This window comes from Alosa sapidissima, chromosome 12 (assembly GCF_018492685.1).
Source record: "Alosa sapidissima isolate fAloSap1 chromosome 12, fAloSap1.pri, whole genome shotgun sequence".
Lineage (NCBI taxonomy): Eukaryota > Metazoa > Chordata > Actinopteri > Clupeiformes > Clupeidae > Alosa > Alosa sapidissima.
The window spans coordinates 12,459,292-12,587,228 of record NC_055968.1 but is presented as its reverse complement, the minus strand read 5'-3'; the positions used below and the strand labels follow the sequence as shown (position 1 = coordinate 12,587,228).

Genomic DNA, 127,937 nt, shown 5'->3' with positions numbered 1-127,937 from the left:
CTACACTTTGTGAATGTGTTAATATTCGTTCTCTAGTTTAAAGAACATTTTGAGCATAAGAGTCCGTTTGTGCAGCTTGTTTTTGAGCAGGATCTTAAAATAATATTTAAAAATTAATAGAAAGACACTACTGTGATGACATTTTGCACTCAGAGTAGGTGAGTTCAGCTGTAGCCTATAGGCCTACTACTGGTGAGTTTGTTATATTTACTTGTACTGTAGCCTATTCAACACTATGCAGTTTGTTGCTGTGTGCTATTATGTAGTATTAAACGCTCTTAGGCTATGACCGCTATGTTCTATGACCGCTATGTTCTATGACCGCTATGTTCTTGCACTATTTTTTCCCATGATTATATTGTTTCAGTTATCCAAAGGGCTCGTAGGATGTCCTTCATTATATGGCAAATTTGTACAATAACAAATGCTAATAAAAGAAAAGTGAGGTACCCCCCTGTCAATGTTCATGCCCCCAAGCCCCCCCCCCCCCCCCCCCCCACACACACACACACCACCCACCCTTTGCTCTCTGGCGCCGTGCCTGACACACACAAACACACACACTCAACTGGAGTTAATATGGCCGGTGAAGACAAATACATTGATGAAAATGAAATCCACATGAAGTATATGATACAAGTGTATGTAACCTGAATCAATCAATTTAAAAGAAAGAGAACACATCACAAGTCTCCAACAGTGACCACAACTTCCTCCTGCTTAAGGATGAGTAAGGGTGAAACTAAAACATGGAGATAAAGAGGAGGAAAGAGAGACAGACACAGAGGAGACTAAGGGAGAGATGGAGAGAAGGGAGCGGGCGAGGGAGGGAAAGATGGATGGATAGAGTGTTCCAGCACAGGGCATTTCAGACAGAGTCGCCACATCCATCATGAGGACAGCTGAGGGCTAAGATGGGTTAGAGCTGCTACCTTTGGACACAGGCAGAGTGTGTGTGTGTGTGTGTGTGTGTGTGTGTGTTTAAGAGATATACAGAAGGAGAGAGAGAGAGAGAGATAGTATGTGCCTGTGTGTGTGAGTGTGGGTGTGTGTGTGTGTGTGTGTGTGTCTTTGCTTGCATAACTTCAACTTGCTGTCCAGTTCTAACCCAAAAGACACAAGGTTTAAAATGCCTTTTTTCTCCTGAGTACACACTGTAATGTATTAGCATAATGTTTCAGTGAAAAGGTGTATCTTTTTAAGATTCAAGGAGTGCTTGCAAATCCATGATAATACAAGACACCAACTCAGCCACACACACACAGTCTACAGAAAGCAGTGATCACTCAGCTTGAATCTACATAGCTGCTCTTTCAACACGCCCTTGATTCTCCATTAAAAACAGCTGTCTAATCAGTCACTGAGTTCTACCCAGGGAGCAGTGAGCATTGGTGCACTGCTGTGCCATGTGTGTGTGTGTGTGTGTGTGTGTGTGTGAGAGTGAGAGAGAGAGAGGGTGACAGAGCCACTGTGGAGCGAGCTGCAGCCTACCAATGAAAGAGAGCTGTCATTATGACAAGCCTACACGGCTCCCCTCAATCCCTGCTTAGGGTCATGCTTTAAACAGCAGAGAGATTCTGTCTACAACACAAAGTGTGTGTGTGTGTGTGTGTGTGTGTGTGTGTGTGTGTTGCATATGATCCTCTTTTACTCTCAAATGAAAAAAGGAATAAACATGGGGGGGGGGGATCGTTTTGTTGACAGCTTTACAAATGTATTTGCTTTTCAAGAGTGCGTGACAGGGGTTGTAAGAAAATGTGCAATTTCTGCATTTGACAGAGCGACTTAACCTGCATTTGACTCCAGAAGAATTTGCAACATGAGCACATCCTGTTACGCACCCGCAAGAGCTTACTCTTCTTCTCCCATGTCAGGTTGCTCTAGTTCTTTTCATGCAGGGTGTATGTGTGTGTATATCTATATGTGCTTATTAACCATTTATAAACCTGTTATAAACAAGTAAATAATTAATCCAATTCCTCATTTTGCTTGTGTGCAATTTTCTCCATTGCCTTCCTGTCTCCATCTCTATATCTTTTGTTTTCAACTTCTTCATAACCTCCCTATATCCCATCTCTTCTGCCTGTTGCCCTTCTCTCTCTCTCTCTCTCCAGGCGTCAGTAAAGGGCGCGCTCAGTGCTTTGTTGTTTGGATGGTGGCTAGTGGAGTGGTGTGCGAGGCAGAGCTGAAGGCCATTAAGAATTCATTGGAGTTAAATGGCCGAGGCAGGAGAGAGTGCTATGAGAAGATTGCCCATCTCAAAGGCCATCACTTATGTGTGTGTGTGTGTGTGGGGGGGGGGGGGGGGGTTGTCTGGAGGTGTGGGAGGGAGTGGAGTGAATTTGTGTGTGTGTGTGTGTGTGTACTGTATGTGTGTCTGAGAGAGAGAGAGAGAGAGAGAGAGAAAAGGGATTGAGTGTGAAGGTGTATGGATGGGAGGATACGTGAGAGAGATATAAAGAGAGAGAGAGAGAGAGAGAGAGAGAGAGAGAGAGAGTGTGTGTGCTTAGCTCTGCTCACAGAAAACCACCTAATTATGAAAAGAGCAGGGACTCAGTCTTGGTTATATGAATGGATTGATCCACAATAAACTCTGACAGCGTCTAATGTAAATGCTGTGGTGCATTAGAGGCATAACGCTGTGGTGTGGTGCTCATCATTACCAGTAGGGGGAGTCCACAAGCCTGAAGCAACCATGGGGGTGAGTGAGGGGAGGGGGAAAACCCTTCACTTTTACCATCTTCATAAGATAAGACATAAACAGGTCATAAACATGACATAACTTGTCAAATGTTATTAACAATTTCATGACAGAGCTGACAGACTGATAGGGTGATAATACCCTACCAGTGTCAGTAACTGTCATGACAGCTCAAAAAGTTGTCATCACATAACAGTTCATAACAGTGAGTTGAAAATATTAAAATGGCATCTGTATCAGCATCTGAGTGATGTGGTTATGCTATTCTAATGAAGAAAACTACTACTCAGGTGTGGGGTGTATACACACAACCTTCCACACAGTATATCATAGCTGTCTCCACCTAGGCAAGTGTCAGAGATGGGAAACCTGGCTTCAGAAAGAAACAGTTTCCTTGTTTCAACCGTTCAGTAACGGCTCAACTCTTCAGGTAGGTAGATGAGCTAATTAGTGAAATCACTTGTTTTAGGTGCATGGGTAGAACCAAAGTGTGGTGGGACTTTTACCTTCTGAAGCCAGGTTTCCCATCTCTGATGAGTGTAATGCATCAGGGTGAGATTAGCCCAAAAGTGTACGCACAATGAGTTACGTTCTGCAGGAGCACGCTCTTCCCTTGTCCTTATCAGCCTGCAGTGCAGTGCAGGTGAGCGGGGATGAGGATGGGTGGCAGTGGTGGATGGCGGCCCAGCGTCATTAATAAATGAGTATCCTGTAACAGTCTGGCCACTGGACAGGATTTTTAAGGACATGCTCCTGGGCCCGAACCTAACGACTCTAAGACATCTGAGCACCCCCCCCCTCTCTCTCTCTCTCTCCTCCACCCATCCCTTATCACTCCCCTCAGCAGGCTCCCTGAGGTCAAGTGAATCGGACGACATTGGGGCGTGACGCACCATGCACTAGAGTGGGACATATGCGAAGGGAGCTCGGTGTGCTCTGCAGTACTGCAGTACATTAATGTTTTTATTATTACTATTTATCACTATTATTTTGCCAGCGCGGCTCTCCTAAGCTCTCCACGGCTTTTCTGATGCATTTTTAATACTTTATTTGGTCGGATTTTGGCCTGAAGAACTGGCATCGTGTCGGCTATAACAAACAGCCACGTCGGGTCCCCCAGCCCCCCGAAATAATGGCCGTCATTACAGGGGAGCGGACACTGGGCACTGTCTATAAGGCTATTACCAGTCGGTGGTGGGAGTCAATTATTCAGCGGCGGTCTACAGGGAGGGAGAGCGGCTCTGCCTGCTGCACCACTTACAACATGCCTAAGTAGGCCAAAGAGACAAGAGAGAGGTGTGTGTGTGTGTGTGGGGGGGGGGGGGGGGTAAATATATATTTATAGGAGGTGCTGCTGCCCGGACAGAGCTGAGGGATGGAGCAGACTACATCTGCATTAAGTCAGTAGTCACACAGTAGACGCCACGGGGGATGCCAGAGTTCCCCCTCATCTGTACTATACCTGAGTTGCCAAACAGCTTGGAAGTGGGTCACTACTGGGTTCTGTAATGAAACAGGAGGATTTGTGTGTGAGCGTGTGTGTGTGTGTGTGTGTGTGTGTTTTGTCTTGGAGTTGTTGTTGGCTCCGAGTTCTCGATGCCACCCATAAATCTGCACAATTATCACTCCAGCTGCGACTGTTTAGGCTGTAATGAACTGTTACCACAATTACAGCTATTGGTGCCGTTGCTAGAATCAACAGTGGTGCTATTATGGTAATAGAGCAACACCACTCTTTGGTGTGATCCGCAGATATCCTACCAGCAGAACAGGCACAACCACCATATTCCTTGAGTTCCATGCCTGCTACCTCAAAAGATGAGTTTGAAATTCTCAACTTTCTGACCACCCTTACTGAGGACGGGGGTTTTCAGCGCCCCCTTGTGGCTAACGCACAATAGTTAGCGTCTATTCCCTGTCTTCCCATGATGCCTGGAAGGCAGTAGTCAGCCCCTTTTGCTGCGCTGCACAAGACATTGGCAATCTATGCTGACAGGCAAATGCTTGCTTAATAGGCTACCACCAAACACAGTGATTCACCAACTGACCCCTTCACCCTGCCCGCATCGGGGCCAATGCAAATAAACCTGGCCCCTACTTACTGTCATTCATATGGATAAACAACTTCTCTCTGGGATCCGTCAGCAGTGTGGGGAAACTGCCACCATCTGAGGAGGCTGGCAAATGAAGCGTGATCCCCATCTTTGCCTTCCGACTGACACCTTCACTCTGAGGCTGGGTCTGTAATAAGGGCGTGCTGAGTTGAGAATTTTCAAACTATTTGCAAGAGCACAGGAATGCAAAACCTTTTTTTCCCCACGTACAGCCTGTGTGTGTGTGTGTGTGTGTGTGTGTGTGTGTGTGTGTGCATGTGTATGTGTGCTCCTTATGAATAGGAAAACTAGGTCTCGTCCTGAATATGGATGCGAGGGGTGACATGAGTCGAGAGAGAGAGAGAAATATACCGCGCACCAAAATAGACGCCATGCTAAGATGCTAATTAAAACATCATTGCCACTCTCGGTCTGCTAGCATGAATTAGCATTAGTGGGCCTGGGTTGTCCCGAGTGCAAAATTCACCCTGACACTAATGCGTGCTTCTGTCCGCTGCGGCGTGCTAACGTGCCGAGCAGAACCACTGGTCTTTGGGAAAACAGGATTATGAAGGCAAGATGAAGTGAGAGGAGGGGGGGGGGGGGGGTCATATTTCAGGATTCAGTTTTTATAGAATAGTGTTGAAATTGAAGACCTGACCAAAGCAATCTGTGGAAGTTATTAAGCGGGTGTTATTAAAAGTTGAGGGGACCCAGTAAGAAGCTCACAAAGAGGGCGATCTAAGTGCCACAAAGAGGATCAGGGCTCTACTGCACAGAGTCCGTGGATTATCTAGGGGGAGAGGGAGGGAGCGAGGAGAGAGAGGAGTGGGGGAAAGGGGGAGAAAGAGAGAAAGTGAGAGGGAGAGAAAAAAGGGGGGGGTGAGAGAGGGGAGGTGAAAGAGAAAGGGAAGACCCCAGGATGGAAAGACAGTAAAGAACATGAGCAGAGGTATAGATAGAGAGGGGGAGGACACAGAAAGAGAGAGAGGGAGGACAGAGAGAGAAAGAGAGAGAGAAACAGATGTGAGTGCTGGAGAAGGCGGTGGAGATGAGGCTGATGTTTATCGCTGTTGACGGTGAGCCCCTCCAAACGGGTCAGATAAATAAAGTTGGAGGCTTTAACCTCCTTCAGGCGCTGCTCTCCCGCTCGCTTGTAGCCACTAAAGCAGAGGGACCGTCCGCAGAGATAAGGGCTGAATATAGCAGCCCCGAATTAATCCTGTTTCCCAAGCACAACACGCTAGTCACATGAAAGGGAAGGAATCTCACAATAGCCCAAAAGTTGTGCTAATGTAAACACACTGGGTGGGTGGATGGCTGAATTCACATGAGGCGCTGAAATGCCACCCAATGGAGTTTCAATAGGAAGAGTTTGCAGGTCATGTTATATGGGTCTGCAAGTATGAGTTCTCAACAAAAGTGCGCCAAAATAATGTGAGAAACATTTCCAGAAAAGCAACCAAAAGACCATGTTTGATAAATTCAATCGACATCTAGAAAGGTTTATCGGCAATGGTTTTTGTTGACTGAACTACTACAATCCCATAACACTATCAATTGCATGAAATAGAAAACTACATCACAAGGATACAACCACTAACCAGAGTTTTCTCTCTTCAGTAGCAACACTTACAATCTGTTGCTATGTGGGTGTTGGATGTACCCACTTGACACACACACTCTCTCTCACACACACACTCTCTCTCTCTCTCTCTCACACACACACACACACACACTCCTTCAGTCATTTGTCCTCTGTGTGCACTCTTTTTACTCTCTCTCTCTCTTGTGTGGTGGATGCAGATGATAAAGCGTAAGGGATCCATCATTGTGCGGCTTCCTGTGAAGGCGAGAGTGGGAGTGTAAACATCGGGTACACAATGTCTCTCCCGCCTGTTGGAAATCACATCTGCGCTCGGCCGGGCGGCTAGCTGCCTACGTGACCGGAACTGAGGCGCAGAGAGCAAGGCCGTTGGAGTGGAGAAAACAGTCTGTTCATTGATCACTTAGAAGCAGGGACATGCAGGAGCAATGGAGAGCAAGAGAGAGAAAAGAAAGTCTGAGAGAGAGAGAGAGAGAGAGAGAGAGAGAGAGAGAGAGAGAGAGAGAGAAAGGCTGAGAGAAAGAGAGAGAGAGAGGCTTACTGCTTTGAATAATTTGGCAGTTTGCCCATAGATATAGATATTTGCAACCAGTTATAGAGGGCTCTGTTCTGAATCGGACGAGAGATATAAGCACAGATGTGACAGTGGGGAGAGGTGTTCCTCTCAGTGATTTTCTTTTGATATCCTTCATTTCTCTTCTCTTAATGCCTCTTTACTCTTGGTCCCATGAAGAGAAGACACATTAAGAGGTGAGAATCAGGCATGGTTGAAATATGTGTGCTGCAAGTACACATTTCAAATTGATCACTGCCATTGAACAGGTTCCATGAGGCTTTTTATGGCCCTCTGGCATTACAGGTGACTCCAGTTTATCATGCTGTAAAGAGAAGAGAGGCGACCGCAGCGTCACAATCAATCATTCTCATCAGCTGATGGACCTGTCCATCCTTTCTTTTGTCTTCCAGTTTCCATAAATGCATTTCACTCCCGTAACCACACCGCCCCTCACCCCCCACCCTCGTTCATTTTCCCTCTCCCTCCAAACCTCTAGGACAATGCAGTGGTCCTCTCCTAACCTGCAGGGTAAGGTTAGGTTATTGACCCTGGCACCCCCCTGCCCGCACGTAATGAAAAACAATTGTCCTGCTATGATGAGACCAGGACAGACAATCAGCTGGGATCAATGGAGGGGTCAGGGGAGAATATTACCTCCCCAAGACCTCCCCAAGACCTGCACCCCCACCACACACACACACACACACACACACACACACACGCAGCAGGCATCAACCAGACGAACAGCACTTTCTATTACTGGACATAACAAATGAGGTGGGGGCAGGGGTGGGGAAGGGGTCAGAAATGAGGCTGAAATATGGTCAGCTTGTGGTGGTTGTGATAGGGGTGGGGGGAGACACCATCAAGTATGTGGCACTGTCGTGACCACCCCACCCATGAAACGAGATTAAATTAGACTTCAGTGCTGGATTTCCCCCACTGAAGATAACAGCAAAGCATGCCATCCACTCTATCAAAGCTAGTCCACCACCGGGCAATCGCTACAGAGGGGTAGTAATCTACTGAGTGAGCATGTCTAGAGAGGCCTTAAACAGTGTCCACATACACAGGTTGTTTCAGTGACCAGAGTAGTAACTCTTCAACTCCATGGGCCTCATTACAGAAAAATATCCTAAGTGCTTGTCCTATATTAACTTAAAGGGATATTCCACCATTTGGGAAATTACTAATTTTCCACCTCCCCTTGAGTTAAACAATTGATTTTTACCTTTCTCCAGTTCATCCAGCCGTTCTCCGAGTCTGGCGATACCAGTTTTAGCTCCTCCCTAGCATAGATCATTGAATCTGACTAGACAATTAGCTTCTCGCCTGCTAGCATCACGTTTAAAAGTGACTAAGATTTCCAGGAATTTTCCTATTTAAAACTTGTCTCCTCTCAAGTTAGAAAGTGTAATAAGACCAACGGAAAATGAAACGTGGCGATTTTCTAGGCTGATTTGACATGGAACTATCCTCTCATTCCAGCGTAATAATCAAGGGGCACCATGAGCACAGCAGCACAATGGTATCATGCAGCACCTGAAAATAGTCCCTGTAGGCTAACTTCCAGCAACAAGGTTGAGCTGCAGCAGACGAATCGGTTAGTGACTGGATTATTACGCCTGAATGAGAGTATAGTTCCATTTTCCAAGGATTGAAGGTGGGACACCACGACAATTGTGGTAAAATAATTCCGTGGAAAAATAATTCTGTGGAAATGCATGGATTCCAGTTGCTTCCAGTTATATTATATTTTGAATCTGATCCTTTATCATACCTGTTCATTCGTACTCGTCGCTCGACTTATCGTGACTAAATTCAAGATGGCGGCGAACGGTAAACTTCCTGAAGGTACTGTCTGTAAATCGTCTTGTAAATAAACCACCAGTGCTTTTTCAAAGTTCTCAATGTCTCGTTTTAAATGTCAAGGCCCTCGGAAGTCTACCAATGAAGTATGGAGCTACTTTGAGCCTCGTAAATGGTGTAAAACAGTGATTTATTTGCATGGCTAGGCCGATGCCCGAGGCACCCCCATCGAAAAACTGTTGGTAGCATTGGCTAACTAGCGCCAGATTTCTGAGTGCAGGGGACAAGCTGAGATGAGCTATGAGACATACGTTTACACTCGGTATCATGTTTCAACACACTTTAGGTCAATATCACACCGGAATTCTCCTTTAAGTTAAGATAGGATTTTTTCCTAAATGCAGTTAGGAAACATGCTTCTGTAATACCAAAAATCCTAAATGCCATCCTAAACTGAGATAAGATATGATTTCATAGTTAGGAAATTTCTGTCAAAGATTCTAGAGCTCTGTTCTAGAATTTTTGGTTTCTGTAATGAGGCCCTGAGGCTACATCATACCATTCCGTTTATGATCACAAAGGTGGCTAGGCAACATCATGATGCCATAGAACACAGGGTAAACTGGAATTTTTGTTCACTTTTGCTTGAGTTTGTGTAGATGTTGGTTGGTTTCAGATTTTTCGATATTGAAATTCAAACTGTGATTTTTGACGATCTGATTTTAATGTGGTTCTGGTTTTTAGCCTGCTGCCTGGCAGCACGGCAGGATGAAGGCAAACAAATTAAGAGATACGTCAAAAGATATGGACTGGTGGAACTAAAAAGAGAACTGAGGGCGTTGGGTGTTAATATTGATGAGGACGTGGATGGGACTAAAAAGAAAATCAAAAAGAAACTACAAAAGCTCCTCATAAAGGAGCTGAAGAAGATCGAGGACAACAAAAACGGACTGGAAAATAGAGCTTATAACGACTACACTATGCCCATGGATACCCCTGAATATGTCCTATCTGCTCTCAATGAACTGGAGGCTTTGATAGTTTACATTGATGATGACGTGGATGAAGCTCAAAGGAAATAAAAAAGGAAGAAGGAACTACAAAGTTTCCTAATAAATGAGCTAAAGGAAGTCGAGCACGGCAAAACTGACCTGGACAACAAAGTTTACAAAGAGACATCAACTATGCCGATGGAGATCCCTGAAGCATCAGAGAGAAATGAAGGAGAAGCCGTGCTGGACATTCTCCTATATAAAGTGGACTCGACTCTGGGTGAGTAGAATACCTGCTCACATTGGGTGTGAGAAATAGCCTTGCATCACCAGAACCCAACTTGAGCAATAAGGGGGCTATGTAAAAAGTGAGCTCACATTTAAAACATCAAAATGGTTCAATAAAATGCTTCTCCAATTTATTTCGCCACAGAAGGACGAATGAAAAGGAAGAGAAAGGGAGAGCATGGAGGCCAGACGCTGGAGACAGGAAAGAAGAGGCTGAGCGGGAAGCCTGTTTCTGGAGTACCCTACAGATTCACAAACGCTCCGTCCCTGGGAGGAGGTTTTGTGTGGTAGGACACAGCAGCAGACGGGACAGACGAGGGCAAGGACCATCATCAACAATTAATAAACCAGAAGCCAGACTAGAGTACATACCGGTATACAGTAATTTCCTGTGTATTAGCTGCATTGTGTATAAACCGCAGGACAGTGTTTTATGCAAGTTAAAAAAAAATAAATAAAAAAAAACATATGAATACCCTATTAGCTGTCCCCGTGTATTAACCTCATAGCTGAAGATTTTTTGCAAGAGCAATGTATAAGCCTAATAGTTCATTATTCGGCTAATAGTTGGGAAATAATGGTCACATTGAAGCTAACATTGTAGAGGAGACTAGCTAGGAGTAGGATATGACTGAGTGTGCTTGTATGACAGCATGTGTGTGTACCGCTGCCTCACCTGGGGTACCTGCGCAGCATGAGGAAGCGTAGGCGCTCCTCCTCCTGGCCTCCTCCAAGGAGCATGGCGGCCGGTGACGTCTCTGGACTCTGCTCCAGACGGAAGCACAGGGACTGCATCCGCACCAGCAGGTGCGAGCACTCCTGTCCCACAGACACCCACTGCATCCCATCAGGGAAACACTCTGGGCCAGATGTACGTAGCCTATTTTGCGAACGTAGCGTTATCAGTGCCATGGACAAACCGCAGATAGCGATCGCTGTGATACCCAAGTTTACGACGTACTTTTCAAACTTTCAATTCATTTCATAAAGGAATCTGCCAAGTAATCTGCGCCTTCCTCTGCCCCCTACCGCAATTTACGAATGTCCACAATTGAACAGCATAGCCTATACCTACTGTACAAGCGCAGTTGATGACAACATTAAAAAGAATCAAAGATCATGAAATAATACCATACATGATAAGAGGTCAACAACGAGAGTTGTAGATGTCAACCAGGGTGGGGAGGGGGCGGCCAACCAGTTTCTGTGCAGTCTTCACTACCCTCTGCAGCCTATTCCTCTCTGCTTCAGTGCAGCTGGTAAACCACACCGTGATGTTGTATGTCAGCAGGCTCTCAATGCAGGCTCTGTAGAAAGTCTCCAGCAGCTTACTGTCCAGTGTGTTCTTCCTGAGCACCCTCAGAAAGTGGAGTCGCTCCTGGGCCTTCTTGGTGACTGCGTCAAAAAATACGGAATGGTGGAACTAAAAAAAGAACTGAGGGCTTTGGGAGTTAATATTGATGAGGACGTGGATGAGACAGTCAGTTTTGGTAGTTATTTTGAATTTAGGACAGGGTCTAAGTTAGGATTCCTAAGTTAGGAAATTCTTGAGTTAGGATGGTTCTGTAATAGCCAAATTCCTATCTTAAGTTAAAATAGGATTTTTTTCCTAAATGCAGTCTGGAAACATGCTTCTGTAATATCAAAAATCCTAAATGCGATCCTAAACTGAGATAGGATAGGATTTCATAGTTAGGAAGTTTCTGTAATGAGGCCCCAGCTCCTTTGGCTCTGACTGCTGGGGACACTGTGGGGATGAGGGCAGGGTGTGTGTGTGTGTGTTGGGCTTGACGGAGGGAGTGGTGTGAGGGTCTGGCTGGCGTGTGTGTCTGTGTGTGTGTGTGTGTGTGTGTGTGTATGTGTTGGCCTAGATGGATGGAGTGGTGTGGCTGTCTAGTCTGTGTGTGTGTGTATGTTGGGCTGGATGGGGTGACCTCGGGTGCTGACTATGAGGCATCACTCATCTCACACACACACTCCCCGCTGCCAGCTCTCCGACCAAGAGCCATGTCTGACTCAGCCTCTCCCGGCTTTGTGTGTCTGCCCCTCTCTCTCTCTCTCTCTCTCTCTCTCTCTCTCTCTCTCTCTCTCTCTCTCTCTCTCTGACGCACACACATTCCTTTCTCTCTGACGCACACACATTCTTTCTCCATCCTACATCCTTTCCCCAATCCCTACTCCATCACTCACTCACTCTCTCACACACACACACACACGCACGCACGCACGCACGCACACGGCTCCACACGCACACAGCTCTCTTCTGATGTCTGACTCACATACACTTACAAACACACTCACTCATCCACTCTCACTTATTTGCCCAAGCCTCACATATTCACACCGTTCACATGCTGAGAATCTCTTGGTGAGCAATTTGGGCCCATATTCACATCATATATTTATACGTACACGTACAGTACATTCAGATCCTGTCAACATGAAACCTCAAACTAAATTTGAGTCTCAGAAACAGACAAACCTATAGGCCTATGGTAAATACAAACAAGAGTTCACCAGAAATTGAGAGACAAAACACAGAAATTGCATCTGTTTTCTGTGGTTCTGTCATCGTATAGTAGGTGATGAGTAGAGATGAACCTGATGAGTAATCAGACTCATATAACAGCACTTATCATTGCTTTGCCCTTCACATTTGAAAAGATGGTAAACGAATGGTGGAAACCATGGCAACGAGGCCACACTTACACAGACAGTATTGAGTGAGGGCTGTTCGTGATCGGTAAGGGACTTCATAAACAGACACAACACCTTCACACCGACAGCTCTCACTTTCAAATGTAAAAACACCAGTGCTACATGTCACTCTATACACAGCAAGATAGTTCCACATTTACAGTCTTTGGTCTGATGAATGTTAACATACAGTATGGACAAGCAGAGAAAGACTTTTTGAGCAAGAGTCTACAGCAGCAGGGAAAGCAGTCAGATTGGCTTGAGGACAATGGGAAGAAAATAAGTAAGGGAGAGAGAGAGAGAGAGAGAGAGAGAACGCGCGCAGTCGACTTTCTCTTCAATTACACGGCCTTTGATTTTGGAAATGATCAACATCTCTCCAAAGGAACTGTGCTACGCTTTACTGGAACAGGAAACTGATAGCCCCCAACTCCACCCCAGTCCAAAACATTCACCCATGCCACATCTCAGACACTCATCGATTCGTGATAGATTTGAAAACAAATCAATGGCCCATTTACTTGTCATGTTTAGCCATGGCGCAACGGGCAACCTCAAGAGCCTTCGACAAGCAACTTCAAGTGCCTTCAAATTGATCACACCAACGATCAATGATGAACTCAGCGATCCCTTTGTCTCCATCGAGGGGCCTTCGGATATCAATCCTGCCCTCTGCAGAAAGCCATGGCTACTCTCTCTGTCTCGTCCTCAGACTGTATTTCTGTATTTCTTGACTCTCTCAGGGCATTAGTCAGCTTATTTCCTGGCTGGAGCTTTATTACTGTCCTCGTTCCAGCGATGTCTGTCTGCGTTCTTCGGAATGATCTGCGTCTGGTCTATAACACCAGGGTCGGTGTCGCATTCGTGAACTTGTTACATTTACTTCACCATGCGCCATTTCCTCCACATAAGTACACTGCAGCAGCATCCGTCAGGAATGCTAGTCAGCACTGTGCATATTCCATACCCTGCTCTGTAGTGCATTTAAACTAACTCTAGGCGACATCTAATCTGTAAACTGAGTGCAAAATTCACCTACGCTGTACATCTTTTCTGTATGCACATTTCTATCCTATATAACATAAAAAGAGTAGGCCTACACCTCTGCCTTCAGTCTGAAGTGGAGTCTGAGATGCTTTAGTCATTTCGCTGTGTTCATCTGTTGTGTAATGTTTTAAGGTAAGGTCAGTGGTCTGTTTAAACATTGTGATGTAAAATCTGCAGGGTATGGTGTGGGTAAGTGATAGAAATAGAAATCTGCTGATTATCTACTATGTGAGCTGCATGGCGCTTCTGTAGAATAGTCAGCATACAACAGCCCATCTGTTTAGTGTATAGCATTCAAAGTAGCCTACTTACAGACCGAGAGCTGCAAGAATATGTACTTTGCAGTGCCGGTGTTAAGTGTTTAAGTCAGTCATGCCTCTGTGGTGTTTCTGTAAAGTAGTTTAGTGTGGTGTGGAGTAGTGTGTGGTGTATATTAGTGTGTGGTGTGTGTATGGTCTGCATCCAGTTGGCCCAGTTCTCTTAGCGGAGCATGGTAATTAGCGGCAAGGGGATTTCAGAGGCTCTCCAGCAGCAGGAGGTCAGCGCGCGCCTCATCCTGCCCATTAATGAGGCCTGCTTAACGCCCGAATTAAAAACTAAATAAATGTCGAGACGTAGTTTCCTGCTCCTGCCTCCTCAGGCCGAAAGGCGCTGCATAAATCAGCCACAAGCTGTAGATTAAATTTCCTCCGCATGTAAGTGCGGACTAAATTATTGTGAGTCGACGCAAGCTGAATTTTTAATCAAGCCGATGAAATGTATCACCGCGTGGCGGCATGTTTAATGCAGGCCATGTTTAGGCTCCGCATTTTCGCAAACGTCAGACCCGCTGCTTTCCTCTTCTTTTTTTGTCTTCATGCAATGTCAAATTGCAGTGTCAACATCACAATGCACGACACTAAACACAAGCAGAAGTTGTCAAAAGGTTAATGTGAAATTATTCAAATGTATTCCCCCGTGTTAATCCTTGCCCATTTCACATACAACTTTAACAACCCACATTGGATTCACTGAGCCCAGGCTGCAGCAATACATCAACCAGCTACTTCCTCTTCATATTCAACCCTGAGTCACAAAAAAAACAGACAAGTAAACAAAGAAAGAGAGGGAAGAAAAAATAAGGTTACTGAATAAAGATCAGGCGGTTATTATTGAGCTCAGAACCTGGGCATGACTGGCTGATGATTATTATTCGATGCACAGCAGCCGACACCGCAATGATGAAGTGACTGAGGATAAAATCTATACATGGAGTCAGACTCAGAGACTGCCTGAGCGGCAAACAGAGAGGAGGGGGGGCGGGTTCACAGATTTGGGGAAGTGGGGTAGAAGAAGCATACAACACACGCACGCACGCACACACGCACGCACACACACGCCACTGTTTAGATAATGCAAAGAGCGGAGTACTGCATGCTGGCACGGGTCCAAGCACACCCACTGTTTCTTCAAATTATCAGCATCAATTTCCCTCCAGTTTGAAACTGTGATAAGTAGATAAGCGCAATGTTTATGAGGACCACAGAAGGGAGCATCTTGTTTATTTATTCATCTTTAATTTTCTCCCACCCCAGAGCCTATTACAGGCCGCCTGCAAATCTAGCTCCCGATGGCAGAGGGAAGATTGATATCGCCGATGCAATGAAAGCCCACGACTGTTCTTGACTCCCGACTAAACTGAGTAATGTGTATTCTGCACCAAGCTCTCTATTTTTTTTTCTTAATCAGGAAGAAGCTAACATGACTACGTCTTATTGGAGTTGCATCACTTAGGTGTAGCCAGACGGCGTCATTGAAATTCTTACACCCAGTATAAGAAGCAGAGTTGTTTTTCAGTTAGTAGACCGGTACGCCTTTTTCCAATTTAAAGCAACATCTCAGTGGACACAGCAACACAACTGCTGTGCATCACTCAGAAACCCTGAGCACTGACCCAGCACTCCGCCTTTCACAAAATGGAGCCACCAAAGCTTAACCAACAGAGAAACCATCGGGAGAAGGGAAGGCTGGAGATTACCCTTTGAGCCACAGATCTTCTGAGAAAAGGCTGCTGTTATAGAGTAAACAGAAAAGCGCTAGAGAGAGAGAGAGAGAGAGAGAGAGAAAGAGAAAGAGCGAGAGAGAGGGAAAATAGAAGCTCTGGGAGCTTGAGCTTGTTTTTTGTGTCGGAACTGAAGTGAAGCCGTGATGCCTAGAGTGAGTTGATGTGTTCTAGTAAGCGGGAGAATGTGTGTGTGTGTGTGGGGGGGGGGGGGGGCATCGGAGTCTTGACCGGTGAGCCTGGGTGTAAACATGGTTGAGCAACCGTGTTTGGCAGTGATGGACGGCAGGGTCTGAGTGGCTCAACCACGCTCACCATGCCTCCAGCCGGAATGTTCCGCAGTTCCGCACCGTGCTCCGCTGGCCAAGTGTGCTGGAAGAGAGGAGAAAAAAATGAACTCAAAATAAAAACAGGTGCTGTTTGGTGGGGTTTTCTCTGCCAGCTTCACAATGAAAAACCTCTCAACATTTACACACACACACACACAGACAAACACACACAGACACACACAGAGACACACACACACAGTCTCTCTTTATTAACTCATTCCCACTTCATTTTCAATAAAATTATTTTAAAGCAACACTATCTCTCCCTTTCTCTCATTTCAGTTTAATCCCCATTGCACATTTATACATTTCAAATTCACATCAACGTACTTCAGAGAGAGGGCATTTTTAAATGATGTCATTAACCAATGAATTGGACAGTCAGTGACTGGCAATGCAAACCTGTCCCACTGCAATTAAAGAGCACAGAAAAATCTGGCAGGCAACACTGCCAAAAGCTCCAACTTTATCCACATCATTAAACTCACAAATAATGTATTCTCCCAGTAATCATTTGCCAGAATAAATAATTCCAGCTCTTATCTGTAGTTGAATACCCCGATATTTCCATTTGAAGCCCCATGGTCAGATACAGGAGATAAGAATTCAAGGCATTTTGAGAAACTCATGAACCATGCAACCATGCATGTTGGATATCTCTGCTAACCTATTTATCAGCTAGAGAGATTATATATGGCAACAAAGTAGCATGAGCAATATCTGATTAAACACTGTAACCAACACAAAGAGGTATGGAGAAGCTCTGTTGAAAATCAGCTAAAATATAGAAGACAGAGGAAAGAGGTCTCATAATAGGCAGATAAATGCTGTAAAACATATCCAACCAGATCGGTTATACCAGTGGTTTTACAGAAATATGCATCTTTGAACTGGCTCCAGCACACATCGCCTGGTAGAACATCAAGCCTGAAGTACATGGGTGCAGCTCCTACAGGAAAACCGGCTCGTCATGAGTTTCACTCAACTAATGCAGAATTCATTGATTTTCTTGGTGTGTAAATAAATAATCTGCTGAACTGGACATAATATCAGACTGAGAACAGCACTGAATGACTCGTTCAGTTGCCTTTCCTCTTTGATCAAATTGTGTTAAAAAATGTGTGTTACTAGTCCATCTTTTCCCACAAGGTAACAGTCAGAACATAATTATGTTAAGGATATGTCAAAGGATAACCACTATGCATGGCTATGCAGTCTGCATTGATTTCAACGCATGAGATGATTTGCAAGAACACTGCCTCAAGCTGCAAGCTGCAAAAAAAAAAGACAGAAAAAACAAGGGGAGGAAAAAACGACAAAATTCTCTTTTCTACCTTTAGAGCTGGCTTTCTAGGGAGAGATGAGTCTATTTATACTGTTCTAACTGGGTCAAACTTCTGCCCTTGGGGCAAGCGCCAGGCTTTTTAATTACCTAGGTAACACAAGAAGAGGCAAACTGCACTGTAACAACAGAGAAGGACCCGTCACATGAAGACCAATGAGAGAGACAGAGAGGAGAGAAGCAGAAAGGCAGAGAAAGAGAATTAGGAAAAGACAGACAGTGAGATGCAGTGAGAGAAGAAAAGATTAGGGGAGAGAGAGAGAGAGGGAGAGAGAGAGAGAGAGAAAGAGAGAGAGAGACAAAACCCTCTCTACCTCCTTGGAGTGGGATAACAGGATCTGTCAAATACACAGAAATGCTTGCTCAGCCTCCATGTCTTTTGGCAAGGGATAGAAGCTCATGCACAGGTCAGGTCACCTTACCCATCCAGTAAACACCCCCCAAACACCAGCTAACACACAGAAAGCCTGATAATCACCTCACCGTCGACAAAACACGGGGCAGAGGAAGGGGAACTGCTGTACACCACCACAAGTAGGCCACCGCTAGCAATTTCTGTTAAGGGCCGTCTGTCAGTGCAGGGCCATTGGAGTCATATTAAAGGTACTTTTTAGAGATTATGATCAATTTCTAAACAGATACCCTAGCTGTCCATTCTGTGACTACACTGTTAAAACCCGGTTGTCGTCTACAGCTGTGGCTCTGTGAACCAGAAACACACAAAGTGGAGCAAGCCTGTGGCACCCAAACCATAACAAAACTCGCCAATGTTCCGTGCCAATCACGGAAGAAGGGGGAGGAGGGAGGGGGCAAATGTGTGTGTGTGTGTGTGTGTTGGCGGGGTGGGGGGTGTTGCTGTCTGATGTTTTGTTTTGTGCTTTGTTCACATATCAACAGATGGGACATCAGAACTTGACGACAATTGATAGTCTAGGGAGTCTAGCTTATTCTCTTATGACTGTGAATGGGTATTTACTCATGTAAGTGGACAAAAGTAATGCAGTAAGTATAATAGAGAAAGCTCAAAACTCTAGCAAACCTGACACTTTTAAAGTTTCAAATGCTGGTCAGCAGCAAACTTATAATGGGTTCGTAACCCTCCTGATTAGCAGTAAAGAGTTCCATTATAGTGCTGGTTGCCTCTCCAGCCATGGTAGAAAACCAACTGCGAGTGTGTTTTCACAAAAGTCATTTAAAACAGAAAAATAATGGATCTATTCAGAATAATGGCATAAAGACCTATCAAAAGTACCACTTCTCCTGTTTGCTGATACTTTCACAGTATCCCAGGTGTTGTGTAGGTGCAGCTCAAACGCGCTCACCTGAGGGGGGGGGATCAGAGGTCAGAAGCAAATTGCATTGTGGGTAAACAGCTCCACCCACACACTGGCCCAAAACCCAATTCCATCATCCCACGTGCATTGCTGCAGTGCTTTTTGTTGTGCAAATTATATTGAGCACCACATTTTCCAACAGACATACAAATCCACAGAAAAACATTTACTCACACACATTCATGCACACACACACACACACACACACACAAAACGGCTCCATCCTTGAGCGCTACTCCTACCTGGCAGCTCACAGTGTGGCGCCTTCCATCGACTCCGTGGTAACCGCCAGTGGGCGGGAGTGAACACAAACACCGCTGTCTACTCAGGGGGGGTGGTGGGGTGGCCATGCGGTCTAAACATCAGAAGTCTGCCATGGTGGAGGATCCATTTCCCCTCCTCTTCCTCCTGCTCGGCGGTCCCACGCCATTCCCTCCTCTGCCTCTAATCAGACACAAGTGGTTCCAGGTTGGGGGGGCCAGTGCATGGGCAGGACAAGTTTGTCACAATTAACCGTGGAAGTGCTGAAACAGAGGACAGCAGCACTCTCAAATGAATGGAGATCACCATGTTCTCCTCAGGAACAAGGCAGGGGAGCTATTCATCCTGGTACCTTAAAGGAGAGTTAAAGCATTTTTTCATTTTTCATCCCTATTGTTAGATGTCTTTTGGTACTACTAAGGACAAAAAATAACAAAAATCTGTTTGGTAGTGAGCTAGCTAGCCTGCTAATGCTGGTAATGTCTAAGCACCTACAGTACAACACACATTCACTACTCACAAAAAGTTAGGGATGGCTTTCAGGAGAAATGTAATGTTTCAGTACAGAAAGTACTGAAACGTTAAAAAGTTGGACGTGCGCATTCAAACGTTTAGAGAAGGTCACTTGAGTTCACCTGTAAAGGTTATAGTGGATTTTAGGTTCATCCTGAAATTTCACCTGAAAGCCAAATATCCCTGACTTTTTGTGAGTAGTGTATATGGGGGCAGATGGCTAACATCTCATTAAATATGTGGGAATGGAAATGGGATCTGAAATAACCTGTCTAGAACAGCAGCTATACAGTAGTACTTCAACAGTGGAGGGTGACATGCTCTTCACAGGTAGTCTGACCAGTGGCCAGTTAGCGACATGAGAGGATGACCTATAATTTTGAAATTGAAAGTGACTGTGGTAAACGGTAGTAGCAGGCTTGGAATTTCACCATTCTGGGGGCAAGGCCACTTGGCCTTCAGTTGGGCATATTTGGTGGGGGGCACAAAGGCCACATGTCAGGGCACCAAGGCCAAAGTAAACTATACAGTAGTAGGCTATAAAAATGATCAGTTTTATTTAGCCTATTCACTGCAGTAGACCTGCATCACTGTATGAAACATTACAAAAACATCAAATATGACATATTACATAGAACTGTAAATCATCTGATCATCTAATATTTACAGGTATCTAGGCTATATATAACATTTATTTTATATTTGGCCTGTTATAAAATCATGTATTGAACAATTTAACCACAGCTCAGCTTTAAGAAACTCAAATAGCCTAGATGCATGCTTAGCATTTTGTGCTCATTAGGCTAAGGCTACTTTCACAAACTCAGTCAGCTGTCCTCTGATTTACCAATATCTAGGCGATATTTGTAACATTTGTTTTGTATTTGGTTATGAAATCATGTGGAACAATTTAAACACATAGTAAAACGTAAAGCGCAAATTTGGAGACATCCATGCATGTCGAAATTTACTGCAAATTCAAAACTGGATTACTCTGGAACGGCTAACTGTACAGGGGACTGCTTACACCTTTGTGTTCAGTAAGGTATGCTGTTTATTCTGATATTGGTTTGTTGTGTGTTAAAAGAAGGGTTCGTGAAGTATTCCACCGAGATGAATGGATTGGGAGATCATGGGACGCAAAACCTTCAGTAGAATGTATGATTAAATTGAATTATATTATTTACTTTTCTCGCGAACCGTTCAACTCAGCAGTTATCGGGTAACATCGTTTAAAAGCTGAGAAAAAGCTCTTTCATGTGATACTTGTGATGTCTGTGTGATGAACAGGCTACTTCGCGAGTAGTTCAACTGAGATGAATGGGTGAATTTGGACGCACTTTCTTTCTTGCGCTGTCACTGTCTCCACTGAGTAAAAGACTAAATTAATTTGCGCTGTGAATGCTAAGATTATTTTGACAGGCCACAGGCTAAATAAAAATCGCTATTGGTAGGATGCAAAGCAGAATATTGAAAGAAGGGGGCACCAAGGCCACCGTGGCCTGTAAACCTCTGATTTTCAAATGGGCCTCACGGCCAACGCAAGAGGCAACGACGGCCATGGCCGTCGTGGCCGCCATGAAATTCCTAGTAGCAACACCTGCAAACTTAAAAAAAACTGCAGTCAGAAGAATGTGTAAATGTAAGTACAGCAAAGGTAGGCCTGCATACAGTTTCCTGACTGCCGATGCAGTTTATCAAGGTTAGGAATCCCTAATCAATGGGATTGGTAAGGCTGGACCAATGATTTCAAAATGAACGCAGTCTATGCGCCCATTACGATGCTAGAGTTGGAAACATTTCCCAATCATGAGAGAGAGGCCAGACTCTCTTCAAGAAGTGAAACAAGTAGGGAGTTTAATATAACAGGCTACAGTATTTCACAGGCCTGGAGTCAGAAAAGTGACATCCACTTTGGGGAGACATAAGAGACGACTGAATGCCTTAGGGCCTAATGTAATGTTTTAACACCCCTTTGAAAGATATCATTAGTTCTGTGTCAGTGTTTAGAGTCCCAGGGTAGAGGACCTGATCCGGGATCACTTCTTTCCATTAACTCTGCAGTAGAATATGCTTCACATCGACAGAAGTGGCCTGATCCCTGTACAGCAGTCTTACTTTAATTCCTCTGCTTTGTGTGTGCAGCTACGATGTTGTCTCTACATGGCGCCTGCCCTAGTCGGCTTATTTCAAAGCCCATTTCAAACCCCATGTGTCTGACACTCTAATGCCTTCCGACACTGGGGAATACCTTCAGACAATTTCATTGCGAGATTTCATTACAAACTATAGGCGAGGAAATAGGCTTTTCATACCCCATCTATTTCCCCTATTGAGTTCCGAGAGACCATGGACACGTGGCTCTTCTCCTCCTCAACAGTAGGATGGAGAGGAGGATGGAGGATGTAGGATGGTCTTCTCCACCTGATCCCTTGTTCTTCCATCCCTCCGTTTTTTTTTTTTTCTGTTTCTTTTTTTGTTGTTAATTGGCTTGGAAATTGACGGTGAGGAGACGGTGCGGCAGCCTGATGCTTCTTGTGCAATCTCACATCTGGTAATGAGTTTCTTATGCTCAAGTCCCAGCGGAGGAGTCAGGGCAGGGAAAAGTGTGGCTACTGCAATACTACAGAGAGAGAGAGAGAGAGAGAGAGAGAGAGAGAGAGAGAGAGAGAGAGAGAGAGCGAGAGGATGGAGAGAAAGAGGAAAGGGAGAGAAAGAGAGAATAGGAAGAGAGGGAGGGAAGAAAGGTGAATGAGTAAAAGAGGAAAAAACAAAAGAGAGAAGAGGAGAAAAGCAATGGAAGGGAGGGGCTAAGGAGCCAGGCACGTAAGGAGCTAGACAGGGAGAAGGTTGGTCAGGCTCCCTGCTCCTCAAGCAGACGCTGCAGCACCAGCACCAGCAGGAGAGAAGGGAGAGGGAGAGCGCTCACATGACCACAGGAGGACTGCAGCTCCGACCCCACACAGGTCTGCCTCCACTGCACATCACCAAGGGAAATACTGCAGTTTCGCACACACACTCACACACAGAGCTTGTTCCTTATACGTGCAAATAAGAAAGCACACACAGAAACACATAGTGCTCAAAGGCTACAAAGGGTACTTACAGTAAAATATTTATTTCCCTGATGTTCAACACAGCAAAATATTGCTATTGAGTTATAGAAATGACCTCCCTCCACTCTCAATGATACTTTCAAAAATAAAAACAAAACACAGAGACCATGTCAAAAATATGCTGAAGGTCCTAAAGTCAAAATATTTAAAATCAGCAGTGAAATTGAAATCAATGTGCGTTGCCTTTAAGTACCCTTTTGTCATGTTCTTGACCTGGACCCTTTGGAGAAGTTCACATGCACACAATGGGGGGTGCAAACCCTGACCTACATACACAGAGAGAGAGAGAGAGAGAGAGAGAGAGAGAGAGAGAGAGAGAGAGAGAGAACTCTTCTCATCTTCCCTCCTTACTAACAGAGGTACCACAGTGTTGGCAAAAAAAAGCCTCCAACACGCTGTACTGACACACCACTTTCTTCTGCTCCCTCGACTTCTGCACTTGATAGAGAAACACTCAAATTCATCTGGTCCTCGAGGCTGGAGCGAGTCAGACTGGGTTTGAAGAGTGCGCTGCTTGCGTCACTGCCCGGAACCTATAGCACACACATTAAAGGAAGTGCCTGGGCCCTTTGATGAATAATGCACATCATAATGCTACCCACTGTATGGGGCCATTATGCTAATCAGACGATTACGGCTAATCACATCCACATTTAGAGCGGTTTCATTATTAACGCGATAATATTGCGCTGCGAAATGCGGTCAACATTACGCGAGAGCATCCCGACTCATTTTACACTCTAATGAAACAGGCTTACACTTACGCCTCATCCATCTAACACGTACGCACACACACACACACACGCATGCGCACACACACACGCACACACACACACACACACACAGCTGAACAGTAAATCAGAGTACACACACACACAGTAACAGCTGTGCTATGTCATCACTGAAATGAGAGATTGTCACATTACACATCACATAAGGATATTAGTGTGAATTTCAAGGCTTAGTCCCTGTGGCCATGCCTGGTTATGCATCTCAGGCTGAAGACCAGATCCAGGTTTATATATCAGCCTTCTGATATAGGTTTCCTAACATGCAGAATCCAGAGCACTAACATCCTGCACTGCTAAGCTAACCGGAGGAGACCTTAAGATACATTCACATGTACGTACATGTAATCTCCCAACAGGAAAAAGGCTAAAGGCAAGTCTGACAGATCAGTGGAGAAACAGAGGAGGAAGAAGACAGATGATTAGTGGGAAAATACAATGCTACTGGTGACCACTGCCGAGTGTTACTATTGATGGTAAAGTCCAGTGTATGGTTCTGCTCTCCTGAGTGTCACTTGCTGGGGAGGGCCTGAGAGAGGACTGGCGTGGGGGACAGCACTCCCCCTAACTGGCCTGGGGGCCCAGGGGCCAGGGGAGAGGGAGCCTGGGGAAGTGGCAGGAAGATACCACCACCACCACCGCCAGAGACGATAGACAATTTCCCCTCCTTCTCTTTGGCCTTCTCGGCACTCTCTCGCTCCTTCACGCTGTTTAGCAGCTGGCGGACGCTCTTGGAGAAGACGGCCCGCGGGTCAGTGGCGGGCAGCGCCGGACAGTCGCAGCTGGCCCTCAGCTCCAGAGCCTGTGGGTGACATGGGAGAAGACAGATAACCTTTCACCTTTGACCTCTCACCTGAGGCAGACAGATTTACATGTGCTCTATTACCCAACACAAACCTTCACATCAATGTACATTTGTGTATTTGTGTGAAATGTATGTAAGATGTAATTTCGCAAGCACATTATGACACATTTTATCTTCCACTCTCCTTAAAATTACATGCAACGCAAAAGCGCAATTTAATTTTTCCCATAGATAAAATGTCGTCTTCCCATCAAAATTTGCCCACGTTGAAAGCACTGTTGCTCCTTAATCTGCTCGTAAATTGTGTTTCATCCTAATGCATAATGTGGCTGTACATTGAAGTTGCTTTCACCCTTCCATTTCAACATTAAGGCATGTCGGCCTTGAAGCCGCTTATCAGCCTGTCTAATGTGTAGCCCAAGGTAGTCATGCACGCGTGCAGAATGCAGATGCTCCTCCACTCAGGTAAAAAGGTGATGCATTTTAGCGGCTAGCGAGCTGCCTGGAGGATGAACCCAGTCCTTTGGTATTGGTGTTACCGGCATCGTGCTTTTGCCAGCTGTGCTGCATGGAGGAGTCATTGAACACCCTCCGTATATTAGAATCAGCAGGTTAGACAGCACGGGGCTGTCATGACCACTCCCCCTTCTCTCATCTATTCTCAAAACGTCTCCCTTTAGACCTCTTCTTTCACATGCTTTGTGAGTGTGAATGGCTTAATGTGGGTCACTGAGGTCAGGTCTGTGGTTATATTCACTGACCTCCACGGACCTATCCCACCTGATTGACATTCATGACAGGGGACTGAGGCAATAGATAGAAATGGTGAGACAGAGAGAGAGAAAGAGAGAGAGAGAGAGAGAGAGAGAGAGAGAGAGAGAGAGAGAGAGAGAGAGAGAGAAAGAGAGAGATAGAGAAAGAGAGAGAGAGAGAGAGAGAGAGAGAGAGAGAGAGATGATGTGAAAGGATTTTCTTCGACAGACGTTTCTGATTTTGTCCAGCATGTAATGAGACCAAAGAAGCGAGTGTGTGTTTGAAGATGAGGTCATCAGGGTCGTTTCCATGGCACAGAAATACACCGCCTAAGTAAACAGCTCTTTATTAAAGCTGCTCTCATTCAACTAGTATTACAACAGCCATCCAGACAGGAGACATATACAGCTATTTCACTTCAACCTGGCCACACTAAAAAACACATACACACAGAGACAGACCTTACACACATACACACAGTAACACAAGCTCATATACACAAACATACACATACACACAGAGATCCATAGATCCAGAGAGAGAGAAAGAGAGAGAGACTGGCACACACAAACACAGACAGACAAACACACAACTATGTGTGTCATCAGGTAATCTGAGGTAAACAGCACATCCTGAGATTATGGAGGATATTGAGATTCATTTTTGTATATTTTGTTTTTAAAGGTCCAATATTTAGCAAATAATGGAAAATAAACTGTAACCATTCCAAAAATGATCACCATATGTTGTCAGAGAGTAAGGAAACACGATGAATTGAAGTAATGGCTTATTTGACAACATTACTCTAACCCGTCAGACTGTAACTTTCCAAGGCGTGAGGCACAACCGCATTCGCCTTTCCTCCTCCTCCTCCTCCTCCTCCTCCTCCCCCTTGCCCTTCCTCTGCCCACCAGCACACACACACACACACACATCAATTCCACTCCAGCACACCGCAGGCCGCCACTCACTGCTGCTGTTCGGCCTCAGCCTCGGCCTTAAAAGCCATTTGCACGTCGATACGTGTGAGGATTTTTCCAGAGAGATCCATCCAGCTGACGCAAAGGCCTGAAACACCACGCACACAGAGGTCGAGGAAGATGGTCTGAGCCAAAGTCAAAAAGGCCCCCCGTGGGGAAGGGGTGAAAAACGTCTCTTCCTGTTGGCTTTCAAACTGGATATTTAACAGGCGAGGTGAGGGTGTGTGTATGGGTGTGTATGTGTATGTGTATGTGTGTGGCGAATGATGGCTGTGCACTAGCCATGTTAATTGGCACCGCTAAACAGAGGCATGCTCTGGGTTAAAGAGGCTCTCAGAAATTAGACAGCGAAAGTGGTTCACATTGGAATTAGAAAAGTTGTCCTAAGGGTGTATGCTGATAACTGAGAAAGGCAGATACACAGGCAGTAACAAACAGACAAACACACACACACACACACACACCAGGGCAGTCACACACACAGACACACAGTTGATGAACAATTAGTTCTTTCGCCATCTGTTCCCCCTGCGTTTGATGCACCTAACTGCCAGCAAGGAGGCAGGATTCCTTTCTGCAGCTTAAAGTTCATGTTCAAGGTTAAGTGAGCCCCTGTGTGTGACAAATACACACAAACACAACTACACACACACACATACTCAACCACAGAGACACACACATACACACACACGCATAAATGACAGCTACTTTGGAGCGTGGCCATGTTCTTTACTGCTGCCCTTCAGTCCTGATGAGTTTAAGTTCTGGTGATCTTTTCTACCATAGAGACAAAATGCTACCTTTAACTAAATGGTATGTGCTGCAGCGAAGGGAAATATGCCAGAGGCATCCAAAGATACGACGCCATAACAAAACGGTGTAAAGGCAGAGGGGGCCTGTGGTGTTGTACTCACAATCACAGTAAAAAGCTTCATGCAGAACGTAAAAACAAAATAGACTAGAGAAGGAAGTGAGACCAAAGAGAAGGAGTGAGAGGAGGGAAAGAGAGAAGGGGGGGGGGAGTGGAGGAGGGAACAAAAGTGAAGAATATTGCTGCTGTGGAGATCAATCGGCAAACCACTAATGCAAGAACTCTTTATTACATTACAGCCAGATCTGTGAGGCCGAGAAAGCGCAAATGTTTAGCCTAATTAGCACTAGCTGGAAGATGATTCCATCTGAGGTAATGTCTTCTTCAACTAGAGTGTGCGCAAGCAGCTCTGGATGATGCAATCACAGCGCTGCACGCGCTTAGCAGGAAACCAAAAAAGATTGCATTGGAGGAGTGCTTAGCGCAGTCTCCTGACACAGATACCATTAGGCCGTCTGGTCTGGTAGCCGATGCTGGGGGCTACTGAGCACACGTTCCGTTGAGAGGGGTGTGTTGGGGGGAGAGGGGGAAGGGGGGGTGTGTGTCTCAGGACTGCCGACGCCAATAGGGGCCAAACGTGTCTCACTCTCGTCCCTCTTGACTAGCCAACTTCCTCTCCGGCGTCGAGTCCGCTGCGCGGCTAATGGCTTAATCGGTCTTCCGTGACGGCCAATGCAAATGTCCTGTGAATTATTGAGGAGATGCGGCTGTTTATAACGAGCAGGGTTGCCCATTGTTGGTCACTAGGAGCCTGGGCGACTGGACGTGCAGCCTGTGGCTCCACACTCTCTCTCTCTCCCAGAAGACCCTCCCTACCTACATTCTAGCCTCCAGCTTCTCTCTTTACAATGCACTTCCTGACTCTACAGCTGCTTCATTGTACCCTGACAACTTACCTGAAAGGAACGGACAGTATGTGTGTGTTCATTTGTATGTGTGCCAGTTTCTGTCTGAGAAAGTGAGTATGTGTTTGAGTGTATGTGTATGTGTATGTTGTGTGTGTGTGTGTGTGTGTGTGTGTATACACCACTCTGCCTTCACTGCCACAGGTCTCCATTAGCAGTAAAACCGAGCGGTCTCCTGGCATCTCGTTACGCTAAGCCTGCCTCTGCAGCGCTAACTTAACAGCTGCTCTTTAAAGCACCACCGTCTCCCGTCCTCCCGTTAACCGCTCTCCGGCTCTAACCCGCAGTCAAAACAACTTCCGACCCACAGTCCCACCAGCTCACCGCTCGCCTAGCCCAGCCCAGACAAGCTGTGCTGCCAACGTCTAGACGAGCATCCCCGCCAGACTCAGGGTGTGTGCATGCGTGGGTGTGCGCGCGTGTGCGTGTGTGTGTGTGTGTGTGTGTGTGTGGGGGGGAGGGTTGAGTTGGTTGCTGTTCCAGAGGATGTAGGGTTAATGAGCTGCAGCAGCAGGCCTGTGTGGAGTGGGGAGCAGTGTGTGTATGTGTGTGTGTGTGTGTGTGTGTGTGTGTGTGTGTGTACCTGAGGGATGAGGCGGTCCAGTTGGTTGACCCGGTTCCGGTGGGACGGGTGGGTGGAGAGCCACTCGGGCACGGTGGGCTCGCCCCGCAGCTGATCCGAGATCTCCATCTGCTGCCAGAACACTGGCCCGGCCCGCACGTCCGCACACGCCTACGGGAGAGAGAGAGAGAGAGAGAGAGAGAGAGAAGAGAGAGAGAGAGAGAGAGAGAGAGAGAGAGAGAGAGATGTAGATGAGGGATGGAGGAGGCAGAGAAAGAAAGAAAGAAAGAAAGAAAAGAAAAAAGGAGAGAAAAATATGAGGGATGGAAAAATGAGAACATGAAGGAGGAAAGGGAAACAATGATGGAGAGAACAGTGAAATATGGAGAGAGAGAGAGAGAGAGAGAGAGAGAGAGAGAGAGAGAGAGAGAGAGAGAGAGAGAGAGAGAGAGAGAGAGAGAGAGAGAGAGAGAGAGAGAGAGAGAGAGAGAGAGCGCAAGGCAGACAGATGGGCATCCTGAAAGAGAGTAGCCAGTGGGAGATCCATATAGGAATACGTTCACCTGAGCTGACACCCTAAAATGGATGATGCACTTACGTCGCCATATTTCATGTAGTCTACTGGGGTCATACGGGAGTCTCTCTGCATGTAAACAGGCCATAAGCAAAGCAGTGGTACACATTTATGGCAAATGGCTCCTTTAGTCACAGGTTTGAGTGCTCTTCAGTATCCAGGACAACAGCCTACATCTCATGCACCCCCGCAGGCAGTTTACATCTCACACGGCACAGGACTGTTCCAGTACCCTGAATTAGGCCAAGCACTCCCAATTACACTGGGCTTCCACCAAAACGGGTCACATTCCACTGTGCCACTTACCACTGCAGGTCTCCAGAACCGTTGTCTAGGTAACCGCCTCTGTCCTTCACTCAGCTCCACATGTGATGTGGGCCTCTCTGAGCATGTGTTACAGCAGAAGCTCTCTTTCTTTCTTTCTCTCTCTCTCTTGCATTCTCTCTATCCCTCTCACACACACTGACTGACTGACTGACTGAGGGCATCTCTCTCTCTCTCTCTCCACCAGACACATCTGAAAACACTGACCCGCTTCTCCCCACTGAATCTCCATCAGCTCAAGCCAAACGGAGGAAGAGCACCAGGCAGCAGGAGCTTTGAAAGCGCTTGTCAACATTGCCACCTAGTGGCACCTCGGGAAAATGATCACCAATGTCAATGGAACAGAATGGCAGAATGAGGCACTTCAGCAGTGTTATCTCATTAATGTATGTGTTCGATGTATGTCTTTGTCTAATTTTTTTTCACTATTCGTCCTCTATGCATCCATGTCCCTTAAGCTTGTTAATGAAATGTAATGGACATAATCTCACATTGTCTTGATCTAACACAGGGATTCCAAGTCTTGCACCATCTCCCCTCCCTCCTAACATTGCTTGTTTTCCATCTTCCCCTGACAAGGCAGTCTGACCCTTGCTGTCCATGAGCCTTTTAATAACAATCATTTCAACCAGGTTTGTGTAGAATGTGGTTTATGCACAGAAGGCTATTTAGCCAGCTCATATATTTACAGTGGAACATCAGCTGTGTTGTAACTGCATCTTCTGCATATATTCTACTCCCATTGTGTTCACTCGGACACTGAAAGTCGTACTTACGTTATGCCCAACAGGGCAACTCTTTATTCAACTTTTATTTGACACACACATAAATCCTTCAGCATCTTAACTTGCTCATTCACTGAGTGCAACACCCAACTGGGTCCGTGCAAACAAAAGGTACACTAAAAGAATAACCGCTACAACACAGGTGATGCTCCACTGGAAATATATATGAGCTGCCTAAGAGACTTTCTAGGCCTAAACCCCATTAGACTGGACAAACTGCTTTCATTGTGCAACAGTCACTCTTGTCATACACAGAGCAGACACACAGAGGACCGCAACACAGGTGTGCTTCTTCAAACAATAGCACACAATGGACCCACAATGCTATAGAGTCATCACTGTGAGGAATTACAATTGAGTCTAATTCACTGTGCCACAGGGACGTTTGCCAGCTGAAAGCAAAAGGTGGCCCTGAGAGACAAAGGCCCTGTGTCGGAGTGCCACAGGAGACACAGGAAACCGCTAGTTGAGACAGCATCAGCATCACCGTGGTGACAGTGGCGGCGGCAGCACCTTGGCAGCCAGCTGCAGTCCGACCTGGTCCGCCTCCGCCTCCAGCTTCCTGCTGTACGGCCGATCAAACATGAACTGGAGCAAACACACACACAAACAGACGTATGAGAAGGACACATGGAGAAAGACATCACCCAGAGAGATGAGAGCCAAGAGAATGGCAGAGAGATAACAAATGGAATAGACTTTTACAAAGTGTTCCATTTCAAAAACTCAGTTCCTGAAAAAAATTGGCACACAACCATTTTTCTGCTTCATTTGAAAGCCTGTCTTCACTGAGATATTGCCTACGCTACCTAATTTTCTAAAAAACAAGAATATGTGACAGCGAAGCAGTTCTTCTTAAAGAGGAAACCTGCCAGCCTGAAAAGCCTGGGAAGAATAGTTCGCTTTGTAACGGCGAGCCGAGGGCTTTATTATTCGTAACGTTGAGACGCTCTTTGCCGTGGAGAAATCGGCGGACTGTGCAGTAACTCAATTTTACTGAGCGCTTGATGTATGTCAAACACCCCGAGATCGATACCAGAGAGTGTTAGTGACTGCAGGTTTAACACAAAAACAATAATAGAACGCCTGTACTGTCTGACGCACTAGACAGCTATTTTGCACTAAATGCTAAACGCAACCCATAACTAGATAAACATCCCACAATCCCTTTCTGACTGAAGGTGGCGTAGATTCTGAGGTCATGCCAGATTTCTTTCATCCTCTACCATTTTTAAAAGATGCAAAAGCTGATAATGACCAAAGATTTTCAAGCGCTCTAAAATCTTTGATTGTGACTATCCACATGCCTGGGCCGTATCATAGGCTCTAAAATCTTTGATTGTGACTATCCACATGCCTGGGCCATATCATAGGTAGTGGGGCCATTTGCAGGAAGTACATTAGAGGGTTCAAGAGTCCCCTGATCCCATTATTGCCTCCTGCTCCAGATTGACCCCCATGCAACAGGGGCAGCTAGATTAAAGCCCGACGCTCACACATTCCTTACTCTATCATAATTAGCAAAAGTGCATGGTCATCTCCTTTTGGACATTTACATCCCTCATGCATTAGAAACCAGGGGCCTCATGTACAAAGACTTGCATGGATTTCATACTAAAACATTGCGTACGTGCAAACCTGAAAAGTAGCGTACGCACAAAAAAATCCTGATGTATGAAACTGCGTACGCAGCATTCCACGCAGCCTTTCTTTGTACATCCCAATTAACATGAAATTAAGCAGACCTCTGCTAAGACAAAATGGCTTATCCCGCAATATTAATAACAATGAAAACTCATTTGTGGATCCATTCATACTTGAACCTGCTCCAAAGTTTAATAATTGCAATCATCAAATTAATAAAAAAAAAGTTTATCTCCAGCGAATGCGAGGTAGAAGTGTTTATCCGACGAAATGGCAAGAATCTTACGTCTTTCTCATCTGTAATTAATAACAAAAGGCAAAAAGTAGCACTATAGGGTCAGAGACCGTGGCAGAATTATTGGTCAGTCTGCATGTAGGTGACAGGGTTCGCATAACTGGGTTTGATGCATTTGAACCATTACAACACAACTGCATTAATTAAAAAAACATGAAATCAATCGTGTCCAAGTAGGCTACCACGCATCGCGCACTCGAGGTGGAATAAACAAAGTTGATCCAGGCCACATCGCCACAACATTACAATTTCTGGATCATATCCCTATATTTGCACACGTGTGACAATAATAATGTGAATGCTTACTCGAAGTATCCTATGCAGTCAATCACACGCTTATTAGTCAGCCTATCTATTCTATGTGTAGGCTATAGGTTTCACATTCCATTCTATTCTATGTGTAGGCTATAGGTTTCACAAGTCTACAGTTGTTATTATAGATAGGTTGTTGCATATAACTTAGTAGAATTTGAGCATGTTGCATGTCCATTTATATAGAAACATTGACCTACTTTCGAAGTGTTATCATTTTTAATAACCCACGTTTCACAATATACTGTGCAAATAAAGGCCTAGACTCGCGATCAGCTAATGTTGTTGCGCTGCATTGCCTCTAAGTGTCGCCAACTGATGATACACATTGGAAATGTGCGTACGCCAGACATGACGCCAGACATGCGTGGAGGACCGCACACTCACGTTCAAGTCAGTCTTCGTACATCCGGACGTGAGCGTGAGAAGTGGCGTACGCAGAATTTTTGTGCTTACGCAAGCTTTGTACATGAGGCCCCTGGTCATTTTAGGGGAAGAGAAAGTGGGCTTGTGAGATGGTCATCCATAAAAGGGAATACGGCAATGAGTGATCAGATTAATACTTCTTTAAGAAGTGAGTGCGTGCTCAGTGAAAACAGACAGCTCAGCACATGCACGCACAGAGACGCACATACACAAACATACACTGATACACACACACTGTTGCCTGGTTTCCAGAGGGGAGGCCCAATGGACCTCACCTGCACAAGCTTGCCCTGGATCCAATGGCCCAGCGCAGCCAGGCTGTCCCGTGGACACACGGCCCAGATGGCAGTCAGCAGGATCAGGGACAGGAAGTCCACCACATGGGACATGCTGGCCTGCTCCGCCTGGGACCGAGAGAGACAGAGAGAAGATGGACAATTAATTCAAATACATTTTGTATAAATAGTCATGTGTTTCAGAGACACAGATAATATTTATTGTACTCTACCTTTTAAATTGATTTAAATGATTCGAGAATTGTTGAGAACATTTTTTTAAAAAGCATTAAACTGTTTACCATGTTGTAAGTCACTTTCGCTTTGGTTAAAACCAAACAACAAAAGAAAAGAAAGAAAGAAAAAGAAGGAAAGAAAAAGAAAGAAAAAAACAGAGAGAATATGTTGTACAAACATGTATTACCGGTATATAAAATGATAAATTCATAAAATAAACACATTTTGTTAAAACACCCTATTTGTCACATAGTTGTAGCCATGCTATTAAAGCTATTTTTTTATTTCAGAGTGAGAGAAGGGGGGAGGGGCGGTGCAGAGCGAAAATAAGAGGTAGAAAATGAAAGGGGGTGAGAAGGATATATTTCAAGAGTATTGCTATAGTCAGATGCAATCTCGCCTGTCCTACTAACCCCAGACTTGCTTCTCTACACACTTCAAGGAACAGGAGTTTCAAAATCCCAAAGGCTATGTTTCCATCTTTGAAAAGTGCTTCATCAAAACCAAAATATTACATAAATCATTAGGGACCATGGCTGTTCCTAATTAGCCCTGGACCATAGTCATATATTCTCCGCTAAACATAACAACAGGTAAGTTACAAACCCCTCTCCTCAGAGAAAGCCATACACAACATGAAAGTGCTTGAACAAACATCAGTGTAAGCCATTTGCCATTATTTTAGATAATGCAGAGCAGACACACAGATATCACTTTCAATCTACTCTAGTCGGCCTGGTGGTGAAATCTATACTGGATGTATATAAGTATATATACTCTTTTGATCCCGTGAGGGAAATTTGGTCTCTGCATTTATCCCAATCCGTGAATTAGTGAAACACACTCAGCACACAGTGAGCACACAGTGAACACACAGTGAGGTGAAGCACACACTAATCCCAGCGCAGTGAGCTGCCTGCAACATCAGCGGCGCTCGGGGAGCAGTGAGGGGTTAGGTGCCTTGCTCAAGGGCACTTCAGCCGTGCCTACTGGTTGGGGTTCAAACCGGCAACTAGTGATGGGCAAATGAAGCTTTGGTGAACGACTAAACCACAGCAACACTAATGAAAAAATCCACATGGCTGCCACATGTAGATTTTTCAACATAAAAGTCCTTACCCAAACCAGTATAGGTAACCAAAAATATTGGTTTGCTAAGGACTTTTATGTTGAAAAATGTATGTGTGGCGGCCATCTTTTTGCTTTTCAGCTAGTGTCGTTAGGTTCACACTGCTGTGGTTCAGTGGTTCACCAAAGCTTCATTTGCCCATCACTACCGGCAACCCTCCGGTTACAAGTCCGAAGCGCTAACCAGTAGGCCACGGCTGCCCAAATGCTGAATCCTGTGACTGTCAGCCTTGATTCAACTACAGATAAAAACGTCAGCTTCTTCATAAAACCCTAAACCTGCAGCGTCATTCAGCTGCACAGCAATTTTAAACACCATGTGACATTAATGTCTGTGCACTCCATACATCAATGACACTGAGTATTAGAGGAGAATGTTGGACATACAGAGTAGAGCCCGACCGATAAATTGGTGTGCCGATATTATCTGCCGATATTAGCTATTTGCCAATCCATCGGTATCTGCGTTAATGACAGCCGATAATTATTTTTAAATTAAGTAAAGGACAGCCAAATAGTGATCCTTTATCTAAATTTCCAGTATTGTCTTTCCAGCCTAATGTTACGTCCAACAGTAAAAATAATGTTAACCTCCCCTATGCTAACTTGATTGTTGGTGTATTTGTGAAACATAAATGCGGTTATACCATGTAACTTAAAAACAGCACTATAATTTTCTCTTCCGGCTGTTATCCAATACATTTTCTGACATGTAGCTAAGGTTCTTAGCCACAATGATAGCGTTAGCTAATAGCCGTTGTTCGTCTCAGATGACCATTCATCAGGATTTCTAGCCCTCTGTCTAGACCTACAGTAGGTAGAGTGTCCTCCTTTTTGGCCATTTGGTGCACCACAGCAAACAATGTTTTTAAGTAGCGATTATACAAGTGCTCCATAGCAAATCAGGTTTATAATGATCAATGATAAAAAAAAAACAACTCGTTCTTTGTGGTCCACATAAGGGGCTTACAGGTAGGAGGCGGCATGCACTACACTCGCTACTAAGTTTCGCTGGGTTGAGTGAATGGGACAAAAATGTGGGACTGGGACTAACACCCCCCCTTATATGTTTTGTTATGTCACTATGCCTGCGTAGAGAAAATTGCCTCTCGGGGATAAATTCAGTTTTTTGAATTGAATTAAATTAAAATAGACCCAACTAGCCTCTGTAGCTGCTTGGCATATAAGGATTCTGGGTTCAGCTGTGGCACAGGAATGCCTAAAATAAATGCCTAAAATAAATGTGAAGGGGAATCACTTTGCGACTTCTGACTACATGCAGCCTGACTCACGTCCTCATTTCCATAAACAGCGACAGTGGCGGAGTGCTACCCTGCTAGGAGAGAAGGGGAACGGGCGGGGGTGGTGGGGGTTGACGCACATACACCTGCCGTAAGGTGTACAGGATGAAAAGCAGACAGACACGAGTGGCCCTGGAGCAGACGTGTGCTACTGCAGCCTCCACCCTGAACAACATCAGCGATCTCTGACCCCCCACCCGCCACAGCACCAGGGCCCCTCGGTTTCACACCCAATGTCACCGCACTTACTGATGCAATGACTCTGCAATTAATGAAACCCTTCAAATTCACAAGCAGTGTGCATATGCTACCCCTTCTACCAACCCTGTCTAAAATGCTGGTGTCGTCTTCATTTTAATTCAAGCTAGCCTCCGACAGGAAGGCTGACGCGAGGCATCAGCCGAGATTAAACAGTTTTAAATGACCGCATAAAAGATGCGCTGATGCTCGTGTGAGGATCCAGGGAGTGCCATGGAAACAGGGTGGCCATCCCATCATTAGAGGGAAACGCCTGCCAAATGGAAGACTACAGAAAATGCATGACATCTCAGTTCAGCTGAGGATGCGTGTACTCCCTGAGAGGATTGCTCAGAGCACACAGCACTTCAAGACTCAAGATACTTCAAGACATAAAAACAGTGAATAAACAAAGCGGCCTTGGACAGAGAGAACTCAGAGCAATCTTAAAAGCAGATGCCCCTGCCTTTCTGAGGTGAATTACATAATGAGTCACCAACAGGATTGTGGGAAATGACTGAAAGACATTTTTTCCTGGTCTTATGAAACAACAATACAGCAATATATATAATTATTACTGCACTGGAGGACACGTAGACATACTCTTTGTGAAGGCATTTTATAAGGCACTTAAAATTGGAGTACATGTAGGAATTCAGGAATTCAGGCAACTGACCTTTAATAGGTTACATTTCCATTATTTTGTTATTTCTAAATCTCAAAATGACAAAATTCTCACTATAAATCAGGCAAAATTTCAGAAAGCTCTAGAGAGATGACCCGTGATCCCTGAAAGTCATCATGCACATGCCCCATTAACCGGCAAACCGCCAAGACAATTTACCACATTAGACTCCGAGACTACAGTTTCAGCACAATTAGAGGAACTACTTGGCACAATTACTGCACAATAACATGTGCCTAAGAGTGGACAATCACACTGTAACTGAAACCTTCACTATAGTATGTGAAGCATCAGTACTAATTCACAATACAAATGTCTCTATTCCACTGCCAAAAGACAGATGGACCATAGTTTCAATTTCATGACCCTCTGAGACCCAGTAAAGGCTGACATTAAGCAGGCTGGACACGGCACTAAAGATCACTGAAGTGAATTAAATCTGATGAGGACTCATTATTATTTCCTGGGCCAGTGCCTCTGCAGCAGCATTTTTCTGTCCCCAGCTCAGAAAACTGGATGTGACGGTGATGTTTCAGATGAGTTAGCTTACTTAAAAATGTTGTATTGCCATGCTTCCTTGCTTCTGTCAGAGACTGAAAACATAGGACTGTGTATGCAAGTTTTCAACTATTGCCTCATAATCTATGCTAAATATGCCTTTAGCAGAGACGTGCATGCAAATGGGTCACAGACATCCTGAGATGACTGCAAACTACTGGCTAAGCAAATGAGAGGAAGATCGAGGAGTAAATTGGTTATGAAGGGGTAGAGAGAAGATTTGTAGATTTGCAGGATGCGGAGATACTATCTCAAACACCAATGGCACTCAGCTTGTGCATATCTGCAACAACTAAAGGAAAACACTTTAGAGACACTGAGGCGCACGACTGGATGACCGTACGTCATGGCCGTATCCGCAGAAGTACACTCAGGCCTTTAGGTTAGTCATTGTAATATTTTAGGACACGACTTTTAAACACAAATGTACAAGTATGTTGAAAACAAATTACGCAATATCGAGGTCTGCAAAAGTTATTGTCGATAGTTTCATTTATCGTGCGGCAAGTTGATAGTGTAATTATAGTCATAGGTCTAGACATGACTTTACATAATGAATTGTTTAGTCCCAGTATGTAGTTCCACTTACAGAGTGTCCGATGAGGGCATGGGCCATCTCATGTCCCAGAATAAAGGTCAGCTGATGAATGTCTGCCACTGCCTCCAGCATCCCCGTGAAGATGAACACCTTCCCGTTCTGTTTCACACATATCACAATACTGACTATTTGAGACATGTCATTTCAATCAGTGAGTATCCATGATTGGCTAAACTATTCGTCACACTCTGAATTGTACAAAGATTCCTTATCAACCCTGTTTCCTCAACTTCAATGGATGAACCATGTGTTACCATTTTGATTATATAAAATCAAATTGTAAATTCCATTCTCTAATCAGTGAACAAAATGTAATGTTCTAAAGTGGCATGTCTGTAGGTCCTACCGGTAGCACAAAGGCATTCATGGTGGGACTGTCCACCACGTGGACGCTCCAGGGTACAGTGGAGATCTCAGCAATGTCCTGGTTCCTTTCAGCCAGGTGTTGCACCACCCGTTCCACCACCTGGTGCCTGGGGTCTTTTGGGGAGATGATGATGTCCTTAAACTCCTCCATGTGCTGATGGGCAGAGGGGAGGTTAGAGGAGAAGAGTTAAGGTGGGGAAAAGAGATGAGGGTACAAAAGTGAGGTACATTTAAGATTAATCTGAAGATTCTTTGGCCTGAAATTTCCCACAGTCTGACGACGCCACGACATAATAATACAGACAAACTAATAGAGAAATTGAAATATCTAGATCAGTGACAAACCAAACAAAGAATAATGTAATTCATATGTACACAACGTTTGAGTACCATGACTGCATGATATGATACCATGTCTGCCCCGATATGATTTCACCTGTTCTGCAGTCAAGTTGGCCAGCTCCAAGAAGTTCTCCCTGCTGAACACAAGCAGTCTGGTGCGTCCCGTCACCGGTGACTCATCCAGGTGTGTGAGCAGGAAGATCGCCATGACAACCAGCAGTCCTGCTGCTCCGGCTGCCAGGTGCCACCTTCGTCGCCATGCCGTCTCACGCAGAAGCTGCTGCTTGTTGGGAGAAAGTGCTATCCACCACTTCCTGAGGCTCCTGAAAGAGTAGTGTGATCACAGTATTGACATCTCTGTGGGACCTGATGCAAATCCACAAAATCCCTAATCTTGGTATTCACAATAAGTGCTCTTGTTCAGATGCTGTGTAGGAGTGAGAAGATCCTTTGACAATTAAAATCCTTCACAACCTATATTGAGAGCCACAAACAAGATGCCAATGATTTCTAACAGTCACAAAAACAAACAACATAACCCTTTACTCGAGTGTGGTCTTACCTGCCTAGTATAATGGCCAGGAGCTTTTGAATTGGCTTTAACACAAGCCACAGAAGCGGAGCAGGTAAAGCTTGTAGACGCCCAGAGGTATGGAAAAACTGTTTCCGTAAGGTGACGGTAGAGACGATGTTGAAATTCCCTTTTAACCGATGGCTGCCAAAAGTGTTGAGGCTTGTCCTTGCGTTGAGACACTGGTTCGGGCTTGTCAGCTCTCTTGAAGGTTGACAGGTTTTGTTTTTCTTTCCAAACACCCGAATGCTCCGAGATCCGTGAACACTCTCTAAACACGGGGTAGGCCTACAGCATTTCTGTAGCTCGCCTCTACCAACACAATACCATCTAAGCGATTTAAGAATAAAAGCTTGGCTGTTGGTTGGAAGAGAACGCAAAAAGTTCTGTCTTACGAAACGCACGCACATTAACTCCATTCTAGTTTTCCGGACAACTGAAATGTAGCCTTGGACAAATAGGCCTACCACAAAGCTAGTTTCTTCAAAATTATCTAAGAACGTTATCCCTTTAACAGACCTTTGGTATGTGCTCTGGGGAAAGAAATGTATCTGGTGAATTTACCTTAGCGCCACGAGAGGAGACTAGTATTGCAGCCTAAGCTCAAGGTGATATAGTTCCAATAACATATTTAAACAAAACATTTCCATCTTCAAAAAATGTATGCACGGAAACATTCTCCTTGATACGGTAATCGAGTCTTCACTTACGGACTGATACGGACATTGCCTTGATTAGCACAGCAAGACAAGTCAGGATAGACTCCGACGCAATCTCATACAACTTCTCCTAACATTCAGGTTAGCAAGCTAGGTAGGTGCCCCGCGGTCCATTAGAATTACCAGTTCTAGACATCCTCGTCAAAAACTACTCCTTAAAATGAGCAAAAGTCATACCTACTGTGCGCGGTCATTTCCACTGTGACCTTATCAAAACTTATCTGGCAAACTGTCTAAAGCTGCTCCAGCATGAATATTAGTGTGTCCACAAAAACATTCCGCTGTAATCAAGGTCAAACACATTGGTTCCGCATTTTTTACTAAAGTTCCCTCTGCCTTTCGCCCTAACATTTTGAAGAGAAATATGCAGACACCGGCAAATTGCCATGAACTATTCCAGTTTTATTTCATACAGTGTACAGAATACATTATTTCAGTTTAACTATACTATCTATTATATTTGTTATAAACCACATTGGTGATGTCACTTAAAATTGCATACATATTATGCTACGGCATAGCTATCCAGTTTAAAATGTAAAATATTCATCCGAATCATTGCGTTGAGGGACAAAAAAAAAATAATACTGTTATATACTTCACTTAGCTGCTATATGAAAATCTGATCTGGAGACTGGTCGCACATTAATGAAGTACGGTGAAGTTGTTCACAAGCTTCAATATAGCGTTTCACTGACAGAACCTGTTGATCAAGATGTCACTGTATTGCATTGGTTGCCATAGTCTGGGAGATTTGGGTCTGATCCTTCCTCTAACACTTCCTCAGCATAGGAAATGTCATCATCTTTGACTTGCCGGGGGGATGAGAGGGTATAGACATGATCCTGCATCACTGGTTCATCCAAGAAAACAGCAGCACTGCTGCTATCGTCTCCACCATCATTTCCCTCACTTCCACTGGTAAACTGAGTGATAAAAAGAGTCTCAATCTGTACCAAGAACGTATTGACTTCAACCACTGGTAAGAGCTCCAGATAGGTCTTCATTGATGCAAGCATCTGAGGGAAGATCACATAGCCAACATGAGGACTCCACACCATGAAACAATCCACAGGACAAAGTCTTACAACTTATTTGACAGCATATATGCGCTGTCAAATAATGAAGTGTCTGTGAGTAGCCATCAAGTATACACCTTGTTTAAGCCGACATCTGAAATTCTCAGTCGTTTACCTTTTCTAAGCAAGTGAGCTGAGAGTCTCTGTGGAAGATCCTGTCTAAAGGTACACTCCTACAAACAAAGAAAAATTACGATTAAGTACAATAACATGCATACAATTGATTTTGTGCTCCAAAAGGTCCAAATATAATAAATCCTATGTAAAGAATGCATACATATCTTGGAGAAGAATGTAAAAAAAAAAAAAAAAATTACACTATGTACACTATGCAGGTTTAGGTATTTTTGGCGAACATAGAGCTCCCTCTAGAGTTGCGATATATTTATATTTTACTCTGCTGTTGTAAATAGCAAACTTCTCCTGACTTATCCCCCCAGTACACAATGAAAATGCTTTTGATGTGGAATCTCCAAGAGCTATATCTACTGACAAGGTAATGTTTCACGATTCTCGCGAGATTTGTCGGGCCGCTGTTCTTGAAGTTGCATGGCTGGTTTTCTCGGTAGCAACCTGTTCTTGCACTGAAATAGTTTTTTTTATTTTACCTTGTCTACATTACACTTTACTCTCCTATTTGTCTATATTATTTATGTTGGTCTCTAGACCTTACTCTTGCACTGTTGGACTAATGTTGGACTACTTTTTGCACCTCCACCATGACACTCACTCTCTTGAGCACCTTGCCAGGCACACATAACTAAGGACTATGGTTGGACTACTGTTTGCACCTTCACCATGACACTCACTCCCTTTAGCACCTCACCAGTCCCGGCCCTGTCACTACAAGCGTCTTATGCTTGATCACCCTCAAGCACATTGGACTTTCTTAATTTAACTTATATAGTGTATTTAGTATTGTTAGTTTTCTTATCTGTCTTATCTTCTACTGTCTTTATTGTACAGTGGAGTTTAGTTATATGTTTATCCTTATACTTATGTTTACCATTTCTGCTGTAAGTGCATGTTGTGTGTTATTTCTGTATGCTACTGAGACCCTTGAATTTCCCCTTGAGGATCAATAAAGTATCTATCTATCTCTCTATCTATCTCTCTATCTATCTATCTATCTATCTATCTATCTATCTATCTATCTATCTATCTATCTAAATCTACGGTATTTAATTTTCATAGAACATTCAACCTAAACTAAACTATCAATTACAAATGATTATAGTTTCAATGTCCTGCCATGTTTTGACCCATCCCTCCCTCCGTAGTCGGCCACAGACTGACCCGGGTGTTTGCCTGTACTTCTGCACGACCCATTCGGCTCTCCTAATCACCTCCTCCCAGTTCGGCCTCTCAGAGGAGTGCTGCAGCTCAAACCTGTACGGCAGCCCTGAAACACACAAAGATACACAGCAGTTATATAAACATGCATGAAAATGTTGTTGTAAGATACATACAGTGCAAACAAGACCCAGCTGACAAATTCTATTTTGTCAGCTGCACTCAAACTACCGAGCATATCATCAATGGAGGCCTTAATACTCAATACCAGGGCTCTACAGTACGCACATTTCACACATGCGAGTAAAAATGAGGCCGTGCGAGTGCAAAAAAATATTTAGGCGCACTGGTGCGAATGACTTCTAACCATGTCAATGTTTCTCTACAAAATACACCGCAACATCGAGAAACATTACTGGTGCAAACCATAGAATCACGTCGCGAATGCAGCATAAAAACTACACCTCCCATCAACGTTAGCAGTTTCGCGTTGTGACTCGCTAGTAGTCGCTTCTATCAAATCCAAGAGCGCGCAGAAAAAGGGGAAAGTTAGACTAGCCAGCCAAGATGCAAAGATTGAAGAAATTAGTTCTTCTATCCACCGAATTCATTGGATATAAGAGGAACAGGATGAGATTCTGAGAATGCAGTGAGAGAAGGAAAGGTAACCTAACATGCCTTTTAGCCCAGTTGATGTATTGGCTGCAATATGCAAAATATAGCTGTTGCGAACGAACCGGCACAAAAGTACCCTCCCGTAATACTCCCATTTTATTCAAAGATAGAACGCTACTGACAACTCCAGGCTTCCACGCATGTATGTTTGTTTACACCGAATACAAGCTGAAGTGCAAAACGAAAGTAGGCCTAACGTTTGCCAACTGCCCCCATCAATGCAGATATTTCAAATAAAAACTAAAAGTATAAAACATATATCATTGATCAATTAGATTGTTGGGTTTTGTGGAAGAGAAAATGGACTGTTTTAGTAGTAGTAGTCTTATTAGGCAGTATGCAGTCAGATAGGTCACCATGGGCATATTTGGATTAGCTATAGATGGATTCACAAATAAATAAATTAGCCTACATTTGGCAGGATACTTGATATACAGGCTAAATGCAAATATGGCAATGTATTATATTATTTCACATTAACAAAATGTAGGAAAATAGAACAGACTGAAAATAAAGTAGGCACTGATCTTTAAAATCCTGTTTCCTGTAGCCTAAATGTTGTCAGTCATTCTTAATATTCGCAATTGGTGCACTGGCATGTTTAACTGTTAGCTGCAGTATAATGTTAGATTATGTGTAAGTTAAGTACAGAACTGACTGTGCTCCCAAATTTTTGTCTGTGCTCCTAATTTTTTTAACTTGGGCGCACAAGTGCTCCTGAAAATTTTTTTTAGTGTAGAGCCCTGAATACTAATGTAAACTATTTTTTTGGAAGCAGCGTGGGCTCATGTTCGGACACTGTTCACCAATCAGGGAATGTCAAAGGAGATTGGTCTTTTTTGGTAAACTACACATTGACAGGAGAGGCAAACAAGACATTTTGCAGTGAACATGTATTTGAACTAGATGTACCGCATAGCGGTACAAAATATGACCGCCGCTCAGTCCTGTACATCCGTTCCGCGAAAATAAATCACACTTCAATTTGTCTCCATATTTTACTCCATCCCCCACTCTTGAAACTTTTGTGTATGCTTGTTTGGCATGCCTGAGTGTGTGTGCGGCTGCACAGAAAGTACCCTACTGGTGCTGAAAAGGTGAATAGATTGTAGAATAGCCAAAGAAGATGTAGAATTGTTATAAAACCTTTAAAATCTCTAAACAATCACAAGTAGGGCAGTTCATCACAGTTCATCCATTGCAACTGGATTGATGAAAGGTCACTTACACCTGTAGGCTACATTGTATTTGGGAAAAGCAAAAGGTATCAGCATAATGTTATTTATTTATTTATTTATTTATTTTTTATGTATTTTTAAACAAAAACATCTCTGTCAGTTCCATGCCGTTTTCAACAGCTAGCCTAGTCTGAAACGAAATGCTGTTTTACATCTAACCAGTGGTGCAAATAACTGACATGTCCAAATGGGCCTTGATGAAATGCGTCGCTAGACTGTTCATACACATTTTAACGGGCCAAAGTTGAAGAGCTTTTGTCCGTTATTGTTAGTGCAAATATAGGCTGATTCATGTTCCCTTGCATTGTTTAACTGAGGTCCATGGCTAGTCTGGCTTTCATCAGACCAAGCTCAATCTTTTAAGAAATCAAAAAATAAATAGCGGGCAGATCAGGCTGGGTTCACCCAGCCTAGTCTATAGGCACCCGATATTGTTTAATTTTCCGATTGAGATATACACGCTCTGGCTATTCTAAATGCAAAAATGCAACAGGGAGTTATGACAAAACGGTAACTAACAAACTAGATCCTAATAGAAAGCTGTTAGCTTCCCTAAGCTACAGGTAGGATTATAAGGTAGGCCTATTTACAACATAAATTGTCAATAGGCTATGCTGGCGACACAAATAAAATCTCCTTTGGAAACCAATGGCTTACGCCTTACAGTATCAAGCGGACTTAAACTGTCATATCGTGGCGAAAAGTTGTAATAACATTCACGCAGCTCCATGAGTCAAGGAAAGCGCGAATGAAGTAGCCACTTCTAAATGGGACCCACTACACAGTAGCTTAAGGTGTTTTGCTAAAGCAGCCATAATGAAATGAAGGGGTCATTGTTTGGATACTTCACACACACGTGCTTTTTAATTTCACAGACTACAACTACCAAGCTGTAATCAAAGCACATCGACTCCCCTCTCACACCCTGCACGCACTTAAAACAAAATAAACAGGCGTCTCAGTCTCACGCATGTATAGGCAAAACTGTATCAGACCGGTGTAACGTTGGTAAATCTTCCATTGCACAGAATGATTTTGTAGCACGTGCAATAAATGACAGTCGAAAGATACAAACAGTGCTGCTATGCTTGGTATAACCGCATTTATAGTTTTCTACAAATGCAATAAATCAAATGCCTCCATCACTCAACCAACGCTAACGGTAACATTACCTAGGTCCTTATTGATATTACAAGATTAACGTACCTGCAGTAAAAACCAAGCATGTCCGATAAACATCCTCAGATTTATTTCGGCTTCAAGAAGAAATGGGAATTACACTTCATGTGAACATCGTCCTATCCTTATTAGATGTTCGCTGCGGTAAATTACAGTCCTTGTATGAAGCGTCCATTGTTTTTTCCAACCCACTTTTAACTTCCAACAAAATTACGTCTCACTGCAACGATGCGCCATCTAGTGGACAAACGACTACTTCTCGCCAATACTGAAAATGCAGCCATGATGATGATGATGAATATTTATTTTGGCTTTCTTTTAATCCTACTGATTTTCATTTTTTACCGGGGGGGGGGGGGGGGAATCACAAATGAGTGATTATGAGCCAGGTTGATGTGGGCCCTTGAGACCAACATACCATAAAAGATTCACAGAGAACTGTGTCTGCCCTACCCTCCTTTCAGGGGGTCCAGTCCAGCGGGGGGGCTGCAGATGAAAACGAAAAATGACGGTTCCATGCTATCCATGTGGGGGTACATGCCCACCAAGTTTTGTGTACCCCGGTCTTTCAGTGTCCCGGGAATCCTTGTTGGTGTACGTCACTAAATGTACACATAAATTATTTTATTGTAAGGCCCCCCATGAATGAAAGTACACAAAACTTGGCATGCATTCAGAGGGTGTCATAATGATCCTACACGTTTAATTTCGTGCAGTTTTGACCTTGTCAGCCAGAGATATTGAGATGAAAACACCTAATTTTTTGCTTTTTAATTTTTAACTAGGTGGCGCTATACATGAAATAAGTGGTAATGGGATGGGTTGACATGCCCCCTTAAGACCAACATACAAAAAAAAGGTGGACCTCCTAGGCCCTACGGTTCTCGAGATATTCACAGAAAACTGTCTCCGGCCACCTACAGGCCAGTTGGTGTATAGTAACATAAATTAATTTATTGTGTGGCCCCCCATGAACGGAATTCCACAAAACTTGGCGTGCATACAGAGGGTGTCATAATGATCCTACACTTCCAATTTCGTGCAGTTTTGACTATGTTAGGTCACAGATACCTTCAATTACACCACCTCATTTTTACTTTTTTGTGTTTAACTAGGTGGCGCTATACATGAAATGAGTGGTTATGGAATGGGTTGACATGGCCCCTTGAGATCAACATACAAAAAAAAAATGGTCCTCCTAAACCCTACGGTTTTCGAGATATTCACAGAAAACTGTGTCTGCCCTACCCTCCTTTCGGGGGGTCCAATTCAGCGGGGGGGCTACAGATCAAAACGAAAAACGATGGTTCCATGCTATCCATGTGGGGTTACATGTCCACCAAGTTTCGTGTACCCCGGTCTTTCAGTGTCCCGGGAATCATTGACGGAAATTTGGGCATGCGAAAAAGAAAAAAAAAAGAGAAAAAAAAAGAAGAAAAAAAAAAAAAAAAAAAAAATATATGACTAAACCTATATGACGTGTGTCATAGGTGTCATAATGAGGTGGATACGGTGACTGATGTGACATATACATACTCTGAGTGCCTGCTGGTCCCTCCTCTTCGCTCACCACCAGGCAGGTGGTCTGGGACACCGGGGAGGAGTTGGTGGGGTTATACGGGCTCACGATCATCCCGATGAACGGCGCTCCTCCACGGGAGAAGTAGCTCTGACAGCACACAGGACAGACCAGAAACAAATGAAAAGCCAGCACCTCCTTTACCTTTATACGCTAAGTCTCTTACTGAACATGATCCTCCTGTCAGCCTGACAAGTAGAGAAGACATGCTGCAGAGAGACCAGAAGCCAAGAGTTGAAAGCAGTGAAAAAGTTGAACAGAGGGGGACAGTGATGCATGGAGGGAGCAGAGGGTAGGTGGATCATCATCACCTGGAATGAGCCAGCGCTTTCAGATCTCTTTGCTTTGATCTCTTAAAAGGGCTTAGGGATGTGCTGTTTTTTTTTTTCAACCTTCACTCAAGTTAGAATGACATACACAGCTTCAAAAGATCAGAAAATGATACCACGGGTCTCATTTAACCTTGCCCTAAGGCATTTTGTAGAGCAAATCTATATTTGATAAGAGGCTAAAATATGCATTTTCAATTCCAAGTATTTTTTTTTTTTGTTCACACAAACGTGATGCCTCCTGGTATTAAAAACTGGAGGGATATCTGAGAGAAAAAAAAGTATGAAAGGATAATGTGTGTACCTGGAATTTGGCCTGGGTATCAATGTCCCGCACTGAGGGGTTGGGGTCGAACGCTGGGTGGGAGTGGTACCAGCCCACCACGCTGTGTCCCTTAGCTGCCAGCAGCTCAGAGGCCTGGGTCTGGGAGACGGGGTCCATCTCACACTGCATACCCGTGCTCAGACTGTTACAGGGCTCAGCAGCACGGATCTGCAAAACACACACACACACACACACAGAATTAATCATGTTGATTAAGTTAGTTTTTTCATCTTTTATTAAAAATATGTCAGAGGTTCAATTCCCTAAGAACAGGCGTTGTACCAATCTGTATGCATCCAGTGTGCTGTACTTCAACAGGCCGGATGAAGCCATATGACTTCATCACAATGCAAATGTAAGACTGATAGTGCTGCCAGGCTGGGTACCGCCTACAGCCTGTGGCTGGGATCCAAGTAGTCCACCTCTCCCACTACTCACCTTCAACACTTTATCCTCCTCGAGGTACGCCCCACCGAGCAGACCAATCACCTCCCCCATAGACACATGAGCATGCTGGGTAAAGGACAAACGAACAGAAGTTCGACATCAATCTTAACAAAATAATGGGAATAACGCACTCATTTTCCATTTCCTCAACAACTATGACTGACTGTGTATGCATACCATATCCATGACAACCAGGGCTTCAGCACTGACAATCACCTGGAATGGTTCCTTTGGAAGAAAAGAAAAGATTGGAAATTAGCATGTATGAATTAAGGATGTAACAATACATTAGGAAGTGTTTATCTTTTTTTTTTTTTGCTTATTTAAATCTTAACAAAACCCTTAAGCACTGGAGTAATCAATGTTAATACACAGAACCACACAATGACTCAATTTATTGTAAACTTGGCAGCTCTGCAAAGACAAATACTCATGGAAGACAAATATAATCAAACCTGTTTCTCCTCTCCAAAAACTTTGCATGGGATAAGCTGGAAAGGATCAATGGACCTACAAGAAAAAAATGAGAGTGTGGCAATCAAAAATGCCATCCATTCCATCCATATTTGTTAAAATAATCATACCCAAAGCCTGAAATCAAGAAGACATGCATGGCAATAACATCTGGATCTAGTACTCATTCCAATGTGGAGATGAGAAAATATTTTGGAGAACGTTTTACTTTAAACAGGGCAGACACACACACACACACACACTCACCCCTTGAGCCTGGCCTGCTTAAAAGGTCTGGGCTGCCTCTTCTTCAGCTCCTCTCTTCTAAGGGCAAGCTCCTCAGCGCTCAGGTGCTGGTGCGAATTAGCACACACACACACACACACACACACACACACACACACACACACACACACACACACACAAATATTAAAGTCAGCATGTGAATAAAATAGGGCTGAAACGATTCATCGAGTTACTCGAATAACTCGATTACAAAAATTACTCGAGGCAAAAACCCTGCCTCGAAGCCTCGTTAAATTCCTATGACGCGCACTATACGCGCAGGGATCTGATTGTTCCACACGGACCGTTGTTCAGGAAGCACACCACTAGCGCGTGAATCGTGATACATTCTGAGTCAAGATGTCCATAAATGGCAGAGAATGTCTAAAGTTTAAGTAAAGTTTTGGGATCATTACATACTCAAAAAGGAAAAGAACAAGCATCTGAACCGAAAACATCCACTCCATGCTGTTTCACCAAGCGTCAATAAAGTAGGCTATCTATCAATCTATCTAGCCTATCTATCTACGTAGCCTAGGCTTAGCCTACATTGATGTTGGCTGATTTTAATCACATACTGTATTTGTAGCGATGTCGTGATATAATGTTTAGCTTTGATGTTTTTAAATAGTAAACTTATTCACGTTCAATTGCAATACAGTATGCCTAAAAAAGAACCCCTTCTTACACACATGCATGCACCCTCATCTTCCTTCACGCACCGCACGCGTGCACGTGCACACACACACACACACACACACACATAGGTTGCTAGGTTACCATAGCAAATAGGCTAACCCCAGAAATTATTTTTTAGTAGCCTAATGGCAAATGCTGCAGGTGTAGAAATCAACATAAAACAGATATTTACTTTGATGTCAGGTCTCAGGTGTTTGGTTGTTTAAAAATGCAAAAAGAAAATGTATCCGATTAATCGATTGATAAAGTGCTAGATTAATCGATTACAAAAATAATCGATAGCTGCAGCCCTAGAATAAAACAATCGCATTACAATCCTTCCCTATTATGTCTAATAAGGCTACAGTGATGCTCTGTTGGTCTCCATTACCTCATATGTCTGTCCTTCAAGGTCTTTGGCATCGCACCAGTTTCCCCACACATCCCGAACTCTACGTTTCCTTGTGCGCTGCGTCACAGAAAGCAGAGTCAGTCAAATACATCAGCAAATATAAAATAATTCCAATTAATTACGATAACAAATCATACAGTCACAACAGAAAGAAAACACATGCAAATGTATACCAATTAGCTGGTAACATAAAGGGCACAGGAAAATAACATTGCTCAGTCTCACCATGGACTGCAGCCGGTGTGCCAGCTGATATGCCTCCAGCGTGTCCTTGCCCTCCTTCAGGCGTGAGCGGTCTGCTGGCCGGGGCCTGTTGTAGATGGCCTGGTCTGGAAGAGGAAATTAGTGGGAGACTGATGAGGGAGAGGGACATAGAACATACAGGATAGATGTGGTAGTGGTGAAAGGAGTTGGCGGGGAGACAGACATATGTTTGCCAGAGAGGAGCTTCAAGATAGAGAGGAGCTGGAGAGAGGGGTAAAGTGAGGGTAACAGGTCTCAAGGTGACCAAGATAGACAAAGGGAAAGGCAGAGACCAGACAGAGAGAAAGAGAGAGAGAGAGAGAGAGAGAGAGAGAGAGAGAGAGAGAGAGAGAAAGAGAGGGGGGGGAGACAGAGGGAGAGGGAGAGAGAGAGACAAAGGGCTATTTACCACAGTTGAAGTTGATGGCACCGATGAGCTCTAGATAAGTGTGCACTCTGCCAATGCAGTTCACATCGCCACAGTTCTTTAGACCAGGCCGCACTGATGTTTTGTTCAGATACTTGGGTTTACATTTCTCCCTGGTGGGGAAATACATTCACATCATGAGAAAATCACAAAGAGGAAGGAGAGGAGAGAAAGGAGAGAAAATGAGACAGAGAGAGACAGGTTTGATTCTCAATGTCTGTTGTGTGTTATGTGTTCCCCTCCATAATAGAAAATCTAAAGATACAAAAAGACAGAAGTCCTTTCCGACTACCAGTAAGGTCATTCAGCACATACCAAAGAGTGAATACTGTGAATACACACACACAGTCATAATATATCACTGCATACAGGACACCCCAACCAATCATACTCTAATGTCACTTCAGCTCAACTTAAATCTCTTAAATCTTAACACTCACCATTGCTCCAGGATGTGGTTCCGGATTTTAAGGTATCTCTCTGGCGTCTTCGCCGATCGCCCCTCAAAGAATTCTGGAATAGCCTGCTTCTCTTCCTCAGTGATTTCATCCTTGTCTAATGTCACTTCCTGTTCAGGAGCCCTGATCTCCTCCTCCTCGTCCTGCTCTTCATCAGGACACTCAGGTTTGTCTGTACCTATAGCCACACCATCCACAAGATACATCAGCTGTCTGTATATACATCTACATTTGCATTCAGACAGGAAGAGACCATAGAATGTTAATGAAATGATTGATGAGTGATTACAGGCAAAATGACCATTGGCTATGCAAGACAGTGTGTGACAAAGTTAACTTAATCTCAATTTTTGACAAAAGATTATCAAAGAGCAATTCCTAATCTGTCTGTACACAGCTTAACAAGAAAGCTACACGTATGTCTACAAACGGATAATGAAACAGGAGAACATGAGCACATATTACCAGGGTCGTCACTTTTCTCCTCTTCTGTTTGAGGTCCCCTCTCGTGGTTTGCTGGTTCATGGTCAGTTTTACTTTCTTCTTCAGTGACACTGGGATCGAACTGGGCTCCACAGTTTGCTCCATTGTCCCCTTCCACCACTGTCCCACCACTGCTGCTTGCCTCTGCTAGCGCGGCTGATGAGTCCGTGGGGCTGGGTGGTGTCGGCGGAGACTGGGGACTCTGGCTGCCCTCTCCCTGGCTATCCTGCTCATCGAAATCCTCCTGACGTCCACCCATCTCTGGCAGCTGGTCAGTTTGCGAGTCGTCATCGCTGAGATCATCTGTAATGTCCACGTCCTCATCGTCAGACAGTGTCTCGATCCGCACCGCGTTAGCCAGCGCATTGATATGGTTCTTGGTGGGTTTCTCAAGTGTAGTGGGCTGAAGCTCTGAAGGCTGGTTGGATGAAGATGCAGGGGGAGGCTCAGATTTAGCCTGAGGTCAAAAGGTCAAAGACAACAGTCAGAATTGCTCATTAGTTTGGTAGATAGGGAATGAGGACATAATCTCCAATTCAGTAGCTATACAACTGCATGCAGCTAAAAGAACCAGCAGGGGGCAGTCTTACCTTGTTCCTAAAATACTGCCTGGCATAGCTCTTCACCTGCAGCACGGTGCGGCTGCCAATAAGCTTGGCTATTTTTGTCCATCTACGACCATACTGTGCCTACAACCAACACCAACACACACACCAACACACACACACACACACACACACACACACACACACAGGATATTAGCAGACCATCCTCAACAGAGACATGGGTCTCATTGCATGGGTTCAAAGACATGACTTTGTAAGCCTTTTTGAATACCACTACTTGTTGTGATAAGACTAGTCTTATCCTTATCTATTATATTTTCTGTGAGGGACATCTAAATAGTTTCCAATGCTCTGAAGAGTTTGCATGAAGCTCCTACCAGTCCTTTCTCAAAAAGAGCCTTCTCCTCCTGAGCCCAGCGAGCTGGTGGTGGAGCCGCCTTCATAGGGGACCTAGAGAACAGCGTGCAAAATAAAATGATTTTTGCATGTTTAAAAAGACCTCATTTTGAAGGTCACAGAGGCAGCAGATTCAGCTGTTGAGACAATGATGCTTACTTTTTAGGTTTTGGCTTCTCATTGGTCCATGCACTTTTCGGTGCTGCTTTGCCAGTGAGATAATACCTGGATCCAGTCAAGGTAAATGTAAACATTTGGAGGTTCCTTTGCATAAACAAAGAAAGCTTTAACATTAATGTAATTGAAATGTAACATTTAATACATTGAAATGTAATGTTCAGTTATTTTTAAGCGTGTTTGTTCAAAGGATACTGCTCTTCCAGAAGCATGTTCTCAATCACCTCCCTGTTTTCTGCACTGATGGAGCTGTCTAACGTCCAAGGCTGGAAAAAAAGAATAGAAGTACAACTTTGAGCTCAGTATTAAACATCTACATGGTAGCAATTACCATGATCATATGTATACCGGTAATTTCTATTAATTCTGTGTCCTGTTTGCAACATAAAGACATTAGGCTGGCTAAGTATAGACTGTAGGAACCGTGTTGTACGTTACCAGTATGCTGCTGTTGTCCTTCCAAGCAGATTGCAAATACTGATCTTGAAGGATAGCAGTAGCACCATCTCCTCCAGCAATATCGCTATGAACCAGATACAGAAACAGTTGTTAGACCATACACAGCTAAAAAACAAGACAGGCCTCTAAACCAAACACATAGCTTAAAGTAACCTAGCCCACCCTGCATTGCAGTATGTCAACTTATTTTCAATAGGTTAGGCCGAGTTATGAGTAGATAGCTGCCTTTCAAGTGACTTGTCGGTGAGGTAGCAGCTAGCGACAACCATCAGATAGAACTCATGGGGCATGTAGTTCTTGTGGAAAGATCCCGCTAATGGGATGTCATGAATGCAATGAGAGATGTTGAGTCATTTAGGCAAAGCTTTGCAAATACCACACACAATTCACAGTTTCTAAAGCGTGGTCCAATAAGCATTAATCGCGCAATATCTCTCGCTGTTTTAAAGACTACCATTAGCGAACTCACATTAGCTGACATTTTGCGATCAGACGTTACTGCACAATTGTTAGCAATGGGTCTTCTGTCCATTAACAACGGCGAGTAGGTTACACCCTTTTAAAATGTCCTCGCTGGTTATATGACATCAAAGAAACACACAACAGCCGTTTTACCTGAAAGTTTCGTCGTATTCATCTCCTTCAATATCAACAACATCAACTTCGTCCGCCATGTTTTCTCATCATAGATTCAAGCGCTAGTAAACACCACCAAGACGTATGACAAATTTCTAAATGTGCACTATTTTGAATAGCGACCCCTGTAGGATTGCTACACTGACTCCTATCACATCAAAAGATTCTAGAGCGCTCCTACCAGTGCTCTCTCAAATCTTTGATGGAATCAAAATAGAACCTGGTGATAAATTCGAAATATGTCGGCAAAAATTCAAATATACACAGACGCACAGATTGCAGCTTCAAATTCCCCACAAGGCGCAGAGGCTATAGTCTACACCGCCTAAAATAGCCTAAGTTAGGTATGGGGAAAACTGCTCCTAGCTTTACAGGCTTTACCTTTACCAACTGTTTTGAGATAAATTAGACATAGTTAGTAGGCTACAGAACACATTCAGTCACAATATCAGCTTGTAGCCCTGTTGGATTTGTTACAATTTCAACTCTAGATCATTGGGTGAGTATTCTATTGCTCATCAGCTGTCCACTTAGGCTCAAGTTCATCAGAAAAAAAGCCTAATATTAATTCAGACTATTTAGGTAGCCTACTATCTGTTGGGTGTTGGCCAAGCATGTTGCTTAGGCTACATTTAAAGCCTAACGTTACACATAGGCCTACAGTATGGGCTTGGGTTCTAAAAAGTATATATTATAGCCTATTATTTTAAAATAGCAGTTGTCTTTCTTTTTCCAGCCATGGCATCACTTCGACGAAAGCAGATTCGTTCACATGCAGATGATGAAGAGTTTCTCTCAACAGTCCAAAGCTTGCATTTTGAAATTTGCAAACTGGTAGGCCTAAACAAAATCTTTCAAAGTACTTTAAAATATAGCATTATCCAGCTGAATTAGCCTACACTGCATATGGGAACAGTGAAATCTATCTAGCATTGTGTAGTTTGAAGTTGAAGTTGATTGTTTTATTCTTCTGTTGCACAGCAGATGGAAAACAGGGAACTTGGTGAAAGAAGCACACAGCTGGATCAGCAGGTAAAGTTCTTTAATGACTATATGGAAACAATAAATAGGCTACTGACATCTCTGATATCAGAAGTGTGTGTGTGTGTTTGTTTGTATTGAAGCCGTTAAGAAAGGCAAGAAGACCTGCGGACAGCCCCCATGAGAATATCAGTCGTCCCATGTTTCAGGTTGGTGTTCAGTAAGATCCAAGTCTCTCATGCACACAAACATCGAGCAGGTCGAGCATTGGGGGGTGGTGGTGGTGGTGTGTGTGTGTGTGTGTGTGTGTGTGTGTGTGTGTGTGGGGGGGGGGGGGGTTGGTTACAAGTTGTTCCAAATGGAAAGAGCGAGACCACTGGATTGAATAAAGCACCAACTTCTATATGACAAAGCCTTCACTGTTTTTTTTTTTAGTCTCCACAGTTTCGAACACAGACGAACCTGTTCCTGGCTTCAATAGGTGTAGAAGAATCTTCACAGGTATTAGTCACCATTAGTTTGCTTTTGACTTTTATTGCCTTGGGCGTAAAACAGAATGGAGGAAAGCCTTAATATTTTAATGTAATATGCTTGTAGAGGAGTGAAAATGTGAAATTTGACGCAGCATATTTCAGCTTCTGGTTTGGTTGTGTCTAATGGATGTTTCTCTGTTCTTGGCTGGCACCCAGCGTTTGCGGGACGCCCTGAGTCGCCTGCGCTGGAAACTGGTGCGCGATGATTCCGATGAGTCTTCGTCAGAAGAGGAAGATGAGGAAGAGGCGGAAGAGGAGGAGACGGTGGCAGTGGCGGTGGCGGAGGTGACCAGTCAGGAGACGGAAGTGGTAGGGGACCTACAGGAGGCGCCCAAAGATGCCGAAGCACAGCCGGGTAATGCACGCTGATATCACACAACATAAATTACAATGATCACAGAAAAGCACTACAAGCTGGTATTGCCTAGTATCATGCCCACTTGGCACTTATACACTGCTCAAAAAAATTAAGGGAACACTTACAGTTTTCCACAATTGTTAAAACACATTTTTTGAAACCTTCCACCGTTTTTCTCCATTCTCAAACTACATTCACAGAATGTCTGACAGTTCTTGCAAAATAAAACACTCGCCTCAAACGTTTTACTTGTGCTCAGAACCAAACAGTGTCAGAGTACCGATCCAGTGTCTGATTGAAGTGTTCCCTTAATTTTTTTCAGCAGTATATAACTTACAACATAGTATTTTAGCTTTCATCATTTGAGTATCTTATTTTTTCTTTACACAGGATCTGATCACGAGGCAGCAGCAGAGAAAAGTCAAAGGAAGTGAGTAATTTATAACCAACAGTTCATTAAACAGACTTTTTTATTTCATTGTCCACTACACTACAGAACGGAATAAAAAACTGTAAACCTGAACGGGCCTGTCTGAATAGCACAGTATTTCTCTTTCCCACAGGATCAACGGTTGCTTCGCTGCTTTGTGGGGATGTACCAGGGAATAGATAGGGGTCTGTAAGGACAGCAGTATCCCTTCTCTTCATTTTCCTCTACATATTCTTTACTTACATACTGTGTGTCACTATCTTCATACTTACTTAAATCTTGTGGATCCACTGGTAATGGCATCATTGATATTGGTGTTTTTAATCATCATTATCAAGGAATGACATTTTTTGCCATGTGCCGTTATTGTTCAATTCTTTGTCATCCCTAACAAATTAGGCCATCAGTCGTGACAGTGAGTCATATTCAATAAAGAACAGTGTTGCAGACACACAGATCAACTTGTATGCACCTCTAGCAGAAGACCTCTGTCTCTATGTACTCCCATCGCCTCCCATCGCATTACATTCTTAATCTTATTGACCCCAGCTTATGGAGAGGAGTCCTTTTGTCAGTCACACATTTTCATGTTCATTTTCCTGTTTCTATCCCTATCACTGAAAGGGAGGCCCCACAGCAGCACATGACAGTGCATGCATTTCCACAGGACATCACACCTTGATGGGGGGGAGGGACACGTCACAACAGGTAAGATTTACTATTCATCTCATCATCTCATATAATTCTACAAACATCTTTTGTGTTTCTGGAGAGACCAGAGGCTGCAAAATCAGACAATCAAGCAACAGTTATGCATACACTACATTAAATAAGATGTAGACTCAAGCTGTTGTTTTTTGTTATTATTGTTACAGACTGGGTGGACATAAAGACAGTTGGGAGGAGGATTAGGGCAGAAAAACTGCAGACTAAGGGAGGTACAGTACATGTCCATTACCCATAATGGTGTATTAATATGTCACGTTTTACCAAACTGAACTTCCCACGCCATGAATATATTGCAGCAGAGTGGAAATACAGAAATACAACTTTTAGCAAACGTACAAGTGTGTAGCATTATTTAAAATGTAAAAGTGTATACGTACAATGAAATTCAACATTTGACATCATAAATATTTAATTGAAACTGAGTGAATTAGTTAGGCACAGACTTATTTCTGCAGGGTCAGTTTTTTTTTTTTTTTCTTGCAGCAGTGAGCTGTCTAAGAGCTGATCTTTTGCTGGGAAAGGAAACAGAAGAGGGCACACATGTAGACTTCAAAGAACAACACAACCATAACTCACTCCATGCCATATTCACATGGTACAGATTGAGGGCTTGACATGTGTAGTGCATCATGTTGCCATGATGCACCATGACCAGATTTCTGTCCCTAATAATATAAATACATTTTATCATAATAAACCACCTGATAAATCACACCCATGTCAGTTTAATATTCATGCATTATAACCATGAATCTATAAAGGACCTAACAGTAAAAGAGTTGTAACAATCAGCCTGCAGGGAGTGCTGCTATCCCTGTTTATGGTCATGTATGTGCCAGGGGGGTTGCTGCAACACACTGCAGTAGATGTCGTTTGCACCCTGCAGTTGACTTGTTACCAGGAGGGACTTGTTGATTAATATTAAGGTTAGTACTGTAATAATGTGGAACATTGTTTTCTATTGAGTGTAGTGTACTGAACGCTGGAAAAGATTATAGTTTTAAATGTTTATTTGTTTGTTTTTATTTTGTCTTTTTTTTAATGTGAAATCATAAAGGTGTTAACCTTATGGTGCAGTCATTTTGGGACGCCTTTCGTTTTTAAGATGTTACTAATGATGCCTTAATTTTCAAACATTCATTAAAAACATCTTTGTTTTCATCCCCTAAGTCGTAATGAAAAACACTCTGTTCAGCTGCCTCTTATTGAAAAGGCGACCACAGCTCATTGTGAGAGAGTTATTTTATTCTGAATCCCACTGGTTCATAGTGAGATGGACCACCTTGAATAAGCAGCCGGTCAGTCAGGTGCTTTCCAAATGGAGTGCCATGTCTGACCAAGAATGACCTCTATAAGGTCACAACAAAAGTATCTTGAGAGGATTTGAGAAAAATTAGAGGCTTTAAACAACATAATTCTCCATCAACTGGAAAATAAAACTTCATATACATTTTCAAATGTGGCTATTTTTAGACCAACACAGAGTATGCACAAGTGCAGTGCATTACTGTGACACCCTACAGGGACTTGCCAACATGTTCATGTCAGGCAAGATGTAGCGAACACGTGTGCGCGGTTTCTCCGCAACCTCTAACCTCACCGTGGACCTTTTTAAAAAGCTCTAATTCAGAGCAGAAGCATCGTCTGCTCCTTGTTAAGCTCCTAATCTGTTTTCAATGTGGACAGTATATAAAAGGATCCCATGATCCTATTATTTACTTTTCTCGCAGAGTATTCAGCAGGCGGCCGCCGTGTTCTGCCTCCCCCGGGAGATCTGGCAAACACGAGAGAGTAAACCACGGCACGTTAATGAAGCCATTAGTCTGTGCTTTCCTCCGAACTGTAATAATTCCATAAAAAGGATCTGGCACCAGGTTGTGTTATTCTGGCATGCTGGCAGTCTCTCTGAGAACACCGAAACCTCACTAAATATTTTAATACATTACTTCAGCCATTATTCACTCAGCCATTTATTTAACTTTATACAGTACTTAACAGCTAGCATAGCCTTATTCACCAGATTAATCCTCCTGTGCATGAAAAATAATCAGAAAATTCCCTAGATCGACAGAAATGGGGGAAAATATACAAAACTAATTACATAAACCGTCAAAATATTTCATTCCATAATTGTAAGACAAAAAAATGAAAAAATCACTCCCGTTTATACAATGTGTGTGACAATTCAAGGTTTTACTCATATAAAAAGGTTGCCATCTTAAAAAAAATCACATGACATGGCAATGCACCTGATCCTGATATGCATGATCAAGGCTAATCTTACAAGACCTAATATTTACTGTGCTAACACAGTATACAAGTTATTAAAAATACATATAATTTGATAGAGTACTTAGTACAGAGTACATGGTACATAATTATTTTTTTACATTTTTCACATAGGGCCTAAGGTACATGTATTTTCATTTTGCATTCTATAATTGCCTCATTACTGTCAATGGCTATAGATACTCTAACCCTTCACCCCCAGCTACAAGAGACATGCTTTGTGTAAAGGATGTCAAGTTAGCCATTGTGTAAGTTCCATGGCTATGCATTTGTTTGCTAGTGTCATTTCAGTTGCTTATTTCTGTATTCACTTGCAATTGTAGTCAGTGTTTGCTGCTGCTATTGACCCCTGACCCCGATTGAGCCTCGACCTACAGAGTAGCCTATGCATACCACCTTTACTCTGGGCAGTGGATTGATTTGGTTATATGGATTTAAACTGGGTCTGGCCCAGGTCTGTTCCAGAGTCGTGTGTCATCCGTCATGTGCCTCTTCTGATTTACTTCCTCAGCTCCACTCTGTTCCGGAGCACTCCTTTCCAGAAGCCTTTGGTGAACTTCAGACCTCTTTAGCTGTCTCCAGCCCTACTCCGCCGCTGAGCTTCGGAGGTTAATGAGCCTTCGCCTTTCAGGAACCGTGAGACGCTCCGCTTCTGCTGGGGGAGCAGGAGAGTTTCCCCATGGGACGTTCCGGGAAGAATGCGCCACATAATTTTATCACTTCGTTATACGCTCTTAGATCTCTCATCTCTGAAATAGACATGGTTTCCCCCCCCTCAAAAACGCCTCTCCATCTGGGAAAAAGTTAGTTCCAGTACGTCTGGCTATGGTCTGTGCTCAAGAAGGCCTTGGAAAGAAAGAAAAAAAGTTCCTTTCTCTGACTCTTGAGTAGAGTGGGGAGAATAAGGGTTCTCAGATAGTCAGTTATTCATAGCCAGGGCAATTGAGAGTGTTTCTCAGTAAAAGACTTTGATCAGTTACATTACAGCGTTGGCCTATTACGTACAGTTGGCATTTCCAAAAAGGAATGTTTCCCTTCAAGTGTTGAGTTTAGGGATATAAAGAGAGTGTTACATATGCAGGCAGAGAAAGAGAGTGAGTGATAGAGAAAAAAAGAGAGAGGAAGACTCAGAACAGTACAATGGTGTTCAATGTTCATTGAAGCCTGTGGCAATCCTCTGTGTGTGTCCAAAAATTACGCAGATAAATCACACGGTGGAGACAGTGTGTGTATATTTCTCTGCGTGCCATGATGAAGATGGCCCTGTGGTTGGTGATAGCAGCTCACCAATCATTGTGTGGGAGAGATATTCTACAAAATACATCTTGCCTTTTTCGCTCTGTGGTAAAAGTGGAATTACAAGGCCTTCCCATTCACTTGGGGACTGGCACCATAATGAAAAACAAGACGGAGGAGCCAGGGATTCTTTCCACTGTGAGTCAGAGGGCCCTTTGACTTCCTCAGCACTTTTAATTGAAGCTGAAAAAAGGAAGGAGATGAGAAGGGTAAATGCCCAGTGATGGTAGACCTGGTGCCACAGGCAGTCGTTTTGAATGACCATGAATTATTTCTCTTTCTTTCTTTCTCTCTCTCTCTCTCTCTCTCTCTCTCTCTCTCTCTGTGTGTGGGATCATAGCAACACAATGGCAGACATACGCTTCCTCCCATTGCAAGCGTCATTTGCGGTCACCACAATGCACAAGTAAAAGGTCACTGCTCTCGTTTATGAAATCTGAGATGGTACCGCTTTATATGTGTCCACAGGCCACATCCGAAAGGACATTATCTCACAACTCGTGACTCTTCCCTGAGCTGCAAAGCTGTAGAAGCAGTGACACTGTCATCATTAACTGACTGTATCCCGGGACCCAGCAACAACTGTCTGGAAAGTCTATCAACAAGCATCTAACTGTCGTGTCTTGCATTCTTCTTATGTTTGCCACTTGTGACAGCGGACGTGCAAGGCACGGCCTGCAAGTCTGGGCGTTCTCTTGGCAAATGAATGGAGATGTTTGGGAAACGCTTGTTTGCAAACGCAAGGGGTGTGTTTGCTTTTTCGCGGAGCAGTCCGCGTGTGGGAAAGTGCCTGGTTATGGGAGAGCTCCGCCGCGGCCCTGGAATCTGACGGGGAGAAGATGCTTGTGGTTTGGTGGCTGATGTGTCTGAAATGTGCTGGCAGAGGCCCCACACCAGGCCTAATCAGAACCGTGCCACAACCTAAAGCTGAGGAGAGGAGGGGAGAACATCATTAAAATACTATCCAGAGCAATTACAGCCTGATTCAAAGCAGATGACTCAAATATGTTTCACGTTTTTCTGGGACTCTGCACACTCTTTCTCTCTCTCTCTCTCTCTCTCTCTGCCTCTCTCTCTCTCTCTCTCTCTCTCTCTCTCTGGCTGCACAGGCAGGATCCAGTGCAACACTGTCAGGATGATTATCTTGGTAGTGTTTTCATATTCTGGGTGAGATTGCAGGTTTATCAAGACGCGAGAGAGACAGGGTGAGTGATGTCACAGTTACCATGGTGACATGATACAGAGACAATGCCGGGTCTATCTGCACTTAATGTGCCGTAAGAAACCGTGGTTAGGAGACTGCCAGATGAGAAGTGTTAAAGTATGCAGAATGGAAGACCCATGGTAATAAGTATTGCCTTTCTGGCAAACACGGCATGTTCTGAGTTAGTGGATATTACGCCAAAAGGTGTAATGTTTGTGACATGTCCAATTGAATTGAACAGACAGCGATCATTTGGAAGTCCTCTTTAGCATTCACCATCCTTACTATATTCCAAAGAACAACAGCCCATAGTCATAAAAACAGCAATAAATGTTGAAAGCAGTGCGTTCAGCAGTTCAGATTCAAAGGACAAACAAAACGAAAGCTCAAGGGCATCCCATAATTTGAAGACCACACTAAATAAATAAAACCAAATTTGGTCAGCAGACGCCATGAGGTTTCCCAAATGCTTTGGGTAATGTATGTTATTAAGAGATTAGAGTTTTGGGGCATGTGAGGTAGTCAAACAGTATAGCTTCAAATTGGGTGTATTGTGCTATAACAGATCTTAGAAGACTATATAAAGATGGCATGTTTATGGCAGTTTACTTTATTACAAGATCCTTATGTTCTCTGCAGGGGTGTAGTGGTAAAATAAGAGGTAAACTATGAAATCTGTGATCACGGTAAGGTGGACTGTGCCATGTGGTATCAGATTTTTAAAAGAGCCATTCAGAACATGTTTGATGATGGTGGAGGTTATTGTCCAATGTTTATAATAATATCAGTGGTATTAAATGGTTCCTAGAGTGTTGATGAGCGTACATATTGTGAATGTGAATAATATGTTTAATGTTAAAAGTTGCAATTGGTAAACAAACTGTTATGAGAGGTGGATGAACTCTAATAAAAGGTGGATGAACTCTGAGGTAAATTTCTGAGGTGGATAAACTGTGTTTACTTGTGTCTAGCCTCCACTACATCCCTGGTTCTTTGCTATGGGACTTACAGGAATTACAGTGTGTTTGAATGAACCCATGCCCTGCGCATTAGTGAAGGAGAGTGTTTTGGAGATGAGAGTGGTGCTGTGATAAGGCAGCACAATGCCAGAGCTGTTTTCTGCCCACTGCAGCGACGGGACCACTCCATCAGCCCAGAGGAAGGAGTGGAGCCCTGGGGAGAGGTGCATAGCATCGCTGCTTCCCTCCGCGGGCGAAAAACCGCCGCAGATTTATGGTGTGACTACTTTGTTAGAAAAATTCTCTCTCTCATGGTTCCCTTTGCACCGCGGCCTGTTTTCCTTCTCCTGGTGTTTTAGTGTATCTTTCGTTTCTGTGCGATGGGAAAGGGGGACTTTGTGTGCCCTGAGAAAATTTGTCTGTAGCAGCATACACATGTGGCAGCAGATTTCCTGCTGGTGGCCACTTCAGTCGTTGATATTGTTTACATGAATAACAATTGTATACATTTTATGATGTAATGTATGTTTAGTAGTGATCAAAGGCACAACAGAATGTTATCAAATCGGCCTTATAAAATGCTTTATGTCTTGAGCTGAAGTCAAATGATGAGACAAGAGGTGGGGAATTTTGAGAAATTGGACTGAAAGAATTTTTATTTCTCTCTCTGTCACTATCCTGCCCTGGTTGGGAGTGAGTATGATAATATGAATGAAATTAATATGTAGATCTAATTCATGTCACCTGGCTTAGGAGCTGCTCCAGCTCCAAAAACGTGTTACATCAGGGTTTAAAGTCATGTCCAGATGTGGTCAAAGGTGTCACTAGAGGGCAGTGGTTAGCCTAAGCCCAGCTGATCGGCATCTGCACCGAGGCAAAATTCACCTCTTGACTGTAAGCAAACAATTTTTTTTCTTTCAGTGTAATTTTTCTTGTTCCACATAAATGCCATGAGTCCGCCATAGAGTTCTAATTCAGCCTTATAAGAGCAGTGGTGATTGGAAATGTAGTAAACCAGTCCATTTATTATGAGGTAATATTATGAGTCGCAAAGCACATGTGCTTGGCAGAGGTCCACACTGCATTTCATAAAAGGCTGGAGTCTTGAGAACCATCTCATTTCACACATGTGTAGTAATATAATTCACAGGCTTTAGTAGAGCGAATGTACTTCACCTAGAATCGCACTGTTTTCTTTGTTTTAAACACCACTTAGTTTTCATTTCTGCTTCTTTCGTTTGTCATCTCTGGCCTAAAGATCCTCTCACCACAATGCGTATTGATACGTACAGACAGAGTAACAGTACCTCAAAAGTATAGTATATATGGATGTACAGTATGACTGTATGGAAATAGCACTCACTAATGCACTAACTTGTCTTTCTCGTCCTCTACCTTGATTGTTTCCCTTGTTGGGAGTCGCTTTGGTTAAAAGGTGACAGCCAAATGTAATGTAATGTCATATGTTTTCTATACCACTTTGTGTGGTGGATAGCTGTTATTATGGGAGATAACTGTTATTTACTAAACTCTACCACATCCCACAAGTTATAGCTTTTGTGCTCCAAAACCTTTCTAAACTCAGGTTCATATGATCCTTTGGACAGGGCATACAACAGCAACTTTCCTGACTGTTAGTTTCTTCAGTGTGATTGAGTGTATACATGTTGTCAATGTAAAAGGAAAGAAATCCTCAAACTTGTTTGAGAAAGTTTACTCTTTCACTCCTATGGACCCCTCCTTCAACTTTTCTCTCTTTTTTCACTCATTCTTCCTTACTCTTACTCCCTTCTACACACTCTTTCGTTCTCTCCCTCTCTCTCTCTCTTTCTCTCGCCCCCAGCCCCCCACCCCTCGCCTCTTTGCTTCCCTCCCTCCCTCCCTCCCTCTCTCTAGCAGACTGTCTCCTTCCTAATGAGCTCCAGATGTTGAGGTTGACGGGGGTGAGCGGCTCGCTTGTCATCCATGGACCCATGTGTCCGTGAGGGGCTGGGGCTTGGCTGAGGTGGGGTGGGGTGGGGTTCTGGGCCTCGGGTCATCTGGAAGCACTTGAGGTCAGAGGATCCAGCCTGTGAAAGGTGAGATGGATGCCCAGCCAAAGAAATGTGCCAAAGAGACCTTTAGTCCTCCTCCTCCTCCTCCACATCCCTCCTTCCCATACTTGTCAACCATAGCTCAAAACTAACTTTACAGTCCAAATAGCTTTTTTTTTTAGATTGTTTTTATTTGATTTTTTTTTCTCCATCCTGGCATCAACCGACATGAACATTTACAAAAGTATGAGATGAAACGAAACATACGCGAGAAGAAAAGCGGCACGTCCAAAACGTTCTCCAAGTCTAGCGTCACTGTCTTCAGCGTCTTAAATGGGCGATGACAAATTAATCACTCGCAAAGCGTCGGCTTCCGTGACCGATCACCTAACTGACTGAAGGGCCGGTGACATGTTTGCGCCAAGGAACTCAGTGGGATCGAGGGCTGAGGAAACAGGCAGCAGCTCAGTGAAGCAGGGGGGCCCCCATCAGCAGGACCCTTCAGGCTTCAGCTCCCCCCAGGTCCTCTCTCTTTCTCCCCCTCGGACTGACTCAAGGGGCTGTGGGGGCCATAAAGGCCGGCCGCATAGCACAGAGAGTGGTGCACGGGATGGAGCCGGGTCAGGGCACCGTGGGGAGAGGCCACATGAAAGGACATTGCTGTTGGAAAAGACAACTGGAATTTTAATGTGAGAGGTTGAGTTTCAATGCAGGAAAAGGGGAAAAAATGTTTTAAAATGAGGCTCATTAAAGAAAACGTCAGTGTTTCCTATCCCCCCTCCCAACCTGTCCAGCCACCCCACCCCCCACAAGAGTTTCACTCTCTGTGATTGCCAAGCTCTGCTTTATTTACCTTACCAAGTCTGCCCATGACCCTAATGTTAACCCTTAACGCTAAGCCATAAGAATCAACTGAACTTTGGCACAAACACCCTCTAAAATTCCTCAAAAAGGCCTGAATACGCTACCGAAACTTGACAGTGAAAATATTCACCAGTAGAATTACAACGGAAAGTCCTGAGCTGAGCGGACTTGAGCGGCCATATAACCTCCACATGCTGTGGCTAACCCCTTAGCGTGGCAGGTCACTCCAGGTCACATGCAATCAGATGACCAAAAGGGGGGGGGGGGTTGTCAGGCATGTAAACAACCACCACATCAGCCATTCGGAGAGGCTGCTTGTGGCCACTTAGGGACCAAGAGGGATACTGAATCCAAGGCACACGTTGCTTTTACAGAGGAGGTGCAGCAGAGAGGAGAAATAAACACCTCCGTGTACTCCAGCTGGTCGGGGGAGTCAGGAGCCTCCAGCAGCGAGGAGTCCATCATGAGCAAATAACACATACTTCCTCCCCGCTTCCAAACTCCAGCTCCAGCCACAGGCTCTTCTAGCAGCCACATTCAGCAGCTGTTTGATGCTTCAGTCAGGCTGTTGTCCAGCCCATTGTTGTTGTTTCTGCGTAGTTGTTGGTTTTCTTCTTTTGTTATTTCTTATTGCTAAAAGGCAACCTTACCTGGCAACCTGTTATTTCTTATTGCTAAAAGGCAATCAACTTGGAATGGATAGAGTGCCAGTGGAATAATGAGTGTCTGAAGGTGTAGTCATCTTGTAACTGTCATGTCAACATGTGGCCATGCTTAAAAAACAACCAATTAAGAGGTACTGAACACTGCACCTATATTTATTCTAAAATAGTTTAAGCGCATATGATACTAGTGTTCATGCTGTTGCCTGCAACAGTGAGGACATCTGGAAGTATAAGCAGCACTAATAGGAGCTTGTGAAACCATCCAGTATTGGTGCTTAAACCACATCCTTTTATTGCAACGGAATATTACACATTTGGATATATACTCAGTTAATATACAAAAGGGAATATGACTTTAGGCCATTAACTAAAAAAAGAAAACTTTGGCTCCGATGATTAAAAAACGACAAACAGGAGCAAAGTCTAGTGTTCTCTCTGAGGCACTTTAACTAACCCCATCCAGGGTTTACATTCTCCCTCAGTCCCATGCTAAACTCCAAAGGCCAGAGGGCTCTACCAGTCAGCAGACTCCTTGTTGGAAGATGTCCAATGTCACTAGTCTCTGGAAGTCCATAGGCATCCTACAGACGACTGAAGAGCTTAGCAGGAAGATATCCGCACAGCCTCTTCATTATAAGAGGCTTATTATGGGATGAAGCATGTGAGCTTTGTGCTCGTTTCTTTTATGGTCTTTAAAATAGTATGGCAGATAACTTTTAACACTCAAGTGCACTGAAGTTCTGCTTTGTTTCCGTTTCGTGTTCTGTTACAAAACAAGGTCTGCAGTCCGGTTTAATATCCTACAGAGTATCCGTAGTCTTCTAAAGGTGGTACTGTTGTTTTTGGCTGAAGACCTAGAGCTTTTTCACTAGAGTGCAGAACAGAGGAGTCCTTTTTTAACAGAGTCAGAACTGTTGTCTTCAGTGGTGGAATTACAGGGACATTGTTATGAAGATGAACACCATGAGCTGATCTCTTTAGCCTGAGTGATGCTTGGTTTTGCATTGGGTAAAATGGTAAAATTGTTTTGAGTGCAATGGGTGCCCTTGTTATGGTGTCTTCTTGGCACAACAGGCTTTAAGATGGAATGCTTATTGGGGTGCCCCTAAGGACTGTAGTCTCAGTTGTCTAACTGAAACCATATGCTCCCAGTTGGAAGTGTGTGTGTGTGTGTGTGTGTGTGTGTTTTGGGGGTAGAGGGGGTGGAGGTGCTGTCCAGTCAGTTGACAGTGGGCACCTGGTTCAGGCTATACTCCTTTGCTTTTAGTCTCAAGTTGGCAATGCTGTTGGCCATGTTCATTCCCTGAGTTGAAGTCGTGTTGGCACATGTGGGAGGGTATGTGGCCATGGCACTGCATAAAGAAAATTACAGAAAATGAATTAGCAATCTACAAAAGAAAATCAACCACATTCAGAAGATGAAAATGTGGTAGGGCTAGTTTTTGTAAAGTCATTAAATTCTACCTGAATGATTATAAAATATTTTAAAGCAAACAACTGGTAAATCTGTGAACAAAGCGTATGCTGAGTGCTCTTGGATAAAAGACTAAAAATAATCATTCCATTATCAAATAAGCTATCCAGGTGCTCCAAGAAGGCTAAGGACAAAACATATTCTTCCTTGTCCTTACCTTTCTTGGAGTGCCTGGATTGTGCTTTATCAATGCTGGATTGTGCTTTATTTTATTTATCAGATAAAGCTTCCACTGTAGAACAATTCAGGATTTCCTGGTTATCAGGACAATTAGCTATTGCAATGGCATCAATCCAAAGCTGGGGACCCTGTGCTCCATGCACACTACACAGATGCTCCATTATGAGGTAAGTAAACATTTTAGAGCGCTCAGCATGAGCTATCCCCACAGCATATCTCAGTAGGAGTTGTTTTCATATTCTGAGTGCCTATTGAACCAGATGCTGGCAAAGCCCCTTAAGGTCTACCACACCAGATGCTGGAAAATTCACAGCATATACATTTGACTCTGGCAGCTTAAAATATTACAAAACTTAGAATTGCTATTTCCACGTCCATCATCCTTATGCAGATTGTATTAGGTCACATTTGCTGTGGGGAGACAACTTCAGTGCTGGACTGGAGTGTTGGGGTGTTAGATCAATACCTTTCCATGTAGAGATGTGTTGTCTCGCAAACTGAAATTTATGATATTTATGTTATAAGAGAGATCTATTTCAGGAATTGTAGGTTTGGGCAGCATAACTGCTTTAATATCTCACATACAGGAAAGGCAATTGGCAGCTTGTTATGAAATACTATCTCCCTTAGGAAACTGAAGTGCACTGCCCGTACACTAGGCTGTGATTATATCTGGTGAGGTAGGCAGTTGTGCCAAATTCTGATTAAAGACGTTGATGAAGCACCCCTAAAAGCAGCTTTAATCATCTGACTACCTGCTGTCCAACCCAACCCCATCATCTAATCAAAAAATAGAGAAATCACAAGCTTTATTTTACCAGTAAGTACTCCAATAGTGAATTAACTTATTTTGTCAGGGGATCAGTCAAAAACGGCAAATATAATTTACATGCACCTGGTCCAATGACCACTGCTCTTCATTAGTAGAGCAGCTTAAATCTATTTGAAGTCAACGGTTTACAGTGCAGACTTTGAAAATGGGAATAGTGCTGAGCCACTAAAGATTCTTAAGCGTTTTGTTGCAGAATAATCCTTAAAGGTTCCATTAATCATCATCTGATGGAGAAGTCTTTCAAGAACTCCTCTGGGAGCTATTTGGCAATTGGCTTTAGAGAACTTCTTTCCACTGGGAACCCTACATAAGTAAAATGAAACTCCTAAGCCAATTAATGATTTTTCATGTGGAAAATGATCTGTGCAAAGCTCCTAAATCTTTTAAACAGACCCTTTATCTGTTGAATGGTCCAGTAATCTTTTCCATTCTGGAGTATACGCATAAAGACAAATAGGTACCTGTAAGAGGACGATGACCCCCAGGACAGGTAGTCATTGGGTCTCGGGGCCGGGCGAGGCACCATTGGCTGCTCCACGGTTACATCGCTGGAGAACGACTTGAGAAGCGAAGAATTCTTACTGGCCAGCATGGCTCTCTCGTTTCGTCTGAACTTTGCCCGTCTGTTCTGGAACCACACCTGAGAGAGAGAGAAAGTCACAAATGAGCAAAATGGATCCCTCTCAGAGATTATAGATCCACCACTACACCTTTCTCAAGAGGTGAACAGCCTGCTACTCTTGCTGTTATATAATTATGAAATGATACAGGCAGCCTTGAGAACAAAAAGTAGAGTTATTATTATTGTTATTTCCAACAGGTCAGTAATGACTGGCCATGCTGTGTCCATTGGCATTACATCCAAACCAACTGCACAGGCACAAACAATCTATTATTCTATCTATTTATTCCGCATCAATACAAATATACAGAAATAAGGTCAGACAGGATGAGATGGGGCCTACCTGCACGCGGGCTTCGGTGAGGTTGACCCGCCGTGCCAGGTCCTCCCTGACAAAGGCGTCAGGGTAGTGGGTGCGCTCGAAGACGCGCTCCAGAGCCTGCAGCTGGCTGCTGTTGAAGGTGGTCCTGTTCCGGCGCTGCTTCCTCTTCTTCTTCTCGTCCGTGGTCAGACGCTCATCTGACGCGGAGGCAATGAGAGGCACATGGAGACATCATTCATAAATGTTTGTCAAGACGGGTATAATCCACATTAGCAAGGTGTTGTGCCTTGGATTAAGACAAGCATTTGTGCTGAGTGGTACATAACCACAGACTTCCTTCCATTCAGGACTAAATGTGTTCATTTCCATGGAGAGTTATTTTATCTGTAATGCCCAAATTAGATGTGTGTGTGTGTGAAAGAGAAAGAGCAAAATATCTAAGATCTATCTGAATGAAATGATTATTCCAATGTAATTTATGTGGCAAAGAATGTAGAAATGTATCAGAAATGCATCCACAGGACATTAACAATAGTAACAATAGGGCTAATGCATGAATGCATCTTGGCGATTGTCAACAATTTGGCAATTCACATATAAAACTTTTTTTTGTTGGTGTGCAGTACCTAAACTTAATACTTCAATTTTAGAAAGTATTAAATGGGGTATGATTGTCATAGTTGGCATCAGGCTGAAAACAATAACTTTAGAATTGGAGCGACCTCGGGAGCAGAAGTGCTCGTGGTCTACTCTAGGAGACTCGTGCTGATGTTGGTCTTTTCAAGCAATGCTCTGACAGTTTCGGCAAGCCTCGATTGTTTTATGAGTCTTTCCTGATCCCATCCACATTATAAGAGCAAGCATAACCTTGCAGTAATTAATGAGCATAGAGCCAAAAGAGACTTGGTACATGTGAAATCGTGACCACATGTACGATTTTCCCATGATGATCGTCCTCCCAAAAAACGGCAGGCTAATAATAATACATTGATATTAGCAAAACATGAACACTATAATTAATCAACTCATATTATACAGTTTGTTTTGTCAAAAGAAAGCGGCCTTTAGCAAATAAATATTGTTTTAAAATATAGACCTAGTGTATATTTATCAGATTTAAGGTTAATATGGAATTTAGTACGCAGGCTCTGATACAAGCCATTTGGCGGTATGTGTAATGTTGTAGATTCATCCAACTTCAGGCTATTTAATCTCACTTAGGGAAATGTGTAATTATATGTGTCATAATAATTATCAACACGTCTAAATAATTTAGGGCTTATCAAAGCATATTTCTGTAGGCCTATTTCGTAGGCCTATAGCCATGCATAGGCCTACTTTTTGTTTTGCCAAATTAAAAGCAAATCTAGGCCTATATTTCGCTTCAGTGAACAGAACACTGATATTTCTCAAGTTGGTAAAGTGCGCCCAACAAGCATCAAGTTATTACCAAATGTTGTAGTCTAATCCTTTCAAAAAGGTGCGCGTCAGGACGCAGGGGGAGGGCGGGGGGACACTCCGTGAGATTGGGTCCGCTCATTCCAACATTCTCACATCAATCAGCACCAAGATCAGCTCATAAAACTGGTGCGCGCACGAGGATAAACATATCTGTGACCAATCGATTCGCTCGGAAACACCCATGCAATAGGGGTAAATGCGCAAGAGAATACAAGATTTCACCTGAGTGTCATGCAGACCCTTAAAAGTAACCAGGCACATAATGACTAGCCTACAATGGCCATTTAGCAGTTTATGCAGCTTTAGTCAATACAATTTAGAGGATCACTTTTCTGTTGATGAGGTTGATGATGGCAATGACGTTTTACACAATCATAATCAACTCTATGGCACCCAAACTGGCTACTTATGTAAAAAAAAATAATAAAAAAAACAGATGATTTTAGGTAGAACAATGCATTGACATCCGTAATGTAACGTTTATTTTTTCCGTAGCCCTGAGGGAAATATGATAGAATAAATCAATAATGCTCATATTTCATTAAGACAGACAGTGAATCTGCAGGCATCATCATCACATTAATAATTCACACAGATAGCATGAACTGATTGGAGATTATAAAACGAATTGGGCTATTCTACAAAGTAGCCTAATCTACAACGCAACTGTCAAAATGAATCTATATTTATACCCCCAAGACAATTAATGTTTTTATATCAAGGAACGTTTTATTTTTTATTCAACCTCCGTGACCAGACAGGTGCCTAAACAATTCATGGGTTGAGAACAAATCTTAAGTTAATTATTCTACCACTCCCACGTGTGTTTAAGTCATTTGAGTCATGATAATTGCTAGCCTATGTTGTTGGCTGTCATGTATCTAGGCTGCAGCAACTGATGGATGGAAGGAATCGTCTCGTCTTCCTGGCCCTCAACAAGGTCTAGCCTAATTTCTGAGTTCGTAAAGCGTTAGGCCGATATAGCCTAGTTCGCATTAATTCATAGTAGGCCTATAGCCTACTTCTAGAGTTTGTGAAAATTTCCTCACTATCTGAATGAGTCGTCAGATAAGTTGCTGTATAAATTAAATAAAATTCTCAGTAGCCTATAGGCCTATTATAACTCATAAACATAATCCATTATGGGAACAATCTGTGGATTTTTTTCTAGACATTCGCAAAAATGTGCCATAGTTGATTCTCAAAGAGAATAGGCTAGGAAATGCATGTTAAGCCTATTTGTCACCTTTATGGCAAATAAATGCCATGGCATGACATTTAGTCTACGTTGAATAGACTACTGTTAGATATCAACTAAATAGGCTAATGTTGATATTATTATGTAGACTACAGTACTACAATGCCCTGTAGTTGACAATACAGGCGAATGCCTGCATGACATTCTCCAAACTCACTTTCTTGTTGTGCTGTGTCGCTGCCGCTTGTTAGACCGGGAGACTCCAGCATATTCCGACCCGACTCCCCCGTGTTGTCCTCCGTCTGAGTTCCAACCATCTCACGGGCTTCCTCTAGATCCAACAGGTGACTTACTGAAAAGTTTTTTTTAGCCTGCAAATGTTCCAGGTTAGCGGTGATCGGACTTTCGGTACGGCAGGGCAGCGTGGCTTGTCTGTCCATTACAGGCGCATAGCTAGAAGTCATGACGCAGACTAACCTTACAATATTATAACACCAACCAAACTGTATTTCAGTAAGAAGACATTTTCACTCTGAACAGGAAAAAAAGAATCCGAATGTAACTTCAGCAGCGACTTCTCAGCATCTTTAGTCCAGCTTGGCGCAGACGTCACAAGCAAGTTTTTGACATTTCAATTTTTGAAATTTCAACTTTTTTAAAAATGCTAAGGCACTACGCTTAACGTTCCTGGTTCAGGCATTCTGTTGTTGTTGCTTTAGTAGGAAAGACTGTATATGAACCAAATGCAGTCCTCGAAAACGACTCAATATGTGCGCGAGCCTCGCCCTTACGAGTTCGCAATTACGGAATGCTCTCGTGTGTTCATTGCGAGCAGTACTCGAGAGGGAGATGAGATGTTCGGCTGCGGAAGTGATGAAGTCCGGCAGAGGCGCGTGTAGCGAGAGAGGCCGAACCCTCTGGGCTCTCCTCGCGCCTGTACTGTTGAACACGCGCGAGCTATTGGGTCCCCTGGGAAAGTAATTGCGATGCATGAAACGCTCATTACGCGCCTAAGCTTTTGAGCCTCTCTCGTCGCTTTACAGCCAGGCGCCCCTTTCCATGCCCACAGAATCCCACCCTCACGCAACCCATCGCTAATAAAACACACTTTTTTATCCACACAAGTCATTCATCAGCAGTAGCCTATGGCAAGGGGTGGGGGTGACTTAATATTCTTTGTATGGGTAAACTACAGTAAGGTTAAGTGGTGAATTAGGGTTTGGATTACTGACTACAGACACAGCACCCACATAGCCAAACAATGTGGAAGTTCAAGGCTCAACCCTCACACAGGCTAATTTAAACAAACATTTTGAAGGAATTCCTTTTACATTTCAGTGTTTGTTTTCCATCTTTTCTTTTTAATTTCTTTCTTTTATTTTTTGTTTTAGTCCTGAGAGAAGCCACATGTCATTTGGCCTATACATAATACAGTGATTCCACTGTAGTTCTGACAGGAAATTTCTCACTGGGGTCCGACAGTTCGAGCAACACCCCCATTTCAATCTGCGAAAAGAACCCATTGATGTCATCAAAGGGCCGCAGATTGAAAACAGATGTGCCGGCCCTCTCCCGTCCTCTGCGTATTTTTAATTAAGGTCGGATTTGGTTGACTCTTGGTCATTACCTTCCTCTCATGTTCTGGCCGTTTTCTGCAAGAATATAAATCTTGACCAGAATCTATGTCGCCATGTGGCACTATAGCAGAAAGTTCCTACCCTCGACACAAATCTGCAGACTCAGCCTGAAAATGAAGTGGGCCTACAATTTTACCACTAGGCACAGCAGTTGCTTTTTAAAAGTTATCCATATAAAGGGTAGATAGACTGCTTTTCATAGCAGTAAGGACGGGCCCTCATTTTAGTTTGAACCAAGTCAAGTTACATACAAGGTGAAAATCAATTAATCATCTTGGGCCTATTCTGATCCCAAACTAATTTCAGATCTACCGAAAAATTGTTCAAACGTAGGCCTATGCGTAAACATAAAGGCCTTTTTGGCTCTGCTATTGTTTTTATAAAAATGGACATCTCCACACAATGGACCATGCTTTAATGGGTCATTTGCCTATATGGGTTTATCATTCGGCGTATATTCCTTTTTAAATAAAAAAAATGTCTTTAAATGCACATTAAGCCTAGTCAACTTCACCTCGACTAAATCGTATCGTAACACATTTAGCAAGATTATAGCAAAGCTATGCCTATAGGCCTACTTTAGTTTATCAACCGTCTCTGATTATAGGCTACGGCCTGAGTGATTGGGGAGGGATGCTGCACCTAAAACCGTTATTTCAGCAGATCATCTGAGGTTCAACACGTTAAACTATTTGACCAAGTATATTTAGCCTTAAATAGCCTATCTAATATCGCCTGATAATTTATTTCGCACCGCATAGGCTACGGTGTGAACGTAGGCCTACTCTGATATTTAGTCTGTGGGCTGTCTTATTATGAAGAAGGCGCCTGTAATTTCAGAGTAGGCTGTAATCACTTATTGTGTCCATCAATTTTCAATGGAATGCAATGGGAAGAATCTGTTTCAAAGTAGACTAATTATTTCGTCTAAAGCGATTCCTCATAAGCACATGCGACCCATAGTAGGCTAAATGTTTATGTAATTGTAGCCTATTGTTCTTAAAGACATTACTGCAAAATTAACGATAAGCCTAAATAAAAGTGTAGGATAAGTGATTAAACCTATTAAAAATGTTTGACCGTAATCGTCAATTCACGAGTCATATTGGATGGTTAACACTTTAGACTAGGCCTATAAATCATTAGGCTTAGATTTAAATATTTCGACGTTTGTATCTCAATAATTCTAATCAACTGTGGATAATTGAACAATGTAATACCTAAATATTGGCGATAAATACATATAGATAGCCTGGACACATTCCATTAGGCTATATCTTAATATTTGCATAGGCTAAATAGAATGATCTCTTGAGTAATTTTGAGAATTAGTCTATTCCTGTGCTTATTTCTGAGGACAGGGATACCAAGAATTAATCTTATTATGATCAGCCTAACAAGATGAACATCTTTTTAGTTTGATTATTTGCTGTTCTTTTTACTGTTGCCATATTAATATTGCAATTTGGTTTTGTATAGAATAGCCTAATTTGCCATTGACATGTTTTGCAGAAATATGTTTTGCATTATTATATCGATAGGTGGCGCTACAGCAGGTCCAGCATGTGTTCAAAGTATTGAGTAGTAGAAGCAGCCTCTGCTTGTTTTTTTAGTTTGTCTCAATTATGTTAATTAAGTGTGTCAAATATTAGGTATGTTACATGCCAAGGAAATCTGTCAATTTAACTGAATTTATTGCCACATCAACACACAGCACTTGTCACTCAAAAGTAAGTTCAATTAGTCTTAGATGAAAAAATTAGTTATTCTAGGGGTGGTAAAAACTTTTAATCCAAACTAAGGTATTTCTAGAAGTGTGGTACATTATTGCTGTAAGATGGTTCTGATGTGTATCAAACAAATGCCTGTCTGCAAACAACGTCAAGTTGTATTACCATAAACTGACTGGAATACTCATTAATTAAAGGACCACCACAGGCCATAGGACAAAGATTGGACTAGTCACAACAGCAATTGGGTAGCCTATGTGTTCTGCTGCAGATGTTTATGTAACATGTGACGTTTGGTACAATATATTTATTTGTTATATATGAAATGCATTGTGGATGGTAGAAATATATTAAACTATAGATTAAAACTTATTTGTAAAACTTATTATCATGTCACCATATTAACAACAACAATACAAAATCACAATTTTAAGAGATTGCTCTTTTATCATTATATTTTTTAACTGGGAAGGAATAGCTAGGTTTGAGATACTAGTTTAATTTCAGTTTTTTTTTTTTGTTGAATAGGCTGTATCATGAGTGTATTAAACTGTGAGCTCTGAATCGTGTATCAAATCAAATCATCAGATGACTGTATCATCACACCCAGAAGGCATAGTCATATTGCAGTATGGCTCCAGTGCTGAAATAAGATGATTTTATGAATATCTTTAAAGTGTATCATTAAGCAGGCTGTATAGCAATAAACAACAATCATGAATTTCACTTTTTCACTTTTTGTATATTTATAAATATTGAAAATACTATCAGTGTGTGTGTGTGTGTGTGTGTGGTTCTTTTTGTACTGAAGCAGTAGAAGGAGGGTTGTGGTGGTCAGCCTTTGATATTGGCAGCATCTGAGAAAGGAACGACATTGTGAACTGTGATTTATGCTCTCTTAAACACTTCCACACTTTTCAGAGTGCAAATCAGCAGCCTTTCTTTTCAACAGGCGGCTCACAAATAATATCGCTTTGGCTTTTCCGCTTGACCAAGAGACAGACGGGTGAGTGACTCTCGGCGGCTCCATCAGGCCCGTCTGACCCGGGACCATCCCCGCTGATGTGGCCGGCCCACATTCCACCCCTCCCACCAGGGGCCTCACTTGTTGAAAATTGGGCTCATTCTTATATTAACCCTGTGACCCCGTGACCCCTGCCGAACTAAAGCGCTCGGGGACTAATTGATGAGCGCTGCTCAGAGGAACGGGGGAGAACACGAAAGATAAACACCAGGAGAGGAAAAGGGGGGAAACGGGGAGCACGGACGGGACGGGCGAGCGGTCGACGCGGAGGGAAACGAGATGGGACTCTGGACGGGTCATTTATTAATGCAGAGAGGCAGGCAATTAAGTGGACTGCTGAGTGTGTTGATACAGAGAGGGGAAGGGGTCAGGGAGGTCAAGAAGGAAGTGAGGGACAGAGATGATAATGAAATGAGAGACATAGTTTCTGTGTGTGTGTGTGTGTGTCTGTTTGAGAAAGAGAGGGAGAGAAAGAAAGAGAGAGGAGGGAGGGAGCTGATCATTAATTCAATCCCTTAACCTTAGCTTCTAATCAAATATGAAGTTTAGGCATAATATCACACACACACTCTTTCTCTCTCACACACACACACACAAACACACAGTGGGGCTGATGGAAAACATCTGAACTCAGCAGTGAGACAAGGCTTTCTCACCATAAAAATATGATAATAATGTTTTTCACACTGAATACATTATGGTAATGTCAGGACAAAAGCCATCTGTTTCTGCCAAATCTTGCAAATCTAAAAGCATTCAAAATAAGACTGTTCTCAAAAAAGTGTCAAGGCAATTTCCATCATTCAAACTGTTTTCATTAAACTGGTTTCAATGTTCTTCTAAGTCTTGTTTTAATTCATTCACCTCAGTTTTAAAACAGCATTATTTACTTTGAACGACACTAATTACACCTCTGCTTTCGCCAATGCTGTAGTGGCGCTGTATAGTTTTTTTTTTGTTTGAACTCAGACTAATTTCCTAATTGAGAAACAGCTTTAAATGGTATTCACGCTCTTCAGACATCTGCTACGAGAAAACTACTGTATTTAAGTACTGTATGTGTGTGTCTTCTCTCTCTCTCCTGACCACTGACTGAGTCCTCTCCAGAGTATCAATTACAACCTCATCTGGTTCAGAGTGTGCAACTGTGGATGTGATTTTGTACTGCTTTATATGAGGAGCTATAACTTCATGCATTAGTGTGTGTCGCTATAAAGTTAAGGCTTTTGCTTTTTGGATCAGGATGTATGACGTCACATGTAGTAATGAAGCTTTGAATCACACCATAAACCTTAATGTATGGCAATGCAATGCATGACTAAGGGACAATTTATAGTAGAATTCTGACATCAGAATAGATTTCTGCCTCTTTGGCGAGTGTTCATCTGTGAATGTGGATGAGATTTAAGCTTGTTAGACATTGTTTCAAAACTGCCTTGCCTTGAAAACTGTCATACTTTCTATCAGCAGCAGCTACACTTCTATGGGTTATTGATTTCAACACCATGAGCCGTTTGTACATAAACAAAAAGAAAAGGAGAGGCAGAGGGCACACATATATTTTTCCTCCCTCTGAAAGTGACTCGGATTTGAGCAAAACATCGCATTTAGGAGCAGTTTGAAAGGTTTCATATTTTCCGCTCTGCGTGTCCCGGACATTTACAGTTGGCGTTGCAATATGAGTGGGCCTGAAGGGAGGTGCTTTGAAGTGCCTGCGGTGTTGCCACATCTGCACGCAACATGTTCTTGCAGGAAGGGGGGGGGGGGGGGGGCATTGAGGGAGGGAGGGGGCAGGTCACGTGACAATGAACAACATTCCTTAACTCTTTGCAGAATAAATGCATAAGGAATAAATCCCAATGTTGAACACCAGAACTCACTGGGATATGGCTGTGTTGGTTTGCGCAGACAAATGAGGATCATGTTGGTTCATTCCCACTCCATGCCTGAAGTTTGGAGACTTGTGGTTTTATGATGGAAAAAAATGGTTCAAATGAGACTTGTGGTTGTATTGGCGGTAATTTGCTGTCTAATAAAGTAATGAGCTGAAAAATGTATGCCAGACTGCATCTTCAGTGTACTCATGACAGTCAATGTTCAGCCAAAAGTTCGACACTTACTCACCTCTCGGTGCCAAAGATCCACCCCAATATTCAATGGATAATGGAACCTTTGTTCCTCCCTTGAAAAAATGAGAACAAAACAAAATGAAAACAAATGGTACCAAAACAGACAATGTGCAAGAAATACATGGGGAGGAGTTGTTCAGTGATGCCAGTAACGCGTTACTTAGTAACCTATTTTGAACACTTTTTACGGTAACGAGTAATCTAACACGCTACTATTTACAAACCAGTAATGAGATTAAAGTTACTTGAGTCACTGCGCGTTACTATTTTTGTCATTTTCCTTAGTAAAAGATATATTCTTTGCTTTATTCTTGTCTGGGGATTAAGGTCATGTAGGCTATACTCATGTTTTCAGCATGAAGACAACTCACGTGTAAAACCACGCAGCGACACAAACGTAAACAACAATGGAGGGAGGAGAGAGATGCACATTTTATCTACAGTCATTATTTTGAGTTTGTGTCAGCTAAACATCACATTAAGGCACATTGTACATTCTGTGCTGGCGACAAAGAGCTGTCTAGCTATTCATCCCAAGTCTCCCGAAGTTTTCGCATATTGATAGCGGCTTCCTGACGCCCGCAAATGACATAGCCTAACATCTTCCGGAACCTAGAGCGAACAAGAGCATGCAAGCCAGACCGGACTTCAAATCGCGTGTGCATCTGAGTCCTGGTCTGTTTTGCTAAATCAACCAATCAGTTGTCAGTGTAGGTGGGCTTATATCTCTTTTCTTCTGAACTTAATTAATCAGTTCAGTCAGTGTAGGCTATCTAGGAACAGGAGCGTCATGGCAGAGCCAGTGCCACTCAAAAAGGAACATTTAAGACCTATCAGATTACACAAAAGTGTACCCAATTGTCTCATAAGAATAAAACGTAATGATAGTCTTGCACACTGCACTGTTTGTAACAGTGACTTTAGCATTGCTTACTGCGGGTTAAATGATTGCAAAAGACTTGTTGAGGTGAGTTTAACAAGTGCAATTTCATTTGCATATTAGTCAGGCCTATACTAGATGGCTAGTTGCCAAGGCTACATGAAAAGGCCAAACTACCAAAATCTACTAGCCTAGAAATCTAGACGCGCCCCTAGCGGCAGCAAATTGGGCTAGTCTAGTAACTCTCCGTTGGCTTGTGAGCTCCAGAAATCGAAACTTAATCAGGTTATTGAAATCGTGTATAGAGTCGTTTGGTGGGCTTAACATAATGATTGATGGCAGAGTTGCAACGGTTTGGCTTGAATTCCCTGCTACTTGAAAACAAATATCATATTGCGTCCTATTGCGTGCAGAGGGAATTTGAAAGGCAACTGATTATCCCGCCCCTCGGACTGAGCACTGCGAACGGTGAGTTCCCAGACCCTACATTTTAATGTGGGTTTGGCTCGCCAGGCTAAAAATCTACACATTTTACTATCACAGTTTCTATCAATAGGCCTTCCTTATTTGGAGGACTGACTAGACATTATTGAACAAACATCTGAATTTCAGTATCTAAGTAGGTTAGGTTGGGATGTCTGCTATACATTGCTGACATTACTGTTAAAATGCACTTCCCGTATAGTGAGTATTGGCAAAACCGGTTATCATTTTTATGTTGAGGCGGTGGGGGTGTTGTTGGCAGCTGCAGAAAGTAACTAATAAAGTAACTTGTAATCTAACTTAGTTACTTTTAAAATCAAGTAATCAGTAAAGTAACTAAGTTACTTTTTGAAAGAGTAATCAGTAATCAGATTACTTTTTCAAGGTAACTGTGGCAACACTGGTTGTAATCATGCCTCAGATGCTATTTTAACAAATATAAAGGCATTTTAACAGCCCAAACTATACACTAAAGTCACATTCAATTTGCCTTATTCACACGGCGTTCACATGGTGTAAACCAAAACGAGGCTACTGGGTACACTTACTATATCATTAATGGATTTTCTCCACCTACTGGCGAATGCATAGAACACAACAATCCTAATATCCATAATATAGTATGGTTTGTGTACCCGGTAGCCTCGTTTTGGTTTACACGTGAATAAGGCAAATTAGCAGGAGAGGGAGAGTAAATGAGCATGCTACATACCCTTAAAGGCACCCTTAACAAGATTTGCTCTCAGGGTCCCCCTCTGGTTGAGAAGTGCAATAATAAACAGACTAAAATGTATCTTTTGTAACAAAGTATGAACATAACTCTGATATAATATAGAGGGAATGCACCGACAGCAGTCTATAGAAAAAGAGGTAACACTTTACTTGACAGTATCGACATAAGAGTGACATGACACTGTCATGAACACATGACACTGTCATGACACATGAAACCTAACCCTAACACCTAACCCTAATCTCTAACCCTAACCCTAACTCTAAGTCTAAACCTAACCCTAATCCTAACCCTAACTTGTTAACAAAAACCGAATGTCACTTATTAACAGAAGTGTTATGTCATAAACGTTTATGAGTTGTTTATGACACGTTCATGACAGTGTCATGTCACTCTTACATCGACACTGTAAAGTGTGAAGTATAACCGAAAAAGATCTCCGAATTCCTATGGCATAGCAGCTCTTTTTCGATTTCAGATGGGAGAAGGGGGGGGGGGCAGTTTCCTACTTGAAACTAGAAAGTTCGGTAATCGCCTACAGAGGGCCGCTCAGACAATGGCAGAAGTGCCAGTCGTCATGTTATATGCCATCAAAATGATTTTGGAAACGTATGTTAAGGTCAAAAAACTGTTAGGGTGCACTTTAACTTAGTGAAACTAAACAGGTGGAGACAATGAATTGGACCTTTTCAGCCACATGTATAGAAGACACCTACATTATGGGCATCGCTTGTTTAGCAAGACCAATAGACATCACAGATGCACTGAGTGAATACCAGAGGTGCTTAAAAAGAGCATCTCTGGGTCTGTCAGGTCATTAAGAGTGGTCAGTAAGCTATAAATGCATCTTTTATTTTTCTCCACTATCATGGAGAGCATGATTTTCTATTCCATTTTACCTTTTAACTTTTTCTTTCAGCAGGGAAATAAAAGGTTTACAGAATAGACAACATTGCTTCAAAGTTCTGTTAATATGCCATGTATGTTGATTGATAATGTATCCAGCAGAAATGCCAAGTAATACAAAACTGTTACCTCTTTTATTTTTCAATGTCAGGTTTGATCATCCCTATATGTTATATATAATAATAGTGTGTAATACAGTGTTGAGAGACTTACTGACCCATTGCCAAGACTCATAATGTACTGTGTAAATGTGTAAAATTGTCGAACATTCCCATAGTCTTATGAGACGTGTATTTTGTCTAGGCTAAAGAAAAAAAGAAGAAGAAATCATGACAGGTATTTGGTTGTGTTAACACCACACTCTAATTACCTAAGCCAGTGAGATTCCTGTTTCTCCATATATTGACTGATGAAAGCTGACGACATTTGCTGGAATTCAAATGTCACAACATCAATTTGAATCCCTTTTACCACAAGAGCTGAATGGCACGTCTAGTGCACCCCACCCATGGAATTCCCCCTTCGCCTGTCATGTCTAGATATTTAAAAAAGGGAGGAAGGGGGGGTGGTGATGGGGGAGGGGGCACTCACACAGATGACTTTTGACAGACCTGAATTTGTGCCAGGCTGATGTGGAGCCGCACGACATTGTAGGAGAGTGGACCGAAGCCCCTCCTTCTTCTCGCCATCCCACCACCCACAATCCACCCCTCCTCCCAATCCACTCCGCTCTCTCCTTCGCTTTATCCATCTGAAAGCAATTTCTTTCCCATGTGCCTTGCAATCGGTTGTTTGGAAACGCCAACGATCGTGTCCCCAAGCGATCAAATGCTCTCTCGGAGGATAGGAAGAATCGTTGCGGCGTGGAGATGAGTCAGCAGGATGTTGAGTGAGGATCGCTATGAAGTTTGGTTCCCACAACCTCCGTCATATCCCATCATTCCTGCTTGCACAACCTCCAGTTTCCCCAATGTAACCTCATTATCCAAAGATCACGTATAGCACTAGTGTTATCCCAACTGAACTACACCAAACACACACATCTGCTAGCTGCATCACATGATGCTGAAATTCAAGGGAATGTAATTTGAGTAGTGGGCATAATTGAGCATCTAAATTTGTACTAAACTATATTTATATACATTTTGTTATCTTCCTATATTACTGATCTGACATTGCATACTCACTGTAACATAAGCCAAGATGTATTATGAGCATACATTATGATCATACAGTGAGTACTTGTTAGTATTCTCTTGACATCCTGCCACAATGCTTTGTACCTCCTCTGTTATATTCTTAACCTCTCCTTCATTCTTTCTCTCCTTGCCTGTTCAGCCATGTTTTTTCTCTGTCTTCTTCTCTCAACTCTCAATGAGTTGCCTTCTTCCTCCAGACGGGACATCTATCAGTGCACAGCACATAGAGCCCTCACATCTATCATTAGAGAGCATATGGATGGACTACAGTGAGGCGGAACAAACACATGGATTCATGTCTTACACACTGCAATAGTTAGATGCTTGTAATGAAACCAGTAACACTGCAACTCCATACACCACAGTTTCTGTCCCACTAAAATGGCTACACATGTTACCACATGAAGTGAATGAAGAGTGAGAAGTCCATAAACAGTAGTTTAAATGTATGTCAAACAATCTATAAATAGCACAAAGTTAGATGTTCCATGCTAGACTGTAAGAGTCATTGGTTTGGGTACATCCCCATATTCTGATTATACCAGACAAACATATCCTCATGCTGATTAACCTCTGCTCCAGTTTACATCTTTAATAGCTTAGTAAAATAAAAAGCATTTAGAGAAAAGAGATTCATAAAATCTATTAGACACACAGATTAACCATAATTGCCGTGTCAAGGTCTCTCTCTCTCTCTCTCTCTCCCTGTCTCATTGGCGGTATTGGAGTTTGAGACTGCAGGTCTGATGAGAAGCATGTGTTCTGGGTGGGCCATAGGGCACTGCCTCCTACCCGGCAGTTATTAATGGTAGAAACATTTATTCTTCCTCCTCCTGTTCTCCCAATTAACCCCAAAAAGGGAGCTGCTCTACACACCAACCACCCCCCCCCCCGACCCTCCTCCTCCTCCTCTCACTCACCCTATCCCTTTCTTCTGTTCAGCTTGCTCAAACCCCCCCCCCCCCCCCGCTCTCTCCTACTTCTCCCTTCGGTCCCCTTTGGCCACACCTGGCTTCAGTTTGGGATGTGATAATGTGTACTGAGCATGCTCTACTAATCACGGCTTCAGCTTGAGGATCCCCTCGCCTTGGCCAGCAGGTACCGCAGCCGTGCCCCTCTCTCTCCCAGCCTCTGATCCAGCACTCAAGCAGCCCCAACACCCCCTCCTGGGATCTGCTTTTACACCAATAAAGATCATTGTTCTTGTCCAACTCGTAACCACACACACAAACACACTTACATAACAACCAATTGAGTTCAATTCATCATTTGCATTTCAGATACTCTATAGAGTTTTGTTGTATTCCATATTTACAGCCACAAATGACTGAAATTGAATTAAATGAATTGACATTAATTTTATCTCATGTACAATTTTACTGGTGTTTTTTTCACCAGTAAAATGTCAGCTGTAGACTGTAATTATTGGTTGTGGGTCTGTAGCCTTCTCTCTGATCATGGTTGGGCCTCACGTTGTTCCTGTGATTAGCTGTCAAGAACACTCTGTAAGTTTTTGTTTCCTGCCCTCTTTAAAATGCGTGTCTGCCACGACGGGCAGAAATTGCCAACCAGATGGTCATTAAAAAATTACCCTCTCTCCATAACGACACACATGATGTCACTGCCATGCCTGAACTTGACCCTTGACCCACATACATCTTTTGCTGGTGTGTAAGAATATCCATGGCACGGCTTGCCCTTTCTGGTTGGAGGGAGCGATGGATCAAACAGTCTGCCAACATAATCACTCTAAGATGTTGGAGAAAGAAAACAGGGGAGACAGAAGGAGGGGGGTGGAGATAGATAAGTGAAAGATGAGAGAGAGAGAAGATGGAGAGATGGCCAGAGACTGCAGGGATGAGACGATGTGAGATGGAGAGAGAAGGAAAGATAAGAGAAGATAGATAGAGAAAGAGAGAGCGATAGAGTGCTCGATGGAAAGGAGAATGATGGATCTGTGTGAAGGAGAAAAACAAGAGGAGGAGAGCCAGGGTTGGAGAGTTGGGTGGTGTGGCAAAGAGAAGATGCCTAAGGGGGCAGTTGGGGCAGGATGGGGTTGGTGGGGAGGGGTGGGGTGGGGCGGGGGCCACTAGCGGGGCTCCATGCCTCGGCCCCCAGTCGCTGGTAAATAAAGTCCAGGCAGGTGCCAGAGAGTCTAGACATGGCCCAGGGAGCCCGGTACCTGATACTCGATCTGGGACCCGTCTGATTGCACACTGCCCCCTCTTCAGCGAGATGCCGCATTTTTTTCTGGCCTTCCTGTTTAAAGTTAAATCAGCCGACGGTGACTGTGCCCGTGGAGCTCATTTTAAAACATTGCCCTTTTTTACCCCCTTCCGACTCTCCTTCCTCCTGCTCTCCCTCTCTCTCTCTCTTTTCCCCACTCTCTCTTTCTCATTTTCATTTCTGCACACCCACATCTGTCTTTCCTCATTTCCTGTGGACCTCATCCTACCCTGAGAGTCTGATAGCGAGCTGGTGTGTGTGTGTGTGCATGTGCGTGTGCATGTGTGTGTGTGTGTGCCTGTGCGTATGTGCGTGTGCGTGTATGTGTGCGTGTGTGTGTGTGTGTGTGTGTGTGTGTCTGTGTGTGTGGAAATCACCCTGCTGTTGGCATGCATCGTCTGAACATCCCTTTGAAATGAGAAGCATTGATTTACTGGAGACCTGTGGATGCATTAACCTAAAGAGAAATACATAGACTAGAAGAGAAATAGAGTATACCAGAAAAAGCTGAGTCCCCCAGTCCCCTAGTAAGATTGCATTGATTGCCTTCCACTCCAAAAAGTAGAATAACCACTTGGATGAATGATAACTGAATGGTATGAAGTGGTGCACAACGAGAATGGACCTTGTTTCCTGTTGACTGAAAATATATAGCCGTGATGTGACTGAAGAAGGATCCCGAATTGGAGTTTTCAAATGACTGTGACCAAGGGACCCGCATTCTGACTGCGGAAGCCCATAGCTGAATAAAAGTAGTGATTAATTCATTGAAACTACTGTACTGGACCACCAGAAATGCCTTAGTAGACTGTGGGCCATGGACCACTGGTTGAAAACCCTTCATCTAGGTGGCATGGGAAAAAAAATAGGATTCCAGCTGAATTATTTAATTTACAGTCCCTCTGGGAACATTACTCCTGTTTCAAAGTGTGTGTTTCAGGGCTAGGTTAACATGGCCTCTCTGGAGTTGAATATATATATATATATATATATATATATAGTATATATAGAATATATATGTATATATAGTTATGATGATGTTCCCACTTGGTACACTCCATGAGTGTACCTGAAACACACACAATGCCTTATGGAATGACGGAACGTTTAGGCGAGGATCACATCAGCCAGCAGCAAGCGGGGCAGCGGCAAACGTAACACAACGCTCAGACCATAATACGTTTTGTCTCGTTCCTAAGCAACACAAACAGTTTGTCAATTGAATACGCTCGTGTTGCACTTTGAAAGTTGAACCAAGTTCAATACTCAGCTTGTTCAACGCTAGCGCTACGCCAGTGTTGCCACCGTTCTGCTGCCGAACCATAGAGAACAATAGGAAACCTGCCGCTTGCCGCTGGCTAATGTGATCCCCGCCTTAAGTTAGCGTTTGCCATAATAAAGGGGAATCCATTGGCAGCAGGCAGGCAGGCCAAGCAGTCGCGCGAAGAAAGTGGAATGGTTATAAGGCTTGAATTCTTTAGTCAATTAAAGATTGTGGGTTTTCTGGTGCTGAATAATTTACAATTCAGCCGATGTTCCCTGAACCTACTCCAGAAAAAAGATGCTGTGATACCCCTCATATTGCATGCCATGTGCCGAGACTGGACCGTTCCCATAACTGGCCGGCTGTATTGTGTCAAACCAACCTCCCCCCCCACCCCCCTAAAGACGGCAGCCATCGGCATGGCCCCCCTGCTGCCGCGATCACATGAAATGGAGTCTGAAGAGTTTATTTAGTCTAAACTAATATTAAATGAGAATAAATTAGAATAAATAAACGATCTGGAGGCTCCAGTGTGTAAAAGTGACAGTGTTCTCTGAGGAGGACAGGCATGCGGCTCAGGTGCTCCGGCTCAGTGGGGGCACTTGTTTCAAAGGCAGCGGACATATATGTGCTTGGACATGCATAATTGCGTGCGCACACACGCACACACACACACACACACACGCGCACACACACATATACATACATTCACACACAGGCACCCACACACATGTTGGCACACACACACACCCCCACACACACACACACACACACACACACACACAGGGGCACACACACACAGAGGATTGGATCTAAGAGAGCTGTTTCATATTCAGCTCTACCTGTCTGGAATAGAACAACTGAATTATGAGTGGAGAGAAGTTTCCAGAGGTGCTAGGACTAAGCAAACAAGCCAAAATACCCACACAGTGCAGTACACACATGCACTATTGTGCCTATATACAGTATACAGTGCATACTGCACGCATACAAACACACTTACTTATTATATACTGTATATCAATACTGTAAAAATGAATGTACTAAAATGTCCTTAGGTAACACGGAACGAAGAACTGACACCAGCCAAACAAAATAAAGGTTATGTTAGGTTGAGTTCTACTCCATGGACCATATGATTAGAATTCTATAGTTATACAAGTGTGAGTTCCACTGGGGAATGGTATAGTCTATACAAACAGCTGAAGGAACACAGGAAGACTTTATGCTCTGTATACTATTGCCTTACCTCAGAGCAGGTTCATGTGTTTTCCTATCTTCCGTTTCTCTTCTCACCCGGTTTCCGACACTGGGGAACGAAAATCTTTCCACATAGTTGAATTTTATACAAAATTCTGTTTCTCTAAGAAGTATCCCTTTTTACCCGGAATTCCCACATGCGCAATTGACCCATGCAAGCAAGCATAAAACTTTAAGGACCATAAATGTCTTTATCACTAAATTTAGTCCACTTTAAATTCTATGAAATGTATGCCTGTATTATTCCATTGCCAATACACATTTGAGTTTTGCATGAAAGCACACTGGAAGTGGTGGAGAGAGAGCTTTGAACCAGGAGAATGTTTGTGTAACTCACTGGAGACCTATACATGAGGGCTGCAGCATCGCTTGGTGCCGGGCGAACTGAGCTCCACAATACAGTAAGGCCAACAGGTCTGTGGTCATGAATGATTTTAAACTCTGTGCGCCCAAGTGGTTCAGTTTCAACTCGGATGGAGGGAGGCCAGGTGCATGCTGGGCCTGATTCCGCAGCAATGGGAACTGGGCAGTTTAGAGAAGAGATTGTGAGCGTCATTGCGACTGAAAATATTTTTTTATTCGGGAGAGGGGAGTTGTCGGCAACATCAGAGCAGGAGAAATCAACACCCCTCTCACGCAGGATTTCTCACGCGAAGCTTGCACACACACACCACACACACACACACACACACACACACACAAACACACACACTCAAACACACACATTCACATGCACAGATATGCTTACACACACACACATTCACATGCACACGCTTACACACACACACACAGACACACACACACACATGCACTCATGCACATTCACACACACACACACACACACACACACACACATACACACACACACACACACACACACACACACACACGCACACACACACACCACACACACACACACACACACACACACACACACACACACACACACACACACACACACACACACACTCAAACACACACATTCAAATGCACAGATATGCTTACACACACACACATTCACATGCACACGCTTACACAGACACACACACACACATGCACTCATGCACATTCACACACACACACACACACACACACACACACACACACACACACACACATACTCACACGCACATGCACACACACTCACACGCACACACACACATGCACACACATACACTCACAAATACTGGAATGCCACTGGCAGTGGCAAGTCCTCCTGCGTCTCTCTACAGGCCACCAATGGTGATCTCAGTTTAGAGATCAAGTCTATGTTGGCGGAGGATTTAATAAAAGCACATCATTGTTTTTGTCAGTGTTTTTCTCCCGGTGATATTTCCTCTTATCCGGTGCCTCATCTCCTAAATGACTTGCATCTTGTGTCACCACACCACAAAAGGTGTTCCATTTGTTTCTCATTTGTTTTCAGAGCAACAGGGAGGCTACACCAGGCGCGTAACTGAAGCGTTCTGTTCACAGAGGGTCTGCTGTAACAATTAGCTTCCACTCTGATCAATGGAATGGTCTTTTAAACCATTTTTACGCGTTGCAAACGGTCTTTGAAAATCTGCATGTATTACTGTAACTGTTTGAACTATGACAATGGCAAAACACTGTCAAATTACTGTAAGACAAACATTTATTTATTTTTGGATCCTGAATCTCAGCCTTCATCACTGTTGGTAGATAGAGTTTGGTAGAGCTGATTGCATGCCCTGCATCAAGGCTCATCCTCTGACCTCCAATTCTGCTATCAGACGATGACCCTTGACATCGCTCCCACGTGTGTCAGTGCGTCCCGAGAGGCACGAGGAGCTTTTGCGTGCAGCTGTTTCTCTCTTCACAGAGGAGGAAGTCTTCAATTGACATTTATTAGGCCGCTCGTTAAACTTGTTAGGCTCATTACACTCGTTTCGCTTGGGAGGCCACGAACACATGAAAGGACAGCAGTGGGACCTGGTCTGTGTCAGTGACAATAGTGTGGCCAGGGGTACTTCCAAGTGTGTGTGTGTTTGTGTGTGTGTGCATGTTTGTGTGTATGGGTGTAGGGGAGGTATGTATGTGGTGTGTGTGTGTGGTGGGGTGGGGGGGGGGGGGGGGGTGGGGGGGGTATGTGTATCTATAATGGTATAGATACACATAATATAATATCTAATACTTCCATGGGTAGGAAGCTCACGTCAACTATACGGTTTAGAAGTTTATGATCTACTCCAAGGTTTGATTGAAACTACAGATTGAAGAAACATGTTCAACTGTGGTTTTTGTTTTTGTCAGTTGTAACAATGGCACCCAAATACTACTGATTCAAACTTAAGGACAAGAAATACTTGGTGCAGAAGTCAAGGTGTGTCCGAGACATTGTGCCGTTGGGTAATAGTATGCTTATGTGTGTGGATATGGGTAAACATCCATATGTGCATACTATATGAGTGTGTGCATATGTGTCCATGTGTGTGTGTTTGTGTGTGTGTGTGTGCATATGTGTCCATGTGTGTGTGTGTGTGTGTGTGTCTGCCTGCTCTCTGAAGTCCAGGGGGGTCTGGATGATTAATGGTTGTCATGGTGAGAGCAGAAAAGTCCCATATTTTCCCAGCCCTGGGGGGGGATGTTGGGGGTGGGTGGAGTGGGTGGGTGATTAATTCATATTTTCACTAAAAGGAGCAGTCCGTGACATGGGTCCTTACTGGCCCACTACTCCAACTAAGGAACCACCACCCCTCTCTTCCCAGTTACCATGACCTGGACTGTTTACTATCTCTGCAAATCCTCAAGGTCCTCAAATCCCAGGATCATTGTTAATGTCTGTATAGTGTGTGTCATTTATATGTTGAAGTCTGATATTGTCTGTCTACACTTGTCTAGGTTGGGGAGCAGAGGTGTTGATGATGATGTTGATGTTGATGATGATGTTGTGGTGGAGAAGTAGAAGTGTTACCGCTTGACAATTGGCCCGGGTTCAATCCCCAAACCTGCCGTTGCAAGTCTGTCGCTTTGGATAAAAGTGTCTGCTAAATATCAGTCACTTCACTCTTCTTTGAATAATGCTGCTTTGTTAGATCAGATTTGTTAGACAATGGGGTAGGTGATATCACTGTATATTAAGGCTGTTCATATTAGGCAGTGCAGTGCTAGTATGTTAAGTGACATAGGTCTGTGTCAAATCATGTGACAGCTTATTTCCTATTCTATATCTCTCAACATGCTGAAAATAAACACACATCTAACTGACCACAGGAGAGACAGAGCTGAACTTGCATTTTTCAGTTAAAAGAAAACAATGTTTATCCAAACAGCTCTGCCCACCCCCTCTACACATGCGCAAGGGTCGGCGGAGTGCATCAGGGACCTGTGCTAAGTGCCTCTCATTTGTCTTATTTATTATTAGATGTGGATTTCTGCAGTGGACAGGGACAGGCAGCGCTCCGAGGCGAACACCAAAGACTTTGTTTGTTTTGGCTGCGGCTAAGTCAAAGGGACAGAGTGTTGACTGGGACTGAGCTGTCATACAGCAATATGCGTGTGTGTGGGTATATTTGTGTGTGTATATATGTGTGTATATATGTGTGTGTGTGAGTATATTTGTGTGTGTGAGTGCCTTCATCATAATGAATGTGTTCCTAATAAGCACTCTGGGCTGTGAGTGGCAGTGTGTAGTTGCCATCGTGATAAATGTTTAATTTAAGTGGGTAGCCCTTTAGGGGTTAAAGCCTAGACAAATAATCACACAATGTTTCAGTCTTCACTAAGGAGCCACATGAATCACAACAGCTCTTTTTAAGCCAGATCAACAACTATGTTTGACTAAGTACAGAATTTACCACATTTGTTCCTGAATTCATAACAAGATTTATCTCATCAGGTAGTAAAAACCTTGACAGGCTTTTATACTGTTCTATGCTCTGATGTTTATGGTCTTCATACACACACTTATGAGCCAACAGTAAATACAATCTGGCGCAAAGATATGATGTTGCAATAACTCATGACTTATTGCAGTAGGCGGTAGTAACTTAGAAGTGTATTGCTGTAGGCTGTAACTCATCCAGAAGTTTATTGCGATAGGCAATCATTCAGAGATGCACTTCAGCAGAAGAATTTCTGGAGCCAGTATGCTGAAATGAGACCTTCGGCTGCCTGAGAAGTGGCATCTTGTTTTTTTTTTCTTTTCCAAACCCTCTTGGGTAGACAGAATGAAACTGGTTCTGAATTTGAGCTCACTAGTAGTTCCTGATGATCTCAATTTGTTCTCAGAAACTCCTCAAGGATACAGTTACACTCTACTCATCTCAAGGCCGACAGAAACATCACTGGCTCTGCACAACCTCCTTCATACAAACACACACACACACACACACACACGCACACACGCACACACGCACACGCACACACACCACAAACATACACACACACATGCAAGCAAGCATGCACGCACACACACACACAAAATTAAAATTTTCCACATTGTATAACCTTCCTGTTGTACACATATCACTAGTTTTCTCATTGTTCAGCTCACAACACACACAACCCAAAATGCTCTGCTACATCTCTCCACAACATATGCATATGACAGACAGCTCAGAAAAACAAGCTGCTTCTAAAAGAGCCAGAAGTCCATGATGGATATGCAGCACAGATCTCCTGGCCGGGGTGCACGGCGTAACCCGAGCCCTGACAGGGGGACAGATCAAAGCGCAGCGGCGGCTGGAGGAGCCGTCCCCGCCGTCCCGTCGCTTCCTCTGGCAGCGCCCCCGGCCAGTAAAACAGAGTCTCGTTAAAGAGCCTCCTTTTTTAATAGGAGCCTCCACAACTCCCACCCCCCCCCCCCCCCCCCCCCCACACACACACACACACACACACCACACACACCGGCACACACACACACACTCCCACCCCTGCACCAAAAGCCCCCCTGCGTCCCCCAGTCGCTCGGTTGGTCAGCCAGCCAACCTGCCAGCCGGCCAGCCAGTCAGCCACCACCAGCAGGGCCCCTCCCTGCTCCTCACACACTGCCCGTCTTTGTGCCACCGCCCCCTGGAGCTGGAGCCCAGGCCCTCCAGGGGACCAGCTGCAGCACATGGCAGCACGCTGGAATGACTTTTTGCCATGTCGCCACAGCACGGTCCCCATCGCCCTAACAAGCAGGCCCACTGACCGAGAGCAGAGCCCAGATACACCCCCTCACCCCCCACCCCACCCCGGGCCCTGATCTGCTAGGGTAATCCTCTGGGAAGAGGGGTAACAGGGATAGGATAGGATGGGGTGGGGTGGGGGGACTGCAAAGCCGAAACATCTTCCAGCCAATCTCCACTACTGTGGTTGTGGACTGTGGCAGTGGTGGATGCAGTCACACTGCTGCTGCTGCTGCTGCTGCTACGTTCCTGATGATTTAGCTTTTGGGGAAACAGTGACTCAGAAGCTTCTCACCTGGGGGACGAAATTCATGTTGACAGTTCGGGCAGGCCAATAGGAAAAGCACATATTTCAGCTGTGAGTGGACAGGGCGGCAGGGGGAAGTTGGTGGGGGTGGGGGGTGCAGGGCAGGCAGGCTTTTGGTGTGCCAGTAACTGATTACTGGAAGTGATTTTAGACTAAAACCAACATTGGGTCGCAAGGGGGCAAAGCAAACAGCTCATATTTTAAAAGGGCCCTCTGGTGCTAAATGTCCCTTCATGGCAAAGGATGTCAGAGAAAAGAAAGGCAGAGATGGAAGGAGGGAGGGAGAGTTTAGAAAAATAAGAACAGGTCCATAAGAGGGGGAGGGAAAAAGTCCTGGATGACAAAGAGAATTTGTGACATAATGAATGCTGGACGCACATCTGCAGTAGAGACCGGAGGAGGGACCAGCTCTTCAATACACTGGGTTCACCACTGCAGTAATTGGCTCTGTAAAGTCCTGCGGGTGTAAGACTGTTAAGAGTGCCATCTACTGACTGATAATAGGAACAACTAATTCCATAATCATAGCAACAGGATAATTACTCAAACCTTACTTGTGTCCTAATAGCTAATAGTGAACTTTTACTTGTGTCCATCTGATAGCTAATAGCGGATCTTTCTGGCCTCTAAATGTCTTGTGGGCAAGTAGCCCACTCTATTATAATGAAAGTGGAATAAGGTCATTTTCTAAATTTCTGCTTTGAGTATATACTGTACTGGAATAATCAGAGGTTAAGATTGGATCTGATATTTTCTGCATATACTGTATCAGATCAGTCAAAAACATTTCAGAAATATGTTGTGAACATCATGCCAAAAAATTAATCAGGGAAAAAAATCCTTGGGGGGGGGGGGGACTTGTTCCACTACACTTCATTGGTCTGAAAAAAGTCCTAACCTAGGATGCCTGCCAGTTATAATAAAAGTCCATTAAAGCAGCACTGTGCAAGTTTTAGGGTAAAACTACCAAGCTAGCTACCTAAAAGTCATGATAAACCTTACAAACACCAACCTGAGTCTTATTGACAGAAGCTTGCTAACATGGCAACTGATGTCTTTAGGTGTCAGGAATGTGAATGCTTTTTTGATTTCTGCAGTGTAGTGTTTCTGCAACCCGGAGTACAGAACTACATTGTGTATATCCTGCTGGATGGCTTGTGGGAATGACACGTTTATCTGTCCTTCACATGGACTTACACTATTAAAGTGAATTTAAAGCTGATACTATACTATAGTTGCATAAAATCATACCTCAAAAAACGGAGAAATTGTTGCATAGTGTTGCTTTAAACCATTTAATGCATCAAGTTTCTCTGTTGATGCAAAGAAGAAGGTTCTTCAGTGAGGGTCACTGTTTGCTTATTTGAGATTTTTTCATTTCAGAGTATTAGGCAAGAAAATATAGTGTAAGGCGTTAAAAATATAGATACTGTTGTATGAAAATACAAGATTTGACTGCATGTCCTATTGGTTAGTCAAATAAAAAGCCAAATATCGAGTCCTAGTACAGCTGTTAGTATTAAGCCCTTCTATGTCAATGACATGTATTTAGTCTAGTTATCTAGTCTAGAAAATGTGTTTCCATTACTGTCTATAAGGTCCTGGTGACTCAGGCTGTTCGGCCTTTGACTATACGAGTCCATCAGAGTGCGCAGCCTCTAGGTAGAGCTGCCATCAGGACAGGGCTTGATGATGTCCTCCACCTCAATGACCTCCACCACCAGATCACGTATTGCTTTCACACAGTCAAAAGACTCCACCTTGTCGTCCTCCTCCGCATCACGCGTGCCTGATGGAAGTGCTTTGGTGCCCTCTGCTGTTGGCTCAGAGGTCACCAGTCCAAAGGAGGTGGTCTCCCCCTCAGCAGACTGACCGCCAGACCCCTCTAGACTCGCACCACCACCACCCCCACCACCACCACCACCACCTCCACCTTCTGACTCCTCCACACTCCCCTCACCTCCAGCTTGTGGTGTCAGAGCAGCAGCCACCACCGCCACCATTGTTGTTGTCGTTGTTGTCGTCTCCTCGCTGCTGCTCCCTGGTGGTATACTGGAGGCCTCAGCCTTAGCTACCTGGGTAAGCACAGGTGGGGTCAAGTCGTCGTCTTCAGCCAGAGGCACTGCGCTGCCGGCTGGCACCCCCGCGGGTGGGTTGAGATAGATAGCTCTGTCTGTGCAGGCCGTAGAGGAGTCTGTGGGCACCGGTCCAGGCTCCTCCAAAAATGACAGAGCTTCAGGACTGGACGGTGGCTCAGGAGACACCTCCGCTTTAAGCTCGACAGATGGCAAAGCAACTTGGGCCACTCTGTCCTGCTCCTTGGCCTGCTCCTCCTGTTGTTTCAGCGGCTCCAGTTCTTCTTTGGGCTGCTGCTCCTCTTTCTTCACTTCTTCTACCTCCTTCTCCTGCTGGTCCTCTTTCTTCACTTCTTCTACCTCCTTCTCCTGCTGCTCCTCTTTCTTCACTTCTTCTACCTGCTCCTTCTGTTGTCTCAGGGGCTCCTGTTCTTCTTTGGGCTGCTGCTCCTCTTTCTTTATCTCTTCTACCTGCTTCTCCTGCTGGTCCTCTTTCTTCACTTCTTCTACCTGCTTCTCCTGCTGGTCCTGTGGCTCCTCTGCAACCTCCTCCTTCTGACACTCAGACGCCCCAACTCTGCTGACCAGAGGGGAGGGCTTCAAGTCAGCCGACTGGAACTGGAAGCACGTAGCGCCCGCCTGCTTGGAAGGGCTGGATGGGTCCGACAGAAGAGGAGGAGGCGTCCGGCTGCCGCTCAGACTGCCCTGGCTGATGGCCTGCAGGTCGGAGCTGTCCACAAACAGGTTGTGCTTCTTCTGACTGGCTGCCTCCTTCACCACTGCAGAGGTGCGACAGAATGAACAGGCATGAGGAAAGTTGCAAAACAACTCAGACGTGAATTTTACAAAGAACAACCTCAGATACTGCATTTTATAAATCAAGCAGAACATTTGTAGAAAGTTTTAGTAAATTGTACAGTTTGGAGAACTATGGCAGCATAAAGACATGGTGTAGACTTTGTACAGTAACTGTGGGCCCCAATTTGAATCATGGGCAAAGAGCAAAGTCTTAAGTCTAAATTGAGCAGGCAAAATCAACTTGGACATTTAAAAACCATGGGCAACACCTTAACTAAAACATGGATGCCACATCAAACGATAACTATGGGATAACTATACAACTTTTTGCTTGTTGACAGACTTTGCATTTTCCCTTAATTTAAATTAGAGCCCTATGTGTCACTAATTCTCTCTTTCACTCTAACCGAATCCTAATTGGGTCAGGCATTTTTATTCTGATTGAGGTGTTTATATGATCATTTATATTCCAAATGAGCCGTTATTCCGTTTCTAATCGGATTAAAAGTGTCCCTGTAAACATGGCTATAGTAATAGTTTATAACAGCAGCACCAGATATGTAAATCAAGAGGCAAATTACAGTAGAGCCCACAGCACCAGCAGCACAAAGGAAAGATCGAGTGTCCATGCCCAGGTAAGTACATCTACACCAGAAGAGGACATAGGACAAACCAGGTACCAGGACAAGGAAAGTCATACAACGAGCTACTTATTCTGCAACCGATTCTGAGCCCGAATAGGCTCGAATGCCATTGCAGATTGTGGGGATTTACTTTATTTTACCTTTATTCACTTCAGGGGTGAGAGTCTTCTTCAGAATGTCCTCATAGACATTCTCCACATTTATGAAGTCAGTGCAATCTGCAAATATGTACTGTTCAAACTTCTCCAGCTCCTAAAAAGAATGAAAGGTGTTATATCAGTGATATGTTTGCCAAGTTCAAGACATTCATAAACCCATTTCGGAATATAACCATTCTATGTAACCCTATGTAAAGGTGCCATTGACCATTGGTTAGAATGTGTTATTTCTCTCCCTTCACTCATGTTAACACATCTTCCCAAAATGATTTGCTGGGAAAAGTAACTGTCTGTCTTATATTCATGAGTGGATTCTAATGACATGAATCTAAGGTAAATGTGTTTTTTGAGTATGTAGGACTGTGTGAGGTTTGTGACATGCACAAGGTGTGATGTGTAGCCTGTCTAGGGAGTAAAAAAGCCTTACAGGTCTGCATGAGGGGCTCAGGTGTCTCCTCAGCACGGGGAGTGTGATGTCCATCAGTGCCTCTTGAAAGAATTGCTTCCGCACTGTACTGCTGTCGTAGTCATATTGCTGTGACACAAAGAGAACACAGTCAGGGGACAATGTTCTGGTTTCACAGGACTGTTCAAACCAACAATGCAAAGGAAATAATAGCAAATTAATAGTGATATGAGTTATACAGAGACAGAGGGGGATCCAGCACCAAGTAATGCCTCTTTATATTATATCAAATTTGGAGTAACAACATGAGCCAGCAGAGTTCAATAATGAGGGGAAATATATCTTGACAAAAATCAATAAAAGAACCTTCATCAAGATGCATCTCTTTGCAATGATAAAGTTGGATGATGACTATGACTACCTTAATGCCAAAGTAATTGTTGGGACAAGTAGGAAAAGGGTGGGTGAGAGAGTTGAGGACCTCTTCTAGTTAGAACAACAGGATTACCTTCAGGACTCTCATTTTGGCCTTCTCCATGACAGACACCAGCTGTGCAGGGTTGTCTTTCACAGTAGACTGCAGCAGAGACTCAAAGGTGTACATCGCATTGTCCATCAGCTACAGAGAGAACAAAAGCACATTCAGGATGCGATAAAGGCGACAGGATGCTGATGAACAATGACCACCAGAGGGCGCTAAACAGAATAAGCAACTTAGACATGACACTAAGAAGTTCAGTACCGTGTGCATACTTGCTGGAGGTTATGTCAATGGTGTGTCTCTCTAAATCTGTTATCACATTACGTCATATAGATCTTATACCATACTGTAGGACTTATCCATTAGCTGACCTGCTGCATGTGTTTTTGAGCGCCTTGCACTAGCTTGGTGGTGTTGGAGAAGCTGAAGCGCTGCTGGAGCTCCTGAAGCTTCTCATGGAGAGCGTCGAGTCTTTGGAAGCTCTCCTCCAACTCTGTTTTACTGGCCTGCTGGAGGGCCTAGCAGCAGGACAAGAGAGTCAACAATTACTCCATATGCATATCATAATTAATTCCAAAATTAAGTATATATACTCTTTTGATCCCGTGAGGGAAATTTGGTCTCTGCATTTATCCGAATCCATTAATTAGTGAAACACACTCAGCACACAGTGAACACACAGTGAGGTGAAGCACACACTAATCCCGACGCAGTGAGCTGCCTGCTACAGTGGCGCTCGGGGAGCAGTGAGGGGTTAGGTGCCTTGCTCAAGGGCACTTCAGCCGTTCCTACTGGTCGGGGATCAAATCGGCAACCCTCCGGTTACAAGTCCGAAGCGCTAACCAGTAGGCCACGGCTGCCCAAAGTGTCTATTTCATATACGTAGGCAATATGACATGAATGAAAGTTGGATTGGTAAAGGACATGTTGTTACTGTGATTCAGCCATAAAATAACTGCCTGCATTTCTGTCATTCATTCCTGTCACTTTGAATGAATAGAATGTTGATGTTTCGCCATGAAACATATCAAATGCTGACAGCCTACTGCAAGCGATGAAATGTCTGAATTGGTTTTTTCCAGGATATGTTCACTCACTCATGGAAAACCTCTTCTCCAATAAAAAAATGTATAAATAGTTGAATAGATGAAATGTAATCGTTTAATCATGCTCCATGCAAAACATCTGTAAATGTAAATCAGGTTTATAGGCCAAGTATACTTGCGTTTACAAGGAATTTGGTCTCTGCATTTATCCCATCCGTGAATTAGTGAACACACAGGGCACACAGTAAACACACTGTGAGGTGAAACACACACTAACCCGGAGCAGTGAGCTGCTTGCTACAGCGGCGCTCAGGGAGCAGTGAGGGGTTAGGTGCCTTGCTCAAGGGCACTTCAGCCGTGGATGTGGGAGAGCAGTGCTCAACCACTTCCCCCGCCCACATTTTTCCTACTGGGTCGGGGATCGAACCGGCAACCCTTTGGTTACAAGCCCGAACCCCTAACCAGTAGGCCACGGCTGCCCTCTGTTATTGCTGCACAAACCCCCAACTATTGTAATATATTTTAGCATAGATACAACAACTGTATTCAAAACATGGCACTTTTATTATTGTGTACGCACTGACAAATGTAAGACAGGACATCACACTTATACGTCTTTACACTCAAAATGTAACACTTATACTTTGAAATACAGTTATGAATTCTGCTAACATTACATCATCTGCTGTCAATACATCAGTATGCCTGAGCAGTGCTCCATACTGGCCCAACTCTGTCCCCTTCCTTGTCCTGTGACTCACCTGCTGGACCTGCTGGAAGGTCCAACCCTGGCGGACGTCCCTGCAGAGTCGCTCCAGCTGTTCATCGCACAGCTGTCTTACGGCCTGGAAGCCGCCATTGACGGGCCCAAGCAGCTCTTCCAACACTGAGCTCAGGTACGGATTGACATGCTCTGCACACACACTCTGGGTTCGCTCCAACACCATGGCTGACACCACAAACACACACACACACACACACACACACACACATACACACACACACACACACACACACACATAGACACACATGCACACACACACGCACACACACACGCACACACACACACACACACACACACACATAGACACACATGCACACAGGCAAACAGACAGGTGCAGACACACAAACACAAAAAGACAAAATGCATTCACTGACGAGTACTTACAGATTTACTTACAAAAACAATCATTTTAAGCAATACAAAAACAAAAACGAACATTTTGAAATGGCTTTCAAGTGCCTTCTTCAATGTTCCTACAGTCTTGAAAACACTGTCATAATATTAGGTGCATTAGTTACATAAAGCACCAAAACAGAAGAAATGTTTGTCTGCTTCACCTTTAAGTTTGGTCTCCAGGAAGGCGCAAGAGGAGCTGATATGGTCCATGTTGGAGCGCAGCAGCACCCCCTGCTGTTGGGCTGCTGCACTGCACTCCTCTTTCAAGCTCTGCAGTGCCTCCTGCACCTGAGCCAGCACCTGCGTGTGGGCAGCCTCCACCAACTGAGCACGACCACAGGAAACAGCAATAATAAGCACACAACAATAACATCAACACATATCAACAGCACCTGTCACCTAGTCACAACAGCCTCAAACAACACAACAAGACAATGCAGCTCACACACTAAAGTACACAGATCAGAGCAAAACAATACCGGTATCCACCACCTGAACACAAGATTAGCTGTACACATTGTCAGAACGTGAGGATGCCAATACTGTCTGATTGCGTGTAGCATCAGCAATAGTGATTACTGGGAAAACACCACTGAGATAACAAAGACACATTGAAGAGAATAAGGAACCACATTTACAAAACCACACAAAGAGCTCTTTTATGCATTTAGTACTTCATTAAAAGCCACTGGAAGGATTATTGGCAATGACGCTTACAGACAACCAGGCCCTCCTCTTCTCTGCCCTCTTTCCCTTCAGCTGTGGAATCAGCTCCTTCTGCAGGTAGGGAATAAGCCCCTCCATGACCAGATGTGTGAGGACCTGCAAGCACACACACACACACACACACACACACACACACACACACACAAACACACACACACACACACACACACGCACACACACACACACACGCACATGCACACACACACACACCAATGTACACCAATTACAAATATACAGATACATAAATACACTAATCAGAATCTCCTTGCTGTCCCCTGCACCAGACTCTCTAGCCTGGGTGGCAGGTCCTTCAGCGCCATGGCAGCCAAGCTCTGGAATTCTTTCCCTCAACCCCTCTGTGACTGCTCCTCCCTTCCTTTCTTCAAATCTCCTCTCAAGACTCTGTTTCATTAACATTTCTCCTCTATCATTACATAGACTTACCACTCTTTCCCCCTCTAGTTTTTGTTTTGTTTTGACTTGAGTGACCTTGAGTTTGAGAAAGGCACTATATAAATGTAACTTATTATATGAGCAAATAGAAACCCACCCCAGTACTTGTGGGGGCGTAGGGCATGTGTGACTGTTAATTAGGCAGATCCTGGGCTTAGGCGTATATCTAATATGATAGCCTATCCAAGGGTGATAGGCCTTCCCCAAGATATCCAGAAACTGCCTATTTCGTCCAGTGTTATGTTTTACATTTCGCTATTTTCCCATTCAACCCCATTTCCAAATCATCATAAACCTAGGAACCAATGACAACTGTTTATCCACCATGGGACGGGCTTTATAATGATGACAGACATAGTTTGCAGTGCTGTTGAACACTATGACTGTGCTGGTGGCAACAGTGCTAAATGACACAGATGTGCAAGTAAACAACTGTATTTTTAATTTCCTTCAATTATAAGATGTGTCATGCCCCAATTCTGATTAAAACAGGCATATGCCTGGGGTCTTATTCTATTTTTTAGTAATCAGAATATGATATCTGGTTATGGCAACAGGAATTAGCTGCTTAAATGACTGATTCACAATCGGAATATTGTAATTTTTCCAATTAAAACAGGAATATGGTGTGCATGGAAACGTAGTCAATCGAGCAATCAGTCTGGTGTTATTCCATACTCTGATTTGTTACTTCACAAATGTTTCTTGCTACAACGCTGAATACAACACACACGTTCTACTGCAAAAACAATTCTACACGTGTGAAAACGGCGTAGAGCACCAGGACTTGATGCCAAGCTTATCACTTCTCCCAGTAGGCGGGGCATTGTGGGTCCTGTCATCCGTTATGAGTGACAGCTCTGGTCTGTGTGTGTGGCTGCTCTGTGGTTTCCCTTTGACTTCCGCTGCTCGCCTCGCTTTCTCTAAAAATACTGCTCGAAACTGGAGAGACCACCATCTAGCCAAGCCGAAACAAACAGTTTGTTCATGATGAGCAAATGTGTGTTTACAAGTCACTGACCTGTACGTCGTCCCCTACGAGCATGTCCCATGATTCATAGTGGCCTTTCTCCTGTCTGTGGAAGTGAATGGCTGCCAGGAAGGCCTGCATCTCACACGTAGGTTTGTGCAGAGAGTCTGGACGGAAGAGAGGAGAGGTTAGTGTGTGTACAGTAGCTAGTATGGGGGACCTTTATCTCTGTGGTCTTGTGAGAGGGAAACTATATAGATGAGACTGAGATCGGGTGTGCACACAGGTTTATGGTGGATCAGGATGATGGAGAGAAACAGAGGGTGAGAGAGGAAAGAGAGACTGAGAGAGAGAGAGATTGAGAGAGAGAGAGAAGAGAGGAGAAACATAATGAGCCAGGAAATGGATCCACCCACTTGGCTGTAACAGTCTTACAGATAAGAGACGAGCCCGGCTATCAGTCATCAGATAAAGAGTAATCCACTTACTACTAATATCCAGGGATGTAGTGGAGGCTAAACGCAAGTAAACACAGTTTATCCACCTCTGAAATTTCAGAAATAGAGTTTATCCACCTCTTATTAGAGTTTATCCACCAATTGCAACTTCTAACATTAAAAAATCACACTGTATTATCCACATTCACAATTGAATTTCCCCTTGGGGATCAATAAAGTATCTATCTATCTATCTATCTATCTATCTATCTATCTATCTATCTATGTACACTCATCAACACTCTGAAACCATTTAATACACTGGTATTGTTATAAACATTGGGCCATAACCTCCACCATCATCAAACACGTGCCTTTTATAAAAATCTGATACCGCATGGCACAGTCCACTTTACCGTGATCACAGAATTCATAGTTTACCTGCCTCTTATTTTACCACTACACCCCTGCTTATATCCAACAGAGTCTAGTGTATTCAGTTGTGGGTAAGAGGCAGCAGATTGTAGTGGATAACAGGTGATCTTCCTCTCTGGTGTTAAGGATTGATTGTGGTGTTGGGTTTTAATTGGATGATGTTTAAAATGACTCAACATCCAACAGATATATGGCTTTGTGGCATTTCTTCAAGCAAGATCATCAGTGTGCCCAGACAGAGCTAGCATGCTCTGTTAGCTAGAAATGTCATAATTTCTTACACACTTACACAATCAGACAAACAGACAAATAAGGACGCAACCACACTTGGCCGTTGACCACAGACACCCTAGCAATGCACAATATGACTTCAAATCAATGACATGATCATTTCAAACCTTTATCTCCATTATGATTAATCAACAACAATATATTTATTATTATTTATTCTATGATACATTTTGCCTTCTACATAGTTCTCTGACAAGGTACCGGAATACAAAATGACAGACACGGCAATCTTTTTAAATAGGCTGCTCAGGTTGAGGACTGTTAGCTCTGTGTTTGTGCTTGTGTCATCCATGCCATCAGATACATTTTGAGTGAACTCGGACTTACATAAGTTGGACAGTTCACGAATGTATGCATTTACGAAAGTATTAACATGAGTAAGATGAATGACCAGAGTAAAATTAAAGTCGACGAGAGATTCTAAATGTTGTTTTCGACATCTTCTACATCTTCTGTTAATTGACTAGTCCTATGATCAAACCATTTAGATTATACAGAGAGTGACGGCCATCGGTATGGTGACTGGCAGCAGTTGGCAGCAACAGCTCACCACAGCAGGCAGCCCACAGATACTATAGTGTGCAACACTGAGTTGCAGAATCCAAACACAACACAGCACAACAGAAACAGGAAACAGAAATATTATGACTCAATATAGAGGCAGGCAAAAGTCAACCTTACCATGATTCTGATGGCGGATGCTGTGACTGAGTGTGCAAAGGAAGTGGCACCACTGTTCGTCGTCATGGCAGCAGAGGTAAACATCGCGTCGGTATGGTAACCTCAGATACACTGGAAATGCAGTGGAGGGAACCAGCTCAGGGGCAGAGTCCTCTTGTCCATCTGAACCAACAGGACAACAACAAAAACAGAAACAACAACAACAACAACAACACGTTATATACGTACGTTTTTATATAGTGCACAACAAACACAAAACACAACAAAACTAATATCTGTGTGTGTGTGTGTGTGTGTGTGTGTGTGTGTGTGTGTGTGTGTGTGTGTGTGTGTGTCTGTGTGTGAGTGGTGTGTATGCATACGTTGGCTGGTGGATGGCTGTGCATTTATTTTTGTAATCATCTGTATATTTATTTGTGGCTTTGTGGGTGTGTGTCTGTAAGTAGGTGAGAAACATTTCTGAAAGTGGCTGATGAAAGTTAGTAAAAAATTGGTAAAGACGGTTGACACTTACTGTTCAGATCAGGAATGGCCTTATTAACTAAAGCCTCATACTTCTCCCTTGAGGTGACCACAGTGCCCCCAACTAGGTTCAGCTTCTGACGTGCAGGAGTCCCTCTCTTACACATCTGCAAACAGAGTTATTACAACTACTTTGATAAAGCTAATGAAAACGAGCACAGCAGGGATGGACAGAGAACAACACAGCATGTTAAAGATGGGTTTTGTCTTATCAGATGTTCTATACATTTATTATTTTAGCAGACTCTTTTTTTCAAAGCGACTTATGTCAATTATACTGTATTACAAGGGCTTTGTTACATTGTCCCTGGAGCAACTCAGGGTTAAGTGCCTTGCTCAAGGGCACAACGGTGGAAGCCGGGTATTGAACCAGCAACTTTTCTGGCTACTGCATACTAGCCTAGCTCCACTACTAACCACTACACTACCACCGTACCACCATAGAGGATGACAGAGAAAAGGGTGTTGTTGTGGTCACCTCCTGGTTGTCATGGAGCTCCAGGCTGTGGTTTCGTAGAGTGGCCCATCTGCCCTTCCACTTCTTGGCATCCTCACACTGTGAGACACTCCCCTCGTAGAGGACCTCACACGCACCTGCTTGCTCCTGCAGGAGGGAGAATACAGTCATCAATGTGTGTGTGTGTGTGTGTGTGTGTGTGTGTGTGTGTGTGTGTGTGTGTGTGTTTGTGTGTGTGTGTGATTTCTTACCCTCTGTTTGAGAAGTAGTGCCGGGCTGGTGTTTTGCTGCTCCAACTCCTCTTGCAGTTGTGAGCAAAGGGTCACACGGTACTGCCGTTTGAAGTGAGGACCGAAACCCTTCAGCACTGTCTCTGTATGCTCTGCACACACACACACACACACAGACACACACACACACACACGCACAGACACACACACACACACATGTGCACACAGGCGCAGACACTCACACACACACACACACACACACACACACACACACACACACACACGTGCACACAGGCACACACACACACACATGCACACACACACACACACACACAAACACACACACACTGTAAGTACAATGTATTGTAGATGTGCTACAATATATGCACATCTGGATTGTATTAGAACTGTAATGCTGCTTATATTAATCTAAGAGTACATTATACCCGTCTCATGATGTCATTGGCCTGATATTATCCATTACATAGGTTAATAAAATCTGAATAGGATAGGATACCTAACATTGGTCATGATGATGTACTGGAACACCCAAATACTGTATTCCGCATAACACGATGAGGCTATATTTCACATTTCAAATTATCCCTCAAACCTACTCTGACATGTCCAACCCGCCCTGATCAGGGTGTTTCCCTGAGCTGTTTTATGCTGGTGTGGTCTCTAGCAAACCACAGTCTGGTCCCTGTCTACTCTAGTGTATTAGTTTAATGGTTTTTAGATTTGACCAAGATATTCACAAGATATAGGACCTTGTCCAAGATACAAGGCTTTCATCCAAACCAATACAAGACTATTTTAAAACAAACCTGAATTAGTGGATGAATTGGCCTTTTGAATTGAAAAGCTCTCCCCAGGAAGGCATAGTTTTAGTATCATGGTTTACAGTAATATCAAGTCTACTTTGTCCATCACAATATTTGTTGAATAGCTGTATATATGGTTATGGTTATGAAAACAGCAGATTTGGGCCTGCCGGTCATACACAGTAGAGTTACGCCTGCAGTACAGGAAACCTCTTTCTTCTGTGTGTAGTCTGATCCCCTGTACCTAGAGACGGGGTGGGTTGGGAAATGGTTGCATATCTCTGTTTTGGGAAAGCCTTTAACAACACAATAATGGCTATAATTGGGTGTAATTACCCCGCCATTACAACACAGCTAAACTACAGGATGTGTGCTGAAGAGAACGGGATAGCAAGTAGATTTGGTAAGGACCAGGCAACAGTGTCATGGCAGTGGCCCCTACCACGACAGCATCAAAAAGGCATGTTTCTCTAACGATACATAAGAATGACACATTGGATGACATTTAAAAGATGTATTAATACATTTGCTTCTGTTGGTGTACTAGCTCTGTTCTGTCTAATTCTAAGATGAGACCGTTAATACAATGTTGGCAAAAATGAGATTGGTGAGGTTCTGACATAATATGAGCTCATTTATAAACACTGCAGATTTGAAAATGTAAAGAATCAAAGAATCTTCATTTCACTGCAAGAGAACATCTGACTCCTTCTCTCTGAGTTTGTGAAAAAATAGTAATACTCATGATGAACCATCAGTATGGAAACACCCTCAGTAAATCAACAACTTATTTTTGTAGCGCCTTCAAACAATAAAATACACAGGACTTTCACCAAGAGGGTGGTTACAGGTGTCTAGGGTAGACAAATCGTGCAGATATAACACAGCCCAGCTCAACCTGGACAAAGATTCTACCAAAACAGCAGGAAGAATAAATTATCCACCTTTAAGCTGTCAGCATATTTCTCCCACAAGAAAAGCACCAAATCTGTTTAAAAGCGAGGCCACACAAACAGGTTAGAGTTGGCTCAACAGACTTCTCTTTGGTCTGGAAAAGTAATTTTGTGTTTGTGTGTGTGTGTGGGTGTTTGTGTGTGTATGTGTGTGTGTGTGTGTGTGTGTGTGTGGAGAGAGAGAGAGAGAGAGAAAGATAATGTCATATATGTGTGCGTGTGTGTGTGTGTGTGTGTGTGTGTGTGTGAGAGAGAGAGAGAGAGAGAGAGAGAGAAAGATAGATAATGTCATATATGTGTGCGTGTGTGTGTGTGTGTGTGTGTGTGTGTGTGAGAGAGAGAGAGAGAGAGAGAGAGAGAGAGAGAGAGAGCGTACACACACATGTGTCAGTGTATATGTCATTGAGTATCTCTACATAGTATCAGGCAGAACGGAAATGTCAGAGCTGTGTGCTGAGCAACAGTAGATAATTTTACCACCATGAGAGAGCTCTGCTCTCTTCCATGGGATATCTGAGTAAGTCTCACAGAGAGGTGCCAAAAGACATTCGCAACCACAAACTCCTACACCAGACAAACCTGAGGGGCTTTTGTAAAAGGGGCAACATGTTTACCAGACATAGCAAAATGAAGAAAGAATTCAATTTCACATAAAGTCAGCTATCCAAGTCAGCTGCGCCTATACGTATGGTGCAATAGCCATGCATTCACATCTGGAGCAGGAAAAACTGATATGAGTCCAGATGTGTTCAGCAGAAGCTGAGTTTTTGCATGGGTGCGTTACTGTTTGCCTGTGACTAAATCCTGGACATAATTCGACAGAACTGTCCACTCCCCCTCAACTTGCTCCAGAGTAGTGTGATGTCATGGGGAGGGCCTCACACCCCGCCCCCTCTCCAGAGGCTCTGTCTATGATGTCAGACTGTTCCAGTGCTCAGTTCTGTGAGATCTCCTCTTGATGGAGCAGGACTCTCACGGAAGATGCTTTGGTCCACTGCAACTGCACTGTTAAATAACTGGTGTGGCACTAGTTTACCTATTTGTTTTGGTGTTCATGGAGATGTTTGTGAAATGTTCTCCCTGTCAAGATCTTCACATCTTGGGCAGAACAGGTTTACAAATGTTTATCACAGCTTTTTATCCACTACAATTTTCACCATCATTTAAAAATATTAAAATGAGGGTATGTTGATACCCTTAGTAGGCTAGACTTGTTAGACTCTTGCACCAAACCATAGAATGTATGACAATGAACAAGGACAACAAAATGTAAGGTTGACACAGAGAAAATATGGTCTATGTCAATGCATTTCTGGTTAACATCTGAACATAGGCTAGGCAATACAAATCTGATATGTAGCCTACCTGACTATGTGTTCTGCATTTTCATATGTATTTAAGAACGATCGTATAGCCTATTTAAAAACGTTAAAAAAAATGTATTGCGCTCTCCTGTCACGCAGATGGTACTGACAGACTCTTTTTTCCTCAGACATATTTCTCCTGTTCTGTGGACAATTTGGTTATTGTTATATCATGTTTCTCTTTTTACAAATTCTCCGTTTATGAGTATAGCAGGTTAATGCACTTCGCCGGCCTCTGACAAGATGCATGTCGTTCTGTTATCAAATGACGGACTGATGAACCCACGACGATTAGTCAATCAGAATATCAGCCCAGACATTCTTAGGCTACTATTTATCCACTGTATGAGTAAGCTTACCTTTTATGTAGTTGGATGTAGTCTCATCCAGTTGACTGGAAGTCGATCCACCCATGGTCAGGGGAAACTTCAACTTCTCTCACAAGTCTCTTCTCTTCTGTCTGCACAGACGGCTGCGCCTCTTTTTGGTGACTGTCATGAAATGATGGGCGTGCAGTCACTCTCAGAGAGAAATTCTCTTTCGCAGATCTTTCAACTTCCTCGAAGTTTGGCCTAGTACGCCTATTACAACATGACTTGAGCAATCTCGTTTCAATGTGTTGAAAATAGCCATGCCTAATATGTTTTTATCAAAATTGAGGAAGAACCTGTTTTCCTTCAAATGTTTTTGTTGAGTTGCCCATGTACGCTGAACTGGAATAGACTACCTCCTGCAATATGATTGAAATGGTACATGTAACAGTTTAATGTATTATTATGATTTATTATTGTAGATTATATATTATTTGTATTATTATAACAATCACACAAGGTTTCATCGAAGTTATTCCTCGTAGCCTACCTTACTACGTTTCCCATGTTCCATTGCGGGATTTTTGCTCCGCCATATTAAGAGTGCCAGAACGCGCTGGTCTGGAATAGTAGCACCACAACACAAAATTGTAAGTACATAAAGACCTAAAATTACTTATGGATTTCAGTGTGATTTTAAACCAATGGCGAGGTCCATTATCTTATTAATGCTTAAGGATAAATTTGAGCTATAGTTTGTCTCATATAGTTGTCATATGGGCCTGAAACCATTGTTTGCTTCCACGGGAATTTATCTGTTAACGTTAGCCCTTTAGCTAACCTAGATCTTACGTCTCTAACAAGCTAGTATGTAACTAGCTAGCTAGCTAATGTGAATGTTGTGCTGTATTTTCTTGACAGCACATACCCCCAAAACGAAGAACATCTCTCGGTTTATCTCTCACTAAAGACCCTGTAGCTGATATGTCAGAGTCTGGCCAATGTTCTGGTAGCTCTAGCTTCTATTAGTTATTTATGGATCCCCATGTTTATAGGCTTTTTCGTAATGTTGGTTGGCTGGAACTTGGCTTACACATCAAGCTAACAACACAAAGAGGAGTGAGAAGTACCGATACATAGCGTAACCCAGCCAGATAGCTTGTTCTCTAGCCTCAATTATCTTCTGATGGACCTGTTAATAGGTAGCGTGTCAGTTGGTGTATGCCACTTAACGTTAACTAACTAGTGATGCTCGTTACGGGGTTGTATGACTGACAGGGGTCGGGTTTTCATTTGGTCAAGATAGCGAGCTTGTGTACGTTTGTGTTTTGCTTGACAGCGAAGGGATTCGAGTTGTGTTTACGTACAGACTAAGGTGTATGAACGAAATCTAGTGTTTAAAGACAATATATTGTTTATTATTAATACACATAAATTAAAAAGAACATTTCCCAGGAATTAACGTTACTGCCTCGGGCGAGTTTTGACGGGAACAATGCTTTTTTACCTGCGCTACCCTGCAAGACAAGCGCAGAGGGGACATTCACAGACCCTTGGACAGCAGCATAGCGCAAGCCTTGTGTTCTCTGTCAGAACAGAGCCGAACACTTTTTATGTGCCTTTCTCCGGAATCATTATTGCACTCAACCGCATTGATTGTATAGGCAGTTCCCCAGTCTTTTGACATGTCAAGGTCTATGCTGGTGACTAGTTGAGCTTTTTAGTGAACACCTCTTGTGTTTAAACTGAAATTGCCAAGGCATAGTGATATTTGCCATTTTATGACAATACTGCCATGCCATAAGTAAGTTAATGTGCTAGTTAATTCTCAAAACTCAGCTTTTGCAGTCTTTCTCTTTCCCTTCCAGGTGTTTCTGGTGTAAAGTGATACTAGCCTCTCTTCTTCCCAACAGTGGAGGATGACTCAGACAGTACAGACCAATGGGGTCCAGCCCCTCAGCAAGACCTGGGAGCTCAGTCTGTATGAGCTGCAGAGAACCCCACAGGTGATAAACATACACAAACAAACAATTAAACACACGCATATGCCGTGACCAGAAGCACGGTCTGGAATGTGGTCTGGGTTAAGTCTACACCGCTGGATGCTTGCATTATCCCCACATTTGATGCATATACTGGTAGTATTCCTTTGGTGTATAACTCAGGGAAACAGAATCAGGTACAAGCATGGGTTGCATAGCTTTCGTGGCATCAAGGCAGCACCTGCTTACATCCTGAACGGTCAGTCAAATGCCTCTGTAACAACAATTGAAATTAATAGCTTTTTGAAAGAAAGTTTTAGCGACAGGCACTTTTGGGGAGACTACAGGCATTTTTCTTTTATGGAAATGGGAGTGGTGGAAGTTCATGCTTGGTGTGTCGGATGATAAGCTGTGCTTTGTCATGCCCGTGCAGGAGGCCATCACAGATGGACTGGAGATCGCCGTGTCCCCACGCAGCCTTCACAGCGAGCTGATGTGCCCCATCTGCCTGGACATGCTGAAGAACACCATGACGACCAAGGAGTGCCTACACCGCTTCTGTGCGGACTGCATCATCACCGCACTTCGCTCTGGGTAGGTGGTCCTCTGCTGGACTCAACACAGGGATCCCACACGTAGACAACACAATCTTGAATGCTAAGCATGTAAAGCAACGAGTATACTTCTGTACATACGGCTATGCTGTACAGTCATACGGTCGTGCGGATCTACTGGATTGGCGTTCTACTACACATCGAGTTTCGCACAGGCAATACACAAGGTCTGTAGAGACGCAGATCTGTGCAGCACAGAAATGCCGTACGGACCGGAGATATGACATATTTTGCATTATCCGTTCTGTGCGTAGACCGTATCTTTAGAAGTATACTTGGGCCTTAACATGGGTCATTCCACGTCAGATCAACCAGGGCCCACGCACTTAGGTCTCAAAAAATTCTGAAAAAATTACCAGGTGTACCTATGTTACCCAGGAGACACACTGTAAAATTACTCTTATGTAAGATCAATACTTTCCAAGATACAGCCAGTTTTACAGGGGGAGGGGGGTGTCGATTTTGTTCGGGCTCTTTTTTTTGTCAAAGTTCACAAGCCCACAGCGCAAGAACTAAACCATGTAGGAGGCTCAAATTTTGCATGCTGGTACATAAATAGGAATAGTATGTAGCAAAATCATCACGTTTGGTCTGGATAATCCTGCATGGTCATAGCTGTCCCTCAAAGTTTTTGGCTGGGCTCTGTTTAAGCCTTCAGAAGACATATTTGTACTCAACATAGGCTCTTGATTTATTTTCCTTACTGAGATAAGTAGAAACACTCTCACAGAAAATAAATCCCTTCAGGGTCTGAACAGCAGACCTCACAAGTCTGAAAAATAATTTTGGTTATCATTTTCAGAGCATCCAAACACCTTGTGGGAATATACAAAGATTTTTTAAATATGTTTTTCCTTATTCTCCATGATCCCTTCTTTTTGAAAACACCAATTTGACTTGTCTTATGCAAATCTTTATTTTTTATTTTCCACCCTGAACATGGGCAAAATGCCCCATAGACATCAATATGTTTTATATAGAGTCACCACACTGCCACCTGTGGTTGTATAGAGTAACCTGTGATGGCTCTATACAAAACATATTGCGCTGTGGGCTTGTGAACGTTGACAAAAAAAAGAGGCTGAACAAAATCGACACCCCCCTCCCCCTGTGAAACTGGCTGTATCTTGGAAAGTATTGATGTTACATAAGAGTAATTTTACAGTGTGTCTCCTGGGTAACATAGGTACACCTGGTAATTCTTTCAGAATTTTTTGAGACCTAAGTGCGTGGGCCCTGGTTGAATTGACGTGGAATGACCCACATGTATTTTTTTGTACAGACCACTTCCATGTCTCTACACCAGGATCACCAAATTTCACACTTTTGGTGTGAGTTGTGGCATCAAGGCATCTCACACCAAAATCCTATTGATTTATTGTTTTTCTCGGATCTATCTCATGTAAATTCAGCCTTGAAATTGGACTGCCTTTCTCTAAACTGAGTACCATATAGATGAAGATATTTTCACTGAGACAAATCCCCATACCAGCCTTTAATTCTTCCTTTGGTCCAACCTTTGGCATTTTAACCCTTGACCCCGCTAACCCTGTGATCGTTTGTCCACAGGAACAAGGAGTGCCCCACTTGCCGGAAGAAACTCGTATCCAAGCGCTCCCTGCGGCCGGACCCCAACTTCGACGCGCTGATCAGCAAGATCTACCCCAGCAGAGACGAGTACGAGGCGCATCAGGAGCGTGTGCTCGCCCGCATCAGCAAGCACAACAACCAGCAGGCGCTCAGCCACAGCATCGAGGAGGGACTCAAGATCCAGGCCATGAACAGGTCACTGACCCACATGTTTTTTTCGTGTGTGTGTGTGTGTGTGTGTGTGTGTGTGTGTGTGTGTGCGCGCGCGCGCACTGTATTTGTGGTAGGAGGCACAATGTGGAGTTTGAAGTGTGGACAGAGCACAAATGTGTGGTCTGCCTGTTTGTCAGGTCCCTGACCCACATATTTTTACGTACAGACTTTTTTTTCTCTAATCGTGTCTGTGTGTGTGTGTGTTTGTCTGTCCGTCTGTCTATTATTGCCAGAGTCTTAAGAGAAGTTTAATGTATCAGAGAGTAACTTGAGCGTGTATGGGTGTGCGTCCGCTCCATAGGCTCCAGCGGGGGAAGAAACACCAGGTGGAGAACGGCAGCGGGGCGGAAGACAACGGCGACAGCTCTCACTGCAGCAACGCCTCGGTCCACAGCAACCAGGAAGCCGGGCCCAGCATCAAGCGCACCAAGACGTCAGACGACTCCGGGCTGGACATGGACAATGCCACAGAGAACGGTGCTGGCGGAGAGATGGCGCTGGACGGGGCCAGCGAGATCGAGCTGGTGTTCCGCCCACACCCAACGCTCATGGAGAAGGAGGACGCAGCGCAGACCAGGTGAGATGCTTGTCCTGCCGGTCCCTGTAGTGGTCAGAGCGGGCGGAAACCGCACACCGAAACCCTTGAATGTTGCTTCAACCACAAATGCCAGGACTGTTACACTTTCACATGTCAGGGTGGCCGACTGCAGATTCAAAAGATAGCTGTTGAAACCCTGAGAGGGGTGAAGTGAACTAACTAAATTGTGTTTCTGACAGCAAATCGTAATAGCATCATAAGAAATTAAAATTCTACCAGACATACAAAATACATACACTACCGTTCAGAAGTTTGGAGTCAATTAGAAATGTTCTTGTTTTCATCATTAATGTTGTAAATGACTGTTGAAAAAGAAATGGCTGATCTTTAATGCAATATCTACATTGCCCATTATCAGCAACCATTCATCCAATGTTTCACTCTTTTAAGCACATAATGTAATCTGAGAACTGCTGCCCTGATTAAAAAAAAACAATGCAACTGATCTCATCTCTCTGATGGCATTCTGTCTATAAGGGAGTGGAATGGAAATTTCTAAGTGACCCCAACTTTTGAATGGCAACTGATCTCATCTCTGATGGCATTCTGTCTATAAGGTAGTGGAATGGAAATTTCTAAGTGACCCCAACTTTTGAATGGCAGTGTAATACTTTAACATAAAATGTGAGTTAACATGCTTCAATAGTAGACCAAGTGTAAACTCATCACGATTCGACTGTGGGTCCCCTCGGATCCCAGGTCAGTCTAAGCTGTCGGGCGAAGAGCACTGCCTATCACTAATGTCCTGTAGTGTGGAATTCATCCCCAGGTATATCAAGACCTCAGGAAACGCCACGGTGGACCATCTGTCCAAGTACCTGGCCGTGCGCCTGGCCCTGGAGGACCTGCGTAAGAACGGCGAGGCCAGTCCTATCAACGTGGAAGCCGCCAGCGAGAAACAGTACACTATCTACATCCCCACAGCCAACAGCCAGTTCACAGTGAGTAGCCAATCACGTCACACTAGGACACACAGCATCTCCTCATCCACCCAACACATGCCCTCAGACATCACACTATATACTGTATATCCATATACCATATACCATGACTCATTCCACTGTGTGCACATACACCCCGTGACGACATCTATCTTTATGTCTCTCTCTGTCCTCTCTCTCTCTCTCTCGCACACACACACACACACGCACACACACACACACACACATTTTCTTCAATACTTTTCTATACTTTCTTTAACAGATCTCTCTGAATTGTTCATTTTCTCCTGTGGTGTCTTGTTTCCCTTCAGTAACCAGTCTGTCTGTCTGTGTCTGTTTATCTCAGGTCCTGAATGGCTCCTTCTCTCTGGAGCTGGTGAGCGAGAAATACTGGAAGGTGAACAAACCCATGGAGCTCTACTTCGCTCCAACAAAGGAGCACAAATAAGTCGAGACCAGACGGGTCCGGAAAAGACTGATGTTTTCTCCCCATTACCTCCCACATATTCTCTCTTTCCTTCCCCCTCTTTCTCTCTCTCTCTCCATCCATCCATCCATCCCTCTCTCACTGTCACCTCCCCCCCCCACCACCCAGTGGGTCTCGTTGCCCCTCAGTAACTGTGCTGCTTTTGTTTTTTATTGTCTTTTTGTATGGGGGTGGGCGGGACTTAGGAGATGTTTTCTGTTTGATGTTTTGTCTGTTCCCCGCCCGTCACGTGCGTCTGTGGAGACCGCTTCAGGAGAGAAGCAAATGTGCCCTGTAGAGACGTCTCATCTTGTAAAATATCACCTGCAAGGCCCACAGTAGAGAACTGTTCAAAGAACTCCGCCAGTGGTCGACACACACAACAACACTTTAATTGTTCTGTTTATTTTTGTTTTCCTGTTGGATTTTGGGACTTGTAGTTTCCATCTGTGGCAACTGTCTTTTACGTCAGTAAAGATAAATATAATTCACTTTAACCTGAGGGTTAATGTGCTTTATCTGACCACTGGTCCTGTCCACTGCACATGAGGCTGGAGTGGTCTAGGGGCCTAGTTTAGTTTAAAGTTTGGCCCCTAGGCCGTAAACTCCACCCCAGAGGTTGTGCTATCAGGAAGGTTACTGTGACTGAGGACTCTGGGAAAACTCCAGAAACAACTCAACAGATGTACAATTGCTCTAAAAAAATATTGGCTTCACATATGCTCAAAACAAAAGACTCATCTTTTATTATTTTTAAATAGAATACGTAGCCGTTGTTTCTGTCAGAGGAGGGACCTGTTTTTTATATATCTTGATGTTTCGTAAAAACGCCATTGCAGACATGAGTTCTTTTAGAGCATGAAATATTTTAGTTTGACATTCTTTGCATAAATATGAGTTGTTGTTTGGGAAAATGTATACTGCATTATCTGTTTGGAAAATAATAATAAAAAAAAAAGTGTGATATCTGCGTCATCCGGTGGGGCTGGACGTGTAGCTCATAGGGAATTTTGCACAGGCTTAGTTGGGATTAGACAACATCTATAGTGGGTTGCATAAGTATTCAACCCCATGCTAAAGTTGACTAAAAAGAGGAATAAAAAAGTCATCTTTTGGAAATTGATCTTAATGCCTTTAATTTAAAAAATGAGGAAAACTCCAACCTTTAAGGACACCAATTTTCTTTGTGAATGACTAATGTATCGTAAATAAATGTTCTTCATTAAAATACAGGGTGCATAAGTATACACCCCCCTATGTTAAATTCCCATTGAGGCAGACATTGTGTGTATTTCAGTTAGCCTATTAGCTGGTTTGATGCTCATTGAGCTCAATGCAAATCAAACCAGCTAATAGGCTAACTGAAATAACACCATGCCAATCTCTACGTATGGTGAAGGGTATGTGATGTGGGGCTATTTTAATTCCAAATTCCAAGGGAACTTTATCAGGATGCATAGTATCCTGGATCCATGAAATAACTGGCCTTTAAAAATAAAAAAAAAATCTGCCTGCCTCTATGGGAATTCAACATAGATTTAACATAGGGGGGTGAATACTTATGCACCCTGTATTTTAATGAAGAACATATATTTATTTACGATACATTATTAATTCACAAAGAAAATTGGTGTCCTTAAAGGTTGGATTTTTTTATTCAACTTTAGCATGGGGGTGAATACTTTTTGCAAGGCACTGGAAACACAGGGAGGAAAGGAGTCTCAAAGGTTTCTCTGAGAATTGAAACCTTCGGTATGAGATGTAGTATTGATATCTAGTATTGCTGCTTACGCAGGGAGATCTATCGAGCTACTTGAGCATCCCCAGCCCTCCCACTAGTCTGGAGGCCCATTCCTTACCCTGATGCCACGTGAATTGTAGGTGATCCTGAGGTGATTCTAGTTCATAGCAAGGTCATAGGAATGGTACCCATAGAATACACACACTGATAGGTTGCTTTGCAAGAACGCTGAATGAATTAATGTGACTGACAATACTGTTGTAGATATTGTCAAGTGGAAGAAAAGGAGAGGAAAAAAGAAGATAAACACACAAAAGAGTGAGCGTGCTGTCACTTGAGGTCCTCACAATTTGTTGGTTGCTGATGTGAATAGGGGATTATTGTAAATATATGGTTTAATTACAAATGTGGTAAAAACAGATTAAGACGTACTGAATGGCTTTGTGTTTGCCAGGAGAATTAACCCTTAAAGACATTCTTCCATTAGGAAAATGCACTTATCCAGGTTTGTTATGAAAACAAATAGTTGGAACATTACCCTGAGATGATTCTCACCACCACTGATTCTTGCTTGAAGACAAGAGCTGTTACCATAATTCCTGCTTTGTAATGTATTGCCATAGAGAATATATATAATATTCTCTCATGTAACTTTGGCATTGGCTTGGCATAAGTAGGAGGGGATGTTCCATTGATTTCCAGTCAGTGAGTGTTCATCTGCTGTGGATTTTAGCTGAAGCAACAGTGAGTGAACAGCTTGACCTCTATGACATTCCTCAGACCGTGTGTGGAGAGGTCAAGGGCAACGGTCACAAGATTCCCTGTCACAGATGTCTGCACTTGCATTCCATTTTAAATGGACCTTTACTTCATGCACCACACCCTTCTAATCCTACTTTTATCAGTGATTTGGGCCATCTTGACATGGTTGGCCAGAAGGAAAGGGTTTGTCATGTTCAAAACATAAAAAATACTGCTGTAATCAGAGACTGCTTTCAATGGAATACTAAATGTATCAATCAATTTCAAAAATGTGTCATTATGACTGCCGTGCTAGCCGCACTGGAGTAGGAGATGGAGACAACTGAAAATTGACAAGCGTGATTTATTTTTGCGGAGAGAATGCAGGACTGAGCGGCGGATATATTTTGTACCGCTATGCGGTACATCTAGTTTTATCTCCCTTTTGGTCCTTGAAATGTACAAATCAGACATCAGTAGTAATCATACAGCATATTGTGGAAATATTTTTACCCTGCCAATGTACAGTACAAAGAATTTACAGTTGCATCCTCGATCTAGGCCTACACATTTGAAGAGACAGCAGTTCAGTGTCTGTGCGACTGATGTGTATTGATCAGAGGAGTCCTGTGAATGTATCAAACAAGTACTGCAAAGACTCCTTTCTAAACATTCAACTTTACTTCCACTGTACTGGTTAACATTTTGCAAGAGATAATGATATTTTTTAAAACCTGAGAACATACTAGTTTATGTAAGACCCCCTAAACCTTTTGTAAAATTGAGTGGAGGAGTAGCTATGCCACTGGCATCACTTTACCTTCTTGTTATAAGCCTTCAGTTTGGCCAGCAAAATCACAAGGAACAATAAATATAGCTAAAGCAATCAATGATTCAAAGTGAACAGTGAGGAGAGCCTATTTACAAATAAAAGTCTGTTTTTAAAGACACAAACCCAAACCCAACCAGTAAACCCCTAATGTTAGTATGCAGTAAAAAAAAAGATTCTGATTGCAACTCAGAATATATCCTGTTGTACCATTATGAAGGATTCAGTTGTGGTTATGTTTGTTTGGTGGGTACAGGTACACCTGACAGTGCTTAGAGTTTGGGGATTTTCCGTCAGTTTCTTTTGGGGAGACAACAGTTCAAATACAGGGGCATCAATGAGAGATTACAATAAGAGAGATGACAAGCAGGCACATACAGTGTATTTGTCAGTGGTACAGAGAGACACTGGGGCTCTGGTAGAGGTACATGTAGGCGTCACAGAGGAGACGCTTGGCCACCTCGTCCATGTCTCTGGGCTGTAAATAGGCGAGCTCTGTGACCGGCATCTCCAGGTATCTGCCCACCTCTGGGCACAGACGCACCTCAGGAATGTTGTAGCCATCAACATCCCCTACAAGACAAAACACACTGATTTAAGCGAACACACACACACACACACCCACACACACGTACATGCACACACACACACCCATACACACGTACATGCACACACGCACACACACACACACAATATCCTGATACTTTTATTATTACTTATTATCTGGCTAGGTCTGCTTTTAAGCAATCGTTCCTTACCGACTCTGTCGGACATGCTGTCAAAGAAGGCCCAGTCGGTGGTTCCTGGTCCGTACTTGAGGAAGGACACGTAGTGGCTGGTGTCTATGCAGAGCACAGCGAATAGCTCCATTGCATCCCTGGGCGGAGCGATGGCTTGTGACCAACCTTCAGGCACAAAGGAAGGAGATCGTATGTGGGACCTTCGGCTTGGATGGCTGTGCACCTAAAAGACACATATTATCACATGAGCAACACCACCACAGGCAGAGAATCATGATGCCTACAGCACCAACACCTTGCTCTAGTACCATCTTATGATATGTCTTTTTTTTATCTCTTTTGATGGATGGTATTGTTGAGTCTGAAAAAAAGCTATGGTTAATCACTACATAATCAGTGCAACATCTCCCCCTCCCAACCTAAAAGATCAAATAGGCCCTGTCTCAAAAACTACCCAGAGTCACTTTTCAGCCATCATCTCCAAGCAACATGCACACAGAAACCAGCATGATTCACAATAAACCCACTACAGCCATAGTTATTTTGGTACTTCTGCATTTTAACAGGGTTTTCTGCTGTTATTTTATGAAAAAAGGTAGCCTATTCACATGAGAAAAATAGTTTGCTTCTGTTTCTGCTTCTTGTCCTTGGTTGACCCCCATTTTGGCTTAAAATGGCTGGACTACTCTGCTATCTGGTGTTTAGAGTTCTGTAGTACTGAGGCCAAGACTGTGTTTAATTACCCATTGGTGAAAAGGGACAAAAAAAAAACATCTACCTGAGTGGAACATGTCTGGCAGTAATATTTGAAGCAGTTCCTGCTAAACGCAGAATCTTTGAAACACTCCACGCACTCCTCACTAGCAAGGCGTCCACACAGCAGGCACTGTTGAGGGCCTAAAATCACACACACACACACACACACACACACACACACACACACACACACACACACACACACACACATATACAGTACACCGAGATAGCATTTGACTGGTTATTCAAATTCAAAATGTTCAATCCAAATTCAAAAGTATCCATCAAAAGTAGTCCATGCATCTACATGTGTAATGTAATTAATGAGGCTGTAAACGGCATGTTTGCATATAGAGTTGAAACCAGAAATGTACATACCCTTAGCATACACATGCTAAAGTTGACCAAAAAGAGGAATAAAAAATCATCTTTTGGTGTCCTTAAAAACTGGTTTCCTCAAAGTTTGGATTGTTCCTCATTTTTTAAATTAAGGCATTAAGATCAATTTCCAAAAGATTATTACATTTTATTCCTCTTTTTAGTCAACCCAACACATGATTGGCTCAATGTCTTCACAACAGTCCACATGATTGGCTCAATGTCTTCACAACAGTCCACATGAGTGGCTCAATGTATTCACATGTCAATGTTTTGCAGCGGAAGGGGTGGGTAGACAACTGCCATATGTGTAGACAACTGCCATATTGGCGTTACAAACTAAACCCATGCATTTCTATGGAGGATTTTTTGAGTGCTGTGTCTCCTCATTAGAAGGTCTCTGTGTAAACTTCTGGTTTCAGCTGTAAGTATGTGATGTGAGTGTGCTTTGGTGGTTATTTGTGTGTGTGTGTGTGTGTGTGTGTGTGTGTGTGTGTGTGTGTGTGTGTGTGTATGTGTGTGTGTACCCTCTGAAAGAAGGCCAGTGATGTCCAGTTCCAGCGAGGGAATGATCTTTTGAAACATCTTAAAGTTTTTCCCAAAGCGAGGCATCTGGAGAATCAGACAGGAGGGAACCTGAACAGACAGAGTACAAACCCGAGAAAATTAAAAAAAAGTACCCACATAGAGAATGAATATACCTGTTTTAACACCATCAAAAGAGGAACTGTGACAGTATTTCACTATGCTTCAAAGCACTGGAAAAGGACACCACCCAGACAAGTAAAGTACCAGTGCATCAGTGAGTGACTATCATATCATACTCATACTCACTTGATTCAAAGGCCCCAAGAACACACACACAAACACAAACACACAAAATACTGTATGTTAGGATATTACCTCAGCCAGTTTGAGATGGCTACTGTAGAAGGACTGCTCAATCAGCTGCTGGACTGTGGGCAAGATCAGATTGTGGGTTTCATCCAGGAATATCTGGTAACAGAAACTGCTCTGTACACTGCCTCCTGTACAACTGCACAAGAAAGAAAGAAAGAAAGAAAGAAAGAAAGAAAGACATAGAGAAAGACAAAACAAAGAAAGAAAGAAACAGAGAGAACTTCTTTGTCTCATCTGATGACGTAATGAATCCTAACTTAACAGGCACACAAAGAGAGAAGTCAAGCATGTGGTCACCCACCTATGCCTCGGCACAAATCATTTGGCCAGATCATTATCTAATTTTGAACTTACAGTTTGATAGGTGGCTCCAGAGAGAGGATTTTATTCATTATCAGAGACAGAAACTCCTCTGGATCTGCAAGAAGAAAAAATGCTCAAATAGGCTCTCATATAATTTTCTGCAACAGTTTTAAGTGAATGGGTCCTGTTCGACAGTTAAAACTCCTACGAATGGCAACGCAGGACAATGCACAGGAAATTATGACATATATTTCTAATTCGTACATCATGTTTCCTTCTCAGTACTATTTAGAGCTGTGATCTCATTTCTCACCTTTTTCATCTGTGGTGAAGGTGGCGCAGTAGCCACTCTCCTGCAGTTGTTTCCGAAGTTTCATAACGCTCCCAGCCTCAACATAGCCTTCCCTACAAATAGACAGAAACATTTAGACAGACATAGCTATGATCAGAGTACTGAGTAAATGAGGGTTAATTATAAGTATAAGTCTAAGTATATATACTCTTTTGATCTTGTGAGGGAAATTTGGTCTCTGCATTTATCCCAATCCGTGAATTAGTGAAACACACTCAACATGCAGTGAGGTGAAGCACACACTAATCCCGCCGCAGTGAGCTGCCTACAACAACAGCGGCGCTCGGGGAGCAGTGAGGGGTTAGGTGCCTTGCTCAAGGGCACTTAAGCCACTTCCTACTGGTCGGGGTTCGTACCGGCAACCCTCCGGTTACAAGTCTGAAACGCTAACTAGTAGGCCACGGCTGCCCCCAACTGTCACACTTATAAACTGTCACAAACAAGTTATGAACACTCAATGCGATTTCATGATTAACACTGGGTTCAGGTCACTTCAGTCTATTTTCAGTGACCTGATAGCACTCTAGTTTTGCCACCTCACAGATGAACCAAAGGATCAGGCCACAACCAAACCTTTTCCTGTACATCTATGCAGAGCCCTAACCTGCGCAGTGGGTTGACGATGTCCCGTAGCAGCGTCCTCTGGATTGGCTTATCCTTGGGCTCAGCAGGTTTGAACAGCAGAGAGTCAAGCACTGACGAACATGAGAACAAACTGGGTACAAATAATACCATGAGCAGTTACTAACTGATAATAACGAGCAATGGTAATAATTAAGACACATGCATAGTTGCGGTTATGGCTATAAGCTTGATGGTACAAACGGGTTTGAAAGTCTGACCTGAAAAGAGCAGCGTCCATGTAGCAGGAGTTGCAGTGACCTTGAATGCCCTTCATGCGACCCACAAGAAGCTGTTTCACATCCTCGGAGTTGATAGGAGGAACGTTTTCACTCTCAGGTCTGCCATCGCAGTCTAGAGCTGAAGAAGAGACGCCACCTTCTGTTTTAAAGACAGTCTGACATTTAAATGTATTTTACATTTATTAATTTAGCAGAAACTGTTGTTCAAAGTGACTTTCATATGTCAATTCTATTACAAGGGACTACGTTGTCCCCAGAGCAACTTGAGATTAAGTGCCTTGCTCAAGGGCACAACGGTGGCAGCCGGGAATTGAACCCACAACTTTTCAGGCTACTGCAAGCTAGCCCAGCTTCTTAACCACTATGCTACCACTGTCACATTAACAGTTGCAGCCTCACATTTAAATGAACACGCCACCGTTTTATAAAATTGGGTTATTCACTGTCTCCCCTAGAGTTAGATAAGTGAGCAAAAACATTTTTGTCTCCGTGCATGCAATGCCGTAGTCCGGTAGCGCCCCCCCCTAGGTTAGCTTAGCATAGTGAATGGAATCCTTTGTAGCCAGATAGTACATCGTGAATAAAAGTGAGCCAACAAAAAAAATATCCCTAATTACTTCTTGTGGCCTCCGTCTTCACAACGAGTACAAATGCCAATGCAGATTAAGATGAGGCGATCTCCTAGGCAGGTATTGACATGGGACTATATCGGGGCGAAGCACAGGCGAAGCACTGCTACTTGGGTGCATGCACAGAGACAAAAATGTTTTTGCTCACTTATCTAACTCTAGGGGAGACAGTGAATAACACAATTTTTATAAAACAGTGGCGTGTTCCTTTAACAGTTAATAAGAGTCGTAGATGTGTGTACAGTAGCAGTTGTGCCGGTCCTACTGTATTGTTTGGTGGAGTAGGCTGGCACTTTTCCCCTGGTGCCACTGTCATGAATATCCAGTGAACATGAGCTCATCTTCACAAACAGGCCTTGCCTTGGTGGACACAAGAAATAACGGATTCCATTGAGTTTGCCATCACCCACTCCAACCTTTTGGTCCTGTTGAAAGAGGGCAGAACAGAGATCAAGAGGAAGTAATGCCAACTGCAATGTTTAACCAATGACACATCTGACCTCATAAAAAGAGAGGGAAAAAAACAGAAAACATTGTGCCTCATGGAAGAGGCAATATATTAATAGATTTTCTCTGATTTCTCAGACATTTGTTTGTATCTCCAATACCCAACAATTGAATCAAGAATACTCTCATCCACTTGTAAAAGCAAAAATAAGTAATGAATGGGTAAAAAACAACAACAACAAAAACAAACCAAACATAATTGAAAATCAGTCTGTATACCGCCTCTTCCCTGGTGTCATAATAATCACATCATGCTGTGACGGGGGACTGCCTTCTTGTGTCTTTCCTTTACGTACCAGTTCCAGGCCCACTCTGATCCCATCAGTTCCCGGCAGGTGCCCTATCCAGCGAACCGTCCCTTGCACTGGACCTTTGCCCAAGCCCACTCTCACTCGAGAGTTTACGTTGATGGAACGGCTGTTTGCTGGTTCAGTGTCTGCACCAGTGTCCATACCAATACCAGTGTCCATGGGTTCCACATCTAACAACACATCATCCTCAAATCACAGCGTTTCCCATATATTGACTTATTTGTGGCGGCCCACCACAATATCAACATTGACCACCACACAATGATTTTTACAGGTTGTACTAAATTGTGCTTAAATCTGGTTAGCATCATAACCACGCTGCGCTAATGTGTTAAAAACTGCATTCAAGTTAATTCTGCAAACCTACCACCACAAATAGAATTGTGGGAAACACTGAATCATCACCACCCACATATCAGTATCACAAAAATTCTAAACGTCTAAATTGTTCCTGCTTACAAAGAAACTGAACGTTTGCATTATGAAATTGAGTTGCATTTTGAAAAATGTAATCCTTACCTGAGGGGAGGTTCTCCTCTTTTAGAACAAAGCCCAGGGGCACAGTGATTGTTCCGCCCTTCTCTCCCTGATCATTCATGTCCTGAAAAGATACAGAACCTGTTTACAATATTAGGCACTGACGTCTCTCCTCATTTGATCATCTGAAATACAAAATCTATGCTAGAACAAGTATGACATAACTGCCTAATTACAAATGGGGGGGTGGGGGAATAGTTCAGCTATTAAATAGATGTGAATCATACTTGCGCAGCAAAATGAATAGATTCAATGTTGTGCTTTAGGTATGACATTAGTCTAGGTCAGTGGTTCTCAAACTTTTTCTGTTATTCCCCACTTTGAAGAATGGGAATTTTCAAGCCCCACCTGACCCCATCAACCTGGCAAAATGGTTCCGCTGGATCAGATATTATTTTCATTCATATGTTGGTCTGTTTATGACTTATGTTTGTGTGTGGCTTTTTTGTTTTGAATCTATGATCTTCCTTGTCAAAAAAGAAAGGCATTATTAAAGATAAAGGCACAAAAGAACACATTTCCTCCTGTTCCTTGCACCCCACCTGTCATGTCTCTATTCCCCACTAGTGTGGCCCGCCCCACTGGTCTAGGTAGTCTAGCCCAATTTGACAAAACTGAAAGTCAGATGACATTTTAAGTGCCTTGCCCAAGGGCACAGTAGTGGCAGCTGGGAATTGAACCTACAACTTTTCTGGTTACTGCAAGCTAACCGTGCTACCACTGCACTATAACACCACCCTACATACATTGAATAAACCACACTATTGACTAAATCATCCAAGTGGGTAAACAACAGGACATATGGCTCTGGTCCAGCTCACTCACAGTGGAGATGTACGCTACTGGCTCGCCATTCTCCTCTTGCAGGTCCATCACCATCCCACGACGGCCATGTTTCTCATTGTTTTGAAAGAAGACAACCCGGTCTCCTGCCTGCACAGGGGCCTCAGAGGCAGGCTTCACACACGTGAAGGGGACCCAGACTTCCTCCGTTTTAGCCTGCAGCTGTTAAGATAAGATGTATGGTCAGAACTCCACCAGGACTATTCAGAGGAAGGTGATATTCCATACTGTGTTTATGCCAACACCAACCATCATCTAAAGACATGCATTTGCATATACCCTAACCACACACACACACACACACACACACCTGCAGTTCAATCCTGAAGAATGTGCCACAGAAGCAGTCGGTCGCGACCATCCTATTCCTGCTGCCAATGTATAGAAGTACCCCTAAATGCCACGTCTCCTTATCCTTCACATAAACATGGGCACCCTCCTTCAAGCCTGCAGCTGCTTCTAAGGCCGATTTCTTCAGAAAGGCATCCAGTCTCTCTTCCTCGGTGTCAAGCGCCTGTAGAAACGCTGCATCTACTGGAGAAAGCGGATGCAGGCAATCCACCTGCACTTCGCATTCCTTAGACCCCAGCCACTTCACTGGTAACACTTTAGAGTCCTGTTCAACTTTACGTAGGTATTGGTCTTCTTTCAAGTAGCAGATCTGACCAGGGTGGAGGCTTGGTATCCTCTCATCTCTTTCGGTAATGATGAAAAACATATATTGTTTTGGGTCCATTTTACTTGTAGATCCACTTCTGAAAGGAAGGGAGAAGAGTCAGATCGATCAGTCTAGTGTGTCGGTGGAACACTACTCGAACTTTGGCCTTAAACTAAAATCGTTCTTAATCTGTGCCTCTGATCATACAGGTGTATTAGTTCCTCTTAAACAATAACGAAACTGACTTTACTGATCTCACTGACTTGAAGTTAAGGCTAACCTTGGGACTAGACCGCATTACAGCACTCTCTGAAAATTGACATTTGGAAATGCGCAATAGTTTTCATACCTTCGGAATGGAATAAATGCCTCGTCGTTGTTGTTGTGGATTAGCTTCAACAGTCCGGAATTGTAGCAGCAGTCACTTTCATTTTGTCGGTCCGCCTACTTCAGGATGTCTCATTCTTCGGTACACAGGCTATGGGAGGATAGATAGAAGCTATCCTATCCAGCATATCATTGACAAACATAGGAATTCCCCATTTCACGAATTTGCATTTCGAAAAACGTTTGACATAACTGCTACTTCTACAACCTTGGTTTGATTAAGTTGCGTTAAATTGTCTCAGTTGATGTGTCATCTCGTCCTGTATACTATAAAGCGCATGTAAATGGGCAGCTAATTCTGAAGTTAGTTAGAGCAAAGATTAGAGTTTTGTTGAGGTACCCTGATACGAAAGTTGCATAGCCCTTGGAATTCTGATTGGCTACAGCAGCAAAACGTCACAAGCATACCATTGGTCTGTGGGTGATGACCGAAGTTGTTTTGGCTTCAATATGGAAGAACGGGAAGCATTAAAGAGGCAGATCGAACTGTTACAAAGTAAGTAAGCTGGAATGCCAACCATTTTGAAACTATAGTTATATAGTTTCAAGGCCTGATGTGAGAGAGATTATTTCTGTGTATGAGTTTTAAGATTACACCATGTGTTGGAGGAAAGAAACATCAGTAACTCAGCTAGCTTGCTGAGCTAGCTATCTCAGCTGTCACTTGCAACGTGATTTAATGCATGCTACCAGTCCGTAGACGGGCTCTTTGGTGATAGGCTTGACTAACTAGCCAGCTAACACAATTGTTCTGCTACCTCGCTTAGCCAGTTAGCTGATTAATTTGCTACTGAAACAATCAACCTCCAAATAATCACTGACCACTGATATGTTGTTGTCAAGTCGTCTGACGTTAGCTTCTCAGAGCCTTAGTTCAAACCATGGTTAGCATAAAGGCTAATGATTGCCTATCCTGTTAGCTAACGTTAGGTTAATATTAGCTCGCTAGAGTACCATTATAGTATTGTTATTTTGAACTGCCTACTTTTGGAAACTGTTGTTTGTGACAACCCTAACATGATTCAAACATAGAAGTCACTCTTTGTCTTTTATCCTGTCAACACTATGTCTATCCTGATGGATTCTCAAAGAACATGCTTGCTTGTGTGTTAAAATGAGTGTTGTTTGAATTTTTCATTACTTTCTCTGCTGTTTTGCAAAGATCTCATCAATAACCACAGCAATGGCCAGACCAGTGCCCAACAAAATGTTGCTCCTCAGAGTCTTGACAATGGCCACAGAGCTGGACACCTCTCCAACTTGACTGCTGGCTCGCAACCATATGCCACACGACCAGCAGGGTCTTGGAGGAAGACCTACTCTCTTAACAACAGAAGTGCAGGTGACAGGACAAGAGACCCTGCAGCACAGACACAGACACATACAACCTCGCACACACTCACCGCTCCAAAGTCACTCACTGCCCCACAGACAAGCACAATCTCTCAGACACACACATCACTACAGAAGGGAGACTCCACGAGTATCCCCAGTGCCAGAAATCCACTTTCTGCATCGAAGACTGCTACCTCAACTGCACACGTTCAGATCAAACCTCAGCTCCACCCTTCAGTCAATCCTCTTGTGGCGCCGGATGGTCCTCAGGCTCGACCAAGCTCTTCGCCTGCGAGTAGTCTCCATGCCAACCTTGCTCCTCCAAGTCGACACAAAACTGCCCCACCCAGCCAACCAA

General features: G+C 43.5%; 8 protein-coding genes across 24 annotated transcripts in view; 3 read left to right on the top strand and 5 right to left on the bottom strand.

Annotated features, from left to right (window-relative positions):
* Nucleotides 1–22,707: 22,707 nt before the first annotated feature.
* Nucleotides 22,708–40,036, bottom strand: oma1 (OMA1 zinc metallopeptidase). 3 transcript variants are annotated; one of them, XM_042056481.1, is made up of 8 exons: nt 39,944–40,036; nt 38,571–38,799; nt 38,115–38,288; nt 37,760–37,867; nt 33,025–33,153; nt 30,586–30,660; nt 28,411–28,560; nt 22,708–24,315 (listed from the first exon to the last, which is right to left on the bottom strand). In XM_042056481.1, exons 1-8 carry the CDS (start codon nt 39,958–39,960, stop codon nt 24,025–24,027), a joined length of 1,173 nt encoding a protein of 390 aa, XP_041912415.1. In that variant the 5' UTR covers nt 39,961–40,036; the 3' UTR covers nt 22,708–24,024. The 3 variants fall into 3 exon arrangements, with proteins under 3 accessions (XP_041912415.1, XP_041912413.1, XP_041912414.1); XM_042056479.1 differs by having other exon boundaries at nt 39,039–40,033; XM_042056480.1 differs by having other exon boundaries at nt 24,173–24,315; nt 32,981–33,153; nt 39,039–40,033.
* Nucleotides 40,037–40,147: 111 nt separating this feature from the next.
* mysm1 (Myb-like, SWIRM and MPN domains 1) lies at nt 40,148–53,789 on the bottom strand. Its single transcript, XM_042056478.1, has 20 exons — nt 53,563–53,789; nt 52,927–53,011; nt 52,684–52,754; nt 52,471–52,536; nt 52,293–52,365; nt 51,940–52,038; nt 51,332–51,806; nt 50,849–51,044; nt 50,391–50,521; nt 49,964–50,067; nt 49,718–49,795; nt 48,631–48,716; nt 48,366–48,420; nt 48,088–48,138; nt 47,902–47,976; nt 47,443–47,631; nt 46,767–46,899; nt 42,142–42,247; nt 40,961–41,018; nt 40,148–40,785 (listed from the first exon to the last, which is right to left on the bottom strand). The coding sequence occupies exons 1-20, from the start codon at nt 53,619–53,621 to the stop codon at nt 40,477–40,479; spliced, it is 2,499 nt and encodes an 832-aa protein (XP_041912412.1). The 5' UTR covers nt 53,622–53,789; the 3' UTR covers nt 40,148–40,476.
* A 19-nt stretch (nt 53,790–53,808) lies between these two features.
* Nucleotides 53,809–57,326, top strand: LOC121677626 (coiled-coil domain-containing protein 9-like). Of its 7 annotated transcripts, none has more exons than XR_006021054.1 (11): nt 53,809–53,927; nt 54,320–54,417; nt 54,568–54,615; nt 54,708–54,773; nt 55,000–55,065; nt 55,254–55,452; nt 55,846–55,885; nt 56,019–56,070; nt 56,510–56,593; nt 56,761–56,823; nt 57,098–57,326. XR_006021054.1 is itself a non-coding variant. In XM_042056482.1 (8 exons), the coding sequence occupies exons 2-8, from the start codon at nt 54,322–54,324 to the stop codon at nt 56,062–56,064; spliced, it is 564 nt and encodes a 187-aa protein (XP_041912416.1). In that variant the 5' UTR covers nt 53,824–54,082; nt 54,320–54,321; the 3' UTR covers nt 56,065–56,346. The 7 variants fall into 7 exon arrangements, 1 of the variants encoding a protein (XP_041912416.1); XR_006021052.1 differs by having other exon boundaries at nt 53,810–53,927; nt 54,565–54,615; XR_006021053.1 differs by having other exon boundaries at nt 53,821–54,082.
* Nucleotides 57,327–66,192: 8,866 nt separating this feature from the next.
* Nucleotides 66,193–73,013, bottom strand: LOC121678492 (paired mesoderm homeobox protein 1-like). The gene is made up of 4 exons (XM_042058096.1): nt 72,231–73,013; nt 69,376–69,551; nt 68,872–69,050; nt 66,193–67,276 (listed from the first exon to the last, which is right to left on the bottom strand). Exons 1-4 carry the CDS (start codon nt 72,475–72,477, stop codon nt 67,144–67,146), a joined length of 735 nt encoding a protein of 244 aa, XP_041914030.1. The 5' UTR covers nt 72,478–73,013; the 3' UTR covers nt 66,193–67,143.
* A 21,191-nt stretch (nt 73,014–94,204) lies between these two features.
* niban1b (niban apoptosis regulator 1b) lies at nt 94,205–108,543 on the bottom strand. Of its 4 annotated transcripts, none has more exons than XM_042056898.1 (15): nt 108,414–108,543; nt 104,935–105,065; nt 104,705–104,830; nt 104,219–104,333; nt 103,705–103,866; nt 101,912–102,027; nt 100,429–100,533; nt 99,873–100,035; nt 99,293–99,480; nt 97,857–98,003; nt 97,513–97,623; nt 97,026–97,133; nt 96,581–96,692; nt 95,398–95,777; nt 94,205–95,247 (listed from the first exon to the last, which is right to left on the bottom strand). In XM_042056898.1, the coding sequence occupies exons 1-15, from the start codon at nt 108,466–108,468 to the stop codon at nt 94,582–94,584; spliced, it is 2,685 nt and encodes an 894-aa protein (XP_041912832.1). In that variant the 5' UTR covers nt 108,469–108,543; the 3' UTR covers nt 94,205–94,581. The 4 variants fall into 4 exon arrangements, with proteins under 4 accessions (XP_041912832.1, XP_041912831.1, XP_041912830.1 ...); XM_042056897.1 differs by having other exon boundaries at nt 94,205–95,397; nt 95,470–95,777; XM_042056896.1 differs by having other exon boundaries at nt 94,205–95,448; nt 95,488–95,777.
* Nucleotides 108,544–108,912: 369 nt separating this feature from the next.
* On the top strand, nt 108,913–115,733 carry rnf2 (ring finger protein 2). Of its 5 annotated transcripts, none has more exons than XM_042056902.1 (7): nt 108,913–109,015; nt 110,279–110,371; nt 110,784–110,941; nt 112,531–112,746; nt 113,066–113,341; nt 114,114–114,303; nt 114,650–115,733. In XM_042056902.1, the coding sequence occupies exons 2-7, from the start codon at nt 110,285–110,287 to the stop codon at nt 114,749–114,751; spliced, it is 1,029 nt and encodes a 342-aa protein (XP_041912836.1). In that variant the 5' UTR covers nt 108,913–109,015; nt 110,279–110,284; the 3' UTR covers nt 114,752–115,733. The 5 variants fall into 5 exon arrangements, with proteins under 5 accessions (XP_041912836.1, XP_041912837.1, XP_041912835.1 ...); XM_042056903.1 differs by having other exon boundaries at nt 110,781–110,941; nt 114,132–114,303; XM_042056901.1 differs by having other exon boundaries at nt 110,781–110,941.
* A 2,183-nt stretch (nt 115,734–117,916) lies between these two features.
* Nucleotides 117,917–126,555, bottom strand: cyldl (cylindromatosis (turban tumor syndrome), like). Of its 2 annotated transcripts, none has more exons than XM_042056509.1 (15): nt 126,207–126,555; nt 125,510–125,954; nt 125,182–125,361; nt 124,339–124,420; nt 123,805–123,989; nt 123,267–123,426; nt 122,352–122,490; nt 122,114–122,224; nt 121,471–121,562; nt 121,209–121,272; nt 120,858–120,990; nt 120,482–120,590; nt 119,599–119,717; nt 118,839–119,043; nt 117,917–118,653 (listed from the first exon to the last, which is right to left on the bottom strand). In XM_042056509.1, the coding sequence occupies exons 2-15, from the start codon at nt 125,933–125,935 to the stop codon at nt 118,469–118,471; spliced, it is 2,190 nt and encodes a 729-aa protein (XP_041912443.1). In that variant the 5' UTR covers nt 125,936–125,954; nt 126,207–126,555; the 3' UTR covers nt 117,917–118,468. The 2 variants fall into 2 exon arrangements, with proteins under 2 accessions (XP_041912443.1, XP_041912444.1); XM_042056510.1 differs by having other exon boundaries at nt 125,182–125,355.
* Nucleotides 126,556–126,640: 85 nt separating this feature from the next.
* The window catches only part of zc3h3 (zinc finger CCCH-type containing 3), a 38,915-nt gene continuing 37,618 nt past the window's right edge, over nt 126,641–127,937 (top strand). Inside the window, exons 1-2 of the mRNA XM_042056508.1 lie at nt 126,641–126,740; nt 127,407–127,937. The exon at nt 127,407–127,937 is cut by the window's right edge and continues 655 nt beyond it. Coding sequence (XP_041912442.1) covers nt 126,695–126,740; nt 127,407–127,937 — 577 coding nt within the window. The 5' untranslated portion in view covers nt 126,641–126,694. The remainder of the gene's footprint in view (nt 126,741–127,406) is intronic.

What these genes read in the sequence shown, in the direction of transcription:
- mysm1 (XM_042056478.1), bottom strand. Translation starts at nt 53,621, where the DNA reads ATGGCGGACGAAGTTGATGTTGTTGATATTGAAGGAGATGAATACGAC. An exon ending in GAGAAGCCAAAACCTAAAAA is followed by an intron (nt 52,366 to 52,470) that starts GTAAGCATCATT and finishes GCTGTTCTCTAG; the next exon opens with GTCCCCTATGAAGGCGGCTC. An exon ending in TGCCATCAACTTCAACTGTG is followed by an intron (nt 50,068 to 50,390) that starts GTAAATAGCCCT and finishes TTCCTCTTCCAG; the next exon opens with ACCAGGCCATCTACAACAGG.
- LOC121678492 (XM_042058096.1), bottom strand. Translation starts at nt 72,477, where the DNA reads ATGACTTCTAGCTATGCGCCTGTAATGGACAGACAAGCCACGCTGCCC. An exon ending in CGACACAGCACAACAAGAAA is followed by an intron (nt 69,552 to 72,230) that starts GTGAGTTTGGAG and finishes CCTCCGCGTCAG; the next exon opens with ATGAGCGTCTGACCACGGAC. An exon ending in TCACCGAAGCCCGCGTGCAG is followed by an intron (nt 69,051 to 69,375) that starts GTAGGCCCCATC and finishes TCTCTCTCTCAG; the next exon opens with GTGTGGTTCCAGAACAGACG.
- rnf2 (XM_042056901.1), top strand. Translation starts at nt 110,285, where the DNA reads ATGACTCAGACAGTACAGACCAATGGGGTCCAGCCCCTCAGCAAGACC. An exon ending in ATCACCGCACTTCGCTCTGG is followed by an intron (nt 110,942 to 112,530) that starts GTAGGTGGTCCT and finishes GTTTGTCCACAG; the next exon opens with GAACAAGGAGTGCCCCACTT. An exon ending in CAGCCAACAGCCAGTTCACA is followed by an intron (nt 114,304 to 114,649) that starts GTGAGTAGCCAA and finishes TGTTTATCTCAG; the next exon opens with GTCCTGAATGGCTCCTTCTC.
- cyldl (XM_042056509.1), bottom strand. Translation starts at nt 125,935, where the DNA reads ATGGACCCAAAACAATATATGTTTTTCATCATTACCGAAAGAGATGAG. An exon ending in ATGGACGCTGCTCTTTTCAG is followed by an intron (nt 122,225 to 122,351) that starts GTCAGACTTTCA and finishes ATTTGTACCCAG; the next exon opens with TTTGTTCTCATGTTCGTCAG. An exon ending in CTGGAGCCACCTATCAAACT is followed by an intron (nt 120,991 to 121,208) that starts GTAAGTTCAAAA and finishes TTTCTTGTGCAG; the next exon opens with TTGTACAGGAGGCAGTGTAC.
- niban1b (XM_042056895.1), bottom strand. Translation starts at nt 108,468, where the DNA reads ATGGGTGGATCGACTTCCAGTCAACTGGATGAGACTACATCCAACTAC. An exon ending in CACTACTTCTCAAACAGAGG is followed by an intron (nt 104,831 to 104,934) that starts GTAAGAAATCAC and finishes TCCCTCCTGCAG; the next exon opens with GAGCAAGCAGGTGCGTGTGA. An exon ending in CTCAAAAACACATGCAGCAG is followed by an intron (nt 97,624 to 97,856) that starts GTCAGCTAATGG and finishes TTCTCTCTGTAG; the next exon opens with CTGATGGACAATGCGATGTA.
- LOC121677626 (XM_042056482.1), top strand. Translation starts at nt 54,322, where the DNA reads ATGGCATCACTTCGACGAAAGCAGATTCGTTCACATGCAGATGATGAA. An exon ending in ATTTTGAAATTTGCAAACTG is followed by an intron (nt 54,418 to 54,564) that starts GTAGGCCTAAAC and finishes TCTGTTGCACAG; the next exon opens with CAGATGGAAAACAGGGAACT. An exon ending in AGATGCCGAAGCACAGCCGG is followed by an intron (nt 55,453 to 55,845) that starts GTAATGCACGCT and finishes TTCTTTACACAG; the next exon opens with GATCTGATCACGAGGCAGCA.
- oma1 (XM_042056479.1), bottom strand. Translation starts at nt 39,466, where the DNA reads ATGGAGTTAATGTGCGTGCGTTTCGTAAGACAGAACTTTTTGCGTTCT. An exon ending in ATGCCCTCATCGGACACTCT is followed by an intron (nt 33,154 to 37,759) that starts GTAAGTGGAACT and finishes TCTCGGTCCCAG; the next exon opens with GCGGAGCAGGCCAGCATGTC. An exon ending in TGGACCGCCTCATCCCTCAG is followed by an intron (nt 24,316 to 28,410) that starts GTACACACACAC and finishes TGTCACCCACAG; the next exon opens with GCTCTGGAGCTGAGGGCCAG.